We start from the raw sequence: 108,576 nt of genomic DNA, 5'->3' as shown, positions 1-108,576 counted from the left end.
GGAAGATTGATAAACGTCCTGAATGTAATCTGTTGATAAACACCCCAGTCATTTTCAAATGTCATTTTGTTTAGCACTTTCTCTTGTCTTAACCTGCCATCTGTTCATCTTGTTTTATGTATGTGTTGGTTGGTTCTTCTTAGACACAGATATAATTAAGTGCATTCCTGTCTTGCAGTTTCTGAGACCTTCAGGGCACTCCTATATTTAAAAGAAAACTCCACCCGAAAACGATATTTTGGTATTTGTTTCATTAGTCCATTCTTGACATAGTCTGTTTGTCAGCAATCACATTTTCAGGATGTAACTTTGAAAATACAGAAACCGTCGGTGTGATGCATTTTGCATCATATGAAGCTGTGTTTTGCATCATATGTGGATGATTTCTGTATTTTGAAAGTTACATATCCTGAAAATGTGATTGCTGACAAGCAAAAACAATGGACAGATGAAACAAATACCAAAACATAGTTTTGGGGTGGAGTCTTCCTTTAAAGGTGTACCACCTGATGATGCCACAGAGTTTCCCTGTCATAACGTTCATTGAATGTCACTGCACGAGCAGTTTTTTCAAACCATTTCCGTTACACGCCTAAATAGTGCAAAACAAATCGTTATTTCTTAGAGTGGGGTTATAGAAAGGGCCTGTACTTCATGGGGAAATGAAAGGAGGCCTTCAGTAACCCACAGGTCCATTCTGGGAGGGGAGACAGCCTCTGATGTGGCTTTATAACATTTCCTAAAAAGCGCAAAGCCCTCTGGGATGATACCAAAACCAGTCATCAATGGAGTGGTGTGTGTGTGAGTGTGTGTGTGCCTCATTGTGCTGTATTGTTCATCCTTCCTTTGATATCTGAGGACACAGTTGGCTATCTGTGGCTTTCCACACAAAAAAATATTGTCCTCCAGAGCCCTAGGCCAGGGGAACACACCCCATCAGGCAGTTGTTTTCTCTCCTTTACACCGTGTTGTGTCTTCAGGGGTGTGGTTCATTCAGGGGTGTGGTTCCTCTCTACAGAGGTCCTGCCTTAGAGGCGTTTTGTGCTGGCTAACAGCTATGACATCAGTCATTAATACCCATGTGGTCGGCCACACCCATCTGTAGCCTGGGTTGTTATCTGAGACTGCTGGTGCACTAACATCAACTGTCGGAGTGTTTCTAATTCAATTCTTACACAACCTTTGATTTTGCAACGCAAAGTGACACAAGCACCTATTAATATTGAGGAAATATTAATTCTGTATTAGAAGTCTGTGTTTCTGCAGTTTGTAGAGTCAAATCCTCCTTGTTTTAATTAAGTCTTCAGTGCCTTTGCTGTGCCTGTGTGAGGCACATTCATTCGGCTTGAGACCCAGCCCTCTCTAGTCCAAACCCCCACTCATCTGCAGTCTGTTATGGCGGACTGGGGGATGACATCATGCTCGTCTCGGAGAGAGCAGTTGCTGGTAATTGGCGCGCTCTACTCCACCAGCGATGCGGGCCAAACGGAACACACACGGTGGAGCCAGGCAATGCAAGTCAGATGCACTGCTGGGTTTTTCCAGAGTGGCTGACTTGACTGGGGCCACAGAGAGAGCCAGATACAAGAGGCCTCCGAGAGGGGGCTGCTCCAACTGTAAATGTCAGAAATGAATGAAGGGGCCTCAACCCAAAATTGAATCTGATATAGTGCGCCCCAGGCTAGCCCAGACGTTTGATCTGATTCACAATGTGGCGCTGTCGTCGACGTCAAAGTGGATAGAGCTGTGCCTTTTCTGGATGTTATGACATGGCAGTAAGTCTTTTCATGTGTTCTTGGATGCTTATGCAGAATCAGAGCTAGGCCTACATCATTGAGTGCACATCTACCCACACAGTTTTCAATTGAAGTAGCATTGAGGCTCTGTACCTCTAGAGATCTCTCTGGTCAATAGGCCTATAATGGTGTGTGATATTAAAATCAACCCTCTGTATCCCCGTTTCAAAGCGGCTGCAAACGTCTTAAGGACGTGCAGGGGCCGTGGTTTTGTGTCTTTGGTCTTTATAATGCAAAGGTCCACGAGGCATTCATTCACCACTTATTCTGAAACCCTTAGCTCATGTTTGGTGATGGTGAAGGAAGATTACACATCTGGAAATAAGATTATGCATTTGTTCACGGTTTAGATGTGTGTCTTGGGGACACAAATTACATCAGTGGGACAATAACATGCAACAAAAAAAACAGATAATCCCATTAGTTTTGTAACCAGCAATTTGTTGCGGCAACGTGAGGAGAGGCTATTTGGCTACAGTGAATATGTGAAGAAAAGCATGCTTTTGCCCTCCCTTTGGCCAGCCAGCCACCCACCTCTGTCTTGCAAAGACTCCTATTTGTTTGTACAGAGAGCTGTGCAGTCATGCCACCATGTTTCCTGCTATGTGGTTGTTGAAGGCAACACCAGAGGCGATGCAAGTTGATTCTGTGATATTGTTGTTTGTAGAAATGTTGCATAAGCTTCCTCCTCATCTTTGTTGTTATCTGTAGATGTTGTGAGAACATGTTCGCTGCAGTTGGCACGTCTGGGAAAACCCATAGAGTATGACAAACAAGTGAGGGCAGAACTGAGCGTGTTGGCATGTGTCCATCTCACCAACCTTCTCACCCTCCTGTTTGTGAGCGCTGGTGCCCCATATATTTATACGAGGCAGTCTGGGGGTTGAATGGAGGGCAGGGGAGAGGCTCAGCGTGGCTCGTAGGTGGTGAGAAGAGATCATCACAGTTCCTGTCAAGAAGAAAGTGCAACTCGGCGTCTGTGGGTAAAGAGCAGAGTATGCAGAACTGTCAGAGGAAGATGCCCCACTGACTATTGAAAGGAGATGTGTACTGTAGAGTGGTTGTTGCAACAGCCAGGCCTTGAATTTGTTAATGCATCATATAAATGGGTATCTTAGGCAAGATAGTGATGTAATTTATCACACGTATCTTTGTCTTTGCAGTCACCACCTATTTAATTAATTTCCATTAAAGTGAAGAAATATTTTAATCACACTTAATGTAAGATAAAAATGTATTTTTTTTTTATATAAACTATTACGGATTATAATTTATTCTCTATGGGCTGTGTTGGGAAATGCATGCTAGTTTTAGTTTGGCTGGTGTACGCCGTTGCTGTGATGACCTAGCCTCCTGACTTCCTGTGACAAGTCATCTTGGGACAGGAAGTGCAGCTTGTGAAGGGTGACCCAACTAGCTCCAGCCGAAGCCTATCTCATGACACTGCCTATTGGCTTGACTGTGAGAAAAGGCGTTTCCAATACTGCTGAAGTGTCTTTCCTTTTCTTCTACAGTAACTCAATGCCGAGGCATATTTTCCAGCACATCCTCTCTCAACTGGTGAACTAGCTGTTGAGGCAGCAACAGTGCCTGAGAGAGGAAATGAGTGTAGCTTAAGGGAATGTGTTATCTCTCCTCTTTCTCCCAGTAGATCCCTCATGCTCCATACCGTACCCCACACACTTATCAGTCAAGGTGTGAAGAAACACATTTGGTAGCTCTGACTGAATGACATGTTTTCTTTCTGTCCGACCTCTTGATGTGAATTGTTCCTGACTTGTAATGTCAGCCAATGTCTATTCTAAGGTCATGTATATTGAAATGTGTTTGCCAAATGTCATGTTGGTACTTGTGTTTAGCCGGCACACAGTGGAAAGTGCCTGTATCATGTTCCCCTTGCATGTACCACTCTCTTGAGGAAGCAGACACAGCTGGGTAGGCATACCTCTGTTGTTCTTCTTCCCTTTTTTTTGTGAAGACATCAAAACTATGAAATAACACATATGGAATCATGTAGTAACCAAAAAAGTGCTTTAAAAAATCCAAATATATTTTATATTTGAGAATCTTCAAAGTAGCCATCCTTTGCCTTGACAGCTTTACACACTCTTGACAACCAGCTTCATGAGGTAGTCACCTGGAATGCATTTCAATTAATTAACAGGTGTGCCTTGTTAAAAGTTAATTTGTGGAATTTCTTTCCTTCTTAATCTGTTTGAGCCAATCAGTTGTGTTGTGATAAGATAGGAGTGGTATACAGAAGATAGCACTATTTGGTAAAAGACCAAGTCCATATTATGGCAAGAACAGCTCAAATAAGCAAAGAGAAATGACAATCCATCATTACTTTAAGACATGAAGGTCAGTCAATGCAGAAAATTTCAAGAAGGTTTCTTCAAGTACAGTCACAAAAACCATCAAGCGCTATGATGAAACTGGCTCTCATGAGGACCGCCACAGGAAAGGAAGACCCAAAGTTACCTCTGCTGCAGAGGATCAGTTCATTAGTGTTACCAGCCTCAAAAATTGCAGCCCAAATAAATGCTTGACAGATTTCAAGTGACCGACACATCTCAACATCAAGTGTTCAGAGGAGACTGCGTGAATCAGACATTCGTGGTCGAATTGCTGCAATGAAACCACTACTAAAGGACACCAATAAGAAGAAGAGACTTGCTTCAGCCAAGAAACATGAGAAATGGACATTAGACAGTGGAAATCAGTACTTTGGTCTGATTTTTTGTTCCAACCACCGTGTCTTTGTAAGACACAGAGTGGGTGAACGGATGTTATCTGCATGTGTGGGTAATGTGGAGGAGGTGTGATGGTGTGGAGGTGCTTTGCTGGTGACACTGTGATTTATTTAGAATTCAAGGCACACTTAACCAGCATGGCTACCACAGCATTCTGCAGAGATACTCCATCCAATCTGGTTTGTGCTTAGTGGGAGTATTATTTGTTTTTCAACAAGACAATGACACCTCCAGGCTGTGTAAGGGCTATTTGACCAAGGAGGGGTGTGATGGAATGCTGCATCAGATAACCTGGACTCCACAATCACCCGACCTCAACCCATTTGAGATGGTTTGGGATGAAGGAAAAGCAACCAACAAATGCTCAGCATATGTGGGAACTCCTTCAAAACTGTTGGGAAAGCATTACAGGTGAAGCTTGTTGAAAAAATGCCAAGAGTGTGCAAAGCTGTCATCAAGGCAAAGTGTGACTACTTTGAAGAATCTCGAATATACACTGCTCAAAAAATAAAGGTAACACTAAAATAACACATCCTAGATCTGAATGAATGAAATATTCTTATTAAATACTTTTTTATTTACATAGTTGAATGTGCTGACAACAAAATCACACAAAAATGATCAATGGAAATCAAATTTATTAACCCATGGAGGTCTGGATTTGGAGTCCCACTCAAAATTAAAGTGAAAAACCACACTTCAGGCTGATCCAACTTTGATGTAATGTCCTTAAAACAAGTCAAAATGAGGCTCAGTAGTGTGTGTGGCCTCCACGTGCCTGTATGACCTCCCTACAACGCCTGGGCATGCTCCTGATGAGGTGGCGGATGGTCTCCTGAGGGATCTCCTCCCAGACCTGGACTAAAGCATTCGCCAACTCCTGGACAGTCTGTGGTGCAACGTGGCATGGTGTATGGAGCGAGACATGATGTCCCAGATGTGCTCAATTGGATTCAGGTCTGGGGAACGGGCGGGCCAGTCCATAGCACCAATGCCTTCCTCTTGCAGGAACTGCTGACACACTCCAGCCACATGAGGTCTAGCATTGTCTTGCATTAGGAGGAACCCAGGGCCAACCGCACCAGCATATGGTTTCACAAGGGGTCTGAGGATCTCATCTTGGTACCTAATGACAGTCAGGCTACCTCTGGTAGGGGGTTGCTGTGCTGCCCCCCCAAAGAAATGCCACCCCACACCATGACTGTCCCACCATCAAACCGGTCATGCTGGAGGATGTTGCAGGCAGCAGAACGTTCTCCACGGAGTCTCCAGACTCTGTCACGTCTGTCTGTCACATGTGCTCAGTGTGAACCTGCTTTCATCTGTGAAGAGCACAGGACGCCAGTGGCGAATTTGCCAATCTTAGTGTTCTCTGGCAAATGCCAAATGTCCTGCACGGTGTTGGGCTGTAAGCTCAACCCCCACCTGTGGACGTCGGGCCCTCATACCACCCTCATGGAGTCTGTTTCTGACTGTTTGAGCAGACACATGCACATTTGTGGCCTGCTGGAGGTCATTTTGCAGGGCTCTGGCAGTGTTCCTCCTGCTCCTCCTTGCACAAAGGCAGAGGTAGCGGTCCTGCTGCTGGGTTGTTGCCCTCCTACGGCCTCCTCCATGTCTCCTGATGTACTGGCCTGTCTCCTGGTAGCGCCTCCATGCTCTAGACACTACGCTGACAGACACAGCAAACCTTGTTGCCACAGCTCGCATTGATGTGCCATCCTGGAAGAGCTGCACTACCTGAGCCACTTGTGTGGGTTGTAGACTCCGTCTCATGCTACCACTAGAGTGAAAGCACCGCCAGCATTCAAAAGTGACCAAAACATCAGCCAGGAAGCATAGGAACTAAGAAGTGGTCTGTGGTCACCACCTGCAGTACCATTCCTTTATTGGGGGTGTCTTGCTAATTGTCTATAATTTCCACCTGTTTTCTATTCCATTTGCACAACAGCATGTGAAAATTATTGTCAATCAGTGTTGCTTCCTAAGTGGACAGTTTGATTTCACAGAAGTGTGATTGACTTGGAGTTACATTGTGTTGTTTAAGTGTTCCCTTTATTTTTTTGAGCAGTGTATTTTGATTTGTTGAACACTTTTTTAGGTTAATACATGATTCCATATGTGTCATTTCATAGTTGTGATGTCTTCACTCTTATTCTACAATGTAGAAAATAGTAAAAATCAGAAAACCCCTTGAATGAGTAGATGTGTCCAAACTTTTGACTGATACTGTATATTGAAATGCCTTTGCCAAATGTCATGTTGGTTCTTGTGGTTACCCAGCACACAGTGGAAGGGCCTGTATGATGTTCCCCTTGTATGTACTGGGTAGTCATACCTCTGTTGTTCTTCTTCCCTTTTCAACAGATTTGCAAGCAGGTCACAGTGTAGACTGATAGCCTGTTTGTTTTGGGGAACTGGGAATCTCCACAGGACCCCATATTCCCACTAGTGTGTACTCACTGGGCACAGACATAATTTCAACATCTAGTTTTGATTGAGTTGTCAACTAATGTGAATTTAACTTGAAATCAACAAAAATGTTAGGTTAAAAGTTGGGTGAAGAAAATCCAAAATTCCTTTTCGTTGATAACTTTTTTCAAAACCTATCAGTTTTCCATGATGATTCAATGTCATCACATTGCAGTTGTTGTTTTTTTTACGATGTGGACACAACGTTAATTCAACCAGTTTTTATCCCAGTGGGTATACCCTGGGCCTGCAAACACACACTCAGTCAGATCACTCCTCCCACACTGTGCATTGCAGAGATTCCTAAACGATCTTCGGTCTCTTTACCAAGACAATTCAATTAGTTTGAAATGAAAATGTCCTGTTGCATTCTGGTCGGTTTCATTGCTCAGTTTTGTACGTTGTCTGTTATTTTTCCCCATTGAAAGTCCTCCTCCATCTCCCTTGGAGTATTTATGTCTACCAGGGCTAACCATAAAGAGAGCCTCCCTTTGCCTTAAATTCCTCAGTGACAGTGGGAATCCTGACCAAGGGCCTGAGCCCCAGCACAGCCATCGCTCCAACCATTACATATGCCTCACTACTTCCTGTTATGGATGCTTACATAAGGCTCGGAAACACAGACATCCAAGGTTGTTCAATTCCAAAAACAGCCAGGACACTTTCTCTGTATTTGGCATCAATGAGAGTTCCAATAGGGTTATTGTTCTGTAACCCAACCTTGCTTTTTTCTTGTCAAGACATTCCCAGATTATATAATTACAGAATGTGCATCACTGTGTAAATTGATGACGGCAGGCAGATAAAGCAAGATTTTTGATTATGATTTGTTTACATGGCTTTGACATAGAATAATGGAAAAATGCAGCTTCCAGCAGAAGAAAGTTTGTTTTTTTAAACATTGGATATGTCACATTCATCATTCCTGGAAATGAAAAGGCTACAACAATCTGAGTGCACTGTATGTCTGATGGATTTGATAGAATGGCCATCCAACAGTGCACTATGTAGGTCAGTGTGATGGCCTGGTGGGCTGTTTTCCCAGTCCGGAAGACCACGGAGGATCCAGAGCGATGGGGGCCAAAGCTGGACGAGTGATCCCCAGGGATGTGGCCTTGGTCCTGGGAAATGGTGGCCCAGGATGAGCCTGGAGCATCGCAGTGAAGACTCGGAAGCACTATGAACCTCGCTCTCTCCTCTCACACAAGTGGACATTGGAATAATAATGTTTAAGGGGAAAATCCTATATTCTTCTTCCCAGAATTTTGGTGGGAAGAATCGATGACTTCCTCTCGTTTGACCTCAGTGTGGAGGAAGGGATATGTCTCTTCAAAGGGGTATCTGGTATTAAAATGCCCAATGGAGTGAACTGAACAGTCCTTGTGGGAATGTTTTAGTCTTGATTGTATATCACTTGTTTCTCAAAATTTTTAAATAAGGCTTGTGTGTGTGACATGTTGTGTGTATAATATACCTGCTACTCTCTGAGTGGTCCCTTCATAATGAACGTCATAACCATGCACTCTGATTGGCCCGGCCTTAATTATGACATTATGATATCATCATAACACTTCTTTCTGATTGGTCCCTTCATAATGACGTTATAACCCTGCTCTCTGATTGGGCCCTCATTGTGACATCTTCATAACTCTGCTCTCTGATTAGTCCATCATAAGATAATTGTCATTAAGAAAGGACAAATCAGAGAGCAGGGTTATGATGATGTAATAATGAGGGACAAATTTTACATTATACACATTGTCTTACCATGGCATTGTTGAATACTTATTTTTGATTGGCTTGAAGGCCATTTGAGAGCGTGCATTATTTAGTAAACATTGCTAGCTACAGTAGATGTTGAACACATTTCTACCTGCAAATGGACACATTTCTAGCGTCAAATGTGTTAAATTATAGGCATGGTATAAAAGCGATAATCAACTTGAAACAATGAAACTCCGTGGAGGGTCAGTTCCACGTCGCGCTAGAACACACCATCCACTTCGTTCATGATTTTCCATAACATGCATAACCTCTCGTTGATTATCCCTTACATAATCCTGCTCTCTGATTGTTCGTTCATAATGACATCATCATAACCCTGCTCTCTGATTGGTCCCACCATAATGCCATCACCATCATCAGCCTGCTCTGATACACCTCTCATTTCTTGGGTGTCTCTAGCTTTGTGTGACAACACCAGTATCAGGTCTTATTAGGTTCTTCATCTCCAGGTTTGTATTTCAACTGGTTTTCACTGTGGAGAAAGAAAGTGCTTATTGCCCTCTTGCTAAATAAACTTCCAGCCTGACGAACTGAATTTAGGCTCCCAGCTAAAAAAAGGTCTGTGCCCAAAGTAATGTGTCATGTGAAAAAATACATTGGAAAACAGTGACCATAATTCTGAACGGACAGGCAGGGAATTACGGGAGAACAATTAAACATATTTTCAGTGTAATTTGGAGGAGGAGGAACAGGGAGGAAGAAGAAAAAGGACATGACTTATCACAACACCACATTATTGAGCAATCAACACTGGCTCCATACCATTAATGTTTGAGTCTCATATTTCTCCAATGAGTTTTGAGATTAGATGATTTCAGTGTGCAGTATGTGAAATTCTTAGGCTTGGTCCAAAGGAATGCCCTGGTGGGTACAGAGCACTGACATACCAGCCTGATGGACCACGCTCTGATCCCAGGCAGACCACCGCAATACTGGTACCACCCTGGTCAGGTCAGTCTCCTCTGCCTCCCTGGTCCTCCACTCCATAAGAGAAATCACAGGATCAAAGCCAGGCCGTGTCCCTGGGGGACGGGGGGTAGCAGGCGGAATGGTCACTGCCGGTCACACCGACCTCACCACTCTAATTCATATCATGGCATTTCCTGCAGTTAAGGCGATAAGACTGGTATGCCTGGTGCTTATCTCTGATCTTCTCTAGGCTGTTTGGAATGCTAGATTATGCAATCTTGTTGGGATTTTTTTAAATTACCATCGTAATGTGAGAGTGTTGGTTTATTTGATTTGTTAAATGCCGGTCTGTGCTGCTGGACTGGTTTGTGGTGAGCGGTTGGGAGTGGACTGTAGATGGCCACTGCCATCTCTGGGCGATAGGCCCTACCGCCCCCACCCTATGGTCCCTAAGTGGGCTAACCAAGCCTGTGCTGCAAGATTCTACTTGACCCAGCCATGATTCCTAGAATGTTTTTTTCACTTTGAGAGAAATATGTTGGGAAATCAGTCAGAAAGACTTACTGTACCTCACAGCCCCCCCATTGCTGTGTTTGAGGATAACGCTCCGTGCTTACTCCAGACCTGGGTTCAAATACTATATGACATTTTTCAAATTCATTGAGCGTTTGTTTTAGCTTGGCTGGAGTGCCAGGTGAGCAGGTTTTGCACTTATGGAGACTTTTCTATTGGTCCAGTAAACCAGGCGAGCACAATCAAGCACAGGTAAAGTTTTTGAAATATTCTAATTATTTCAACCCTGGTCTGGCTTGCACAACCCTTTTATCAGGATGGAATCCAAGTCCCACTTTGGGCTGCACAATGACTTCCATCGTCCTGTTGAATGGCTGAGTCTGGCGACAGGGAAGCTCTCTCGCCCTGCGTCCTCCCTCAATCTAATCAAGCAATGAGACCAATAAGGTGAATTAAGATGTGAGCTGAGATGGCTATCCTCTCACAGAGGTCTCTTTGTGCCTGGTATAGGAATAAGAGGCCCATGGTTAGCATGCATCATACACAGGAAAGGAACAAGGCCCCCAGAGCAGACCCAGGAGTCTACCCTCCCCTGCTAGCGATTTATAGGGAGTCGGATCACCTTGCTACAGCAGTTTTCAAAGCACTTTCTTCAGCCATGTGAGCTAGGGCCCATTTCCTCCTTTCTCTCTGTAGGGAAATGTAAGTGTGCTGGGGAGGAAACATTGCAAAGACAGAGGGAAGTCACAGAGACAAAGAAAGCAATGTTATTTGTGGACAAGTGGGGCCAGTGCCTTAAAATAAACTTAGCTGAAAATGTTTTACTGGAAACTGCTCGCCACTGATTAACACACCATATTTTCAACAGGCTACAGAAAAACAGCAATCATCAGTTTGTACAGAACTGTATGTCTGACCAGCTACTCAGTTGGTCTATCTGCCCCCTGGGCCTGTCTTCCTGTTGGACATCCTGTCCCTGATGAATCAGCCTTTAAAGAGGAAGCTGGTGGTCGCAAGGACACACCCCCTCAGCCCAGCACAACCAAATACAGCATCCTCCCCACTCAGAAAGCACCAGCCAACACTGCTGCTGACAGGAGCTCCCTCACCGGAATCTTAGTTGTTTGTGTTCTCCCTTCCCCTGATCTTTGACCGCACAGACCCGGTCCACTTGTGACAGGCAGCCCACTGCCTATTGGCTCCCACTCAGACCACTTCCCTTCTTCACCGCCTTGAGATGTCTGTGATGTGAGGCGAGGAGAGGCAACCGGAGAGAGGAAGGGAACTGACTCAGTGAATGCTGCTGAGGGGAGGACGGCTCACAATAATGACTGGAATGGAGCTAATGGAATGGCATCAAACACATGGAAACGGTGTTTGATGAAGCTGATACCGTTCCACCAATTCCGCTCCAGCCATTACCACAAGCCCATCCTCCCCCATTAGGGTGCCACCAACCTCCTGTGAACTGACTGTAGAGCTGACAGATGGAGCAGCATAGGGGGGGGGCCCTAAGCCTCAGCCTGGTTAGTTATATAACGCAGAGTCCCTCTACCAAGAATGGCATTCACAGGAACTACATCACTCGCTCATAGCCTACACACACGTCACACTCATGTATGCATACTGTATACTGTCCGTACAGGTTGACATACAGAGACACAGACCCCGTCTCGGGCTCATCACAGTGCGCTCTTCAGGCATCAGAGGATGAGTTTTGTTCTCTGTTCAGAGGAGAGGATGTGATCTCACTCTGTAAAAATCCGACCTATTTCGCTAGCTGCTCGTGACTTAATCCAAGCTCCCCCTTTGTGCTAGGCGTTCCCCCCTTTCCTCCCTTCCTCCTCTCCCCTCCTTCTCTTGCACCCTCTCTCTTTCTCTCACTCCTGAGTGTATGGAAGGAACAGAGTAGGCCAATGTTCTCGGAGAGATGCTGGTTACGAGTGATGGACGTCAGAGACAGAGATAGAGGGAGAGAGATATAGAGGGATAGAGGGAGAGAGATATAGAGGGAGAGCGAGATCGAGGGAGAGTTGTACATAGGAGGGGCTGAGAGAAGGGCGGATAGAACCATTGACTCAGGTCTGTGTTCAAGACCAAAGTCTTCTCAAATGTTGCCATTGGGTTTTAAATAAGGGCTTTCAGTTTCCCTGAGAATCTCTCGATGCAAAATCTCTCAATGCAAAACCCCTCTTTTTCTTGTTCTGAATGTATCGTTTTTTCCATTAATTTCTCTCTAGCTCGTCTGAGGGTAAATTTGACTGTTTATGCATGTCTGCATAGACTACATCTGTGTGTCTGTCTATGTTTTCTATGTAAATATTTTATAATCTTCCCTCAGTCTTCAACAGGACTCAAATTGAAAGGAATGACTTGGGCTTCAGTCAGGCCAACCCACATGCCTTTTGCTCTCTATGGTTTTTATTCTGTGCTAGGTCAGGTTTTCCGCATTCACTGGCTTCTTCATAGGTTCACTTTGCTCCGCAGAAGAACCATAGGAGGGATGGGAGTCTCTTATGTAAAATGCCTACTACCCTACACATACATACAGTAACTCTACCAAGTGTGTTAACCCCATTACCACACACAAACCTTGAAGCTGTGCATGTCATGTCCATTACCCAATATCTGTAATGCAATTATCTCACCGCATTGGCTTCCAGTACCACTCCGCAGCTCTGGGAGAGTTTCTCACTGCATTGGCTTCCAGTACCACTCCGCAGCTCTGGGAGAGTTTCTCACTGCATTGGCTTCCAGTACCACTCCGCAGCTCTGGGAGAATTTCTCACTGAATTGGCTTCCAGTACCACTCCGCAGCTCTGAGAGAGTTTCTCACTGAATTGGCTTCCAGTACCACTCCGCAGCTCTGAGAGAGTTTCTCACTGAATTGGCTTCCAGTACCACTCCGCAGCTCTGAGAGAGTTTCTCACTGAATTGGCTTCCAGTACCACTCCGCAGCTCTGAGAGAGTTTCTCACTGAATTGGCTTCCAGTACCACTAAGCAGCTCTGAGAGAGTTTCTCACTGAATTGGCTTCCAGTACCACTCCGCAGCTCTGAGAGAGTTTCTCACTGCATTGGCTTCCAGTACCACTCCGCAGCTCTGAGAGAGTTTCTCACTGAATTGGCTTCCAGTACCACTCCGCAGCTCTGGGAGAGTTTCTCACTGCATTGGCTTCCAGTACCACTCCGCAGCTCTGAGAGAGTTTCTCACTGAATTGGCTTCCAGTACCACTCCGCAGTTCTGGGAGAGTTTCTCACTGCATTTACTTCCAGTACCACTCCGCAGCTCTGAGAGAGTTTCTCACTGAATTGGCTTCCAGTACCACTAAGCAGCTCTGAGAGAGTTTCTCACTGAATTGGCTTCCAGTACCACCAGCTCTGAGAGAGTTTCTCACTGCAGCTCTGAGAGAGTTTCTCACTGCATTGGCTTCCAGTACCACTTCGCAGCTCTGAGAGAGTTTCTCACTGCATTGGCTTCCAGTACCACTCCGCAGCTCTGGGAGAGTTTCTCACTGCATTGGCTTCCAGTACCACTCCGCAGCTCTGGGAGAGTTTCTCACTGCATTGGCTTCCAGTACCACTCCGCAGCTCTGGGAGAGTTTCTGACTGCATTGGCTTCCAGTACCACTCCGCAGCTCTGGGAGAGTTTCTCACTGCATTGGCTTCCAGTACCACTCCGCAGCTCTGGGAGAGTTTCTCACTGCATTGGCTTCCAGTACCACTCCGCAGCTCTGGGAGAGTTTCTGACTGCATTGGCTTCCAGTAACACTCCGCAGCTCTGGGAGAGTTTCTCACTGCATTGGCTTCCAGTAACACTCTGCAGCTCTGAGAAATGTTCTCAGCACTGACTGTTCACACACAGGCATTCCAGCTTGGAATGCTCGTCTCTGCTGCAAATAAACCAAAACAGATTTTGTGCCTCTTCATGTCCCATCGTGGTGCCCCGAGTTTCCCTGACGGGTCAGACTGTCAGGAACAAAACTGGGGGCCCTGGCTATGTGGGAACGGTATAATCAGGTTTGGCAGTTAACTGACACTTCATTGCTGTATTTATTTACCTGTTTCGATTGCATTACTCACTCGATCACACATCATTCATAATATAATGACGTTGACCTTTAGGCCAATTTCAGGGGTTAGCTAATATCTTTCTTTACCCCACTATCTTTCTCACCCAGTGTGTGTGTGTCTGTGTCTCTTTATCTGACCCTGGTGTCATCCTGTGATCTGCTCTGATCTGGGGGCCTGTATGTCTCGGAGCCCCTGCTCTAATGGGTTCAGTGGGCTGGTATGCAGCAGGAATCTTTGGATCAAGGTGATTTCACGCTCCTCCACGTTTTCCCAGGGCTCTGCCCAGTCTCTGTTACATCTGTGCGACTTGGACTGTGTGATAGTAGCTGACACGTGTTATCATTAGACACATGCACACACAGCAGCACTGACTAAAGGGAGCTTCATCTGTCTGACACCTCCGTTTCCCCCAAGGTTTGGATTATGGCTGCCTGGTATGAGCATAGCAGCCAGGGTCCCAGCTGAGACTCCTGCACACCATAGCTGAGTTTGTCAACTTGTTCACCCATAGGCCTATATTAATTGCGTATCTGTCTGACCTGAAAGTGGAATGCAAATTGAATGCTTTCAGCCTGTCCCTTTTGAAGTAAAACTAATCTGACTAACCTTGACATTCCCATGGAGACAATTCCCCCTCTCTTTCTGGGCATTCCGTTCTCACAAAAACTCAGCAGATGCTGCAGCAGTTTGTTTCTCTCAATGAAACTCCATATTTCATTGTTATTTTTGGTAATGATTGTGAAAGAGGACATTTGTGTACTCATCTCAGTAAGATGTTGCTTTTTCAGCTCAATGATGTTTAGTTCCTCTTTCAACAGGTTAGGATATTGTTATGTAAGCATTGAAATAGTTGAACTAAAGAAAAGCTTGCAGTTTAGTTTGATAGATTCCAAGCTCTTGATAATTAACCAATTAAGTGCCAATTAAGAATAGCCTAGTTATAATCTTAGAATAACACGTTTATTTCATATGTGTTAGCCGTAGTAGAAGCAGTAGCCAGGTTAAATATGACAAACTAAGATGTAAGAGATACAGAAACCTCACAATGCTAGTGTGATCGATTGGGTTTTTGCCTGACATTTCTATAGCCTAATTTTCTATTTCACTGCATCAGCGCATGTGTGAGACCGGAGTTGGGGTGGAGAGAGGGACAAGTTAAACGAGTGAGGTGGCATTCATCCGGTTCCTGCTTCTAGCAGCACAGCAAGAGACAGAGCAAAAGCTTGTTGTTTAATTTATCACTATAGCCTAGCCAACTGTTGTACAGAATGAGATATGCTTGCATCATAGCCTATAGCCTACCCTGCGTTTATTCAGATTTCAATAAGCGGCAAGTAGCCTAAAGCCCAGGGCTGAGAGGAAACAGGCTATCGAGTGGCAGGACTACGCTGGAATAAACGCTGCAGTCTCACCCACCCATGCTTCCTCCCGAATAGACTACTTATCCATCTGTTTTACACTGTCCCCACTACTGTTTTGACGTATTTTTTTTCTGCAAGGGCAAGATCCGAAACATGGAACTTATTTGCTTCGAGGACAAAGTCGTGCTAGCCAAAAGTGACCCCAACATTCTTGATGACGACAGAGTATTGCAAAGTCTGCTAACCATTGAAGACAGGTTTTTACCTCAATGTTCGTATTTTAAATGTGTCCAGAAGGACATTCAGCCACACATGAGGCGAATGGTTGCAGGATGGATGCACGAGGTTTGTGTTTTTTTTTAGCCTTCATGTGCATTGGTCAGGTATATTGCTGTTTTGAAGGCATGTGTGCATTGGTCTGGTATATTGCTGTTTAGAAGGCATGTCATTTACTTATCTCACTCGAATAAGTGTGCTATGTATAATACGATTTGATTTCTATAATCCAAATGAACCTACAGGGGGGTGTGTGCATTTTTGTGTAAGAGTTTTGCATGTTGCTCATAGGCGCATGTTCTAATAACTCTGTAATAAGGTTGTGTATTTATTCAGATGGTTTATTACAGTTTCATAGCATGGTTGTTTTGAGAGCTGACATGCATGGCATGTAGCCGAATTTTTACAATTTAATTCACTGAGAAATGACCCATGCCAGGCATGTGGTGCCTCGGAAGTTCCACCAGGCTATTTAAAGTCATCACCGTGCATTTAAGTTCGTTGAATGTCAACAGCCTGGATTGTATTGGTCATGGAATCAGTCAAATGAAAGAAGACATTCTAATCTTCATTTTCATGTTGAATCTATGCAATTTGTCCGTTTTGAATAATTATGACAATTTTTTAAAAATATTTCCAGTTGCCTCAGAACAACAAGCACGCACAGGCTCCTTTCGTTTTTGCCATTATGAACTTTAGTCGAAGACAAATGACTCTCACAATTTTCGGGAATGGTTTAGGAATGGTTTATGAACATTACGCATAAAATTTCACTGCTGTAGCTAATTTATTTATATTTGTAATTATTTTTTGAAAATATGACGGACATCTACGAAATGAGCAGCGTGGGTGTTTGGGCACGATTTCCGCTACAGGCTATGATGACTGAGAGATCTTTGATATTGAAGCTTTTAATGCGGATCCACTGACTGAATATCGACAACATAGATCACATTTGGTTTTTCCATCATGCACATTTTTAAATGGGATATGTTCTTGTTTCTGCAGACATTCATGTAAATATTGATAGATTAATAAAAATAAACAGTAGGTCTAATATAATATATTCTATCCCACCAGGTTTGTGAAGAGGAGAAGAGTGAGGAAGACGTTTTCCCCTTGGCTATTAATTATTTGGACAGGTTTTTAGCGGTGGCGCCCACTAGAAAGTGTTATTTGCAACTTCTAGGAGCTGTATGCATGTTCCTTGCAACAAAGTTAAAGGAGAGTCGTCCATTAACTGCAGAAAAGCTGTGCATGTACACAGACAACTCCATCACACCAAGGGAGCTGCAGGTAAGAAACTATTGTTTTCTCTTAATGCGTGGAAAATTATGCAATTACTTAAAGCATCATACATTCAAATATAGCTCAATAATTGTACAATATAATATTTTTTTCTTCTGCCATATTTAGTTAAATATGTCAGTGTACAGTTCTGGAGACTGATTCATTCCTTGGCCATACAGTGGGCCTATGCATGCATGAGGAGAGTGCCTGATCAGGGATGAACTAAAGTGGCCTGTGTTGCCACCTAGTGGCAGTTGTTCAGTTTGTCTTGTGGTAGAAGGTAGATTTCCAACATTGTGGATTAATCATTTGTAGAAAGGAGCAGTCGTGCATAAATCCACAAATGGTTCTGTTAATATTTTCCCTGGCTGAGTGAGTTTATATGCATTAGTTCTATAATATCTAATCGTGTTTTCTTGACCACTCTCTGTTTTTAATTGAATGATTGGTCTCTCTCAGGGGCCAGTTATTCACTGGTTATCCCACAGGGGACTCCCAGTTAACCAGCCCACCCTTTTAGCAACCATTTAAAGTCTGTCACTCCCTAGTATCAGATAAGACATTCCTCCCTACTATTACATCAATATTTCTACAGTAAATGGCATGTCCCACCCATGTTGCTCAAGTGGCCAAATATGAATCACCATAGGAGAGCAATAGGACTGTGTCCTCTTCTCCTCTGTTGTCCAGCTGCTGGGGTTGCATCATCACACGCCCTTGTGCTAGAGGTTTCCTTGGAAAAAGTGAATGGAAACTTATAGTTAGAGGCTGGTCCCAGATGTGTTTGTGCTGTCTTGCCAATTCCTAAGGTCACAGTAATGCCAACTCATGCTAGACGGCACGAACAGACCTGGGACCAGGCTAAGAAGAGACATGGTGAAATGTAGATTCTTTGTCAATGAGCCACTGCTGGTGCATCAGCTGGGAGAGAGAGGGGAATTCAGGGGGTTTCTAGCAAGGGCAGCTGTCCAGGAAGTGAGCACAGCAGCGACGACAGACCTCCTCCCTGCACATCTTCAGTCAACATTCTCCACGGGCTTACGATAGGTTAATCGTTTGCATGTGTGGCGCTGTGCTGGTAGGAAACACATATAAATGAATGAAGTCTTGCTGTATGGCTGGCACTTGTCCTGGGCTGCCCCTGTAATCTGAGAGAGCCGCTCAGAGAGGGGCCTGTCCCTGTCCACGCTAACAGAGGGGTTTCAGTAAACATGGGCGTTCACTGCCACAGCCTCCGTCTCGGGTTGACACATCATCTCAAAAGATGAAACCAGTCGGGTGATCAGTTGAATTTGTCACATCGGCTGATTTGTTCCATTCCTTTTCCCCTTGGGGTGAGGTTGCTTTTAACACGAAAGCTCCCCGCGGCGCATTAACCAACGCGGGCGGTGCAGACCAAAGAAGATAGCTAAAGCTTGTGACAGGAAGGAAGCAACTGTGGCTGCGATGCTTCTGTCTCTTTGGTTGGAACCAGTGGCGAGGCTCGACACGTCACACAAAGAGCAATGAGAGAACCATTCAGACAAATGTTCAGAAAGAGAGACAGAGAGGGAGCGAGCGAGAGATGGAGCAAAGAGAGAGTCAAGGAAAATGTTGCGCTGGTGTTGAATGATCTCTCCTCTGAATTGAGACAGACTTGTTGGTATGCATGGTATTTCATGGCAAACAGAAGAGTAACATGATCAATAATACTACTTTAATAAAGTATTTCAGTTGTGTATATTACACTTGTTTTATTTGAGGACTATTATTTCATTCCATGTCATCGTCTCATCTCTATAGAGCTGCTGCCTGTGCTGTCTGACAAAATCACTAATTTAGTAGTTCTTCAAAGTAAATAAGGCATACTTTAATAACTGCTGAATACCAACTATCTATTTTCAGGTAGAGATTCCTTGCGAAGCAACAGCTGCTCTCAATTCTTCTCATGCTTTGTTTTCTTCCTTCCGTCTCTGTCCTCTAGAAGTGGGAGTTGGTGGTACTAGGGAAATTGAAGTGGAACATGGCGGCAGTCATCCCAAACGACTTTGTGGATCACATCCTACACAGACTGCCCCTGCCCAAAGAGAAGCTATCTGTGATCCGCAAGCACACGCAGACATTCATCGCCTTGTGTGCCACAGGTAATAACAGGAAATTCCTGATAGGATAGTCTTGACAATTCTCGTTTACAATCTATCTGCCATTGTGACTCATCATTGATTGCACTCATCTGACCCTATACTCAGCAGTCTAAGGGCAGGTACCACAAACACACATCCATCCAATGGCTGCTCTCCACTTTTCTCTTCTCATTACTGGAACACTGCTCGTAGCCTAATGGGGTCTTCTTTACATTAGAACGGCTGCTAAAAGCAGATGCAAGCTGTATTGAGAGCACTTTGAGCATATAAGGCATTAATAGTATAGTTAAAGGAGGCTGGGAGAATCCTCTCGGTGCGTGTAGTGTTTAGGTTAGCCTCCCCCTGTGATGACAGTGGGTGGATGAGTCTCCTCGCCTGCTGTTTGGCTCCCCTTCCACCTCCTCCTCTGTGGACTAGGATGACTCGGGTGCAGCAGCTGGGTTGCTCTCGCTCTCTCGCTCTCTCTTTCTCTCTCTCGCTCTCTCTTTCTCTCTCTCGCTCTCTCGCTCCCTCTCTCTATCTCTCTTTCTGCGTATTGTTTTTTGACAGAGTCCCTTCCAGGTTTGATAAGTCAGAACTAGGCGCCGGCGGTCTTCCTCTAAGGGTGAATCCCAATGGGTTTGTTTCCTTTCCTATATCCTACTGTATGCCCTACCTCCTATGTCCTTGTTCTGATTGAATGGACTGCATTAATAAGACAGTTACAAAAGCTGACCTCTCTTCTATACATTGCATCTTTCACGCAAGACAATTTTAGGGGCAGGAAATACAGCTTAGGAAAAAGTCCACTTTGGTGTATTGAGATTTACTGCCTTGTGTCTCTTTGATCCGATCTGGCCCATAAGTCCTTGTTTACTACTTTGTGGTATTCAAGCCATAGTCTCCTTCAATGAGGTTCATGGCCTGTGGCTGTTAAGTGCCATTTTAGTGTTGCATTTTTTGGGGGGCGTGTTCCAGCGGTCTCCCCACTATTCATGAGCAGACCGTTTATATCACAAGCGCAAAACAGCCACAATAAAAAAAGAGTCAGCTGTGGTTTAGCAGTAATGTAAATGTTTGGGGTTTTATGTGCTGCACTGAATGCTGTTCTCATGACAGGGGAGCTCTCTGGCCTCTGCACAGCTGGCCTCTTGAGGAGGAGATGAGAGTGGTTGGACTACTCCCTGGGGTTGATCCAAAGCTATCAGTCGCATCCTCTTTCTATAAAGAGAGAGAAGGCCACAGCACAGAGACCAGGGTCTGTGCTTGGCTGGACTGTGCTTGGGTTAGAGCTGGAGCTGAAGCTAAACCCAGTCCACTTTAGGGCCGTTTCCTTTCCTCCAGGCCTGCTTCCTCCCTCCCCCGCCAGCCGGCAGGGCTATTGTCGCTGAGGGCTCTGGGCCTGGTTGATGGAGAACAAGAGGAAGTAGTTCCTGGAACTCATTGCTCACTGAGTAGGAGGATTCCTGCTCTGTTTTCCTAATCACAGCTGAGGCAGAGTGAGGGAAAACACACAGACTCCACCACGGCCATGTGTTAGACTGTGGGAAAGTTGGGTTAAGCTATTTAAGAACCTATATTAAGAGATTATGATGATGTTTGAATGTCTTTAAATGCTCAGCTCCTGTACTTCATTTGGACTACATCTTATAGTGCATCTTGTGGGAATGTATTAGTCTGTGGGAAAGTACAGTTCAACTCAGTTTTTAATTTATATTGTAGATTTTTCCCCTCTTTTAAATGCTTCCTCACTTACTTTGGACTACTCCTTGACTTGAATGTGCAACTATGATTCGGTTTTGTCACCCCTTGACTGTTCTGAACTCACTGATGTCCGACAGGTGACTGACGGATCATGTTGTCTCCTCAGATTTCAGCTTCGCCATGAACCCCCCCTCCATGATCGCTACGGGAAGCGTGGGGGCGGCCATCTGCGGCCTGCAGCTGGACCAATCAGACCAGGCCCTGAGTCGAGACCGTCTGACTGACCTGCTGGCCAAGATCACCAACACGGAGGTGGTAAGTATTGTCTATAGCCTGATCCCAGGTCTGTTTTTTGCTGTTTGGCCAATTCCTTGTTATATCAGTGAATAGCAAGGAGTTAGCGAGACAGCACAAACAGATCTGACATCAGGCTAGGTAAGTGCTACACGGCTGACATTTTAGGAGCATGGCGAGGAACTTTTGAAGAGGTGGTAATATCAGTGTTGGCGAGCGTGTAGCGCAAAATACTTCATGTGTTCCAACATTGGCCACCGACACCCTCTTCGCCCTGCCTGTTAGACCTAGCAGTTCACCAATGTTTCTGGGCTTGGAGCACAGAGATCTTCCTGGTAAACAAGAGCGATGCTACAGTATGCCTGCAGTAGTCGCACATTGAAGTTATTTACTTTTCATGGAGTCAGAGCCTGTGGGTCTTGGCTCGGGACCTAGACTGCAGCTATAAAGAGCGGAGGCGAGGGAATGTCTTCTTAGAACCCAGGGCCCACATTCTTGTGGTAGAACACAAGCAGGCAGTTCCTTTGCACGGCTCCCACTTTAGCTCTTCTCTTATGCGTAACAGAGGCTCCATCTTTCCAGGGTAAATGGCAGACGAGAAACAAACACAGATTTCCTAACTCCTTAAGATGACATGCATTGAGAGCTTTCTCACACTATATATATTAGTGGAGGCTGGTGGGAGGCACTATAGGAGGATGGGCTCATTGTAATGGCTGGAATGAAATGAATGTAACGGTATCAAAAACATCAAACATATGGAAACCACATGTTTGACTCTGTCCCATTTATTCCATTCCAGCAATTACAATGAGCCCATCCTCTTATAGCTCCTCCCACCAGCCTTCACTGATATATATATATATTATATAAGTATTCAGGCCCCTTGACTTCTTCCACATTTTGTTAGGTTACAGCCTTATACTAAAATTGATTACAAAAGAAATGTTCCTCATCAATCTACACACAATACCCCATAATGACAAAGCAAAAACAGGTTTTTAGATATGTTTTCTAATTTATATATTTTAAAAAAAAAATGGAAATATCACATTTACATAAGTATGCAGACCCCTTACTCAGTACTTTCTGGAAGCACCTTTGGCAGTGATTACAGCCTCGAGTCTTCTTGGGTATGACGCTACAAGCTTGGCCCACCTGTATTTGGGGAGTTTCTTCCATTCTCTGCAGATCCTCTCAAGCTCTGTCAGGTTGGATGGGGAGCGTTGTTACACAGCTATTTTCCGGTCTCTCCAGAGATGTTCGATCGGGTTCAAGTCCGGGCTCTGGCTGGGCCACTCACGGACATTCAGAGACTTGTCCCGAAGCCACTCCTGCGTTGTTTTGGCTGTCTCCTTAGGGCCGTTGTCCTGTTGGAAGGTGAACCTTCGCCCCCAGTCTGAGGTCCTGAGCTCTCTGGAGCAGGTTTTCATCAAGGATCTCTCTGTACTTTGCTCCGTTCATCTTTGCCCCGATCCTGACTCCCAGACACTGCCACTGAAAAGCATCCCCACAGCATGATACTGCCACCACCATTCTTTACCGTAGGGTTGGTGTCAGGTTTCCTCCAGGATTTGTATTTATTTAATCCATTTTAGAATAAGGCTGTAACGAAACAGAATGTGGAAAAAGTCAAGGGATCTGAATATTTTCCAAAGGCACCGTATATGTATATATACTGTAGATGTGAAAATCTATCATTTTACATCACAGATTAAACCGCTGTTTGTAGCCTAAGATATTTCTTTATCACTGTAAGTCTGCTCCCTTGGCTTACACAAAGGAACCTGAGGCCAGTACAGCAGCACACAGGGACTCAGGGGCCACAGTCAGTCTAAGACTAGGAACAACCCAGCATCTCTCGATAGACCTGTGGTTATTATGTGGCCATGGCAACGCTGGAGCTCAGACTGCGGCCCATTAAGTTTTAATTATCCGTACATTTCAAAGGAATGTTGGCCTCTGCTAGCTGTGTGCACTCTTTAAAGCCCGCGCTTTTGGCCCCGTAGAGTCAGACCTCCCACGAGTGGACGCACGGAATCAGAGAAATTACTTTTGAGATTCACCCACTCTCCTGAGTGAGGAGAATGGTTTCTTTGGTCTCAGAGCTGTTGTGTTCCTCTCAACAACCCAATGGGCCTTGGTCAGAAATGTTGCACTAAAAATAGACTATGTAACCATTTAGAAGTCCAGCCCATTCTCCACTTTAGGATTATTAGGAATGTTCTACCCACACCTCACGTGTGTTTAGGAGGATTCAAGGGCCCAATAGTCGCCACTCTCTGCCTGGTGTCTGTGTGCGCTGGTACCCATTGTTCTAGGGACTGACTGGTCATGAAACAGGCACGACCACCTATCACAAGACTCATAATACCCTCCCGGTCTGGTCTGTCATTCATGTGACCAAAGCTGTTCCAATAACAGTCAGATGTCGAATATGAAACTGTGTGACAGCGATAAGTGTTCATTCACAGGTGTCTGGGGTCAATCAAGAGAGTGTGTGTGTGTGTGTGTGTGTGTGTGTGTGTGTACAGCACCTAAAGTAGAGGTGTTAGTGTATTGATGTCTCTTCTCTGTGTCTGTTGCAGGACTGTCTGAAGGCGTGTCAGGAGCAGATAGAGAGGGTGTTGGCCAGTAGCCTGCAGCAGGAGCAACAGCAACAGAGGCAGGAGGGCCTAGGCAGGTCAGGCAGCAAGGCCATGGAGCAGCAAGACCAGTCCAGAACCCCAACAGACGTATCCAGCACCCCAACAGACGTACGCGACGTCAACCTATGAGCTTCCCATCACCATCTACAAGTGTGAAGTCCACCAGCGAGCTCCCACCAATCGCGTCACTCTGTCAATCTATGGGATCCAACCACATTCGCAATGTCAAACAATGAGCTGCCAGCACATACCCCAGGTCAACCAATGAACTCCCACCACTAAATGTCACACCAACCTACGAGTTCCCACTCTTGTTTGTTAAGTCAACCTGTGAGGTCCCACAAAGTTTGGGATGGCAATCTATGAGCTGTCAACAGCATCATGCTGGAATGATCAACTGATAAGAACTTTTACAAGCAATATAGAGAATAGGTCAAACAAATTCAATGGGCAGCTCCCATCTATATTTAGCTGGTCACATATGTGCCATATTAAATTAAACAAGCTCTTTTAGACACAAAATGTATTTGAAAACTTTGAAAGAGCCTTAGGTTTGCAGAAAGGAAACCTGAATAGATTTGCATACTTGAAATATAGACATATTAGTTTTTTACTTGATAAAAAATACCAAATATAGTTTTTCACTTGGAAAAAAAGCTAGCAAAAACATTTAGTTATTATTCATATTATTGTATTATAATTATTGTTATTCTAAATATTGTTATCTTTATTTCAATATAATTTAGTTGTATGATTATTTTTTATAATAATTGTTAATCATTATTAAGCATTTATCAATTTCACAATGAGTGGGTGTTTCCCTCAGTTTCAAATACAGGAAGCCCCTGTAGTACTGTGTGCATTACATTAAGTACTGGTTTGGTTCTGCACAGTGTTCATACACCTTTATTTAGGAGAAGCTAATGTACAGGACGAGGAGAGCTGCATCTCCTGCCTGCTTAGCTCTGCATCTGTAGCACTGCTTCCTATTTATGCTCTTATATGCTGGCCAGGAGAGGGCTGGGCCCACTCACACAGAACACAGAGAGAGAGAGCGAGTGAGGGGGTAGAGAGACGAGCATGTGGAGTCCTGAGGGTGTGTATATACTGCCCCCTAAGGGTGAGAGTGAGGACAGAACAACTATCAGCTGTTACAGTCTTGATTTCATTGCCAAGTTAACACCAAGCCAATATTTACTTTTCGAATTGAACAAGGCTATTTTTGTTGTTATATGTTATTGAATGGTGTGCTCTGAGAAACTCCTGCACGTTATTAGGACATTATTGAGGATCATATATACCTTTTATATCAGGGAGCCCTGTTTTAAGACTGCCAGTAAAGTTGGCGTGAAAGCATGTTTTTGTTCTGGGTCAGACAAAGCCAATACTAGAGAAAGGGAGACGGCATGTTGGAGGGATGGTCTTAGTCTGGAGATGAGAATGAAACTACAGTTGTTTGTTAGTGTCAGATGGATTGTTAAAAAAGTTTTGTGGAGTTGGAGTGCATGGAACATTTAGAGCAGTGAAAGTTTGGCAAAGGTGGAGTAGCCTATTGGAGAGTGAGAGAAGATGGCAAAAAAAGGGAGGTTTTAAGAGTGGAACTAGAGATGGCACGATTGGTGCCATGAAATGAAGGACTGCAGACAGTTGAAATGAGGGGAAAATGGATGAAGACATGGTAGGAAGCTCCCGATCGGCACACTGGAACAAGCCTGTTCTTAATTGGAAGGGCTGCAGACAGTTGTCATTCTGATAGGTCAAGAGTTGATCATGAGGGAGCAGTTTGGTGTGCTGGAACATTTCCTGTAAGGGCCTGTTGTTAAACCCAAATAGATATTTAAGTCATGGTCAAAGACTTGGATCAACCTAAATGCACTTTTAAAAACATGTTCCTTAAAAGCTGAAGGGGATGGTTATCAAACGGGGTAGGTGGGTTTTCAATGTTTTATTTTTTTATAATGATTTTTTTTCTTTAAGTTATTTGATATTCTCTGGGCTGGATTCCCACTTAGGGTGATGCACGAGGACTAGAAAGCATTTCCTGACCAATGAGTAGGAGTAGGGTTTACCAACGTGGAACAAAATCATTTGCAATGCAAACCTAGGAAAGCTTTAAAAATCACATCTAGACTTGATTCTTTGATTACATCCATTTAACTTGAATTTTGTTTTTGCCTTCTTCATATCCAAATCAATATGATGGTCCTACGAACGGATAACACATCATGTTTTTTTTCTTCTTGGTTCATAGTTTTTTTGTATATTGTTTTGCTCCACAGTTCAGCTTGTTTTTCAGAAGAAAAAAATAACATATGGTCTTTAAACCTATAGGCAGAAAACTTTGCTCTTTACTTTTGGCTTCCACGTTCAACAATGCAGAAAGTACTTAAAAACATATTTGCTTTTTCGCATTTAAACGCAATCTGCTATAAACTGAGAAAAGATATGGGTAAACATTTAAAGTTGTGTTTATGTGAATTACTTAAATGAATTTCCAAGTGATGAAAGCCAAAATGGATCTGTTTATCTTTGATATCTTTTTCTTGCTGCTATTAAGCTTTTTGTTTTTCAATCTTAGAATTGTGATATTCACTTGAGTGTGCTGCTAAATGATGAATTTTAAAGTATCTTATTGTTTCCTTGCCTTTTCCTTGTTGTATGTAAACTGGAGAGAGTGGTAAAGTGGGACATGTCTTCAACTGGAAGTACCTTCTGCAGTTTTCTCCAATAGCATGTTTCACTCCCTTCTTTCTGTTTATCTGGTTGTTTCCTTGCTGCGTTCTACCATTGAAATGTTGTTGTACCTCAGGTTCAGTGGACAATACCTCACAACTCAGCAGTTTTTCAGGGAGTTAGTGGAATCAAATCTGACTCTGATGCATTTTGATAGGTTATCAATTTTTTTTTCCTGGATGAGAGGCAGGAGATTCACGTGGCACCTACTCTCTTTAGACAACAGATATTCCTTCTCATCTGTCAGATTACACTGATCTGTCGTTTGCTAAGTAGAGGACCATATACCAGATATTTCATATCATACCTGGTGCCAAATAAAAGACGGCTATTTGAAATGTATTTGGAAGACAAAAATATATATATATTTGTATCTTGTTTTTTCTAATTATGAGTTACAACTTAATTGCCACATTTAGGATCTGTGTATTGGATTAAGTGGAATGCATTTTGTGAGGTACCCATTTAGTGAGTTTTTTTAATGATCAAAAAATAATGTTTATATGTACTCCTTCAGTGTGGAAAACTGTGAGTTTCTAGTTAGTTTTGACCCCCACCACTGCCAACCACATGTACCTCAGAAGTGTCTGATCCACAACTTCTGTTCAATAAATTTGACCCACAAAAAAGAATGAAGTATCTTTACTGGCTAGTAATGTACCTGTCTTCTGTTCTGTGCTGGTTAAGGGAAGGTTAACCTTGTCCGCAGGCTCAAATTGCTGGTGTATAGAGAGCCAGCTGGTGGACGAGATTAAGGGAAGGTGAAATGTGTAGAATGATTGGGTTGGTGGTGGTGTACTATGCAGTCAAGTAACTATGCAGGCCCATATGAAGGTAAGTTAAAGATTGAGGGTGCTAAATGGCTTCTCATTTGATTGAAGACATGCTGCACCAAAAGGCTATTGCGTGTCAGCAGCTATAGTCTTATCTGACCTAGTGGCTGTGGGTTAAAACTTCTTATGGGGTGGGATCCTTACGCCAGAACCACAGACTCCTTCAGACGTTCTTCTCTTTGTAATTTTGACATGGAGAGTTGTAAAAACGTATACAAAAGCACACATAGATGATATTAAACCCACAACATCTTGGCTGTAAGTCAATGCTATGACTAATAAACCACCAAGTCTGTGCCCCTTTCCTGCAGACAAATGACCTCAAGAGTGGAATCGTATTCATATTTTACATCATTTCAACTCTATCTGATATGGTACCGTTTTTTGAAGGTCATAACCATGTGTTTAAGGTGTATACTTTTGTTTCAAAACGTACACAAACGCACACACAAGATGATATTTGAACGTACAAATTCTTGGCTGCATGTTATGGTTTAAACCACAGAGTCACACACCCCTTCACACTTCTTACAATTCTCTTTGTGTATTTGGCATATAGAGTTTTGGAAATGAACACTAGAGCACCAGTTGTTTGGGTATTATATCTTCTCACTAACAATTACAGTACTGAATCATCAGGGGTGACATACTAGTCATGAGTAACTACTATATAGCAGCTTTCATTTGGGTTATTAAATATACAGAGTGGTAAACAGCCTATGTTGTTGAAGAAAATATATACAACTCAAATTCAATGGTTTTGTACCTTTTCAGTTGCAAGCATCCTTACTCCCTCTCTTCAATGAATAAGCTACATTTATCAGGTACCATTCCACACCAATGGCTGGTAGAAGGGCAATCCAATTCGGGTAATGTACCATTAATTCAGGGTCCCCATACAAAACTGGTATCTTCACCTCACAAAAGATATTTAGGGTTCATTTAATGATTATTCTAGACAACAATGTTCTAAGAATTGTTCGATTGTTCAAATAATTGTGTTTGATCAGGGAACAATCTTAATAAGAGTAACATTTGTATTCTTGTTAACTGGACCATTTCTTATTCATTTTTCACCTTTTGCAATGCCATTGGTCTGTTAGAGTAGACCTTGTGACGTGACATCACGTCACGTGTCATAGAACAAGGAAGAAACCCGTGAACATTGAGCCAGTAAGGAGGCAGAAAGTCTTTTGGAATAGCCTAAAATGCTTACATTTAGCTTGACCGTTGTTAGACAGTAAGTAAATAACACCACCTTTCTGTTTTGTATGCATAATATATTTTATCAAATGTACGTAGGCTTCTGCATACGTGACAACCCTATTGAACCACTTCAAGCGAAGCTGTCCGTTGCCGACAATATTAGCTAGCAAGCGTGTTGCCTATTCAAATCAAATGTATCATCTAACAGTATTATTCTGTGCCAAAGCGGCTGCCTAGCAAAATCCATAGGTTTCTTATTCTGCCACCATATCGAAGCAGTGTCACTCTGAGTGTCCTCTCTCCATAGACCGCATATAAAGCCTCGCTCACATGCAGCCTCCTTGAAAGACATGCAAGCGATCAAAGCTACTAACGTTAACGTTTAAGCTATTTGTACACCCCTAGAATTTCCCTGATGCTGTGTATTCTTAAAAAAATGCTATGCCTGTAAATTTCAAAATGATTATGTTCTCACTTTCACAGTGGGGAGACACAATACAACAAGGAGAAGTTGCTACAAGGTATGATGTTATTTATAAACATTCCAACCTTGACCAGTAATGACCTTCACTCGGGAATCCTAATATTTAACCAAAGGCTGTAAGAACTAGCTACACACATTTCCTTGTTTCTCATGTTTCAGCTGAATTAAAGTGATTGATACTCATCTGTTTCCATGTTCACTTGAGGGGGAATGTTAAAAGAAAGGTCACTCACACAAACACTGACTAATCCCTTATCCAACTGGTTTTCTAAGTGTGTATACCTGTTGGTCTTGTGCTGTCAGGTCAGGGGGTGGACACTTCCCTCTCAGAGCCGGGGCTCCAGCAGGCAGAGGCTGCAGGACTGTACCTCAGAGAGCTTAGGTTCTCCAACGTGTTTGTCAGTAACCTGCAGCGCGCCAGACAGGTGAGTTTTCCTGAGATGCCACTAGTGTAACATGTGTTGTTGACTTAGGTTACAGGTAGGTGACCACTCGTCCACCCAGCAGGCTCTATGTAGCAATTGAGCCTGGGAACAAGGTTAGGTGACCAACAGAAATATTAACAATGCACAGCAGATGTAGGATGTAACCTCTGTTTAGTTTAGATTCCCAGTGTGCGACTTATAATTGTGGGCACTGTCACTGCCGTTCAATTGCAGGAAATGGCAGGAGGTGTTGGGAACTGATGTCAAAGTAAAATGATTCCCTACTGCAACACCTTTTCAGTGGGAGACACTCAGATAAGACAAAGTCACTTCAATAATTCCTGGAACAAAACCTCTCCATTGTATATGTTACTGTTGAAGGAGGGGAGAGAGCAGAGGATATAATAAACCACAGATATAGACTACAGGATATGAGAAATGTCAGCGGGTAGAACTAGAAGTAATGTTAGTTTATCGTGATGGCCTAGTAACTGATTTGGTTGTGGGTGCGGAGATTAAGACAGTGCTGTCATTGTTCACACTTCCTTATCCTTTGTCAGACTGCAGAAATCATTATGAGGAACAATGTTCACTCCTCGGGCGTTGAAATGGTCTTTGACCCCTTACTCAGAGAGAGGGTAAGTCTTTCATATGCCTCCTATTTCCTATTGCATGTATGTAGTATAGAATTGTTCCAGCCCAGTCTAACTCGACAGGGACCCTAGAGTTTGACATTCAAATAAAATGCATAGAAAATCCGCATCAAAGTGGTTCATCAATCATGCAGGGTTTTGGGATAGCAGAAGGACGGCCCAAGGAGGATCTGAAGAACATGGCTAACGCAGCCGGCCAGTCATGTCGAGACTATACTCCTCCTGGAGGGGAGACCTTGGAACAGGTTAGTCTGTGATCTGAACATTTTATCAGCTTTCCCTTTGGTCCTGCTGTTGGTTAGCTGCCAACAGCTCAGAGCTGTATTCCATGGCCAACAGTGCCATGCAGGGGTTCAACTCAGAACTTCAAGGCAGAAGCTCAACACATCATTAATAGATCATTAATTTTTCTTCGAAGGAGATGAGTATTATTTTAGTCCTTGAATAATTTTAACGTGTGTCTATGTCTCCCTCCAGGTAAGGCTGCGATGCAAGAAGTTTCTGAAGTCGCTTTACCAGCGCATGGTTGACGACCACAGCTGCTCAGGACAGAGTTCTGCCGCTGTAGTGACAGAGGCTGGGGCCGGTGCAGCCGAGTCTGGCACAGATGGGCCCCTGGCTGGTTTGCCTGACGACGGGATGGAAGGTGTCCCTCTCCATGCCCTGGTGGTGAGCCACGGTGCCTACATCCGCGTGGCTGTGAGACATTTTGTGGAGGACCTGCAGTGCTCTCTGCCCCAGGGCCTGAAAATGTCCAAGGTGTTGTCAGCCTGCCCCAACACAGGCATCAGCCGCTTTGTCCTCACTGTGTCTCCCAGTGAGTCTGGCCTGGCACTCTCTGCTGTCCGCTGTGTTTTCACCAACAGGAAGGACCACCTGACCTCCCGTAACATATGTTACATCACACATTAAAGATAGACAAGGCAACACAAGGTTTAGTCACTACTCTGTTCTGTTTAAATATTATTTACTGTAGAGAACAAACCACTAAAGTAAAGAATATCTGGGACAGTGACCTGTCTACTATTTGATGATACGAGTTGGGGGGAGATTTTAGTAGGGTCATCGAAGAACCCTAATCACCCATTTATTATTTATTTATTTTATACACAGTAAATAAATTAAGCATTTTTGCACAGTTTATATCTTCGCCTGTTTTAAAACATTTTAAGTAATCTCCACGTTGTGTGACATATGTAACCATGGTGACATTGGCTCTTATGCATATGTATTGGAAGTGCCCCAAAGTGGATACATTTTGAAGATCGGTATCTTCTACCTTATCTGATGTTCTTGGAGTCACTATACCAGTCCTTAATGATGACTCATCACACACACTGTCACTCCAACAATGATGTGTAATGCTGACAGGTTTAACAACAGCAGACAAGATGCTGGCACTGCGATGGCAATAACACAAAAAAATGTACTACCTCAGTTGTTCTTTTGATTGTGTATTTAATTTGGCTAGGGGTTGGGTTGGGTTGGCTTGAGAGGTTGGATGGTGGAGCTTGAATCAGTCTGAAGTTGGGTCCATATCTCTGTTGTGATTTCATCATGTTTTGCTCTGTTGTCATTGAGGTTTGTCTGTTTTCCTGGTCTATTGAAAAATGTAATCAGAAATGTATCACAAGAAGGGAATGACTACCCGACCACAGACAATGACACTGAGAAGTAGAGGACACAATGTATTATGGGAATACAGGGTAAATTATTTGCTTTTTAGCTGTTAATGGACCCTTTTTACAGTAGAACATTGCTCAGTGCAAATTCTGCAGAACTATTGGCAAGATGTATGTATATACTGGATGAGTGGAATTCCCGGTCTTCCAATAGTTATTCATGGAATTTTCTATAGAAACTAAACACTTCCTGTGTCATAGTCCAATGAAATTAGGACTTGTTTGGAATGTTTTAGTGTGGATAATTTAGTGGTTTGTTTCCACTAAGTCGATCATGTTGAAGATTTAGTTGTATTGTTTGTGTCATATTATACCAAAGGCAGAAAAGTGTGAAGAATATCAGTGAGTATCTTTTAAAGCCTTTACAATTCAACATGGAGTTCTCTTATTGTGGTCCATGTCCATTTCAAGATAATAAATTATACACCATCAGAAGTTGTCTTTTCTGTGAGACTGGTGTGCTTTGCATGAACTCAAGCAATACTGCAAGCAACCTGTCACTGCTACATAGTTACAATTATATCAGACAGTTGTATCATAACAGTTTAAACATAGTATACTTATTTTTACAAACCAGCTAAATGTTACACATTGACAGTTTGTCTTTGTTACACATTGTCATTTTCACATGCAAGCAGTACAGTGTTCCAGTATTGTTTGGTATAGTATTGCCAATAAAAGGCTTCAATATTGGTGTTTAACATGTTCAATGGCCATGTATCTCAAGTGTTCATAAATGGTCACAAGCTTCCTCTGATCTTGCACAAATGTAATTGTCACTAAAGGTTGCATAAGAGGCAATAGAGTGTGCAAGTCTTGTAGTTTCTTTATGCAAAGCAGGATTTGAACCAGTGGATGTTTGCAGGTTGGGAAATATCAGGTTTAATCACCTGAGGGGCCACTTCCGAGTTGCGAACTTTCTCATGTTTTAAACATGATATAATTCACTTTGTTTCAGTGTTCAGGCTGAGCGTGACAGATCAAAAGAACTGGGGCAATTGAAAATTATGCGACGGCTACTGACCTGTGTCTAGATTGTTCCAGAGACAACCATGAGTAATGCTCCAAAGGCACCAGTGGCAGCATAAACATCTGTACTAAATCTGATCCTTCAATATGAATCAGTGGATTTGCTTAAATCTTATTCAACTTGAGTGTTATTACAGTTCTTCCTTTGAAGGAATATTGCAACATTTGAATAAACTGCCTCAAAAATATTGAAAAATATCTACAGTATATCAATCCAAAAATAATGTGCCTTCACTCATGACCGCCACAGATTGTTAAGGCTCCTCTCAGATGTGACAGCCAGGTCAATGTGGTTTAACCTCAAAGTGAAACAGGACAAAGGTTAGTGGTCACCGTCATGTGTTCCTTTGACTAAAACACCTCCAACATGTTACTTAGTGAGATTGAAACAAAAATAGAATGTGGAAATGTTTATTTTTAGAAGATGGTTTGGCAGGAACTAAGATATGCCAATTTTCTCCATAATGAGATGCGGAAGCGTGGGACACGCAACCTTAATGACTGGAAGCTCAAAGTGAATGAGTCAATGGTCAACCTGCTTACGCACTTAATGTGACACAGAGCTTCCTCACACATTTAGCCTGTACTTATATGATTGCATCATACATAGAATTCTAGGATGAAGTGGTTGTGAGTATACAATTCTTTATCCTGAAGTTCTAAAATATAATATAAATTCATTAATTGGAAAAAGTCATATTTTCTTCATCAACATAATAACATAACATAAAAAATTCAAAATAAATGTCACTAGCCCTCACACACATAGTCTCATCATAACTTACAGGTTTTCAAAATAACTCTTTAACAGCTAAGCATCCATATAAATAGTGTACTATAAATAACAATAAATGAATGGATTTAAATAAATAAATTCTTAAAACTTTAATGGAATTGGCTTTGTTGCTTGCTTTTGGTGGCCAGCGTTTATAACATGTGGTTTCTATTCGTTCTGGTACCATGTAGAGTGGACCATTCATTTCCGTTTAAAATTAAACGTCTCACTTGAAGAACATGCATTATAACATGCATGCCTACTGGCATATTCAACATTATAGTAGGGCTCATTTTAGAGATGGAATATGTTTAAGTTTCATATCAATGGTATTTTCTTGCAGGCTTCTTGCATTATATAGCATTTAATAAAGTGACTTCAGCTCAACTCTTTTTTTTCCCCAAAAAAGACTCACAATTATTTCGGATTTCAGCATGATTCTCATAAGAATCCTCCCCGTAAACAGAGCGCAATCAAATACAGAATACAGAATTTGCGTCCTGGAATCAAAAATAACGGAAACCAATAGTTACTCACTGTGCTATAGTGAAGAATGGTCGAAATAAAATGTTCCAATGTGGTATTTTTTGGGCTACATATTTCATATTATGACTACATATAAATGACCAATATGCCCTAATAATATCTGTTTAAAACTTTGAGGGTTGTTTGCAGAACTGCTGGAAAAGACCCAACGTGAACGCATACATAGCTTACATTGATAAACCGCATACATAGCTTACATTGAAAAACCCAAGTGTACAACTGCGAGTGTCCTGTCTTCTTAACCCATCATTCCATTCATGATACGGGGGCTGGGAGGGGGGTTTAGGGAATGCACGTTCCACGGGTCGTCGGAGGGAGACTGAGGGGTCTCCCGGGAGATGTTGCGTCCCTCGGGGAGTCCAGCCTCCTGGTCCATCTCCAAGGTGTCATCCAGTTGCGGCATTGCCCGGGAGTCCTCCTCCGTTTGACCCAGCATGTTGTACGGGTCAGAAGGGTCAACCGCCCGGTTCCTCTTCTCCCGATGCAAGAGGCGCTCCAGCGGCACGGTGTTCTTCTCCGACAGGAAGAGGGAGGTTTGCGGTAGATTCTGACCCACTGTGTACACTTGCTTTATCCCTTCCAAGTTGAGCAGAATACCAGTTCTACAAGAGTAGTACACGTTGCGGTGGTTTTCCAATAGCTTGTGGTTAAAAAGGCAGTCTTCCTTGAGGCAAACAGTCTGCAAACAGATAAATGGAAGAATTCACGCAAACAGACCACTTAGGAACGTACATCAATTCAATTCATTTTCAAAGTGTTACTTGAGTGCTAAACACAAGAACACTTCGCCCAATGTAAAAATATGATATTATATTGGCTGTGTGTTTGGATAAAAGTGGTCTGAAATCCGTGCGTAAAAGCGCATTTTTGGTAGACATATAACAGAAAACATGTATTTCAGTTCAATGGACAATGAAAATGGGAATTTACTTACAGAGCTGAAAGGGTTTCCCAGGGCATCCATGCACAGGTAGCGGTTACTTTTGACTCCAAGTATCGCCACGCGCTCTCTTGTTTCCGCCTTCAATAACATCACACCTGTTGACAAAATTAATTGTGTTAGCCTATAGAATCAGATTAAAGACAATGACTTAAAACTACATTTCAATCAAATCCAAACGCCCAAAATGTAATAAGAACTTACTGTATGAGCTTCGAAGTGTAGTTTTGCTCACGTGGCCATTTAAACTGATCTCAAGGTAGAAATTGTTCAGGTCTGAAGACGTCTGCAGGTGTACGTATCTTCTCGGATTCCCCCAGTTGGATCCCAGGAGAGGTGATGGGTTTGGAAGAGCGTCTACTTGTCGAAATCCCTGAAGAACAGCCAGTAAGAGCACAAAAACGGCGTTCTTCATCCCAGATGTCTTGGTTATTTCCATCTTTTACCTCCAAAACACAGAAAATGTATCCCAGAGATTTCGGATGTAGCTTTGAGTTCTGCAGCAAGCTGTTTGCAAACTTAAGCTGATCTGATAGTCCAAAGTTTAAGGACGGCTCTATTTAAAGGGACCCAAGTGCCACTCCTGCTCACATCCTTCAGCCTACGCAGCATTCGCAGATGTGGGTCTTTCTCTCCGCGGAAGGAAGGGGGTGCATCTCCACCTGCCTGTTTGTCTAAAGGTATTGGTCACCAAATAACGTAGTAGTCTCATTGAGCAATGACTGTACAAAAGTGACATCGTATTTTTTTTTCCAAACATCAGCACTTTCATAATCATGATCCTTGCACTAATCTTTAAATCGCATATGTCATCACAGTGTGTGCAATATAACCCTCTGTCCAGTAAGCATATTATAATAGACATGGATATTTTTTATAGATATGGAAACATATTAATAATTGCACATTGAAAAACTGCCTTTAGATAAGTCTATGGATTATCTATACAAACAATTCCCAAGCTTTCCTGTCCCTAATTTATACAACCTATTCCCAACACCTTTCCAATGTTTTGAAAACTGAATTCTATTATAGTAATCGAACATTATGGTACAATCTGTTCAAATTAAAATGATAAGACAACAATTTAGATTTAGATAAATATCAGACCATTTAAGAACACAGATCTAATGTAGTGCTGTATTTCTATCTAGTATTTTCTATTTCATTGTAAAAACATAAATCCATGCCTGAATATGACTAATTAAGCTCCAAATTAACATTACACTGTGTGCATAGTTGATGATGACTGGGGGAGCTAGACTTACCCCAGTCTATAGTCCAATAAAACACCTTGTGTAGAATCAACAGTGCCGCTTCTTGTTTAGCTTACTTCCTACACGCATTGCACAACCATTGTCCTGTTTTCCTTTTGATTCCTACACATCTGTAATGGAATCACTTCACCATGCAGTCCTAGTTTGTGCAGCAGGTGATCTTGCCGAACAGATGTCTATTGCAGGAACAGATTGCTGCTGCTCCATCCTCCTGTTCATTCAATAACATTTGCAACTTCCTTTTCTGGAAATCTGGAATCAGGTGATGTTCAACAAAAAGCTTGGGTTCTGATACGCCATCCCATCTGGTTTGCGCTTAGTGGGACTACTGTTTTTTCAGCAGGACAATGACCCAAAATACACCTCCAGGCTGTGTAAGGGCTATTTGACCAAAGAGAGTGATGGAGTGCTGCATCAGCCCTCAACCCAATTGAGATGGTTTGGGATGAGTTGGACAGTAGAGTGAAGGAAAAGCAGCCAACAAGTGCTCAGCATATGTGGGAACTCCTTTAACACTGATGGAAAAGCATTCCTCAAGAAGCTTGTGGAGAGAATGCCAAGAGGGTGCAAAGCTGTCATCAAGGCAAAGAGTGGCTACTTTGAAGAATCTCAAATATAAAATATATTTTGATTAACACTTTTTTAGTTACTACATGATTCCATATGTGTTATTTTATAGTTTTGATGTCTTCACTATTATGCTACAATGTAGAAAATAGTACAAATAAAGAAAACCCTTGAATGAGTAGGTGTGTCCACAATTTTGACTGGTACTGTATGTCCATTGGAGGCAAGTCATTGTATTTCTGGCAGTCGTCCAGGAAATCCCATCAGGTGAATCGGCTAGGAAGGGTAGGGCATTGTAAACAACAAGGCCTGAGGGTTTCATGTGAAAGTTGATGTGCTGGTCTGTCATCTGTCGACAGCATTCCTTTCTTGTAGTATCCTCATGCTCAATGTCCCATTTCACTACGGGCACATGGGAAATGCTAACAGTGTCATACTACATGAAAGCTGACTCACTGTTATAGTGAATGACGTTGTGCATATTATTGACCTTGTGCAACAGTCACCCTGTTGAAGGGTAGGGATTAGGGACTTTCCTTGGGGGAATAACTTTCAACTTTTGTGACTTGGGCCAACCAGTGTGGGACTGGTGGGCAATGTTCCCTCTAAACTGTGCACTGAAGAAATATCAGCCTGCGCAAAGAAGCAAGAGATTGAACTTCAATGCATTTTCAATACATTTTCAGAGCAGAGCAGCTGATATTTCTTATGCAAATAGACCATTGCCATTTATGGATCTGTGCTGTTCACTTTGAACTGGATTGTGTTCCCATCATGAGTGGTCTAGATATGCTTGTTTTGAGATCAAAACATGTAGCCATGTTTGCTAGTAATTTAGTTATTAGCCCAGTTAAAGCTAATTTCTAGTCATCAATGGGGACGTGGTTGCTTCCTACAAAAGCACAAAACCTATTCATTTCTAGCTATCTTTGAAAAGTGAATCAGGTAAAGCGCTTTTTTCTATCTTAAAGGGGCAGTGTTATATTTTGAGACAGGCTTGAATAAGCTAAGTAGCCAATAGGTAGAGGGTAGCATAATTTGTCTGATTCTCTATAATAATGATATGGGAATAAATATGCATTTTATTTTGTAAAGTGGTTTCTTGCATCAAACACATTTTCAATCACCTCATTGTCTGAAGGACAAATGGACAAACAGGTTAATGTCAAGCCCTGTATGTTTTTTTCCAAACGTCTCATGGAATGTAGGCCTACATTGAACACCACACATTGGCTGCTACTGTTGGCTTAATGATAGAACAGCTATTTCCATGTTAAAATGTTATGGGATGCATTTTCTCCACTGTTTTTAATGGTATGCCACTCTGGTAGGCCTACATTATGATAAAATAGCCACAGTAGTCTACTTGACCACTGTTAAAACTGTAACTTAAAGTGACTACAACCTCAGTGTTCTCAGTAAACATACGCCAGAAGTTGCACAGAATTTTCACAATTTTCAAGTTTGCGTTCAGCAGACCTGAAATTTGCTCGATGCCCAAAGTCTTTTGAGGGAACATTGCCATTAGGTGTAGTTCATATTCTGACTCAGACTGTCACAAGAATTTTCAATCCCAATGATGATAACTAAACAATTATTCAAGCTTTGACCAATCCCCGAGATTTGTAAGACCCTGGGTTTAATAATAATTTAGCAAAGACTCAGCTTATGCAAAAGGTTGGTTCTTCATTCACAAGAACGTTCTAAAGTCAAAAAATGCCAATTTATAACTTTCACCCCCCCTACCTACTTACAAACACACAAACAGTAGGTGGGATGTATCTTTCTTCACAGTCCTCATTCCTTGTTTATCACTACCAGGCTGGCAGTTCCATCCTCCCGAGATTAGAGGGACCTCGACAGGACTCCCTTTCCTGTCGTAAGTTTTTTAGAGTTCCAACCAGGTCAGGTCATGTATAGTTTAATTATCCTCTGTATTTTCTTATTCACACACACACATTTCTCTCCCTTACTTGTCTCGACCAAACCTTATTGGACTTAACTTCTCTAGGATAGGGGGCAGCATTTGGAATTTTGGATGAAAAGCATGCCCAAATTCAACTGCCTGCTACTCATCCCCAGAAGATAAGATATGCATATTATTCGTAGATTCGGATAGAAAACACTCGGAAGTGTCTAAAACTGTTTGAATCATGTCTGTGAGTATAACAGAACTTATGTAGCAGGCGAAACCCAGACGATAAACCATTCAGATTTTTTTGTTTGTTGAGGTCACCCTCTTTTCAATGGGTTTTCATTGGGAATCCAGATTTCTAAGGGACTTGCTTGCAGTTCCTACCGCTTCCACTGGATGTCACCAGTCTTTAGAAATTGGTTGAGGTTATTCCTATGTGTAATGAAGAAGTACGGCCATCTTGAACGAGGGTCACTTCATGTGTACTGTTTGATAGAGGCGCATGACCAGAAAGCATGCTTGAGTTTGTTTTCTTCCTGTATTGAACACAGATCATCCCGTCTTCAATTTTATTGATTATTTACCTGTTGCATTACAAAAGTAGTTTGAAATGTTTTGGCAAAGTTTACAGTTAACGTTTGAGATATTTTGTCGTCACGTTGCGCATGTTGGAACCAGTGTTTTTCCGGATCAAATGCGCCAAATAAATTGACATTTTGGATATATATGGATGGAATTAATCGAACAAAAGGACCATTTGTGATGTTTATTTGAGTGCCAACAGAAGAAGCTCATCAAAGGTAAGGCATGATTTATATTTTTATTTTGTGTAGCGGCTGCAGGGTTGAAATGTTTTCTCTCTTTTGTTTATGGAGGTGCTGTCCTCAGATAATAACATTGTTTGCTTTCGCCAAAAAAGACTTTTTGAAAGCTGACATGTTGGCTGGATTCACAACACATGTAGCTTTAATTTGGTATCTTACATGTGTGATTTCATGAAAGTTAGATTTTTTTAGGAATTTATTTGAATTTGGCGCTCTGGATTTTCTCTGGCTTTTGGCCAAGTGGGACGCTACCGTCCCACATATCCCAGATTAAGTTTATCACTCAAATTATTCATTAGACATGTTACATAATCTAATAATTAATAATAGTTCCGTGTGTCTAATTATTCATTATACATTTACACAATCTAATAATTATGTTTCAGGGTGGAATTCTTTAGTCATTACCTTAAACATATAAATTCCCTTATCAATCCACCCTTTGACTAAATATTACACACTGATACGTCAACCGCCATATGGAATCACATTTGTTGCGTCATCGGTCTCTCTAGAGTCCTGGTGATTAAACCTCTCACACATGGGATCAAACAGCATCCACACAACACCAACACACTCATGCAGGTGAAAGCAGCCAACAATATGGTAATTACAACATTTTTCCATTTCCCAAACATTCTATCGAACCACCCAGTCAGGGAGGTATCCACCCCAGAGTTCTCTGCTAACTCATGAGCTAATGTGGTTAAACCGGCCAGGGCCTTGGTCACTGATCCATCTGGAGCTGTGTTATTAAAAATAAACGTACAGCAATGAACCCCTATCATTCTACATCATCCAACCCTCCAACCCTTTTCTGACAATAACATATCGAGAGTCAGTATATTTTACCAGGTCATGAGGGAGGTGGCGGATAATTGGTCAGAGAACCCCTTTACTGCATCCCCGGTTTCATTCATGAATCTCTGTTGATTATAATATATGTAATTAATCCAATCCACATTTTTTATTATTGACAATCACGAAAAGAACGTAGCTATGTATTCATCTGGAACTTCCCTGGGGATGCCAATAGTATCCATCTAAACAAGGCTACTCCCATCCTGGTCAAAACTCCTCCTGTGCCTACTTTAGCCTCCTATAACTCTGATGACTAACTCTGTGACAATACAGAGGCGGATGCAAGATGCAAGCAACGATGGTTTAATGAATACAGTTTACAGCAGCAACAGGACAGACAGACTGTACTCAGACGGAATCCGACCCAGGGACTCGGGCGCATCTTCCGATGATAGCGTGCTGTGAAATCCAAGGGAGTGTGTCCGGATGGGTAGGAAGGAGCACAGCAGATAATCCACACAAGGGCGGCGAGAGAAGAGCACGGACACATGACACAACCTCAGGGAAGAAACAACGATCTGACAACAAGAAACACTGGTTACAGAACATATAAAGGGAAGATAAGTGGTTCCAGCTGGCGCAGACAATCAGGCCGAGATTGGGAACCACGCCCACACAAACACGAGAGAGAGAGAGAGAGAGAGAAAGAGAGAGGGAGGCAGTGGATTCATGAACCGTGACAATACCCCCCCCCTAGGAACGCCTCTTGGCGTTCCCAGGCGAATTTACCTGTCGATTGAAATCATCGATAAGGGAGTGATCCAGAATGTCCCTAGCAGGCACCCAACTTCTCTCCTCCGGGCCGTAACCCTCCCAGTCCACCAGGTACTGGAATCCGCGTCCCCTCCTTCTAGAGTCCAAAATACGATTGACAGAAAAGGTGGGTTCCCCCTCAACAAGTCGTGGCGGCGGGGGAACCGGGACCGGCGGGTTAATGGGTGCCTGAAACACAGGTTTTATTTTAGACACATGAAAGGTAGGATGAATTCTCCTATACGCCGGAGGAAGCTTAAGCCGGACCGCCACCGGACTAATGATCCTGGTGACTTTGAACGGGCCGATAAATTTGGGGGCAAGCTTGTTCGAAACGGATCGGAGTGGAATGTTCTTAGTAGAAAGCCACACTCTTTGGCCAACGACGTATACCGGAGGCTTCGACTGGTGGCGATCGGCCTTAGCCTTGGTGCGCGCCCCCACCCGGAGAAGAGTCTCACGGGCTCTGCTCCATGCGTGACGGCACCTCTGGATGAAAGCGTGAGCGGAGGGAACAGTGACCTCGGACTCCGTACTGGGAAAGATAGGTGGCTGGTAACCTAAACTACACTTAAACGGAGAGAGACCCGTGGCTGCCACTGGCAACGAATTGTGAGCGTACTCAACCATAGAGAGTTGTTGGCTCCAGGAAGAGGGATTCTTAGAAACCAAACATCGCAACACTCTCTCCAAATCTTGGTTGGCCCTCTCCGTTTGACCGTTGCTCTGGGGATGAAACCCTGAAGACAGGCTGACACTCGCTCCCAGTAACCTACAAAACTCTTGCCAAAACTTGGACACAAATTGGGGCCCCCTGTCAGAAACTATGTCCATCGGCAGGCCATGTAAGCGAAAGACGTGATCCACGACAGTTACCGCTGTCTCCTTGGCAGATGGTAATTTAGGCAAGGGAATAAAATGAGCCGCCTTCGAGAACCGGTCCACCACGGTCAAAACAACCGTCTTGCCCTGGGAGGGCGGGAGGGCGGTAACAAAATCTAGCGCGATGTGGGACCAGGGTCTCGAAGGGACCGACAGCGGTTGGAGTAACCCATCTGGGGGTCAATTAGAAGTCTTCCCAGTGGCACAAACCGAGCAAGCCAAGACAAAACTGTGAATGTCACGAGCCATCAGTGGCCACCAAAAGCGTTGCTTAACCAAAAAGCTAGTGCGGCTGACTCCTGGATGACACGCTACGTTGGAGCAGTGCCCCCACCGAATAACATCGGACCGACACCCCTCCGGCACAAACAACCGATTAGGCGGGCAACCGGGCGGAGGCGTTACCCCTTCTAAGGCCGTTTTGACCCTCGATTCAACCTCCCATGTGAGTGTGGAGACCACTAGGGTCCCGGGTAGGATGCACTCGGGAGTGGATGGGCGTTCGGAATGGTCAAAAATGCGAGAAAGGGAATCGGGTTTGACATTCTTGGAACCTGGGCGATACGAGAGAGAGAAGTCAAAACGTCCGAAAAAGAGTGCCCACCGCGCCTGCCTGGAGTTGAGTCGCTTGGCGGTTCTGATATATTCCAAATTTTTGTGATCGGTCCAAACTATAAAAGGTACCCCCGAACCCTCTAACCAATGGCGCCACTCCTCCAGTGCTAACTTCACTGCCAACAACTCTCTATTGCCAATGTCGTAGTTGCGTTACGCAGGTGATAACCGATGGGAAAGGAACGCGCAAGGGTGCATCTTGTCGTCAGAAGAGGAACGTTGGGAAAGTACCGCACCTACCCCCACCTCTGAAGCGTCCACCTCCACCACGAACTGACGCGAGGGATCGGGAGCTATGAGGATGGGAGCCGAAACAAAGCGGCTCTTGAGTTTGGCGAATGCAGCCTCGGCTGTATCGGACCACCTGAACGTCACTCTGGGGGAGGTTAAGGCGGTAAGAGGAGCGACTATCTGGCTAAAGTTGCGAACGAAACGCCGGTAGAAATTGGCGAATCCCAGAAACCTCTGTAGGGCCTTACGGGAATCTGGGCTTGGCCAATCCACCACAGCCTTAACCTTGTCAGGATCCATGCGAATACCTTCAGTCGAGACGATGTAACCTAGGAATGGAACGGATTGTGCATGAAAAATGCATTTCTCCGCCTTGACAAAAAGTCCATTCTCCAACAACCTCTGAAGCACTCGTCTGACGTGCTGAACGTGTTCCTGGAGAGAAGAAGAAAAAATCAGTATGTCATCCAGGTAAACATATATGAACTGATCAATCATATCTCTCAGCACGTCATTGACGAGTGCCTGGAAAACCGCTGGGGAGTTGGATAGCCCAAAAGGCATGACCAAATATTCAAAGTGCCTGCTCCCTGTAACCTTTCAAAGGCTGAGGACATCAACGGTAAGGGATAGGTATTCTTCACTGTGATGTTATTCAACCCACAGTAATCAATGCAAGGATGCAGAGATCCGTCCTTCTTCCCCACAAAGAAGAACCCCGCCCCCGCTGGAGAAGAGGAAGGACGAATGAATCCAGATGCCAGAGAATCAGAGATGTATCTCCATAGCCTCCCTCTCAGGAACAGAGAGTGAATATAACTTGCCTTTAGGCGGAGACTCACCTGGCAATAATTCTATTGCACAGTCATAGGGACGATGCGGAGGAAGAGAAGCAGCACGGGACTTACTGAACACCTCCTTCAGGTCGAGGTATTCAACAGGCACGTTAGACAAATCCACTGCCTCCTCTAGAAACACAGAATCAGACACAGACGAACAAGCAGACACTAAACAGGACTCAAGACACTTGTTACTCCACATGGATATAGAGTTATGACCCCAGTCAACTCTGGGGTTGTGTTGGGTGAGCCAAGGGTGGCCGAGAACTAATGGTGCAAGGGGTGAGTCCATGAGTAGGAATGATAGTGTCTCAGTGTGATTGCCAGAAGTGATGAGTGTGATAGGTTCAGTGGTGTGAGAAATGTTGGGGAGTTCTTGACCACTGAGAGCGTTGACGGATATCTTGTACGTGAGTGAGGTGATAGGAATCTGGAGTTTGTGAGCGAGCTTGAAGTCCATGAAATTACCCTCTGCTCCTGAGTCCAGTAAGGCTTGGGTGTCGTGCGTGTGGGTGGCCCATCTTAGTCTTACCGGGAGGAGAGTAGATGATGAGGTCTTCTCTGTGGTGACACCACCCGATAGTAGCCTCATGCTTACTACCGGGCCTGATCTTTTACCGGGCAGGAGTGGATAAAGTGGCCCGCTCTACCACAGTAGAGACAGAGTCCTTGGGATCTCCGCCTCTCCCTCTCTTCCCGGGAGAGGCGAGCTCTCCCCAGCTGCATGGGTTCGTGAGCGGAGGCTGAACTGGCCGTTTTCCCGCCGCTGGCATGCCAGCCCTCCGTGTCGTTATACGGTCTGTTAGGGCATGCTCGGCGGCCAATACGACTCAGACGAGCGTCGACCCTCAAGGCTAGTTCCACTAGTCCATTTAAACTCCTGGGAAGGTCCAGAACATAAATCTCCTCCTGGATCCGGTCCTCCAGCCCATGCAGGAACATGTCCCACTGCGCCTCCTCGTTCCACTGACACTCTGCGGCCAGAGTGCGGAATTGGATGGAGTATTCCGATACTGAACGGTCTCCTTGGCGAAGGTCAGCGAGTAGTCTGGCCGCCTCCCTACCCGCCACGGCCCGATCGAAGACCCTTCTCATCTCCTCGGAGAGTGTCTGGAAAGAGGTGCAGCATGGGTCCTGGTTCGCCCACACCGCCGTTCCCCAAAGAGCCGCTTTGCCTGATAGCAGTGTGAGTACGAATGCTACCTTAGACTGTTCACGGTTGAAGGTCCGTGGCTGCAACGAGAAATGCATGGAACATCTCGTAAGAAAAGCTCTGCAATAGTCAGGATCACCTGAATAACCCTCTGGTGTCGGTAGCCGTGGCTCTAGCTGGGAATCCGGCTCTGGCGGGGCGGGTTGAACTGCCGGTGTAGGTGGCGCAGCGGAACCCCTCAGATGTTGCAATTGTTGGGTCAGCTGGGATACCTGCGTCGCAAGGGCTTGTACTGCCCGACCTGTGCTGGAGATGTTCTCCTCTTGTTGATCCATTCTCGTGATACTGCGGGAAATGAATTCGGTCAGACTCGTTGAACTCGCTGCATCCATGGTCGGGTCAGATCGTTCTGTGACAATACAGAGGCGGATGCAAGATGCAAGCAACGATGGTTTAATGAATACAGTTTACAGCAGCAACAGGACAGACAGACTGTACTCAGACGGAATCCGACCCAGGGACTCGGGCGCATCTTCCGATGATAGCGTGCTGAGAAATCCAGGGGAGTGTGTCCGGATGGGTAGGAAGGAGCACAGCAGATAATCCACACAAGGGCGGCGAGAGAAGAGCACAGACACATGACACAACCTCAGGGAAGAAACAACGATCTGACAACAAGAAACACTGGTTACAGAACATATAAAGGGAAGATAAGTGGTTCCAGCTGGCGCAGACAATCAGGCCGAGATTGGGAACCACGCCCACACAAACACGAGAGAGAGAGAGAGAGAGAGAGAGGGAGGCAGTGGATTCATGAACCGTGACAAACTCAAGCTGGTTGGACCAATAACACCGGGGCGCACGTTCCTAACCACCCTTTTGTTAGTGTCTGTCGTATGCGTCCTTTGCTGGTACAAGCCCACCATACATCAGTTATAGGTGCTGTGCGGTTAAGAATTTTCTCCTGTACTTCCAAACCTAAGTCAGTCACATTAATAATTGCCTTACAGCCATTAAAATCACCTACGTTCTTGGTGCCCTTCTTGTATCTATAATACTAGTGCTCATCAGGAGTTAAAGTGAACCGATGTGGGTTGATCGAGTACTTCAATCTGGCCAACTAAATCCCTGTGAAGTTATTTGTTTTAGAGGAAATTATTTTACCTCTCTGGGATTGTAACAGATTTCCTACTCTTCGTCTGAAGAGGTGTAGCAAGGATCGGACCAATACGCAGCGTGGTAAGTGTCCATGTTTTAATAGAAAAGACTGAACATGACACAAATACAAAATAACAAAGTGAAATAGTCCCGTGTGGCACAAACACTGACACAGGAAACAATCACCCACAAAATACTCAAAGAATATGGCTGCCTAAATATGGTTCCCAATCAGAGCCAACAAAAACACCTGCCTCTAATTGAGAACCAATCTAGGCAACCATAGACTTACATAAACACCAAGATGGAAACAACCCCATAAATCTACAAAAAACAATTTGACAGTACAAACACCCTAGATGAGACAAAAACACACATACAGTGGGGCAAAAAAGTATTTAGTCAGCCACCAATTGTGCAAGTTCTCCCACTTAATAAGATGAGAGAGGCCTGTAATTTTCATCATAGGTACACTTCAACTATGACAGACAAAATGAGGAAAAAAAATCCAAATTTTTCCAGCCCAAGAGTGGAGTCGCAAAAAGCACAAATAGAGAAAAAATAATCACTAACCTTTGATGATCTTCATCAGATGACACTCATAGGACTTCATGTTACATAATACATGTATGTTTTGTTTGATAATTCATGTATGTTTTGTTTGATTGTTTTATATAAATATGAACTATCTGAGTTTACATTGGTGCGTTACGTTCAGTAGTTCCAAAACATTCCACGTTCGCACGTTTAGTACACAATCCAAAATCTCGACGCACCGGCAAGTCCATGGAAAAGTTCAGATGAACAGTTATATTACAGTTTGTAGAAACATGTCAAACGAAGTATAGAATCAATCTTTAGGATCGTTTTATCATAAATCTTCAATAACGTTCCAACCGGAGAATTACTTTGTCTTCAGAAATGCAATGGAACAGAGCTCGCCCTCACGTGAACGAGCATCACGAGCTCGTGGCACTCTGCCAGACCACTGACTCTAAGAGTCCTCATTCCCCCCTCCTTCACAGTAGAAGCTTCAAACAAGGTTCTAAAGACTGTTGACATCTAGTGGAAGCCTTAGGAAGTGCAACATGACCAATATCCCACTGTATCTTCAATAGGGCATGAGTTGAAAAACTACAAACCTCAGATTTCCCACTTCCTGGTTGAATTGTTTCTCAGGTATTTGCCTGCCATATGAGTTCTGTTATACTCACAGACATCATTCAAACAGTTTTAGAAACTTATGAGTGTTTTCTATCCAAATCTACTAATAATATGTATATATTAGCAACTGAACCTGAGTAGCAGGCAGTTTACTCTGGGCACCTTTTTATCCAAGCTACTCAATACCCCCAGTCCCAAAGAAGTTAATGTTTAGCTTAGATCCGACATCTTGACGTTCTTTGACTCCTTATTCTGTAAATCACTCATTCTTGATGGTCAGTATTTTATATTGTTTGTCTTTTGTTTACTTCTTATCAATGACAACAGCGTCACATAATTAGTATCGGAAGATGGTGGATCTGGATGAATCCGAAAGATGACCAAAACTATGATGCAGCTCAGAGTCCCTAATTTTCCAAAAACCCACCAACCCTCTCCTGCCCTTAGTTGGTCTGCTAGGTACCACCCCATACTCACACTTCTAGGAGCACACACAGTGATGAATGGTCGGGATAGGGAATCTTCGTTAACTTCTTGCGTCGAGCAATCCCGGATCCGGGATCCTATTTATAGCCTCAAGCTCATTAGCATAACGCAACGTTAACTATTCATGAAAATCGCAAATGAAATGAAATAAATATATTTGATCTCAAGCTTACACTTTTGTTAACAACACTGTCATCTCAGATTTTCAAAATATGCTTTTCAACCATAGCTAAACAAGCATTTGTGTAATAGTGTTGATAGCTAGCATAGCTATAAGCCTAGAATTCAGCCAGCAACATTTTCACAAAAACAAGAAAATCATTCAAATAAAATAATTTACCTTTGAAGAACTTCAGATGTTTTCAATGAGGAGACTCTCAGTTAGATAACAAATGTTCAGTTTTTCAAAAAATATTATTTGTGTAGGACAAATCGCTCCGTTTTGTTCACGTTTGGCTATGAAAAAAACCTGTATCCAGTTATAGCCTCAAGCTCATTAGCATAACCTAACGTTAACTATTTATGAAAATCGCAAATGAAATGAAATAAATATGCTATCTCTCAAGCTTAGCCTTTTCTTAACAACACTGTCATCTCAGATTTTCTAAATATGCTTTTGAACCATAGCAAAACAAGCATTTGTGTAAGAGTATTGACAGCTAGCATAGCATTTAGCGTAGCATTTAGCGGGCAACATTTGCACAAAAACCAGAAAAGGATTCAAATAAAATCATTTACCTTTGAAGAACTTTGGATGTTTTCAATGAGGAGACTCAGTTACATAGCAAATGTTCAGTTTTTCCTGAAAGATTCTTTGTGTAGGAGAAATCGCTCCGTTTTGTACATCACGTTTGGGTACCAAAACAAAAAGAAAATGCAGTCATCAAAACGGCGAACTTTTTTCCAAATTAACTCCATAATATCGACTGAAACACGGCAAACGCTGTTTAGAATCAATCCTCAAGGTGTTTTTCACATATCTCTTCATTGATATATCGTTCGTGGAAGCCTGCTTTCTTCTCTGAATCCCATGGAAAAATACTTGCAGCTGAGGTTTGCGCACAAATTTCGGCGCAGGACACCGGGCGGACACCTGGTAAATGTGGTCTCTTATGGTCAATCTTCCAATGATATGCCTACAAATACGTCACAATGCTGCAGACACCTTGGGGAAACGATAGATCGGGCAGGCTCATTCCTTGCGCATTCACAGCCATATAAGGAGACAATGAAAAACAGAGCCTCAAAAATCCTGCTCATTTCCTGTTTGAAGTTTCATCTTGGTTTCGCCTGTAGCATCAGTTCTGGGGCACTCACAGATAATATCTTTGCAGTTTTGGAAACGTCAGAGTGTTTTCTTTCCAAAGCTGTCAATTATATGCATAGTCGAGCATCTTTTTGTGACAAAATATTGCGCTTAAAATGGGCATGTTTTTTTATCCAACAATGAAATAGCGCCCCTATAGATTCAAGAGGTTAAGGAGGCAACCCCCGGACCCTGTTGGCAGTCAGTTCTTCTCCTACCTCTGTGTGTGATCAGCAGTGCTTGTATGTGTTCCTACCTCTTTGCAGTGGGTAACGTAGACCCAAGTGACTCTCTCAGCTATTCTAATGTCAAAGGCGGTGGTTAACAGAACCTGGTATGGGCCTTCCCAACGGGGCTGCTTCCAGTCTTTTTCCCTCAGGGACTGGATCCACACCCAGTCTCCTGGTTGGATTGAGTGAATCACCTTCTCCTGTAATGCACCTGTTGGACACAAAATCTTGGACATACGGGTATGGCTAACAAACAGTCTTCTCATGTGTTCTGCTAGTATATCTTCAACTTCTATGCCTACTTGTTCTGGTCTCCATAACTCTGGCATTCTATATGGTCTACCTGATTAGCTAAAATATAATCCATTATTTAAAGAGATAGATCCTAGTAAACCAACTCTAGGGATAATATCTGGACTTAATATTTTAGCTACCCTAATCGTGTCCACCAAGTAAGTTGGGAACGCTTCTCCCCATTTGCTATATTTATCTATTATATATTTTTTAAGTAGTTTGTTATCCCATAGGCCACAAAGTCTTTCCTAACCTGCAGTGTTTCCTAACCTGCTCTACCCCCTGCTCTACCATCCTTCCTCCCTGTTGACACATGGCTCTATACAACTGAGCATGTGTAATAGGTTTCCCAGATGTATTTACCATACCTCTGTGGCAGAATTCTCAACTGGGGCTGCTTTCTTTGCCAAAACCTTGGAGAATTGCACTGTGCATCTCTTTCTCTAATTACACCACCTCTACCAAGTGGTCAAAGTGGGAATAATCTCTTTAATGGCCTCTGGCTTTCTGTGGGGGTGACGGCCACATTCTACAGAGTCATTGTATCTCTTCTCAACAGATTAACTGGACATAACCTGGAGTTAAGGACTGGAATGCATGCCTGCCCTCCCGACATCTCATGTTTTATTACCAATGGATCAGACAGTCTTTCCACTGTCTGATGTCCGGAAGCTGAACGACCAAAATCTTTTCCCCATTTATTCTTACTCCTTCAGGCTTAAGATATGTCCTAAATACTTAATATAAGTCTACCATAATTAAAACTTATTCTTAATAACTTTATAACCTTATTCAATAAAAAAATATATGATAATATTATCATGTCAATTTTACCACCTCCTTGTGTTAAATTTCACACGAAAATTAAATGTTACATTAGATTTCACACAAATATATCATCTATATATAACAACAGCTAACTACCTAAGGGAAAATAAAACTTAGCTAGGTAATTTATAAAAATACTACTACGGGTCAAAAGATAAAAATAAAATTTCAAATAACATAATCAGATCGAAATCACTACTCTGAAACACTCCACAAAGAAAAATGATTGTACCCTTATGGTCATAGGAAGATAAACTTAAGAAGCCTACCCTTAGTCAAAGGCTATGCCCTTTCCATCTTCTCATTGGTTCAAATTACAAATATGTCTAAGAACTTTAAACTCCATCATAATTATCAATTACACAAATGACTTTAAAATCAGTATTACAAATGACCTTAAATTAATTATTCAAATGGATTTCCAATGAGGTTGATCAAACCACAAAGGAAAGTCATGACAGAGGTCATAGGTCACACTAACCCTTCAAAGAAGTGTTTCTTACTATATTAGACAAATTAAAGAAAAACCATCAAACATTTTCTACATGTTGTATCCCAGGTTCCCAGAACAGTCCTTTATCAAAAGAAATCACGTGTTTTATTAAAACTCAGAAAATAAAACATATAAAATTCCATGTGTGTGCGTGTCCCTTTAAGATATCGTGGCTGTCACGAGTCCGACCGAGGGTGGTTCCCTTTCCCAGGCGGGTGGCGCTCGGCGGTCGTCGTCATCGGCCTATTAGCTGCCACTGATTGTCTTTCCTCCCCCTCCTTGTATGTTTAGTGGTAGCACCTGTTTATGTTTAATTAGTTTGTCTTTATTAGACAGCCGGCCCGCCTGGTTGTTGTGCGGGATTATTTCAATGTAACCTTCGGCTCTGTTGTAGAGGTACGTGTTAGTACTTGGTCGTGTATTTTTTTGTTGTACATTTTGATTCCCTGTGTTTGGGAACGTACCTATTGTGAGCACCCTGTGGTGCGTTGGTGCTATTAAAGACGCACAGCATTGAACTCTCTGTCTCCTGCTTTTGACTCCACACCCACGACACCCGGAGCATTACAGAATCCCGCACCTAAAAATTGAATGGAGTCAGCAGGAGCAGCAGCCAACCTTCTCCCATCGATGGAGGAACGGGTTCTCCACCACACCACCGTTCTCCATCGGATCGGATCCGCGATGGATCAAGTGATGGAGAGAATGGACCGATGGGAGAGGAGTGGTCTCCTCTCTCCACCTTCGGCACCCACTGTTCCGGACTCCCCATCTCCCGACTCCAACACCCTCCGTCTGACGCTACCGAGGGCTTATGATGGAGCGGCGGCGGGTTGCCAGGGGTTTCTGCTTCAGCTGGAGCTATACCTGGCCACCATCAGACCCACTCCCTCAGGAGCAGAGAGGGTGAGTGTCCTCATCTCCTGCCTCACGGGTCGTGCTCTGGAGTGGGTGAACGCAGTCTGGAATGGCCCAGACTCAGCGCGGGAGCACTACCCAGAGTTTTCCCGCCGCTTCCGTGCCGTGTTCGATCACCCTCTAGACGGCCGAGCGGTGGGAGAACGACTATTTCATCTCAGGCAGGAGAGGAGGAGCGCCCAGGATTACGCGCTGGAGTTCCGGACCTTGGCAGCAGGATCAGGGTGGAACGACAGGGCCCTTATCGACCACTACCGGTGTAGTCTCCGAGAGGACGTCCGCCGGGAGTTAGCGTGTCGGGACACCACTCTGTCACTGGATCAGCTGATTGACATGTCCATTCGACTGGATAATCTGCTGGCTGCTCGCGGGCGTTCAGAGAGGGTCCTGTGCGTTCCACCACCGAGCCCCTCCGCTCCCATTCCGATGGAGTTGGGAGGGGCTGCGCCGAGGGGTACCGGAGGAGGAGGCTCCCTCTGCACCAGCTGTGGTCGGAGAGGACACACGTCTGATCGGTGCTGGGGGGGTCTGTCTGGGAGTAGAGATGGCAGGCGGAACGCTTCTCGGTCACCCCAGGTGAGTCAGCATCAAACTCACCCAGAACCCCTTGTTGGCCACATGTTTTTCTTAACTTTTTTCCTTCACTTTTTTCCCTCTTCCCAGCATAGGGCGCTAGTCGATTCAGGCGCAGCTGGGAACTTTATGGATCGCGGACTCGCCCTTAAGTTAGGGGTTCCGCTGGTGCCGATAGATTCTCCTTTCCCCGTGCACTCCCTAGATAGCCGGCCATTAGGGTCAGGGATGGTCAGGGAGACCACGGTCCCACTGGACATGGTGACGCAGGGGAATCATAGGGAGCGTATTAGCTTCTTTATTATTGATTCGCCTGCGTTTCCAGTGGTGCTGGGGACTCCCTGGCTGGCCCGGCACAATCCTAAAATTTCGTGGAGACAGGGGGTTCTCCAGGGGTGGTCAGAGGAGTGTTCTGGAAGGTGTTTGGGAGTTTCCATCGGTGCCACGTCGGTGGAGAGTCCAGACCAGGGTTCCACGGTGTGCATTCCCCCCGAGTATGCCGATTTGGCAATCGCTTTCAGTAAAGTGAAAGCGACTAAATTACCACCTTATCGACCGGGAAGGGATTGTAGGATAGATCTCCAGGTAGACGCTGCGCTTCCCAAGAGTCACGTGTACCCGCTGTCCCAGGAGGAGACGTTGGCAATGGAGACATATGTCACGGAGTCGCTGGGACAGGGGTACATTCGGCCCTCCATTTCACCCGTCTCCTCGAGTTTCTTTTTTGTGAGGAAAAAGGAGGGAGGCTTGCGTCCGTGTATCGATTATAGAGGTCTAAACGCCATCACAGTGGGGTATAGTTACCCGCTACCTCTCATCGCTACGGCGGTGGAATTGTTCCACGGAGCGCAGTTCTTCACAAAACTGGATCTCAGGAGCGCGTATAGTATGGTGCGTATTCGGAAGGGAGACGAGTGGAAAACCGCATTTAGTACCACATCAGGCCACTATGAGTAACTCATCATGCCGTATGGGTTAAAGAATGCTCCAGCCGTTTTCCAATCCTTTGTAGACGAGATTCTCAGGGACCTGCGGGCAGGGAGTGGTTGTTTCCATCGATGACATTCTCATCTACTCGGCCACTCACACCGCACATGTGTCTCTGGTGCGCAAGGTGCTTGGTAGACTGCTGGAGCATGACCTATACGTCAAGGCTGAGAAATGCGTGTTCTCTAAACAAGCCGTCTCTTTTCTGGGATATCGCATTTCCACCTCGGGGGTAGTGATGGAGGGCGACTGCATTAGGGCCGTGCGTAATTGGCCGACTCCGACCACGGTAAAGGAGGTGCAGCGGTTTATGGGTTTTGCCAACTACTACCGGAGGTTTATCCGGGGTTTTGGCCAGATAGCGGCTCCCATCACCTCACTGCTGAAGGGGGGCCCGGTGCGGTTGCAGTGGTCAGCAAAGGCGGACGGAGCATTCAACAAGTTGAAGGCGCTGTTCACTGATGCGCCCGTGTTGGCGCATCCGAACCCCTCTCTAGCATTCATAGTGGAGGTGGACGCGTCCGAGGCTGGGGTGGGTTCCGTGCTATCACAGCGCTCGGGTACGCCACCAAAACTCCGCCCCTGCGCTTTCTTCTCAAGGAAGCTCAGCCCAGCGGAACGTAACTATGATGTGGGGGACCGGGAGTTGCTAGCGGTGGTTAGAGCTCTGAAGGTGTGGAGACACTGGCTTGAGGGGGCTAAGCACCCCTTTCTCATCTGGACCGACCACCAGAATCTGGAGTACATTCGGGCAGCTAGGAGACTTAACCCACGTCAGGCAAGGTGGGCCATATTCTTCACCCGGTTCCGGTTTACTTTGTCTTATAGACCGGGCTCCCAGAACGTAAAGGCTGATGCACTGTCCCGCCTCTACAACACGGAGGAGGGGTCCACCGAACCTACTCCCATCCTTCCCGCCTCAAAGCTGGTAGCACCAGTGGTATGGGAGGTGGACTCGGACATCGAGCGGGCGTTACGGGCTGAACCCACGCCTCCTCAGTGTCCAGCAGGGCGAAGGTACGTGCCGCTTGGTGTTCGGGACAAACTGATTCGGTGAGCTCACGTCCTACCCTCCTCGGGTCACCCTGGGGTGACGAGGACAGTGGGGAGCCTTCAGGGGAGGTATTGGTGGCCTACGTTGGCTATGGACGTTAAGGGTTATGTCTCCTCCTGTTCAGTGTGCGCTCAGAGTAAGGCTCCTAGGCACCTTCCTAGAGGGAAGTTACAACCCCTCCCCGTTCCACAGCGGCCATGGTCACATCTGTCCATAGATTTCCTGACCGATCTTCTGCCGTCTCAGGGGAACACCACGGTTCTAGTGATTGTGGACCGGTTCTCTAAGTCCTGCCGTCTCCTCCCGTTGCCAGGTATCCCTACAGCCCTACATACTGCGGAGGGATTATTCACCCATGTCTTTCGGCACTACGGGGTGCCGGAGGACATCGTTTCTGATCGGGGCCCCCAATTCACGTCTTGGGTATGGAGAGCGTTCATGGAACGCTTGGGGGTCTCTGTCAGCCTGACCTCCGGTTATCACCCCGAGAGTAATAGGCAGGTGGAGAGAGTGAACCAGGAGGTGGGTAGGTTTCTGCAGTCGTATTGCCAGGATCGGCCAGGGGAGTGGGCACGATTCATTCCGTGGGCTGAAATGGCTCAGAACTCACTACGCCACTCCTCTACTAACGTGTCCCCTTTTCAGTGTGTGTTGGGGTACCAGCCGGTCCTGGCACCATGGCATCCGAGCCAGACCGAGGCTCCTGCGGTGGAGGAATGGGTACAGTGCTCCAAGTAGACCTGGAGGGCCGTCCAGGAATCTCTACGACAAGCGAGTGGACGGCAGAAGAGGAGTGCTGACCGCCACCGCAGTGAGGCCCCGTGTTTGTACCGGGGGACAGGGTCTGGCTCTCGACCCGAAACCTACCTCTCCGCTTGCCCTGCCGGAAGCTGGTTCCGCAGTGTGTAGGGCCCTTTAAAGTCCTGAGGAGAATAAACGAGGTGTGTTATCGATTACAACTCCCTTCCTATTATCGTATTAACCCCTCGTTTCATGTGTCTCTCCTCAGGCCGGTGGTAGCTGGTCCCCTGCAGGACAGTGAGGTGCCGGAGGTCCCCCCCCCCCCTCTGGACATCGAGGGGTCCCTGGCGTACACGATCCGAGCCATTCTGGACTCAAGACGCCGGGTGAAGGGCCTGCAGTACCTCGTGGACTGGGAGGGGTACGGTCCGGAGGAGAGGGGCTGGGTACCGGTGGGGGACATCTTGGATCCATCCATGCTGAGGGATTTCCATCGCCTCCATCCGGATCGCCCTGCACCTCGTCCTCCGGGGCGACCTCGAGGCCAGTGTCGGCGCGCTGCAGGAGCCGCGCGTCAGGAGGGTGGTACTGTCACGAGTCCGACCGAGGGTGGTTCCCTTTCCCGGGCGGGTGGCGCTCGGCGGTCGTCGTCACCGGCCTATTAGCTGCCACTGATTGTCTTTCCTCTCCCTCCTTGTATGTTTAGTGGTAGCACCTGTTTATGTTTAATTAGTTTGTCTTTATCAGACAGCCGGTCCGCCTGGTTGTTGTGCGGGATTATTTCAATGTAACCTTCGGCTCTGTTGTAGAGGTACATGTTAGTACTTGGTCGTGTATTTTTTCGTTGTACATTTTGATTCCCTGTGTTTGGGAACGTACCTATTGTGAGCACCCTGTGGTGCGTTGGTGCTATTAAAGACACACTGCATTGAACTCTCTGTCTCCTGCTTTTGACTCCACACCCACGACACCCGGAGCATTACAGTGGCTCTAAGAAAAATGGAAATCTCACTAAACCCAAAGGAAATAGAACACACCAATCCAAACATAGTATTTCAAAAATATTAACAAATATATATTAACAAATATACACTATTTGTTGTGTGTGGGTATTTGCAAACCCTAGGTTAAAAACAAACAAAACCAAATAATAATGATGATTCCACTGTACTCCCTCAAATCATTCGTGTTAAACTTCCTCAATGTTTATATGTACTTAATTGAACATGCTCTACCCTTAGATACAATTATCCTGGGGAGAAAGAATCCTGTTGTTTAAGAAATCTCAAACCTTTAAAAAGGTGCTGTCTCATCAGCGTAAGAGTCAAAACTAACTTTTTCCCCCCACTCATGGCTACAGTGTTTGCATGCCCCAAAGATCAATACTTTTCAGCTCGTACATTGACGATCTTCCTTCTGTCTGTACAGAGTCTGAAGTTCCAATGTATGCAGATGATACAGTGATAAATGCATGCAAATTAGTAAACAACAAGCTACACAAGAACTCACTACAAAGAAAACAACTAATGCCCCTGAGACATATGTCTATGTATCAGGGGAAGAGCTCCCGGTGGTATCAGATTTTAAGTACTAAGGCATCATACTTGAGTCCAACCTCTCTTTTTAAAGCAAATGAAAAAGGTAACTCAAATAACCAAATTCAACCTAGCTAATTTCCAAAATAACAAACTGTACTTCAAATCTATGATACTCCCCTACTTAACATACTACTTGACTAGTTTGGCCCAAGCTTGCTTTACAACATTAAAACCCATTCAGTCTGTCTGCAAACAGTCTCTCAAATTGCTTGATAGGAAGCCCAATAGCCATCATCACTGTTACATTCTCAGAAAGCATGAGCTCCTGAGTTGGAAAAATCTTATGCAATACACTGACGCATGTCTTGTATTCAAGATTCTAAATGTCCAGGCTTCACCTTCACTCAGTACTTTTGTTAAACAGAAAACCCAAACCTTATGACAGCAGATCCCCAAGGTCTGCCATGAGAGATGACTGTATAGTTCCCTTAAGGAAAAGCACCTTTAGTCAATCTGCTTTCAGTGTGAGAGCTTCCCATGTCTGGAATACCCTGCCATTAGACACACACAACTGTAATTAATGTACACTGTCCCTGTAAAAATACAAATAAACTCAAACTGCAATCCACTTTAACCTCTCTGGGATTGTTCGGGACGCTAGCGTCCCACCTCGCCAACAGCCAGTGAAAGTGCAGGGCGCCAAATTCAAAACAACAGAAATCTCATAATTAAAATTCCTCAACCATAGAAGTATTTTACACCATTTTAAAGATACACTTCTCGTTAATCCAACCACAGTGTCCGATTTCAAAAAGGCTTTTCGTCGAAAGCAGAACACATCATTATGTTAGGTCAGCAACTAGTCACAGAAAGCATTCAGCCATTTTCCAACCAAAGAGAGGTGTCACGAAAGCAGAAATATAGATTAAATTAATCACTAACCTTTGACGATCTTCATCAGATGACACTCCCAGGACTCAATGTTACACAATACATTTATGTTTTGTTCGATCAAGTTCATATTTACATCCAAAACCCTCAGTTTACATTGGCGCCATGTTCAGAAATGCCTCCAAAACATCCTGAGAAATTGCAGAGCCACATCAAATAACAGAAATACTCATCATAAACTTTGATACATGTTTCACAGAGAATTAAATATAAACTTGTTCTTAATGCAACCGCTGTGTCAGATTTCAAAAAAGCTTTACGGCAAAAGCACAATATTCAATCATCTGAGAACAGCGTTCAAGCCACAAAAGCAAGCCATACAGTTACCCGCCAAGTTGTGGAGTCAATAAAAGTCATAAATAGCATTATAAATCTTCACTTACCTTTGCTGATATTCGTCAGAATGCACTCCCAGCACTCCCACAAGAAACGTTTGTTTTGTTCGATAACGTCCATATTTATATCCAAAAACTTCAATTTTGTTTGCTCGTTTAGTTCACTATTCACTAAAGGCACAATGCGCGAATGCAAAATCCAGACGAAAAGTCAAAAGAGTTCCATTACAGTTTGTAGAAACATGTCAAATGATGTTTACAATCAATACTTAGGGTATTTTTATAATAAATCTTCAGTAATATTCCAACCAGACAATAGCGTATTCATTACAGAGGAAAAAGAAGGCATGGCGCGCCCGCGTAGTAAACAACTGATTGGCCACAGCCTAGTCCACTTGTTGAAACAGCTCTTATTCGACTCTCTTCCACAATAGAAGCCTCAAACAACTTTCTAACGAATGTTGACATCTGCTGGAAGCCTTGGGAAGTGCAATCTGCCCCCCGTAGACACAGCATATTGGATAGGCAGACATTTAAATTAAACTACACTTCCTGGTTGGATTTGTCTCAGGTTTTCACCTGCCATATGAGTTGTGTTATACTCACAGACATCATTCAAACAATTTTAGAAACGTCAGAGTGTTTTCTATCCAATACTACTAATAATATGCATATATTAGCATCTGGGACAGAGCAGCAGGCAGTTTACTCTGGGCACCTTATTCAGGCACCTTATTCATCCAAGCTACTCAATACTGCCCCCCAGTCACCAAGAAGTTAATGACCAGACATTGGTCCATGTAATGGAAACAGATTATAATGTTAGTATACATTAACTTCCTTCTCAAATTCACTGGTGTTACCTAAACAATAAAACCAAGAAACAATAATTAGAAACTATCACAAAACTTTTACGATTCAACTATTCAGACCTGAATCCCTTACAGCCAAATATAGCCAGGCAAAAATATAGCCAGGCAAAAATATAACCCCGACTCAAACAACGTTCTGCCTTAGCTCAATCGTAAGATTAAAACCAAACTTCACAACTTTCCCTTCTCTTTCAGCTTCCCACTTATGAAATGTCCAAGACTTTAAAAATAAAAATACATCAGTCAATCCATAAGAATAAAAACACATTTCAGTGGGCACAACTCTATTGCAATTACCTCTCCGCTATTATTATAATTCATTAGATTTAGGCAACTGTCTCTTCTTTGATTCAGTTATTTAAATACGACTCCTATTCTCAATACGTTATTCCAGCAGAACATTTAGGCAACATACAACGTATTACATCGAAATGGCCTCGCTATTATTTTGAATGAATTAGTCTTTCAATCTAACCTAAACAAGCTATTAATACATTCAGTTTATATCTTAAACAAACACTAACGACCGTATCTTTCCAGGCAAAATATACCAATAGTTGAATTACAATCAGAAACCCAGATTATAGCCCATTGGTGCATAGACCGGGATACAAACCCGAGGCTCCCAAATGGCAGGCGAGAATTCTACCACGGAATCACCAAATCTATTTAAATGACGAAGACTCCACATAAATAACCCTATTTATAATTGTCTATAGTTGTACAATCAGGTACGTAATACCGAGACAATTCCCAGAAAATAGCCCTAATTTAACGGTCCAAGTGTTACTCCGGCGATGATTCTCATTACTCTCGCTCTTGTTGTCTCTGTCTCTCTCTTTCTCTCCCGATTGTCGCACCTGTCCTTCCCCTTACCTTTGCAGTTTCGGTGGTTGTGTCCTACTCGGTCACAATGTTTACAGGGAGCCTTACACTCCTGGGCGAAATGTCCTGTCTTATCGCAATTGAAACACTTCCTATCGTCTGATCCTGTCCATTTTTACCCTTCTCTCTTAGGTCCCTTTCCCTTAAAGCCTCCTTTATGCTTATCTACAATTACCCCGATAGTTACTATTCCGTTCTTTCGTTTCTAACTTCGTCACTCTCTCTATCTCCTCAGAATTTAGGAATAATTACTATTGTGACTTTTGATTATTAGGTCTCACATGCACATCATTTTCCCCTGCTGATATCCTTCTTGAAACTTTCTCTCTCTCTTTCTCTACACTTCTTTTCCGGGCTTCAGTCAGCCACACCCTAGCGGTGTCAAGCCCTTCTGCCTGTTGCTTCTCTGTCCGGTCCCCACATACCTTATGTATCTGTTTGATCATTACTTCTAGTTTTTCTATATTTAAACATCCATCAAATTCGTACTTCTTTCTCCATTTCGGGCCAAAATAAATGTTTATTTTATCTTTGGCCTCCATAAATCTCTCATCTCCGGTTAATTCCGGAATCACCTTAGAGGATTTAGCACCCACGTTTATTCAATTACTATTGTTGTTATTCTGGAAAATCTATGTGTGTGTTTTTATAATCTGTTATTACCCTTAATCTATGTGTGTGCTTTTACTTTCTATGATTATAAATACCTCCCGTTAATTTCCTCTAGCATCTTAGAATAATAATTTTCATGACTTTTGATAAATTATTAGGTCTCACACGTATACAACACCAGAACTCGTACGTTCAATAAACTATTTCCCAGGGGTTGTAAGGTCCTGGTTAACATCCTATTTTACCGTTATTTCTTATGACTTTTGACTAGTTAATATATCTATTTTAGACGCAAGTAACTATCTTCTTATCTGCGTTGAAAACTGTCTATGTGTGTGCTTTTTATTTTCTCACTCAATTACTAGAGTTATTTCCCAATGTGTATTCTCTCTATGTGTGTGTACCTCCTTTCATGGAATAATGAGACCTCTTTTGCACCCCTCCGGGTAGATCTCGACTATCCCCACCAGAACTCTTACGTTCACCAGAACTCTTACGTTTGCAGCCTAATATATATTTTGATCAGTTTTCCTCTTAGGTCTCAATATTAGCTACAGATGCCAAGGGTTATTACGGACCTCCCTCCCAGAACTCTTATGTTCGATTTTGATCTATGTCCAATTCCTGCCTTCCATTTGCACAGAATACTTGGTTCCCTTTAAAACATTTTTCTCCACTCAAAATTCTAAAGACAGATCACCAGACATAAACCCCTTTGGATATTTCAGTGTCTAACACCCAGAGTACATTAAAATCCTTTACATTATTTAATCATACAGATATTATCCCCTGAATCCGTGAATAAAGAGCACTGACCTTACTTTTTTGCAGCTGACATTTCAATGTTGGTTGGATCTCGTCACCATTTCTGTTGTATACCAGTTTGCCACCGGTCTGTAAAGAACCCTCCAAATGGGGCCAGGTCTTTAATTTAGGGATATTTCATCTGCCCGTGCATGATTTCAGTGTCTCCATGGACCGACAGAAGCAGGTATTGAGATCCGGCTCGAAGGACCAAGCTGTCACGAGAATTTTCAATCCCAATGATGATAACTAAACAATTATTTAAGCTTTGACCAATCCCCAAGGTTTGTAAGACCCTGGGTTTAATAATAATTAGGCAAAGACTCAGCTTATGCAAAAGGTTGGTTCTTTATTCACGAGAATGTTCTAAAGTCAAAAAATGCAAAGACATGTAATTTTATAACTTCCACCCCCCTACCTACTTACACGCACACACAGACACATAAACAGTAGGTGGGATGTATCTTTCCCCACAGTTCTCATTCCTCATTTATCACTACCAGGCTGGCAGTTCCATCCTCCTGAGATTAGAGGGACCTTGACAGGACCTCCCTTTCCTGTCATAAGTTTTTTAGAGTTCCAACCAGGTCAGGTCATGTATAGTTTAATTGTCCTCTGTATTTTCTTAGTCACACACACACACACATTTCTGTCCCTTACTTGTCTTGACCAAACCTTAATGGAATTAAGTTTATCACTCTATTTATTCATTATACGTGTTACATAATCTAATAATTAAGTTTCAGGGTGGATTTCTTTAGTCATTACCTTAACTTCTTGACGCACCCTTCCCATTAGCGGGATCATTTTCATCAACACCCGCTGAATTGCAGCGCACCAAATTCGAATTAAATTACTAAAAATATTTAATTTTCATGAAATCACAAGTGCAATATAGCAAAACACAGCTTAGTTTGTTGTTAATCCACCTGGCATGTCAGATTTCAATACAGCTTTTCGGCTAAAGCATAACAAGTGTTTATGTAAAAACATCTCTCTCAGTAGACAAAATATTACAAACACCTAGCAGCCAAGTAGATTGGTCACGAAAGTCAGAAAAGCAATAGATTAAATCGCTTAACTTTGATGATCTTCAGATGTTTGCACAGTTACACAATAAATGTTCCTTTTCTTCAATAAAGATGATTTTATATCCAAAATACCTCCATTTGTTTGGCGCATTATGTTCAGAAATCCACAGGCTCGAGTGGTCACGACATCGCAGACGAAAATTCCAAATAGTATCCGTAATGTCCACAGTAACATGTCAAACGTTTTTTATAATCAATCCTCAGGTTGTTTTTAAAATATATAATCGATAATATGTCAACCGGGACTGTCGCTTTTTCAATAGGAGAGGGAGAGACAATGGCTGCCCCACTCTGTTGCGCAAGCAAAACTCTGCGAACACCCAGCTATCCACTGACGCGATGTTATCTTTCTTGCTAATTTTTCAAAATAACAGCCTGAAACTATGTCTAAAGACTGTTGACACCTTGAGGAAGCCATAGGAAAAGGAATCTGGTTGATATCCCTTTAAATGTTGGCAAGGCATCCAATGGAACGGAGAGCTTTCAGGAAAAACAGCACTTCCTGGTTTGATTTTCCTCAGGTTTTCGCCTGCAATATCAGTTCTGTTATACTCACAGACAATATTTTGACAGTTTGGGAAACTTTAGAGTGTTTTCTATCCTAATCTGACAATTATATGCATATTCTAGTGTCTGGGCATGAGAAATAGGCAGTTTCAAATGGGTACGTTTTTTTTATACCCAAAAACGAAAATCCTGCCCCCTACACTCAAGAAGTTAAACATATAAATTCCCTTATCAGAGACCTTGTCTGTATCACCCTCACTCCTGACTAATCTGATGTAGCTGAGCAAGAGCATCCTGCTTTTCCTCATTGGAGAGGCCTGGTGGATTTTGCCATTTCCTACATTTGCAGGTGACCTATCCATGTCTAGGTTTTCTGCTACATGGCTTGTTACATTTCTCTTCTGATAACCTTTCCACATACAATTAACATCAGTGCATAAGAGCTCTCTATTAGCAGTGGCTTGTGTGCACTCCTCAACAGCAAACAAAACAGCAGCTATGTACCTGCAGCACAAGTGCAGTGCCACTGCATAGCCATTATTTGTGTCTCGACACAACCAAGGTTTGTATTGCAGTTCACTGACTCTCTGGCCTGGATCCACTGTGGCTGCCACAAATATGACTGGGCTTTCTTCAGATAAGTCATGGCCTGACGCTCTTTAGATGACCACACACATAGTAATTGTATTCATCAAGTGATTTGTACTCATGTAACACTTCACCAGTGCAGGGACCAGAGGTATTAATTAGGTAATTATATACAGTACCAGTCAAAACTTTGGACACACCTACTCATTCAAGGTTTTTTCTTTATTTTACTATTTTCTACATTGGATAATAATAGTGAAGACATCAAAACTATGAAATAACACATATGGAATCATGTAGTAACCAAAAAAATGTACAAAAAAATACATGTTTTTGATTCTTCAAAGTAGCCACCCTTCACCTTGATAACAGCTTTGCACACGCTTGGCATTCTCTCAACCAGCATCATGAGGTCAGCTTAACCATTGATAGATTATATTGAATGAACAAGGGGAGAAACATATTGCAATTGAAAATCGATTCATGTTTAGATGGAGTATTCGGCTGTTTTGGGCTGCCAGAGCCAGTCTATTGCTAAAAATAACATAAGGTTGTTGGACTTTAAGGAGTAATGGTAACGTTAGGCTCCTTAAAGGACAGATCGAAATATACTAGGGGGGAGGGGCTGGTCCAACTCAAGGTGTCATAAAAAATGCAAATGCAAAGTTACAAATATTTCCACATGACCCTCCTCTTATACTTTTAAATAAATTGAACACCCTCCCCCTCATAGAATTACCTAAAAATAATGTTTACAACCACAAATTACAATAACTGTAGCGACTCAGTGTTTATAAACGTGGATATCAACTTTGCCACTTCAGCATGCTTTTGTGGCACAGTCGATGCCACAGAGGGCTATGGGCCAGAAGGTTGAGGGTTCGCCGACCACCACAGACGAGTTCACATGCACACTGCCACAGTTGACAGGTGTACGGTGTTTCCTCTGACACATTGGTGCGGATTGCTTCCGGGTTAAGTGGGCAGTGCGGCTTGGCTGGGTTGCGTTTCGGAGGATGCACAGCTCTTGACCTTTGCCCCTCCCATGTCTATATGGAAGTTGCAGAGATGGGACAAGACTGGGGGTAAAATATATAAATGCAATTTCATTAGTTACATATGAGGAAATCATATATTTAAATAAATTAATTAGACCTTCTGGATTTCACATGACTGGGACTACAGATATGCATCTGTTGGTCACAGGATCTCATCACAGTATTTTTGTGCATTCAAATTGCCATCGATTAAATGGAATTGTGTTCGTTGTTTGCAGCTTGTTTGCAGCCCATACCATAACCCCACCACCACCATGGGGCACTCTGTTCACAACACTGACATCAGAAAACCGTTCGCCCACACAACGCCATACACGTGGTCTGCGGTTGTTAGGCCGGTTGGACATACTGCCAAATTCTTTAAAATGACTTTAGAGGCGGCTTATGGTAGAGAAATAAATATTCAATTCTGGCAACAGCTCTGGTGGACATTCCTGCAGTCAGCATGCCAATTGCACAATCTCTCAAAACTTGAGGCATCTGTGGCATTGTGTTGTATGATAAAACTGCACATGTTATTGTCCCCAGCACAAGGTGCACCTGTGTAATGATCATGCTGTTTAATCAGCTTCTTGATATGTCACAGATGGGTGGATATGTCAGGTGGATAGATTATCTTGGCAAAAGAGAAATGCTCACTAACAGGGATTTAAACAAATTTGTGCACAAAATTTGAGAGAAATAAGCTTTTTGTGCATATGGAAAATGTCTGGAATCTTTTATTTCACTTCATGAAACATTTTACATGTTGCATTTATATTTTTGTTCAGTGTGCATAGATACAGACACATTACAGAGATATAGATGCAAAATGCTCAATCTCCGGATGAGTATGAGGGGGGAGTTTAAGTACAATTCTTACAAGCTTGTTTGGCTGGTAGCTTGTTCTTTAGATGTTTGGGGCTGCTGGTTAACCATGATGTGCCGAAATAATCGAAGTGACACTGGACTAGCACACTTGCCAGAGTCTTTAGGGTGTCTATAGCTTGGTTTCCATCCGGTTGGTAACAGATTTTCATGTGAATATTCTAAAATTCTTGAATAGTTTCCTGTAGGAGAACTTGCCCCCGGACCACATGACAGGGGAGATTTTAATTTACCGAACATTTGATGAATATAATGGACATCCATATGCAATCAGATCCAACCTGGCGTAGCCAGCACCATCAATAACTGAGGGATGTTGGCCATATGAGCCACATTTACGTGTCCTTAAAAACAGCCTGAAACAAATGACAAAAACACAGAGATTAGAACACTAAATATATCAGGGCATTGCATGCAAAGGCCTATAAGCAAGCAAGTTAGACATTGAAGTAGTCAATGATAGAGAATATGGTGAATTGACTTTTAATTTAATTTTGTTTGACTGTAGCCGGCGTCAAATTCTATTACTGCATGGTCGGAACTAGAAGCACAAGTGTTTCGCTACACTCGCATTAACATCGTGTATGTGACCAATAAAAAATGTATTTTATTTTATTTGATTGAGCCAACTTTATGCCATCTGGTGTGATTGCTAACCTTTCCAACAGTCTCACACAGTTTCAAGTTTTAATGTAGAATACACAAGTACAGTGAAATACCTTTCATGCAAGCTCTAAACATAAGCAAAATAACACATGAAAATATTATATTGCTGAATGTGGGATTTATTGTAATTTATATAATTACAAAGTCCCTATGTTGTAAATTACTGTCACTATCAAGTCAATTCAGATGATTCAGAAACAAAACAGAGTACACCTTTTTCTCCAACCAGAACTGCATTTGCTTGCTATTGTGACATCATGGGGATCTCAAGAATACAGTTTTTCATCTTTAAGTACTAAAATATTTATCTAAAATATAATAAAATAAATACATAGAACCATTTTAATAATATCTGGTTAACCACATTTGGTTTTCTGGGGAAACGGAAGCTATATCCCATCAAAGGCTAACTCAGAATTCCTCTTTAACAGTTAAGCATCCATATAAATACTAGAAATAACAATAAATGAATAGATTTAAATAAATCAATACTTTCTTTCGACTTTATTGGGATTGGCTTTGTTGCTTGCTTTTGCTGGCCAGCACCTATCACCAACCTGTCCTTTCTATGTGTTCTGATACCCTGTAGGGTGTAGGCCTGCCATTCATTCCCGTTTTAAATTCAATGTCTCACTGCAAGAAAATGGACTATAACATGTAGGCATACTGGCATATCCAACATTGTAGTAGGCCTAATTTTATATGGAATATGTTTAAGTTTCATCATCATAATCTGTCTTGTACTTTTAGACTGGTCGACTCAAGAAAGCCATTGGTCAACTGCAAAGCATAAGGAATGCTTCAGCACGGGTAATGACCAAGACCAGACGGAGAGCACACATCACACTGGTTTTAAGGTCTCTGCATTGGCTGCCTGTGAGTTTAAGAATTCATTTTAAGATGGTTCTATTGGTTTTTAAATCTATCCATGATTGTGCACCTCAATACGTTAGACATGCTTTTATGTTAGGTCCCTCAGGTCCAATGGTGCTGGCCTTTTAACTATCCCAAAGCTATCCCAAATCCAAGGACCAAGAACCATGGAGAGGCATTCCAGACAACCTGAGGGGTGGTAAAACGGTGGACATATTTAAAAGAGATCTTAAAACACATCTTTTTAGCTTTGCTTTTCCTTAGGGTCCTTTTTTGTTGTTCAGTTTGTGTCATTCTTTAGTTTTTTTTAAATCTTATTTTATGCTGTATTTCTATCTAACATTTTCTATTTCATTATAAAAACATAAATCCATGCCTTAATATGACTAAATAAGCTCCAAATTAACATTACACTGTGTGATGATGAGTGGCCACCTTAAATAAAGTATGGTTGTTGGTGCCGACTGTCCATCACAAACAATTCCACCATTACAGAGTTTGACCAGCAGAGGGCACCACAAGGTAATTTATGTCGCAATATGGACAGCACAGGGGGTTTCTAGTGTGGGACCAAATAAAAATAAAATGACCAGTCATAACTATCTCATTTCATATATGTAGCCTATTGCCCTTTCAAATTCATTTTATTATTCTGTTTCTACGTTTTATGTACTTGGTCTTGTTAAGCACCTGACTAAATTAAATCCCCCTGGTGGGACAATAAACTTGATCTAATCTAATCTTCAGACATGATGATTTCATGTTAGACACTTTTCAAAGAAAGAACTACTGCAGATGTGCCTTTGTTGTTGGTGCTTCAACATGAGAAGTGTCAACATTCTATAAGGGGGTTCAGGGGTCACATTTTGCAGAGCAGTGCCCCTGAACCTTAAAATAGTAGATCACCTTAAGTATTGCAATAGGCTGCAGAGGGCACAGTGCACTGGTCAGTGTGCATTACACACTATATGTTTGGTAATTCACTCATCTTTGTGAGTGAGGTGCTAGGAGAAAATCAAGTTGTGTACAAGTGTACATGATTCTCTGTCACATTTAACAAACTGATACAGCCACGGGCTCAATAAGAAACCAAGAGAACAACAAGTATAAAACAAACGTTTATTGGTATCTCAGGAATACAGTAGAATGCTGTGCACAGCACATACGTACAAAAATAAAAGGAAAAACATTTTCAGTATATTAGTATTCTTACGTACCCTTGTCAGTTTTTCAGAAATAAATGATTGCAGAAGTCTACTATTTTACAATCGTCATAACAAATTAAAACTAAGGCAGAAGGTGAGGTATATGTTAACAGAGAGAAGGGGCATAGGTGGAAGCTCACTCCCCTTAGTGCAGGGGTACAAAACCAAGAGAAAGAAAGTTTTCCCGAAACACACAAGGGAAACACATGCAGACACACTCCCAATCAAGCATGATAACAGGATGCCTTCTCTGCTGAAGTTCATTGACACATTTCACAAATCATTTTCAAAAAGAACTAGAATTTATTGTGGTCATATGTTTTGGTCAAGTCTAATAGGGAACAGAATATGAACCTGTAATCTTTAGGCTTCCAGCTTTTAGTTGCCTCACTATCCCGTTACCATGCTCAGACATAGGAAAGACACCATTTTATAAGTTACTTTGAAGATGGCAAACCTTCACTTTCCACAAGCAGCACTACTTTCAATATTTTCAAGATCTCTGATAAGGTGCACCTTTGACATCTTGTTGACTTTGAGGGAGGGTGTGCAAGACTCTCTCTCTCTCTCTCACACACACACACACACACACACACACACACACACACACACACACACACACACACACACACACACACACACACACACACACACACACACACACACACACACACACACACACACACACACACTTCACACCCTGGTATGTTGACATGAGGGTTAAGCTGTTCAAATGAACTCACATTGAACTTATTAAAAAGATATTTGACTCACTTTTATCAGAACAGTGTATCTGATTAATTTGTCCATTTGTACATTTACCAATGTCAATAACTATCCCAGAATGTTTTCATGTAATACCACATGCAGTCACAGCGGCAATACGTCTTAAGTCTGATCTCTGAGACCACTCTTTAACCAATAGACAAACAATAGGATTTACTTCCAGTACATATATTCTCCTTTCAACAAGTTAGGAAAAGGAGATTTGATCCAGGCCACTATACCATGTGACAGATTCATTGTATGCCCATAACAATCCAGCCTAAAAAAAGTAAATTCCTGTTGCACACCACTAGTAAGTGTACAGGTAGGTGCTGCCCTTTAGAGAAAGCTTCCATCACTCCTGAAAATAACCTCAACGGACTCTTGTAAACTGTGGAAATTGTTTAACATGTATACTGCAATATGAAACTCCCTTGCAATACTCCAATGTGCCACTAAAATCTTTAAATAACCGTTCCAAGACCTCTCGGTTAATATTGCGAAAGTGTAAGGGAAGGGTTGTTTTAGATAGGATTGGAAGCTCTTGTCCACAGTCTTTTGACATCAGAGCCTTGGTTCTCAGGCAGAGCCAGGGGATTCCTGAAGAGCAGTTGGTTGGTTGACGTCACAGTGGCCCACAAGGCCTGCTGTAGAGACAGAGAACTGGGAGGATAGAGACTTGCAGTGACTTTGCTCTTTGTCTCAAGTACTGCATCAAGTCTGCAGAGGTCCCCTCCCTGGAAGTATTTGGATGTAGGCTACGCACAAGTGTGTGAGGGAAGGGGTGTGAGAGGAACAAAAAATGAAATCTGCATTCACATTAATGCAGGGTAGACGCATCAAACCAAATGTTTGAACTTCGTCAAGAGAAATTAAAGACGTAACTCAGATAACTGTAGATCTCAGACACATGCATTCTCAGCCAGGCAATCAGATATGAAAAGTGACAATGACAGTTTTTTTTTAAGCTACAGTCTATGATTCGAAAAACAAAACGCTGCCTAGCCACTAGTTTTTATAGTTTTAACCTATTTTTAACCCACAGTGTTTGTTTACAATTACATTGTTCACAAACAGTGGAATAAACCAAGCTTATATTTTGGGTTCTGATGGGGTAAGACTGTTTAACTAAGGTCATGAGGCATTTCTAAGTTATATTCTTTAAGAATAAATGGCTATAAAGGCTCATTACATTACACTTAAAGTCCAAAAATGGATGCACCAATCACAGACTGTAGCTTTAAAGCCACGTTTATAAGGGCAATTAAGGACAAGATGGAAGTCTTGGAGGCCACTGATGGTCTTTCTATGGAGACCATTCAAACAGTGCATAAGGAATTCCATAAATAAATAATCAACCCAGCACAGCCCTGTATGTCCCTTTAAAACCAATCAACTAGCTTTACATCAAATTCATTGCAAATTAATCAAATAGAGAGATAACACTATCAAATAGAGACAAACATTGATTTGATGGGAGTGGGGGGGACAGGGGGGGGGGGTGACTCAAATAGCAGACCCCCCTGGACACAGAGTCAGGGTCAACACTGGTCCATGACTTGGACTGTGAACTAAAAAAGGACTAAAGCAGGAGAAGAAGCTCCTGGGTTACTGCTGGAATCCCAAGGTCCCTCCAGCCCCATGGGTTTTCACAGGGGTATCTGACGACCGGGGTGGTACTGGTTAAAGGGGAGTATGTGGGGAGCAGCCAATCCTCCTGGATGAGACACATTCTTGCAGGGGATTCAACAAACAGCGACAGCAGGCCGCATCCCATAAGTCTTTTCTAGGTTAAAATAGTCCTGCTCCTCCTCAGCTCCACCAAAGAGAACATTCCCAGAGGGTGACTTGGGGTGGGCAGAATGAGAAGCCTCAGTTTTCAAGTAACCAGCAGCAGAGGAAAGAACACTATGACGCACTGCACTGTCCTTCAGTCCAGTGCTACACATTGATTCCAGGAACTGAGCCTCCCGTAATTACATTCAAAACCATCAAACTACCGCTTCCAACAACTTTCTGCCACTGCAGTGCTGCTGCAGCGCACACTGATCTGGGAGGGGTCTATGGGATTTCACCAAACACACTTAAACAACTAAATAAATAATCATGTATGGGAACGATTCTCAACAACAAAAAAGACATCAGGCACCATCATGGATGGTCACTGTGCAACCTGAACTACGCAACTTGTTCCTGGTTCTTTTTTCTGATTCACATTTGTCAATATTTACATAATTTTTCATTGGTTTAATAGACATCTTTATGTATGGCGATGCACAAAAGCTTGCAATTTTACATTTCACACACTCACCCAAAGCCAAACGCTAAAGCTTTTGGGCATTTCAGCAGTGTCCCAGTTTGTGAGCAGATACATGTTTTATTGTGCGTTCTTATGCCAGTCCCTTTTTCAGTTCATTTCAAGCCATGACGCAAAGGAGCTCTGAGACAAAGGAGGTTTGAATCCAGTCTGTAACACATAACTGCCCCACCATGTTTAAATGACCTTGTGGAGAGACTAGAGTCTCACATAAACTTCTACTGTGGGTGGGCAACTGAGTTTCTCTACCTCCCCACACTCATGGAAGTTCTCCTCTAGTCTTCTCTCTGTGTACCAGAGTGTATATTACTTAATCAATCTAATTACAGAAAAAGAAAATAAACCAGAGATAGACCTGCCCCCCCCCCCCCCCCTGAGGCCCTCCTCAGAGTGTCAGCCCTATTTCTGACTACAGCGGGTGTCTCTTACATGCAAGTTTAAGAGGGCCACAAGTGGGAACATCAAGGCACCTTCACATCGTTCAGCAAGGGAAGTGCATTTAAGTAGTCTCGTTCTCAAATCCCCTTTTTGCTAAAAAAAAAATAGCAATCTTGAACACAGGGGAGTGAACCAGCAAGTGCTCAAAGGTCTCAGAGAAAGGATAGACTAAACAGGTATTACTTTGAGCATACAGTAACTCCATGCATCTCTTTATCCAGTCAAGTGGTTCTCTGAGGTAATAAAAAGTATCCATTTCCCTCCTAAAACCTAAGGATATTAGTCATCCACCCCAAAGACAGGGTGAAGCTGCCCCAGTATCTGTGAGTTAGAGAACGCCCAGGAAGCTCCGATTCAAGCTCCCATTCGACAGCTATGCAAGCGTTATAATGTCAAAAATCTGTTTGTTATGGAGTTTGGCTAAGCAACTATCTTGATTTACTCCCGTTACGACCAGTATGTACTTCCAGAAAAGGTGTGAATACACTCCTCAATCGATAATGATAAGCAGCAAATAATGGCATATCCATAAGTTCTAATACAAAGGTAGCTATCCAAATATACATATATAAAGATAATAAATACTTGTGTAGTTTTTTGCAATCCTTTTGTAATGGTATATATTTATATTGTGTAATTCTATATTACCTTGGAGAACCTCCACATGTGCAAATTAGTGAGTTATTGCCAGCTTTGATCATGATAATCGAGGGAGGAAGTGTGTGACAGTCATGGCGGTGGTGGCCTTGTTGCCTCTCTTTGCGCGGCCATGTTTGCTGAGGGCGATGTAGGAGCCCTTGTAAACCGAAGACTCATAGGCATTGTAGTTGTTTGGCAGCAAGGTCTCCTTGAACTTGCACTCATCCCGGAAGAATTTCTAAAAATGGCAAATGGAGAGACAAGGTCAACAAAAAAGCTTTTTAGCATAAAAACATTTGGGGAAAAATGCCTGGAATTTCAGCCTGTTAAGGTGGGATGGAGTTTTTGGCCTACAGCATGACATCATAATTTGATCTGGTTATTCTGACCAATGACTGGTCATCTTTTATTTGCATATGTATCCTCCAACTGTGAAGGGGTAAGCGGGTTAGGCTTTATAGTCTAGATGATTGATGATGTATATGTAAATATATGTACATTTCTATCAACCCGCATACATGATCAGACATAATTTCAATGGCAAAAGGAGGTGCAGTGAAATAAATTATAAAAATAAAATTGGAGTTATTTTCCATGAAATAGACATACAGTGAGGATAAAAAATGTTAATTAAAAAGACTGCATGCTGGCTTTAAATGACCACTTCAAACTTCTAAAACCACATGCTCTAAATTTCTGTTGTAACGCAGTCATTCATATTCAATAATTTCCAAGTTCTATAGTAATCTTTTTTTAGATAATTTTTCATGATTCAAGTATTGGGTTTTCTGCCGATCTAACATAAACATACAGACAATAAACAATTTCAAGAGTAATCCAAATACAGAGGAAACAGAGGACTGGACTCAACGTGGTTAAAAAGAGTTCTGACACTCCTTGTTCATCAACGTCACGATGAATCATTGCCTGCTGATTTACAGTGTCTTGTCAAGCTGAACACATTAAATACATTTCAGCAAGTTGTAGATCTCCTCCACGGCAATAGATTTGGATGTTTACTGCAGCTAAACACTACTCTGTTCAGTCCCAGTTTATCAACCCAGAGGCCCAACATCGCGAGACTTCCGAAAACACTTGAGAAGTCAATGAGGGAAGTGAAAAAATTATTCCTTAGTTGTTAATTTTCTCGAAATCTAAAAGCCACAACCTAGATTGACACTTACATGTTTTAATTTTCGTCAAAAAACAACTTTATGTCAAAGGAGTGCCTTTGATTAGTGGCCTGCACATGCGCAGTTCGGCGCCAAACGACCATTGTACCGATGACGCGTTTCTGCGCATGAGTTCAGCTAGCCAACGTTGCCATGACATTACCTACAAGCGAGATAGGGGATTTCTATTGGAGATGCAGTTTCTACATACTGTACAACTTAAAATAATTGCCAGCGCGGTTTATTTGCTTCAGTCACCAAACGCAACTGGCGCTTACATTATAACACTTGCAGATCTGTCTAATGGGAGTTTGAATTGGAGGCTTCCATTTGAGCAAGGCATCTATTGCTCAATAACATGTTGAAAAGACTACCACACTTTGTGACCAGTATGACCAGTATAAACATTTTAATAAGACATCCACTGCAGATCAGACTTGCAATGACTAGGCTCCCTATCACACACCACAATTTCAGCTTCAGCATCATTCTCTCACTCTTTGTATCCACTGTAATTGAGGCGACCATGTCAAACCACACTGCAGTCTCATCCATGGCAATAATGTTGCTCTCCTGTACCTTATTGCGCAATCTTTACCATATGCACTGAAGTTCACGTATAAACAATGCATTTAGACCCATCGTTTATTCGAAACAGGCGTTTATTTGCTGAAATGTGTGACGATGCCCGGCTATTAAAAGAAACAGGCGGCTATTTGAGACCGCATTTTATTGAAGTTTTATTGTATCTTCATACTAAACATCTTTGACTGCAAGCCAAAAGCAGGGTGCAGTTTTATAGGCTAAAATGTCAGAGCCAAATGTTTGCCAATTCAGACCAATTTACAGCAGTACGCCAACACTAGACGTGCAATATGGTGCAATATTTTAATTTAACATTGGGCCATAATATCAATCTTAATATAATCAATGCTAAAGCACCTTCTCTTTAGATTAGTATTCCTACCTTGAACATTGATTGATTCCTTCAATAAATAGCTTCAGACATTCAACTCTCAGAAAAGCAATCAGATGATTGATATACGATTAGGCTAGTGTTAACTAACGAGTTCAATAGGCATCGTTTATATCGTCTTATTCAACAGATCATATTTCAATAAGAATTACATTTTTGTTATCCTTTACAAACACCATTTCCATTATGCTACACAAGCTACAGAAAGACCATACTGAAACAAGTTATAACCTGGGAAATTGGAAATTATGAATAATTTACAATGGAATCATTCCGTGCCTCATGAACGCTCCCATCAGTGAGGTAATATTTGATTCACAGAGAACAAAATAATGCAAAGGGTCTACTTAACAAAACAAATTCTAAAAAATATATAATTGGTAATAACATATTCACAAAGAAGTTAGCTAATCTCAAACACATTGCGTTTTTCTCCATCCCTCTTAGAAATAGCATGCCAGCAAAATAGGGAAATACAATTGCGCACACCTACCGTTCCATACAACCTTCCTCTGCTGTTCATTGCGACAAACAGCTCACTTCTCACCCCATACATACTTATCACTCCTCTCTCCACCGTAGAGATCTCTATTAGACCTAGTCAAACAAAGCATGGTGTTATACAGAGGAACCTTGTCAAATTGACAGTGTATCAATGCGTTTGACTATGGGGGAACAAAGACGTGCATGATGCAGCGGTGGGTGTAACCTTGTAGGTGGCTACTCTGCATGCATCGTCTTTGTTCTGTATCATTTGGGGAGCAATGCTCTTCATTCCCTATTGCCCAAATGAATATCTATCATAACTGTACTTTCTGACGTGCAAGGCAATCCTCTTCTGGGCCACAGAAGGAGCCAGTGTAAAAATAAGTTGGCGTCTATATTGGTCCAAGCATTCATGTCATGTTTTGGTCTGGGAAGATATTTAGCACTGAATGATACAAGGTTTTTTAATAGATTTGTCTTTGCTTTGAGAGACATTCAATGTTGCCGACCCCAATGATTAAATATCATGCAAGACCGACAAGGAGCTCTCAAGTCGCCTTTACTTGGGACCGCTCATATTATATGTTCTCTATGGAATTACATTTCAGGATGCGACTCACTGTACTGGTTCTCATTATGTACACCGTTTATCCTGCCGTCAGGGAGGATCTGCAGGTGAAATCCAATGCCCACGTTGCAGTAAAGTCGCCGCACTCTCTTGATGCCCATCAAATAGTCACTCTCCCAGTTCATGTCCGATTTCGCCCCAGAGATTCCCAGAACAGAGCGGGAAAAGAGGGTCTCCCACCTTTGCTCCAATAAAGTTGCATTAGTCCTGCTTGGAATCGGATATGATGACACAATCCCCAATAGAGACCCCAAGAGAACAATTGCTGTCAACGTCGAGTGCGTGCTGGCCTCGTTGCACATACCGATGAAGAACCTTTGCGCAATGGCCATCCAGTTTACCTTCGGGGCACGTGGTCAAAGTTAATGGCCCTAAAAATACCTGTCTTCTTGTTTTTCTTCCTTCGGCATGGTGGTAAAGGCTTATTTTTGGAAGGCAGATAAGGTCTTCTGGCATGAAATGACAGCCCGAAAGAGGAGTAGAAAAGGGAGAGAGCGTGACAGAGCTTGAGGTGGTGGTGATGATCATCTTTTGCAGCTCCGCGCCTCTGTCGATAGGCAACGCTGGCGCCTCTCTCGATAGGCAACGCTGGCTGTGGAGAATACCACTCACCAAAAACCTATGTCACCTTGCCAGGCACTCGTATCCTTATATGACATCACTCTGACTTCATTGCTGCCCGTCAAAGTGAGGGAGGGGAGAGAGAGAGGAAGAAAAAGTTGCAACCCAGCAAGTGTATGCAGCAAGCGCTGAGCTGCAAGTCTGATGAGAGTATGTGCAGCCGCTGTCACCTCACATGTGAGATGGGGCAGGGGGAGAGGAGTTTCATTGGGTAGAGTTGAGCAATCATGGGATGCGATGGGTACTTTGACGGAGCCCAAATTGGGACGCTGGTCGTATGTCTGACAGGCTGCTTCCTTATTTAGAATGAAGGTGTAAAAACAGTCCAGTAGTCACCGGAGAGCAATGGCAATCCTGTCCGCCACTTCCTTCGCTGTTTGTTCAGGAAGTTTACACAACAACACATTTCGGAATTCCTGGAAAGATTTCTGTTTATTATAGAGATAATGCACAAATTAAAAAAGGAAAACCAATATTAACATGACACAGGAATGTGAGTGATCTTTCCGTCTACGGGTTCCTTTACCCCTCAACCTTCAGGAAAACGCGGTGTTATTGTCAGCCTTGAACAGACAACGCATTCGCCGCGGGGAATGCCTATACGTCAGAGAGTACCATGATACGTGGTTCCCCAGGTGCTTAGGGTGCCAAGAAGCACAAGTCAAGTCATACCTTGGCAACCACAAAGAGCGGCGCTGTTGCTGATACACAAACAACAGTTATATGTAATCATTGCTTTGCTTTGGTAAGATTCTCAATTTGAAAAGACAAAGCATTTTGTCTGCTACATCACATTTTTTATATCTATACATTTCTTAAAATCAGAGTGTAGGCCAGTTTCCATGATAAATAACATTTTAGCCTTTAACATTGTATTAACATGTTATTACATAGCAAAGATTGCATTGCAAATAGGACTACAGAAATGAAGTTGCAGCTTGATTTTTGTTCTTCCAGAAGTGGATATGGCCTGTTCTTCCATTTGTGTAAAAACATTTTAAAAAACACTCCATTACTATACAATAAGCAATGACTGTTGTAAATGTTTTAACTTCCAAAAATGATTTCTATAGACATTCTAATTGGGACAGTTATATTTTGGGACAGCAATATTTTTCACAATTATACAGTTTAAGTTATCTACAGTTCAAGTGAAAGGGGAACAGTAGAATAGACAAGCATGGCAGAGAGGCCAACAAACAGTTACAGAGGCCAACAAACCATTACAGAGGCCAACAAACCGTTACAGAGGCCAACAAACAGAGGCCAACAACAAGGCCCAGTTACAGAGACAAACAGTTACAGAGGACAAAATCAGTTACAGAGGGCCAGAGACAAAAACAGTGACCAATAAACAGTTAGATGCTTTACAGACAAACAGTTACAGAGGCCAAGTCAGTTCAGTTACAGAGGCCAACAGTCAGTTACAGAGGCCAACCAGTTACAGTCAGTTACAGAGGCCAACAAACAGTTACAGAGGCCAACAAACAGTTACAGAGGCCAACAAACAGGGACTAATAAACCATTAGAGACTAATAAACAGTTACAGAGACTAATAAACAGTTACAGAGGCCAACAACCCAGTTACAGAGGCCAACAAACAGTTACAGAGGCCAACAAACAGGGACTAATAAACCATTAGAGACTAATAAACAGTTACAGAGACTAATAAACAGTTACAGAGGCCAACAACCCGTTACAGAGGCCAACAACCCGTTACAGAGGCCAACAACCCGTTACAGAGGCCAACAAACAGTTACAGAGGCCAACAAACAGTTACAGAGGCCAACAACCCGTTACAGAGGCCAACAATCCGTTACAGAGGCCAACAACCCGTTACAGAGTCCAACAACCCGTTACAGAGGCCAACAAACAGTTACAGAGGCCAACAAACAGTTACAGAGGCCAACAACCAGTTACAGAGACTAATAAACAGTTCCAGAGGCCGACAAACCGTTACAGAGGCCAACAGTCAGTTACAGAGGCCAACAGTCAGTTACAGAGGCCAACAGTCAGTTACAGAGGCCAACAGTCAGTTACAGAGGTCAACAAACAGTTACAGAGGTCAACAAACAGTTACAGAGGTCAACAAACCGTTACAGAGGCCAACAAACAGTTACAGAGGCCAACAAACAGTTACAGAGGCCAACAAACCGTTACAGAGGCCAACAAACAGTTACAGAGGCCAACAAACAGTTACAGAGGCCAACAACCAGTTACAGAGACTAATAAACAGTTCCAGAGGCCGACAAACCGTTACAGAGGCCAACAGTCAGTTACAGAGGCCAACAGTCAGTTACAGAGTCCAACAGTCAGTTACAGAGGTCAACAAACAGTTACAGAGGTCAACAAACAGTTACAGAGGTCAACAAACCGTTACAGAGGCCAACAAACAGTTACAGAGGCCAACAAACAGTTACAGAGGCCAACAAACAGTTACAGAGGCCAACAAACCGTTACAGAGGCCAACAAACCGTTACAGAGGCCAACAAACAAAGGCCAACAAACAGTTAGAGACTAATAAACAGTTAGTCCAACAAACAGTTACAGAGGCCAACAAACAGTTACAGAGGCCAACAAACAGTTACAGAGACTAGTAAACAGTCTGTTTACTTCCTGCTGATCGGGGTACTGTCCATGGTCCTTAATGTTTGAGCATTGTCTGTTCTGTTAACTTCGTGCTGATTAGGGATCTGTCCATGGTGCTGAATGTTTGTGCACCGTGGTATTAGGGGGTATTAATATCCAGTGATGCATCACCTAGCCACACTAGCTTTGTTCAGAGTGGCTTGTCATGTGGTTGCTAGCAAGCCGCCAGCATGCTAGGTAGTGCTCAGTATCAACAGCCAATCCAGTAGGGGCTTGAAGCTATAGTGAGCTTCAATTGGTCAATAGCCCCGCATTATTGCTGAGTACTTGCATGAAGTTCAGCTTTCCCAAACTTAGGTCCCACCATGGTCACACTCTCTTGCCCATGCTCGCGTCGCCCAACAGTCCCCCGCCCACTTCGCTTCTCATCGCTTTTCTTTCATTGAAAATGAATGGCTTCCATTGTTTCATCGTCCCACATCGTCTTCATTTAACACGGGCTGTTAGTGCACAACAATGGTCATCACTATCTGACCAAGAAGCCCTGGTTTCTTAAAGTCTGATTTTGAACCTAACCCTAAGCTAATTTTTTACCCATTCATTTTAACGATATAGCCAATTTTGACTTTGCAGCTTGGCCATAGTGGGAACCCACAACAATGGATTCCTGCAAGCTTGTTAGATGTCTTCATTGTACCTGCTTCTACAATTTAAGTTACAACATCAGTAAACCCTGCTGAAAAGCACATTTATTGTATGCCTACAGGATTTAACTGGCTGGGCAAGCAGAAAGTACTGGAAACAGCATCTGAATAGGCAAAAGGAAGATGTCATTGACAAAGTAAACCTTAAATCAATTTTGGGAAAGCTATGTTAATGAGAACCATGCTGAGGCCCTGACACTGACACTGCTGAGCTCTGAGACACAGACATGGACCATAGAGAGCTTTCAATAGTCTGAATAATGTGCAGCGAAAACTGCTGAGTGTAATGACAGCCTAACAGATAGTGATTTTAGGGTAGACCTTGCTATACCACCACCATCATCAGCAGCTTACCACAATATGTCCAGTCCTGACAATACTGCAGGGATGCCTAATGCATAATATAGGCCATCACATCTGTATCGTCTGTACAAAAAAAAATCATGTCAAAAAAAACATTTGATCACCTGTTTTTGTCCAGAATTTCCATATCAAGTACATCTCTACTGACAAAATTTAGGGATTTCATTAGCAGAAATTCAAGAGATCCACTGGCAAATTTGAAGTGCACAGCCGTTATGGGTTGTTTAATGGTATTCACTCTTTGGGACATCCTAAAAAGAATGTTCTGGAACAAAGTCAATATTTCAAATTCTTAGGGGGGTTGCCCAATGGCCAAGTTAATCTTGTTAATCTTATTAATGACCCCTAGGCACCTCTGCATTTTGAATAGTGACAATTCTTTCAAAGCCCAAATGCAGACCATGAGGAGATGATGGCATGGGAGGAAAATTAATGGGCATCAGCCAAGAACATTGCAATTTCCTAGAGCATGTTCTGACATTCTTTCCATTAGCACTTAGAATGGATTATATCACACAGCGAGATTAAAAGACAACACGTCTAGATGCATGAATCCTTGACAGAGACAACTGCACTTGACCCATTAACAGCTGGGTTACTATCCACAGCAATCTGACTAGAAAGATACAATTAAGCACAGCTGCCTGCAGCACAAGAAGGAAACAGAAACAGGTCAACAGCAACTGCCGTTGTCGAACAAACTGGGTCTCAAATGTGTGTTTTCTTTCATTTATAATAATATACAAACAATTTCAGAAAAACTAAGGATACCACCGAAAAGAGAAATTCTCTACTTTGAGAAGAAGTAACCCCCTCTATGGAGTTCATATCATCGTTTCTCTTCCTCCCTCTCCATCACATTTCTAAGACCTTACAGTTTGTTTGATATGTAGAATATCACTGAGTCGGCAGGATTATTCAACACGGAGGGTGAAAGAGAGATTTACAGTACTATATATGACTGATAATCAAACTCAGCCTAGGCCTACTACTAATCTGGCACAACGGCACATAATATCAAGATGTGATTTGGACTTGCAAGGTTAACAGCTAGATCAAAATGCATTAATTGACTTGCCTTGACCTCAAACATTACTAGTGTGCGTGTGTGCGCGCGTGTGTATGGATGTGGAATGCTTATATACGGAACAAAGAAACAGGAAGTTACCCGGAGGGGAATGTGCCAGAGAGGTTTCTTTTGTTATTGGCAGGTCAGCTGTCTCCATACCAATTATAGGGTCCTCTATTCAACACACACACACACACACACACACACACACACACACACACACACACACACACACACACACACACACACACACACACACACACACACACACACACACACACACACACACACACACACACACACACACACACACACAGAATGGGCCGAAGGGTATAGCCATTCAAACAGGCTTTGTGTACAAGTGTAAGTAACTGGATATACTGGGATATCAAGCTCTTTCAATTAGGCTTTTATTAACGTGGGGTTAGATGATATTGAAACAACAGCTGGGGAGACCCAATATGCATTGGAAGAGAATTGTTCAAGGATGACATCAGAACCACTAGCATACCCCCAGCAGTGTATTCAACACAGCTATCTTCAAGCAACTAGCCCAACCAGCACTGTTAGTGTAGCCTAAATGATATTGATGCCAACAGCATTCTTTAAACATAGGATACGATGAGAAACATTGTGTTGAAAGTCAATACTGTACTTAAAAATTGTTGTACGACTGCATGCCTGTTCATCTATCAACTATCCCTTTCAGTACTAACATTCCTGACCATTACATTTCAGGAATTGACATCCCAGTGGGCACAGACGTAATTTCAGCGTCTGGTTTTGATTTAGATTTGGTTGTCAACTTAGATGTTGTCAACTAACGAGAGTTCAACGTGAAATGAACAAAATGTGACCATGTCGTTTTCCACGTTGATTCAATGCAACAACGTAGATTTTTGTTGTTGTTGTTGAAATTACTTGGAAACAACATTGATTCAACATGTCTTTGTCCAGTGGGATGAGAAATTCACATTTGAACTTGAACCCCAAACTAGCAGTAACTCTGCTGCACGAGCTCATTCAGATCACAAAGTTGAATTTCCATCTTACTGAAAGCAAGCAATAAAACTCACAAAAACAAAGTGGACAAGCATTCACTTCAGTGATATTGTGACAATTAAGAAACCCGGTAATCAATATGGGGTAGACTTGAAATGAAAAGCATTGGATTACATTTGGAATGAATATAGGCCAGTCAAGTCAAAGGGGACTGGATACAACGTGGGGAGTGGATACAACGTGGGGACTGGATACAACGTGGGGACTGGATACAACATGGGGAGTGGATACAACGTGGGGAGTGGATACAACGTGGGGACTGGATACAACGTGGGGAGTGGATACAACGTGGGGACTGGATACAACATGGGGACTGGATACAACGTGGGGAGTGGATACAACGTGGGGAGTGGATACAACGTGGGGACTGGATACAACGTGGGGAGTGGATACAACGTGGGGACTGGATACAACGTGGGGACTGGATACAACGTGGGGACTGGATACAACGTGGGACTGGATACAACGTGGGGAGTGGATACAACGATGGGGACTGGATACAACGTGGGGACTGGATACAACGTGGGGACTGGATACAACGTGGGGACTGGATACAACGTGGGGACTGGATACAACTGGTACAACGTGGGGACTGGATACAACGCGGGGACTGGATACAACGTGGGGAGTGGATACAACGTGGGGACTGGATACAACGTGGGGACTGGATACAACGTGGGGACTGGATACAACGTGGGGACTGGATACAACGTGGGGAGTGGATACAACGTGGGGACTGGATACAACGTGGGGACTGGATACAACGTGGGGACTGGATACAACGTGGGGACTGGATACAACGTGGGGACTGGATACAACGTGGGGACTGGATACAACGTGGGGACTGGATACAACGTGGGGACTGGATACAACGGGGGGACTGGATACAACGTGGGGACTGGATACAACGTGGGGAGTGGATACAACGTGGGGACTGGATACAACGTGGGGAGTGGATGGGGAGTGGATACAACGTGGGGAGTGGATACAACGTGGGGACTGGATACAACGTGGGGACTGGATACAACGTGGGGACTGGATACAACGTGGGGACTGGATACAACGTGGGGACTGGATACAACGTGGGGGGACTGGATACAACGTGGGGACTGGATACAACGTGGGGACTGGATACAACGTGGGGACTGGATACAACGTGGGGAGTGGATACAACGTGGGGACTGGATACAACGTGGGGACTGGATACAACGTGGGGACTGGATACAACGTGGGGAGAGGATACAACATGGGGACTGGATACAACGTGGGGACTGGATACAACGTGGGGACTGGATACAACGTGGGGAGTGGATACAACGTGGGGGATACAACGTGGGGACTGGATACAACGTGGGGAGTGGATACAACGTGGGGGGGAGTGGATACAACGTGGGGACTGGATACAACGTGGGGACTGGATACAACGGGGAGTGGATGGGGACTGGATACAACGTGGGGACTGGATACAACGTGGGGAGTGGACGGGGACTGGATACAACGGGGGAGTGGATACAACGTGGGGACTGGATACAACGTGGGGGACTGGATACAACGTGGGGACTGGATACAACGTGGGGACTGGATACAACGTGGGGACTGGATACAACGTGGGGACTGGTGGGGACTGGATACAACGTGGGGACTGGATACAACGTGGGGAGTGGATACAACGTGGGGACCGGATACAACGTGGGGACTGGATACAACGTGGGGACTGGATACAACGTGGGGAGTGGATACAACGTGGGGACTGGATACAACGTGGGGACTGGATACAACGTGGGGACTGGATACAACGTTGGGGTCTGGGGACTATTTCTTGCTGATGCAGCTGATCCATAATTCATCAGCAGAAAAAGAAGCAGTAGGACTTTGCCGTTTGGCGTTTTCTACGTCAGCAGGAACTGGCAGTGTTGTATTTATTGATTCATTCTGTTTGATGGAGCATGTGCTTGTACATGCATGATACTATGTTCACATACTTATGCATGGTGCTTACTCAGAAAGGTAACTGATAGCCTAAGTTATGTACTGTGGATAACATGTGCATACATAACATTCTGACAGGAATAAACACGTGAAAGAGTCAGAGGTGTATGGGAGAGATTGGGAGTAAGCTACTGGACAGCAGTGAGCACGCCACACAACCCAGTAGCCTACATTCACTAGCCTAACAAAAACACGAAATACACTACTAAACAGACAGGCTGCCACAGAGGGCCCACGGAATGTAATCAATAATAAAACCCTGGTTCAAATGGCATGCTCAGTGCGACCTTTCGGCGGCATTGAGTTGGGTAAGTGCAGCTCGGCAGACGGGAGTGTTCAGAGCGGAGAGCAGTTTGAGGATACAGCCTCTGCAGAGAAAGGAAAAGTACATCTGGAAAAGTGCATGTACCAGGGCAGAGGTGACCTTTCTGAAGGTCCACAGTCATCGATGACACAGCAGAAATCATTGTCATTTTACTTGAGTCAAAAATACAATTTAAACAGGAACCACGAGCAAACTTCCAGCAAAATGTTCTGGACTGTCTTAGAAGAGGGCTGTCATCGGAAGGATATGATACTTCTCCAGTATCTCCGAAGAGGTTTCTCAGTCTATAAATACAATACACCATATATGACAACAATGTAACCCAATGCTGATAAATTGCCAGCCAAACTCAATTGTGCATTTAAGTCCATTCAATACACATTAAGCAGAATCTGATATGAAGTCTTTAAGATGCTGTATTTACTCTCATTTCGATCACAGGGTTGCAATTTCAATGGACAAAATGAATTGGAGAATGTTGACCATGGGAGCATTTTCTCCTTCTGGCTTGAGTGGTGAAAAAGCAATTCCTGTTCGAGCCACATCACTCGTAGGCTAACTCATAGATTGGTTTTCACTCCAAATGTCAAGAGGATGCTTCACAACATGGACATTGATTCACCCCGTGAGAGGTGAGGGGAACAGCAATGCCTCTTCAATGAGATGTGATCAAACAGATTAGTAGGCCTTAAATGGCAAAATGTTTAACGTGTGTGCTTTCCAATGTGCATGCTCAGCACTACTGACATAGTTGGAACCGATGAAAGATTTGTGTGTCATATTCTTCTGCACTGTATATTTTTTAAATAATACTATATAGTTGTTTAAACTAATTATTATTAAGCAACTGGTTCCACAGTGTGTTAGTTTTTTCCTCAATTTCAGGGCATTCCAATCTTCCTGCTACACCACTGTGTCTGTGTCAATTTTCAGTTCATCTGACTACTCTCTCATCATTTAGTAGAATCCCCGGTTAGCTTCTTCCTGGGTTCCAAACAGGAACAACCCAACAAATAAAATACATAAATATACATACAAAGCACTACATTTATATTATAATTTAGCCATTCAGCAGACACTCCCATCCAGAGCAACCCACAGCTATTGCATTCATCTTATCACAGTTGTATCCAAAACACGTATCACATACGTAATACAATACATAATACATAAATATATGTCTGTGTGTCTCTTCACTGTCCCTGTCTTGCTGTAAGGTGTTCTTCTATATGTTTTTTTCTTGAGTTACCTGTGGTGGCAGAGAGTTCCATGTAGTCATGGCTCTATTTAGTACTGTGTGTTTCCCAGCCTCTGTTCTGGATCTGGAGACAGTGAAAACACCTCTGGTTGCATGTCTTGTGTTGTACCCATGAGTGTCCAAACTGTGTGCCAACTGCTTGAACAGACAGTTCGGTACCTTCAATACATCACACCTCACACAAAGACCAATAGTGATGCAGTCAATCTCTCTTCAACTTTGAGCCAGGAGAGATTGACATGCATGTCATTGACATTCGCCCTCCGTGAACATCTAAGTGCAGTACGGGCTGCTCTGTTTTGTACCAACTGCAATTTGCCTATGTCCTTCCTGACAACACAACTGGACAGTAGTCCAGGTGTGATGAAACTAGAGCCTGTAAGACCTGTCTGGTTGACTGAGATATAAGGAAAGCAGAGCAAGGCCTTATCATGTGCAGACCTCTTTCCATTTCAGCACCCATTGTCTATAAGTTTTGACCATGATAGCTTGCTACAGTGCCTTGCGAAAGTATTCGGCCCCCTTGAACTTTGCAACCTTTTTCCACATTTCAGGCTTCAAACATAAAGATATAAAACTGTATTTTTTTGTGAAGAATCAACAACAAGTGGGACACAATCATGAAGTGGAACGACATTTATTGGATATTTCAAACTTTTTTAACAAATCAAAAACTGAAAAATTGGGCGTGCAAAATTATTCAGCCCCCTTAAGTTAATACTTTGTAGCGCCACCTTTTGCTGCGATTACAGCTGTAAGTCGCTTGGGGTATGTCTCTATCAGTTTTGCACATCGAGAGACTGAAATTTTTTCCCATTCCTCCTTGCAAAACAGCTCGAGGTCAGTGAGGTTGGATGGAGAGCATTTGTGAACAGCAGTTTTCAGTTCTTTCCACAGATTCTCGATTGGATTCAGGTCTGGACTTTGACTTGGCCATTCTAACACCTGGATATGTTTATTTTTGAACCATTCCATTGTAGATTTTGCTTTATGTTTTGGATCATTGTCTTGTTGGAAGACAAATCTCCGTCCCAGTCTCAGGTCTTTTGCAGACTCCATCAGGTTTTCTTCCAGAATGGTCCTGTATTTGGCTCCATCCATCTTCCCATCAATTTTAACCATCTTCGCTGTCCCTGCTGAAGAAAAGCAGGCCCAAACCATGATGCTGCCACCACCATGTTTGACAGTGGGGATGGTGTGTTCAGTGTGATGAGCTGTGTTGCTTTTACGCCAAACATAACGTTTTGCATTGTTGCCAAAAAGTTCAATTTTGGTTTCATCTGACCAGAGCACCTTCTTCCACATGTTTGGTGTGTCTCCCAGGTGGCTTGTGGCAAACTTTAAACAACACTTTTTATGGATATCTTTAAGAAATGGCTTTCTTCTTGCCACTCTTCCATAAAGGCCAGATTGGTGCAATATACGACTGATTGTTGTCCTATGGACAGAGTCTCCCACCTCAGCTGTAGATCTCTGCAGTTCATCCAGAGTGATCATGGGCCTCTTGGCTGCATCTCTGATCAGTCTTCTCCTTGTATGAGCTGAAAGTTTAGAGGGACGGCCAGGTCTTGGTAGATTTGCAGTGGTCTGATACTCCTTCCATTTCAATATTATCGCTTGCACAGTGCTCCTTGGGATGTTTAAAGCTTGGGAAATCTTTTTGTATCCAAATCCGGCTTTAAACTTCTTCACAACAGTATCTCGGACCTGCCTGGTGTGTTCCTTGTTCTTCATGATGCTCTCTGCGCTTTTAATGGACCTCTGAGACTATCACAGTGCAGGTGCATTTATACGGAGACTTGATTACACACAGGTGGATGGTATTTATCATCATTAGTCATTTAGGTCAACATTCGATCATTCAGAGATCCTCACTGAACTTCTGGAGAGAGTTTGCTGCACTGAAAGTAAAGGGGCTGAATAATTTTGCACGCCCAATTTTTCAGTTTTTGATTTGTTAAAAAAGTTTGAAATATCCAATAAATGTCGTTCCACTTCATGATTGTGTCCCACTTGTTGTTGATTCTTCACAAAAAAATACAGTTTTATATCTTTATGTTTGAAGCCTGAAATGTGGCAAAAGGTCGCAAAGTTCAAGGGGGCCGAATACTTTCGCAAGGCACTGTATCTAGGGTAACACCCAGCAGTTTAGTCTCTTCAACTTGCTTAGTAGCCACATTATTCAATAATAGATCCAGATGAGGTTTAAGGTTGAGCGAGTGACTTGTCCCAAAAATGAAGCTTTTAGATTTTAAAATGTTGTATTTTTCATTTTAACCCCTTTTTCTGGCAACCGTGTCAGCGTGTATGCGCCTGGCCTGCCACAGGAGTTGCTAGAGCGCAATGGGACAAGGACATCCTGGCCGGCCAAACCCTCCCCTAACGATGCTGGGCCAATTGTGCGCCCCCTCATGGGTCTCCCGGTTGCGGCTGGCTGCGACACAGCCCGGGATCGAACTCGGATCTGTAGTGATACCACAAGACCACTACATTACTTGGGAGGCTCGTATACTTTTTGTTTCTGAGATATTTAGCACCAGCCTAATGCTAGTTAACCATTCAAAAACTGACTGTAGCTATGGTAAGGGTGTCAGTTAATTATTTTACTGTTGCAGATGACGTATATAGTGTTGAGTTGTCAGCGTACAGGGACACACAGGCTTTATTCAAGGTCAGTGGAAGGTCATTAGTAAACACAGAAAACAATAATGGTCCAAGCTGGCTGCCCTGCGGTACACCACACTCAACCGAATTTGCATTAGAAAGGCTTCCATTAAAGAAAACCCTCTGAGTTCTATTGGATAGGTATCTGTCCATCCATGATAAAGCAGAAGATATTAATCCATAATCCCTACGTTTTTCAGCAATACGTTATGCTCAATGACATCAAAGGCTGCACTGAAGTCCCTCCAAAACAGCTCACACAATCTTCTTATTACACATTTCTTTCAGCCAATCATCAGTCATTTGTGTCAGTGCCGAGCATGTTGAGTGGCCTTCCCTTTAAGCATGCTAAAAGTTTTTTTGTGTGTCTAATGTTGGTGGGGCATATTACACTGTTTTAATGTCACTCCTTAATCACTATGATAAATAAAATCGTTTTTCTTGAGTGTACTTTAAACAGAGCTGAAATTTACATTAAAGTGCACGTGTAGAAATACAGGTGAAATCAGTTATTGACACAGACATGGTGGAGAAGTAGAACGACTGGAATGCTGCGAACCAAAAGGTTGCGAGCTCAAATCCTAGGTGAGATAATGTTGAATATTAATTACTGTATCAATTAACATGCACAATGTAATCATGTCAACGTGTTTTAAATATGTAAGTTGAAAACATTGTATGTTAAAAGCACTGTGTGTGATTTTCATATTATGAGACAATTTGAGCAAACACATCATTATACGTTTTTTCATTTTTTTGCCTTTGTTTTTCTCATGTTGCAGCTAAGTTTGAGCCAACTAAAAATGTTAAATTCAGGTAACACTTTGACCAAAAGGTTGAGTAAACAGAAAAAAGGCTGTGAAACCAGTTACTTAATAATATTTAGTTGAAACAGCTAGATTATTTTTTTTACAGTGTGGCTTAGAATTTAGTTAAGGGTGGAGGACGGAGGGAGTGAGAGAGGTCAGAGGAGGTGTCAGCTGCTGAGTCGGCACCCTATTCCCCTGGCTCCTCTTTCCTTACCCCAGGAACCCAACACCGAGCCAGACTCCCCCAGACCTATCCCGGGAATGTAAGGAATTCTGTGACATATTCACTCACCGCTTCGCACGTTCTCACCCCCACACAATGTAAACTGTGCCACCGGCTTTGAGCACGGTGTGAGGGTGTGACCACCTAGCCTCCGCAGAGTGATTTGTGATGCCATATGCATCCCTAAAGGTAATCATGTTGATGGAGACGCTCAGGGATGGCACATCGCTGTGGGTGTGAGTCATCGATACAACGATTCTGTCATTGCGCCAGCAGACCAAAGTTGACATAATCTCAGTCTATCATGGCCTCTACAGAACAGACAGGATGTCCGCATTCACTGAACTTATCAGACAAAACTGAGGGAATAAATGTAATGAATTTAATAAAGTGGACAGTGATCAAGGCCTGCTGAAAACGTCTCAAATGTTCAATAATGCTAATCAGGGCCCGCATCCACAAAGCGTCTCAGAGTAAGAGTGCTGGTCTAGGATCAGGTCATCACCTGTCTTTACATTCAGATTTATTGTGATCTAAAAGGCTAAACTGATCCTAAATCAGCACTTCTACACTAAGAGGCATTGTGGATACAGGCCTTGGTCTCTATCTAAATCTAATAGTGTTTTACCATTTTAGTTTTAGTTTTGAAAGTTAATTTATTGGATCAACATCTGTTATTTTTGGTGACATTCTTAAAATTCAGTTCATGCTCTTGACAGTCCACATATTACAACAAGTAATCAAATTCATACTCCACCTTGCTGTCCAGATAGAACTCATAGGATTTATTTATTTTTTAAATGGTAGTAAGCATATTTATTAGAAAGCACTGTTGGATCACAGTCAAAGGGCAATGCTTGACATTGATGAAAAAGACTTGGGGTAGCACTGTGAAAAGAGCTCGCATTCTGGGCTGCGTGAGTCATTGTTGGGAACATCGCCATCTGGTGTGGAACAGGTGGAAAGACAACAGACCTTGTCCAACAGATAATAATTCACTGCATTGCAGCATTCATTGGACCACCACCAGCACACGGCTTGACTGAACATCAACTGTCTTTAAAAACAAAAAAAATGTAAGGACATTAAAAAAATAATAATTAAGAACTGTACATCTGCATTGTTTTCACAGACAATCTTTCCTTATTTGGAACACGGACATAAGCAGATTAAATTAATCAAGCCAATGCATCATGCATTGTTTTAGTAAGAGGACACTGTGTCAGCCCCTGCATTGCAGGCAGTGAGTCTCAGTGGAATAGAAAACAGGAAAAACTGCCCAGGAGCATCTACAAGAGGGAGCTTCGTTAAGCCTAAATCTTTCTAATATGGCAGTTTAATTGCTGTAACTGTTGTTCCCTCCCTAAAGAGAACTAATTTGTGTCAGAGGAGTCTCAGAGGAGAGTCTGAGACTAAGGATGACAGGGAGGGTCTGATACAGACAGCTGCAGTGAACACACACACAATACACCTATTGCTACATAAATCCCAGCAAAACTGTGTTTATAGTCATTTACAGATTTACAGATATTCATTTACTGATTTTAACGAGGAGCAAAACATACTTTTTGCATAAAGAATATGAAATCAGTTTGCAAGTAGTCTCGTTCACCAGCCGGCTTTCTATACAGTAGGAATTAGCCTGGGTGTGGACAAGGTTATTTGGAAAGTAATACAATAGCACTTGAAGGTATGTCATCTTCTCCAGTTAAATGTTCATAATAATTTTACATACAGCCAGTTACATAGTTACATACAGTTGACTCCTACAAAGGAACGCTGGCTATTAAGATATTAAGATGGGATTGTAAGTGCTAGTGTCTATCATCCAGACGCTTCCTCTGGGGGAGAAATCGTTCTAATGAGGCTGATGCCCTTCAAGTGCCACGCCAGAGTGTAGAAAACTATGCTGTTTTAAAGATGCTATTTTGAATGGTGTCAGAGTGTAAGACTGGCAGCACTGAATGTTGTGAGGCCCTTCAGATGCTGTTTATATCCCCTGAGTCTGTCAGCACTGAATGCTGCGAGGCCCTTCAGATGCTGTTTATATCCCCTGAGTCTGTCAGCACTGAATGCTGCGAGGCCCTTCAGATGCTGCTTATATCCCCTGAGTCTGTCAGCACTGAATGCTGCGAGGCCCTTCAGATGCTGCTTATATCCCCTGAGTCTGTCAGCACTGAATGCTGCGAGGCCCTTCAGATGCTGCTTATATCCCCTGAGTCTGTCAGCACTGAATGCTGCGAGGCCCTTCAGATGCTGCTTATATCCCCTGAGTCTGTCAGCACTGAATGCTGCGAGGCCCTTCAGATGCTGCTTATATCCCCTGAGTCTGTCAGCACTGAATGCTGCGAGGCCCTTCAGATGCTGCTTATATCCCCTGAGTCTGTCAGCACTGAATGCTGCGAGGCCCTTCAGATGCTGCTTATATCCCCTGAGTCTGTCAGCACTGAATGCTGCGAGGCCCTTCAGATGCTGCTTATATCCCCTGAGTCTGTCAACACTGAATGCTGCGAGGCCCTTCAGATGCTGCTTATATCCCCTGAGTCTGTCAGCACTGAATGCTGCGAGGCCCTTCAGATGCTGCTTATATCCCCTGAGTCTGTCAGCACTGAATGCTGCGAGGCCCTTCAGATGCTGCTTATATCCCCTGAGTCTGTCAGCACTGAATGCTGCGAGGCCCTTCAGATGCTGCTTATATCCCCTGAGTCTGTCAGCACTGAATGCTGCGAGGCCCTTCAGATGCTGCTTATATCCCCTGAGTCTGTCAGCACTGCAGCACTGAATGCTGCGAGGCCCTTCAGATGCTGCTTATATCCCCTGAGTCTGTCAACACTGAATGCTGCGAGGCCCTTCAGATGCTGCTTATATCCCCTGAGTCTGTCAGCACTGAATGCTGCGAGGCCCTTCAGATGCTGCTTATATCCCCTGAGTCTGTCAGCACTGAATGCTGCGAGGCCCTTCAGATGCTGCTTATATCCCCTGAGTCTGTCAGCACTGAATGCTGCGAGGCCCTTCAGATGCTGCTTATATCCCCTGAGTCTGTCAACACTTGTAATCATACTGCAGATGCCTGACCCAGGACTGACACTGGCAACAACCCCCCACATCCCCTTCCCCAGAACTCAAGTGCCTACATTCCTCCCCAAGAATGATTCAGCATATGAATGATACAACAGAATTGATATTTATTCATATGCACTATTCTGATAGTGATCCATCATCAAATCTAGAACTCTGTATTTTTGCTATATTCTATTTCTGGAGTGTTTGAGGACTGAGTTCTGCTCAAAGGTTACAGAATAATATGCCATTGCTGATGTACTATACAGCTGCAACTGAATTTGGGTGTTTTCAATCTACTTCCTGTACAAAACATTTACAATTTGGATACAATGTTTCACCGTGTCTGCTAGGCTATATCACAGATATTTACACACAAGCCCAGCTCAGCTCTGGGACCGGAATATGCCTACCTCACTCAATGAAGCACTAATGAACTTGAATCTGTGGTGAGTCCCTTTGTGATTGTTTTTCTACCGCCTCACATCCCCTCTGCAATTAGCATTGTGGCCGCCTAGTGAGTGCACAAATAAAGTAACTGAAAGCAAACACTTGTGAAGAGGAGTCTTAGACAATAAACTCCGGTACGCACTGATCGAGTGACTTTGGCCCGCTTGAGGGCTGGAGCGGTGGCTGCTGTGGTCAGAACTGTTTGGTGCCAAAAGACATCAGACCTAAGGCCATTTCTGAGTTACAACAACACCACGCTGACACAACCTCAATACCGGCGGATATCCGAAACCCTTATGAGCCAGACAATCCATATTTAGCAGAGGGTTGTGTGTGCATATATACAGCGCCACCTATAGAGTACAAATTACACTATCCGGTCTAGCAGTACTGAATTAATTGGTAAACAATCAATTAAATTCAACTATTTCAATATTCAATCCAATATATTGGTGTGATTGCTGTCCGATCATCAGGGTTGTGCCTCCGTAAAAACAAATGGTGAAAAACTTTGGACAAGCATCCTTACGCAAATTATTTAACGAAACTTAACTTTAAAAAGTAGAAATGCCTTAAACTTGTAGTTTCCAAGGATATTCTTAATGTGAATACTAAAAAATACATGCACTGGATGCATGCAGTGGGTAAACGTGGGTAATGGAGGAATGCGGAACATAAACGCGGGTAGTGGATGCATGCAGTAGATAACCGCAGGTAGTGCCCCTGTGAAAGCATCTTCCTGTCGTCTGAGCCTCTATTAAAGGGGACAAGTCAAACAATGAAAATCTGTGTGGTCAGACAGCAAAACCAAACCAATGTAAAATAGGGTTCAATGAGACTGTGACCAGTAACAATATATAGCAACAGACTCATCCCAAACCATCTCAATTGGGTTGAGGTCGGGCAAAAGGGGTCGTATACAGAAAATAGCCCTATTTGGTAAAAGACGATATTATGGCAAGAACAGCTCAAATAAATTGCTGCAGAGAAACCACTACTAAAGGACACCAATAAGAAGAAGAGACTTGCTTGGGCCAAGAAACATGAGCAATGGACATTAGACAGTTGGAAATCTAATCTTCGGTCTGATGAGTCCAAATTTGAGATTTTTGGTTCCAACCGCTGTGTCTTTGTGAAACGCACAGTAGGTGAACGGATTATCTCCGCATGTATGGTTCCCACCGTGAAGCATGAAGGAGGTGTGATGGTGAGGGGTGCTTTGCTGGTGACACTATCGTGATTTATTTAGAATTTAAGGCACAGTTAACCAGCATGGCTACCACAGCACTCTGCAGCGATACACCATCCCATCTGGTTTGCGCTTAGTGGGCCTATCATTTGTTTTTAAACAGGACAATGACCCAACACACCTCCAGGCTGTGTACGGGCTATTTGACCAAGAAGGAGAGTGGTAGATTGCTGAATCAGATGACCTGGCATCCACAATCACCCAACCTCAACCCAATTGAGATGGTTTGGGATGAGTTGGACTGCAGAGTGAGGAAAATCAGCCAACAAGTGCTCAGCGTATGTGGGAACTCCTTCAAGACTGTTGGAAAATCATTCCAGGTGAAGCTGGTTGAGAGAATGCCGAGAGCGTGCAAAGCTGTCATCAAGGCAAATGCTGGCTACTTTGAAGAATCTCAAATATGATTTATTTGTAATTTTTATTTAACACTTTTTTGGTTACTACATGTTTCCATATTTGTTATTAGTTTTGATGTCTTCACTATTATTCTACAATGTAGAAAATATTACAAAAAAAAAATCCTTGAATGAGTAGGTGTGTCCCAACTTTTGACCGGTACTGTAAGTGTTCAGACCCCCAGGTACATCCTGTTTCCATTGCTCATCCTTGAGATGTTTTTATAACTTGATTGGAGTCCATCTATGGTAAATTCAATTGATTGGACATTATTTCGAAAGGCACACACCTGTCTATATAAGGTCCCAAAGTCGACAGTGGAATCCTATCTCTCCGAGATAGGATTGTGTCGAGGCACAGATCTGGGGAAGGGTACCAAAAAATGTCTGCAGCATTGACAGTCCCCAAGAACACAAGGTTCTCCATCATTCTTAAATGGAGAAGTTTGAAACCACCAAGACTCTTCCTAATGCTGGCAGCCCAGCCAAACAGAGCAATCGAGGGAGAAGGGTCTTGGTCAGGGAGGTGACCAAGAACCCGATGGTCACTATGACAGAGCTCCAGAGGTCTTCTGTGGAGATGGGAGAACTTTCCAGAGAGACAACCTGTCACACCCTGATCTGTTTCACCTGTCTTTGTGATTGTCTCCACCTCCCTCCAGGTGTTGCCTATCTTCGCCATCATCCCCTGTTACTTCGACACAGTCTGCATCTGGGTCTTGACTGATTCCTGATACAACCATCTCTGCAGCACTCCACCAATCAGGCCTTTGTGGTAGAGTGGCCAGACGGAAGCTAGTCCTCAGTAAAATGCACATGACAGCCTGCTTGGAGTTTGCCAAAAGGTACCTAAAGGACTCTCACACAATGAGAAACAAGATTCTCTGGTCTGATGAAACCAAGATTGAACTCTTTGGCCTGAATGCCAAGCGTCGCGTCTGGAGGAAACCTGGCACCATCCCTACGGTGAAGCATGGGGTTGGCAGCATCATGCTGTGGGGATGTTTTTCAGCAGAAGGGACTGGGACACTAGTCAGGATCGAAGGAAAGATGAACGGAGCAAAGTACAGAGAGATCATTGATGAAAACCTGCTCCAGAGCGCTCAAGACCTCAGACTGGGTTGACGGTTCACCTTCCAACAGGACAACGACCCTAAGCACACAGCCAAGACAACGCAGGAGTGGCTTCGGGACAAGTCTCTGAATGTTCTTGAGGGGCCAGCCAGAGCACGGACTTGAACCCGATCAAACATCTCTGGAGAGACCTGAAAATAGCTGTGCAGCAAAGCTCACCATCCAACCTCACAGAGCTTAAGAGGATCTGCAGAGAAGAATGGGAGAAACTCCCCAAATACAGGTGTGCCATGCTTGTAGCATCATACCCAAGAAGACTTGAGGCTGTAATCACTGCCATAGGTGCTGCAACAAAGTGCTGAGTAAAGGGTCTGAATACATATGTAAATGTGATATTTAAAAATTAAAAATAAATATACATTTGCTAAAATGTCTAAAAACCTGTTTTTGCTGCGTCATTATGGGGTATTCTATGTAGATTGATGAGGGGGGAAAAACGATTTAATACATTTTAGAATAAGGCTGTAAATTAACAAAATGTGGAAAAAGTCAAGTGGCCTGAATACTTTACGAATGCACTGTAGGTTTTCCTTTTGTCCAGGTGGGAAAGAGAAGTGTGCAGTGCGATTGAGGTTACTTTCAGATGAGTGAGAGTCTCATCTTTCCATAAAGTGGTCACATTAGTTTGTATCCCAAACCATTCAAACACTAATGTTTTTGTGAGAAGACTGTTTTTCGGGAAGTCTCATGGTCTGACACTCATGGTTGACTTCTTTCCACCGCAATTGCGAAAAGTGACATATTGTATGTGGCAGATTGAGACGCAGGCCATGCAAAGAACAGAAATCTTTAGTTTAAACTGACTAATTTTGACAGGGATTGTGATGTAGTGATGTTGGACAGGCGGGCAGGTGCAGGCAGCGATCGGTTGAAGAGCATGCATTTAGTTTTACTTGTATTTAAGAGCAATTGGAGGCCACGGAAGGAGAGTTGTATGGCATTGAAGCTTGCCTGGAGGGTTGTTAACACAGTGTCCAAAGAAGGGACAGAAATATATACCGAATGGTCTTGTCTGCGTAGAGGTGGATCAGAGACTCACCAGCAGCAAGAGCGACATCATTGATGTATACAGAGAAGAGAGTCGGTCCAATAATTGAACCCTGTGGCACCCCCATAGAGACTGCCAGAGGTCCGGACAGCAGACCCTCCGATTTGACACACTGAACTCTCAGAGAAGTAGTTGGTGAACCAGGCGAGGCAATCGTTTGAGAAACCAAGGCTGTCGAGTCTGCCGATGAGGATGTGGTGATTGACAGGGTCGAAAGCCTTGGCCAGATCAATGAATACTGCTGCACAGTAATGTTTCTTATCGATGGCGGTTAAGATATTGTTTAGGACCTTGAGCGTGGCTGAGGTGCACCCATGACCAGCTCTGAAACCAGATTGCATAGCAGAGAAGGTATGGTGAGATTCGAAATGGTCGGTAATCTGTTGACTTGGCTTTCGAAGACCTTAGAAAGGCAGGGTAGGATAGATATAGGTCTGTAGCAGTTTGGCTCAAGAGTGTCCCCCCCTTTGAAGAGGGGGATGACCACAGCTGCTTTCCAATCTTTGGGAATCTTAGACGACACGAAAGAGAGGTTGAACAGGCTAGTAATAGGGGTGGCAACAATTTCGGCAGATAATTTTAGAAAGAAAGGGTCCAGATTGTCTCGTCCAGGCTGATTTGTAAGGGACCAGATTTTGCAGCTCTTTCAGAACATCAGCAGGCTGGATTTGGGAGAAGGAGAAATGGGGAAGGCTTGGGCGAGTTGCTGTGGGGGGTGCAGTACTGTTGAGCGGGGTAGGAGTAGCCAGGTGGAAAGCATGGCCAGCCGTAGAAAAATGCTTATTGAAATTCTCAATTATAGTGGATTTATCAGTAAAAGTAAAGTACAGATACCCCCCAAAATGACTTAAGTAGTACTTTAAAGTATTTTTACTTAAGTACTTAAACCATTGCTATTATAAAATGTATATTTATGTAGCTAAACCTGTACAGCTCTAATTAAACTGATATCGTTAATTTACACAACAAAAAAATAATTTAGCTCATCTCATTTTGGCGATTTTTAGCCCTGAAACAGAGGCCACACATAACACTTGCTACAGCTACAAGTTCAATGACATAATTTACAAAGCACCAAAAATATTTGTACCACACAAGACCTCTCGAATTGTTCATTGATTAATGATTGTTGATTCATCTTTAATGATGTGGTTATAGATTCGTGAAAGTTGTATTTCTTCTCAGCAGATTCGCCTCTTCTCACACAGATGGAACAAGGAGGGTTGGTTATAAATATGTTTGGGAAGATCTCCATTGTTTCTCGTTGCGTCCTCTGTCCTCTGTCCTCGTCTTCTCATAACACATTGGATGAGAAAGCCAGAGGTCCCGCCCCTCTGACATTCTTCTCCATTCGGTTTTGAGAAGGAGACGAAGAGAGAGGACGCAACGATTTTGAAATCTCTCTGTCTCACACAAAGGGAAGAACAAACGACGAATCATCGAATCTGAATCGTCAGATTTGTAATCACATTTTCGGGCGGGATGATTGAAAGTTTGTTTTCGTGGACCAGTGACCGCTGTTGAAAATCTGCATAGTATGTTTTATGGCTACTTTTACGATACGATCAGTAAAACATTTGAGCAATAATATAATTTTGACCATCGCTAAAGAAAAGAAAACTGATATGGAGCGACCATCGAGGTTTGTAACCAAAGCTTACCTTCTTTATTAGCTAAGCCTCGCTAGCTATTACAGTAGCATTAGCCAGTAGTACGAGCTGACAGCACAGACTAGAGAAGTGTATTGCTTTGCTTGATCTTTAGTCTCGGAAATCCCAAACCTACATTGGTACATTGTGGGTGGCAACCCGTCTGTCTAGAGAGACTACTTGAGCTTGCCAAATCTTGTCACTTATAAGGTGTGTGCGCAAGTGGTTGTTATTGATTTATTATTCATTTTTTGACAGGAAGACCAAGCTTGTAAATTATTCAGATTTCCAGGACTTGGGTGATGGTATGTCAAATCCAATGTATTCCATTAATTTATGGTGTAAATAGCCAGTTGGTGTTTCAATTCCCTTCTCCTTTTATGGTTTGTATGTAATCATGTGTTCCACTGTTTCTGATCATGTGCAACAGATGATGATTTTGCCTCTGTGAAAGCACCACCCAGCAAAAAAGCCAAGGAGAGTGTGAAAGAACCCGCACAGGAGAAAAGCAAGAAATCTTCAAGCAAGACCTTCAGTCAAGAGACTAGCTCACAACCCATTGGCCACAAGGATAGGTATGACGTTGAATCAGAAACAAGCAGAAACAACCCTTAAAGGGTTTACTAAACAACACTATATATTCAATATAATTTCTTGTTGTTTCTTTGTTCCTCAATAAATATGTTGTGGAGACAAAAGTTATGAAACATTCTTAACAGTTTTGTAGTGTGTGCCCGCGGCTATGTAAGCAAAAGCATGCATGCAGAACACAAACACACTGAATGTCCTTGTTGCCCTCTGTCAGTGCCCCGTCACCTTATTCTGCATAGTGACAGATAAACAATAACAAATACCCAGTTGCAGGCAGTATTAGGGACACTGTGTCTAGATGGTGTATGTAATGACATCAGGCAGACCACTGGCCCAGAGAACTCCATAAATCAGTGCTCAAACTCAAATGAGTCTTTTAGCCAGACGCGTTGCTTGTGATCTGCCATGCATCAAATCACAAAAAGACACAATGTGTGGTGAATCATTGGCAAGGTCTCTGAGGCCAGTGGCAGTAATGATATTTTGATGTGTCATGGTGAGACAGAGTGACAGTCACTCTGAATGTAACCTTGTGATCAATCTGCTCTATGTTGATCAATATTGTCTGTGAAACTTCAGCAGTGCAGCTCAGGATGACCAGAATTCACCTACACATATCACGTGTTGCATGTCAACTCTGTCACACCTTTGTCACATGTCCCTTTGAGAAGGCTTTTTAATGTATCAGAATTGTACCTGTGTTTTTCAGGAAACCATTGGATGAGAAGCTGTATGACAGAGATTTGGAAGCAGCTCTTACTTTGTCGTTGCTTAAAACCACCAAGATAAATGAGGAACAATGTTCTTATAATCCAGGTTTGCATTGGACTGTTGATTCTTTACAATTGGTGTTTGAAACATTGCTGTTCAACAGCAAAACAGCAATTTGGAGTGGTTTGGCTCATTGGTAGATTTATCATAATGTGCACATTGCATACAGTAGAGAAGAGATGACTCGCATGTCTCACTCACTGTCAACAATTATTTGCAATTTAGTATATTCTATTTATTTTTTAGAAAGATGTGTCAAGAATCAACCACAAAGAGATGGTGAAAATCTGGATCCATCATTACGCCTTTCCAACTGCAGTGTGGACATCAACCATTTGGGTACTTATTTTTGATATCTAAAATGCATGGGTGGTGATGCTACACATGCCCACCACTGACAAATCTATGTAATATTATTGGATCCCATGCTTTTGCATCTCACAGACACTAGTGATCCCTTTGTGATTAGATAATCTCCTCCCTTAGGCCTTGACCAGATCATGAATGATCGGGGATCCCCTTGCGCCCCCTCCAGAAAAAGGAAGGCAGCCTCCAAGGCTACAGAGCAGCAAAGGAGCATGCTGAAGGATGGCGATGAGGACTACAATCCCAAAGGGACACCAGGTTGTCATATCAACAAAATGGCGTATGCTCTTCCAGGTGTATTTCATGACACACATTTGTTGTGTACTGTATACTGAATATTCATTTCTATTCAGATTCAGAGAGTAATGCTGATTTCAGTGATCCAGCTGAAAGTGGTGATGATGATGAGTTCACAGTAAAGAAACCAGAGAAAAATAAAAAAAACACAAAAGTGAAGACAGCCAAGAAGGAGCAACCAAAAGCTAAACCTCAGGCAGCCTCAAAGGAAGAAAAGCAGCCATCAAAACCATCAAAAACCAAACCACATTTGACCGGTACTTAATAGCTTTATGAACTGTGAACTGCCATTCTAATAACTCAATCTCTTTATGCTCCCAGCCTGCCGAGTTTCAATCAAATTGTACTTCTGTGCCTCACAGGGTCTCCCAGTCTAAAAACTCCCACCTTAGGTAGAAGTCCAACTGCCAAGCCTGCTTCCGTGCCCAAGAGGTCCCCTGCCGCTTCTCCTGTCTCCAGACCTGCAGTCTCTAGCAGTCCAGCAGGGGGCAGAGTACCCAAGTGGAATCCTCCAGGTAAGACTGACTGAAAGGTCAAGGAGGTCATCGTAATCTCATAAACAGGTGTAGGACTGCATGTTTGGAAACAAGGTTGTGCCTTGTATTCAGGCATTTTAAGACCCAGTTCACCCATTATTTTTCTTATACAACTTGTCATCAGGTCACGTTGGACGAAGTCCCGGCTCATCACAGAGTGCCCCAGTGAAGTCTCCAGGGCAGGGTCTAAGACTTGGACTGTCTCGCATGGTGCGGGTCAAATCCCTACACCCCAGTGTTGCTAGTCACTGACCCCACCTATCTATCAGAGAGGAGCTCTGTGCCTCTCTGCATAATTGACAGTTGACTTTCAGGATTCCTTTTGTAATCCTCTAGATCTGTCTATTTTAAATAAGAGGCATTCAAATTGTACTGTTAATTATTTTTAGTCTGGTGTCATACATGCTCTCCTTTTATAACAGCTCATCTTTTGGACCATTTGACTTAACAAAGGTCAGTTCCCAACTTTTTCTGTTATTAGGCCAACAGCAAAGCCTTCAGATTTCAAACCCTTTGTGTCTTTTATTATTTCAGAGAGGTTTTTGTCTTCTGTCTGTTTAGTTTTCACTCATACGTGTAAAGAAATGGTGTAATGGCACACTCTGCTGGATACAATAATCTTAAAATGCAAAATGAACATTGTTAAAGTGGGTAAAAAGCTGAGTGATGAGGCTGGAGAAATGTAACCACTCTGAAATTCATAGATAGAGCTGTGGATGCAAGGACTGACCATTCATGATATCAAAACTAGTTTTAACCATGTTTTGAGGCTATATACCCAAAGTGCAAAAACTGGTTGGATCAACTTTATTTTCAGCCATTTCAACCAACAACAAAAAAATCTATGTGATGAAGTTGAATCAACATGGAAAATTGGATTTTCAAAAAGTCAAGGTAAGGGTATTTCATAATTTTTTCCACCCAACTTTTAAACTAAAACGACATGGCATTTTTTTGTTAAATTCACGTTAGTCGACAACTAAACTAAATGTAAATCAAAATGAGAAGTTGAACTGAAGGCTGTGCCCAGTGAGTAGTGTTTGTTTGCATTTAATGTATTAACAAACATTGGGATTAAAACAGTTTATATTTTGGGGTGACCATTGAACCAAGCTCATGAGCCATTTATAAGTTATATTCTTCAAGACTCAATGGGCTAATATCATTATTTTTAAAAGTAAAATAATGGATGTAGCAACTACAGAACGCCCCTTTTTTTTAATAACGTTTTACCTTGATTTTATGAAAATCCAGTAGAATAGGCTATGTACGTGTTCTATTTGTGTTTAAAGTTGTGTGGATTTTGTTTGTTTAGCGAAAGCTTTGTACAATGTGTAAATATAAAACATTAAAGATTCAATATAAACTATAACCTTTTATGTAGTGAGCATGTTTCCAGTATAGCCTGTATAGGTCTAATGAGTTTGTTCAGCATCTCCGTGTGTTGTGGAACATTGTGGACAGCTACTTTTTGAGTGAATGATAATTCTCATTTCTCCCAAAACCAGAAATGGAAAGTGAATCACCGTAGATTATCATTATTCTTTTGCGTTACATAATGCGTTGTTTTACGTGTTGATTTCACTTTTAACGCTTATCAGTCAACAGCGCGCCGTCGTCAGTCCGAATGTATCTCCATTATGACATAATGAAATCACAATGACATGACGCGTATGTATGTATGTATAGTCAGTTTGACCATTGCGTTTGACAGTTCAATATTTAGTTTACTCCGTTACCTTGCAGCAGAAAACACCGGACATGAGCGAAGTAAATCCATCCAATGAGCGAAAGTAAGTGTGAATTAGTTGTATGACTTCCATTTCTGATTTTGGCTATCAATCCTTTTTTATCGTGAATTTCCCTTTTTTTTTAATTCTATTGCTGTGTTATTTACTCAAATCTACTATGCAGACATCCAAAGGGATAATAGACAAATAGGATTTAAAAAACCATCGCTCAAAAAATATAATTCCATTATTTAAACACAAAAAAACATATGTCAAAAATCTTCAAAGACTCCATAAACCTCTCAAGTTGATGACCTTTCTGTTTTCAATAGGAAAGAAATGAAAAAGAAGTTGAAGAGACTTATCGAAAACAGGAACCAACATCTCCCGTTGTTGAAAAAGGTACTGTATTTCTCTTGACATTTACAATATAGACATTTAGCAGACACTCTTAGATCACATCTGGACCACCTGAGATCACCCACAATCCAACAGTCAGAGTTGCCTAACAAAACTCCAGCCTTGGATCCAACCAGGTCTACCACAGGAAGAAGGTACGCTTGCCATCAATCTGAAGCCCTACCCCCAGTTACATCTCAATCCTCTGGCAATTAAAAAGCACATTGATTGATATCTGAGTAGGACAGTCTCTGTCTCTGCACAGGCTGAATTCTATGTACAATGCTGCAGTCCCAAATAAATTAAACAATAGTCCATGTCCTCTGAATGGGATCTGCAGTAGGCTACCTGGGATTTGGGATAAAAAAAATAGCTGGACCACTGGAGGACAGGATATAAAATGTGGAATGGAAAAAAAAATCCACATAAAATTAACAAGAAAAGGAGAGTGGGAGACTCCCTGATCCAGTGGTGCTAATTCATTGCCTGTAGAATACCAATGAGAGGAAGCCTGAAACCAAAGGCAGGAATATGAGATAGTGAGCGATGATGAATTCCCTCTACATGCCATGCACTCAGGAAACATCTCTGTGCTACTAGAGATGTCGTTATACAGACTGCTCCTCTGATCAAATGTCTATTTAGGGCTGCTGGCTGCGGCACGATCTACCTCAAACTCTGGAACATGTACTGTCAGAACTCAACCAGGGCTGATGATGAAAGCCAAGAAAAAGACACGAGCATTGCGGCTACATCAGCAATGCAATGCCTAGAAGAAATACAAAAAAGGCAATTGAGCTTGATAAAAGCTTTCTTTCATTGGTCCCTATTGGACTCAAAAGAAACATCACATTATATATTTTGTTTCCTGTAAATTGCTCATGGCTGTACATTGTTCCCATATGTGGTTGCTAACGGTGGCAGCCAAAAATGGCTTGTTAGAGCACTAGTCCATTGCCCTCGGCAGGGAGTGTAGGAGGTGACCAAAACCTGTCTTTCCTTACCTGGCTGACATGGAGCCAGACTGCCTGTCTCATCTCCAGCACCATGGACAGCGAACGGGGGAACAGACAGTGCAGCTCACCCCACCACATGGCGGATGTGCCGACAGATGGCTCAGAGTAGTAGACAATGCAGACAGGTCGCTTACACTGTGTTTAGGGGGGAGTGATAAGCCAAAGGTGTGGGTGCTCTACTACATGTTATGCACGCTATATAGACAGTCCACTGAGCAGTCTTTTAATGCATGGCGATGGACATTTCTGTTGATTTGTCTGTGGTGAGTGTCTGGTGTTTTCCTGGTCTTGTTGGAGGCATTTTCATCAAACTATTTAGATGGAAATTGGAAATGAAGCATGATCTTCTAATCATGAAGGCTACATTTTATTCATTAAAGTACCCCCTTCATTTTATGTTGTGGAGATAAATCTCTATGTTACAGCACAAAGAAAAGGAAGTATGTGCATTCTCTGACCCCTTGTAGCTAAGTCAAATAACCCACAAATTCCCAGTGGAATGAACTTTGAAGGTAGCCCACTCTATCATTTACTTCACATTCCTCAGCCACTGCCTGCCGGAGTTGTCTGTCTGGGACAGTTGTGTCACCACCACTGCTCAGTCAAAAGGATAGAGTTCACTCTGACCAGCAAGGTTAGACCGGTTCTGACCCCTGACAGACAGACCGACAGCATTGTTTAGTGTAAAGCCAGCAGTGCCTGTTTAGTCTACTCAAGATAATATTGTATCTAGCTGTCTCTGTACGCAGATTGAAGTGGATACAATCTGTGTTCTAATATGGGTCCTTGGGAAAGGCCAGCTACACAGGCCAAGCCTGTCTGTCCCCGGCCTTTTCTGGGACACGAGGATGGTGACATGGTAAGACTCCAAACAGGGCTGATTTAATAATGCCTGTTATGACATTCTCTGGATCAGCAGTGAAGAGATGGTTGTTATTGAATGCTATTGGTTATTGTCGGATTTACCTTGGACTTGATAGAAATTCAAACTGCATGAAGTGCATTTGTTTTGTGTGTGTGGAGGTTTTAACAATAGAGATGTAGGCTTGGCCACTGTGTTTTAGTTCTATAGCTATAGTTAACACTGCATTTGTGTGCTCTCAGGGTTGTGTAGCTATTGATGTCCACCACAGTGCTTATGCTCCTAGCTCTGCTCCATCCAGAGTGGTTTTCCTCTCTGTGTCTTTGTGGCAGTCAGTCCAGGGCAGGCTACTAATGGGATTTAGCCTGATCTGGATTAGACCAGTGGGTGGTCCCTCCTTACTCTCTTGCCTTGGATGCCTCCTACTACTAAAGTTAGAGAATAAACACCCACCTACAACAACACAGGTCTACTGGTGCACTCCATCATGCTGCAGGAGAAACACACCTTTTGTTTCCACAAGAAAATAAAAAGGGCTATCCTTTACCTTTGCACAATTGTTTCTAGTTAGTCTTATAAGCCCAAAAATATTGTCAAATAATCAATGGTATTTTATGCACTGTGGACAATGAACCTTTGCCCAATTACCTCAACCGCACTGTTGGATATAACTGCTACAGTGGGGCAAAAAAGTTTAGTCAGCCACCAATTGCGCATGTTCTCCCACTTAAAAAGATGAGAGAGGCCTGTAATTTTCATCATAGGTACAATTCAACTATGACAAACAAAATGAGAAAAAAAATCCAGAAAATCACATTGTATGACTTTTAATGAATTTATTTGCAAATTATGGTGGAAAATAAGTATTTGGTCACCTACAAACAAGCAAGATTTCTGGCTCTCACAGACCTGTAACTTCTTCTTTAAGAGGCTCCTCTGTCCTCCACTCGTTGCCTGTATTAATGGCACCTGGTGAACTTGTTTTCAGTATAAAAGACACCTGTTCACAACCTCAAACAGTCACACTCCAAACTCCACTATGGCCAAGACCAAAGAGCTGTCAAATGACACCAGAAACAAAATTGAAGACCTGCACCAGGCTGGGAAGACTGAATCTGCAACAGGTAAGCAGCTTGGTTTGAAGAAATCAATTGTGGGAGCAATTATTAGGAAATGGAAGACTTATAAGACCACTGACAATCTCCCTCGATCTGGGGCTCCACGCAAGATCTCACCCCGTGGGGTCAAAATGATAACTAGAACGGTGAGCAAAAATCCCAGAATGACCTGCAGAGAGCTGGGACCAAAGTAACAAAGCCTACCATCAGTAACACACTACGCCGCCAGGGACTCAAATCCTGCAGTGCCAGACGTGTCCCCCTGTTTAAGCCAGTACATGTCCAGGCCCGTCTGAAGTTTGCTAGAGAGCATTTGGATGATCCAGAAGAAGATTGGGAGAATGTCATATGGTCAGATGAAACCAAAATATAACTTTTTGGTAAACTCAACACGTCGTGTTTGGAGGACAAAGAATGCTGAGTTGCGTCCAAAGAACACCATACCTACTGTGAAGCATGGGGGTGGAAACATCATGTTTTGGGGCTGTTTTTCTGCAAAGGGACCAGGACGACTGATCCGTGTGAAGGGAAGAATGAATGGGGCCATGTATCGTGAGATTTTGAGTGAAAACCTTCCATCAGCAAGGGCATTGAAGATGAAACGTGGCTGGGTCTTTCAGCATGACAATGATCCCAAACACACCGCCCGGGCAACGAAGGAGTGGCTTCGTAAGAAGCATTTCAAGGTCCTGGAGTGGCCTAGCCAGTGTCCAGATCTCAACCCCATAAATCTTTGGAGGGAGTTGAAAGTCCGTGTTGCCCAGCAACAGCCCCAAAACATCACTGCTCTAGAGGAGATCTGCATGGAGGAATGGGCCAAAATACCAGCAACAGTGTGTGAAAACCTTGTGAAGACTTACAGAAAACGTTTGACCTCTGTCATTGCCAACAAAGGGTATATAACAAAGTATTGAGAAACTTTTGTTATTGACCAAATACTTATTTTCCACCATAATTTGCAAATAAATTCATTAAAAATCCTACAATGTGATTTTCTGGAATTTTTTTTTTCTCATTTTGTCTGTCATAGTTGAAGTGTACCTATGATAAAAATTACAGGCCTCATCTTTTTAAGTGGGAGAACTTGCACAATTGGTGGCTGACTAAATACTTTTCTGCCCCACTTGTACACTGCATTAAGAAGTCAGGCTTAGCCTATAGCCATGAACAGATTAAGGCTGGAGGCTTACTAGTGAGGACTGGTTGTGGCTATAGGCTTCTTCAATATCATGGACTGAAGCCTGAAATCATATCACCATGGAGACTGCAGCTTGTGTAATGGCAAAAAAAAACATGGATGGTATGTCGAAGGTGAGAGAAATACACTGGGTAGCAATTGAAAGAAAGCAGCTATTTTCTGTTAGCACTGATAACAGTGGTTATTTCATAACATGTTTTTTTTATCTAGTCGTGTCTACCCCGAGATGACTGACCATGCCGACGTAGGCTTCAGTAGAACATACTGTACCACCCACTTCACGCTTGGGGTATTTAGGATGAATCATGTGAAAGTGTAGATTCCTCTCCCACACATCTCAAAGGATTCTCCACTCTGGATGAGCTAGCACATGGTTTGCCTTGATGTGTAATTCGCTTTCAATTATAAGGTGTGCGTGAGGTTTTTTTTTTAGTATTATTTTTTATTTTTTTTATTTTTTTTTTTTACAATACCTGTACCATAAGTACTCACAAGAATGGTAAACCAACTACAATTTTGAGAAGTGAGGACATTCTGGTCCTCACTTATGAAAAAGGCTGTTTTAGGTTAAGGGTTAGGGAAAACAGGATTTTGAATGGCAATCAATTGTTGGTCGCCCCAAAATTCCTCACAAGTATTGTGTGTGTGTGTGTGTGTGTGTGTGTGTGTGTGTGTGTGTGTGAGAGAGATTATAAACTGATCCAATGATTAAACATTTGATGATTTAGTACTGGTTTTTGACAATTGCATTTTTACAACCTAAAGATCTGTACTACTGTAAAGCTGTCGTGATATCATTCAATATTCCATGTTTAATGTGGTTATTTTGATGGTACCTTCGTGGGAGACTAAAATTAAGTAGTAATCATTAGCTTCAGTAGTGTGGTTGCTATTCAGCAGTGTTACTCTGAGTTTCAGTTACCGGACAGTGATTCTGACACGTGAGCATTGATCCAGTGTAGGTGCATCTCATTCTCTGTAGTAGGCCTACACTGTGAGATAAAAACCGCGAAGACTAAACCCAAGGATTTGGGGATTTAAGAAAAATGGTGTCATACACGAGCTAGAGAGAGGGGATTTGTTGTTGTTTGAGCTTGGTCACAAACGGTAGATGGATTTTGTTTTGCTGGGGGACTTGGCAAATACTGTACATGGTTCTATAGGCTACTAGCTACATAACGGTTTTATGCGCAATGTTGATTCTCATGCTTGGAAAGTTATGTATGCGGTACCCGAGGAGTCTGTGTGAAGTTGGACAGTTGAATGAATTGACAAACAATCTATACCGGGAGTCCAAGGTGTCGCTTGCCGATGTGGAATAAACTGTG

At 43.1% G+C, this 108,576-nt stretch overlaps 5 protein-coding genes and 1 long non-coding RNA gene across 7 annotated transcripts; 3 read left to right on the top strand and 3 right to left on the bottom strand.

Moving 5' to 3' along the window:
* Positions 1 to 15,452: 15,452 nt before the first annotated feature.
* LOC135515855 (G1/S-specific cyclin-D2-like) lies at positions 15,453 to 27,340 on the top strand. Its single transcript, XM_064939642.1, has 5 exons — positions 15,453 to 16,006; positions 17,018 to 17,233; positions 19,191 to 19,350; positions 21,200 to 21,348; positions 23,916 to 27,340. The coding sequence occupies exons 1-5, from the start codon at positions 15,815 to 15,817 to the stop codon at positions 24,102 to 24,104; spliced, it is 906 nt and encodes a 301-aa protein (XP_064795714.1). The 5' UTR covers positions 15,453 to 15,814; the 3' UTR covers positions 24,105 to 27,340.
* A 1,344-nt stretch (positions 27,341 to 28,684) lies between these two features.
* Positions 28,685 to 32,426, top strand: tigarb (TP53 induced glycolysis regulatory phosphatase b). Its single transcript, XM_064939641.1, has 6 exons — positions 28,685 to 28,781; positions 29,231 to 29,268; positions 29,535 to 29,656; positions 30,217 to 30,294; positions 30,444 to 30,554; positions 30,787 to 32,426. The coding sequence occupies exons 1-6, from the start codon at positions 28,750 to 28,752 to the stop codon at positions 31,219 to 31,221; spliced, it is 816 nt and encodes a 271-aa protein (XP_064795713.1). The 5' UTR covers positions 28,685 to 28,749; the 3' UTR covers positions 31,222 to 32,426.
* A 1,080-nt stretch (positions 32,427 to 33,506) lies between these two features.
* LOC135515308 (fibroblast growth factor 23-like) lies at positions 33,507 to 36,476 on the bottom strand. Its single transcript, XM_064938995.1, has 3 exons — positions 35,486 to 36,476; positions 35,276 to 35,379; positions 33,507 to 35,020 (listed from the first exon to the last, which is right to left on the bottom strand). Exons 1-3 carry the CDS (start codon positions 35,718 to 35,720, stop codon positions 34,580 to 34,582), a joined length of 780 nt encoding a protein of 259 aa, XP_064795067.1. The 5' UTR covers positions 35,721 to 36,476; the 3' UTR covers positions 33,507 to 34,579.
* A 4,537-nt stretch (positions 36,477 to 41,013) lies between these two features.
* On the bottom strand, positions 41,014 to 44,697 carry LOC135515853 (uncharacterized). Of its 2 annotated transcripts, none has more exons than XR_010451862.1 (2): positions 44,578 to 44,697; positions 41,014 to 41,124 (listed from the first exon to the last, which is right to left on the bottom strand). It is a non-coding gene; the product is annotated as an uncharacterized LOC135515853 (long non-coding RNA). The 2 variants fall into 2 exon arrangements; XR_010451863.1 differs by lacking the exon at positions 44,578 to 44,697 and adding an exon at positions 41,455 to 42,302.
* A 27,069-nt stretch (positions 44,698 to 71,766) lies between these two features.
* LOC135515307 (fibroblast growth factor 4B-like) lies at positions 71,767 to 76,126 on the bottom strand. Its single transcript, XM_064938994.1, has 3 exons — positions 75,696 to 76,126; positions 75,083 to 75,186; positions 71,767 to 72,679 (listed from the first exon to the last, which is right to left on the bottom strand). The coding sequence occupies exons 1-3, from the start codon at positions 76,033 to 76,035 to the stop codon at positions 72,500 to 72,502; spliced, it is 624 nt and encodes a 207-aa protein (XP_064795066.1). The 5' UTR covers positions 76,036 to 76,126; the 3' UTR covers positions 71,767 to 72,499.
* A 22,040-nt stretch (positions 76,127 to 98,166) lies between these two features.
* LOC135515305 (RAD51-associated protein 1-like) lies at positions 98,167 to 102,316 on the top strand. Its single transcript, XM_064938993.1, has 9 exons — positions 98,167 to 98,357; positions 98,623 to 98,669; positions 98,795 to 98,939; positions 99,665 to 99,771; positions 99,973 to 100,065; positions 100,213 to 100,350; positions 100,446 to 100,646; positions 100,752 to 100,904; positions 101,050 to 102,316. Exons 1-9 carry the CDS (start codon positions 98,260 to 98,262, stop codon positions 101,175 to 101,177), a joined length of 1,110 nt encoding a protein of 369 aa, XP_064795065.1. The 5' UTR covers positions 98,167 to 98,259; the 3' UTR covers positions 101,178 to 102,316.
* Positions 102,317 to 108,576: the final 6,260 nt, after the last annotated feature.

Source organism: Oncorhynchus masou, chromosome 27 (assembly GCF_036934945.1).
Source record: "Oncorhynchus masou masou isolate Uvic2021 chromosome 27, UVic_Omas_1.1, whole genome shotgun sequence".
NCBI classification, from domain to species: Eukaryota; Metazoa; Chordata; class Actinopteri; order Salmoniformes; family Salmonidae; genus Oncorhynchus; species Oncorhynchus masou.
The sequence above is the reverse complement of the archived record's forward strand: the minus strand, read 5'-3'. Positions and strand labels throughout refer to the sequence as shown.

Bases quoted from the DNA above. Each gene is read 5' to 3' on its own strand.
- tigarb (XM_064939641.1), top strand. From the start codon at position 28,750: ATGCTTACATTTAGCTTGACCGTTGTTAGACA. The intron at 28,782-29,230 runs GTAAGTAAATAA...TCACTTTCACAG, and splicing joins AGCTTGACCGTTGTTAGACA to TGGGGAGACACAATACAACA. The intron at 29,657-30,216 runs GTGAGTTTTCCT...ATCCTTTGTCAG, and splicing joins ACCTGCAGCGCGCCAGACAG to ACTGCAGAAATCATTATGAG.
- LOC135515855 (XM_064939642.1), top strand. From the start codon at position 15,815: ATGGAACTTATTTGCTTCGAGGACAAAGTCGTGCTAGCCAAAAGTGAC. The intron at 19,351-21,199 runs GTAATAACAGGA...TTGTCTCCTCAG, and splicing joins CATCGCCTTGTGTGCCACAG to ATTTCAGCTTCGCCATGAAC. The intron at 21,349-23,915 runs GTAAGTATTGTC...TGTCTGTTGCAG, and splicing joins AGATCACCAACACGGAGGTG to GACTGTCTGAAGGCGTGTCA.
- LOC135515305 (XM_064938993.1), top strand. From the start codon at position 98,260: ATGGCTACTTTTACGATACGATCAGTAAAACATTTGAGCAATAATATA. The intron at 98,670-98,794 runs GTATGTCAAATC...CATGTGCAACAG, and splicing joins TTTCCAGGACTTGGGTGATG to ATGATGATTTTGCCTCTGTG. The intron at 100,905-101,049 runs GTAAGACTGACT...ACTTGTCATCAG, and splicing joins ACCCAAGTGGAATCCTCCAG to GTCACGTTGGACGAAGTCCC.
- LOC135515307 (XM_064938994.1), bottom strand. From the start codon at position 76,035: ATGGCCATTGCGCAAAGGTTCTTCATCGGTATGTGCAACGAGGCCAGC. The intron at 75,187-75,695 runs GTGAGTCGCATC...TTGTTTGACTAG, and splicing joins ACATAATGAGAACCAGTACA to GTCTAATAGAGATCTCTACG. The intron at 72,680-75,082 runs GTAGGTGTGCGC...TGCCATTTTTAG, and splicing joins GAGGAAGGTTGTATGGAACG to AAATTCTTCCGGGATGAGTG.
- LOC135515308 (XM_064938995.1), bottom strand. From the start codon at position 35,720: ATGGAAATAACCAAGACATCTGGGATGAAGAACGCCGTTTTTGTGCTC. The intron at 35,380-35,485 runs GTAAGTTCTTAT...TTTTGTCAACAG, and splicing joins TACACTTCGAAGCTCATACA to GTGTGATGTTATTGAAGGCG. The intron at 35,021-35,275 runs GTAAGTAAATTC...ATCTGTTTGCAG, and splicing joins TGGGAAACCCTTTCAGCTCT to ACTGTTTGCCTCAAGGAAGA.